General features: G+C 41.5%; 1 protein-coding gene across 7 annotated transcripts; it reads right to left on the reverse strand.

Moving 5' to 3' along the window:
- Positions 1–2,398: 2,398 nt before the first annotated feature.
- ZNF608 (zinc finger protein 608) lies at positions 2,399–118,498 on the reverse strand. 7 transcript variants are annotated; one of them, XR_011318530.1, is made up of 11 exons: positions 116,131–116,803; positions 114,611–115,687; positions 87,312–87,564; positions 14,003–14,090; positions 11,394–13,818; positions 10,640–11,048; positions 9,171–9,346; positions 8,500–8,653; positions 7,417–7,498; positions 4,162–4,252; positions 2,399–3,390 (listed from the first exon to the last, which is right to left on the reverse strand). XR_011318530.1 is itself a non-coding variant. In XM_069753712.1 (11 exons), the coding sequence occupies exons 3-11, from the start codon at positions 115,475–115,477 to the stop codon at positions 3,384–3,386; spliced, it is 4,461 nt and encodes a 1,486-aa protein (XP_069609813.1). In that variant the 5' UTR covers positions 115,478–115,687; positions 116,131–116,381; positions 118,329–118,498; the 3' UTR covers positions 2,399–3,383. The 7 variants fall into 7 exon arrangements, 6 of the variants coding, with proteins under 6 accessions (XP_069609813.1, XP_069609836.1, XP_069609822.1 ...); XM_069753712.1 differs by lacking the exon at positions 4,162–4,252 and adding an exon at positions 118,329–118,498 and having other exon boundaries at positions 116,131–116,381; XM_069753735.1 differs by having other exon boundaries at positions 4,206–4,252.
- Positions 118,499–144,179: the final 25,681 nt, after the last annotated feature.

The following is a 144,179-nucleotide window of genomic DNA, read 5'->3' on the forward strand; positions in this document are numbered from 1 at the left end:
CTGTTAGAATTTGTATTATGGCAAGAAAAAAGCAGCTAAGTAAAGGAAAATGAGTGGCCATGATTACTTTAAGAAATGAAGGTCAGTCAGTCCGAAAAATTGGGAAAACTTTGAAAGTGTCCCCAATTGCAGTTGCAAAAACCATCAAGTGCTACAAAGAAACTCACAGCATCATGAGGACAGCCCCAGGAAAGGAAGACCAAGAGTCACCTCTGCTTCTGAGGATAAGTATATCCGAGTCACCAGCCTCAGAAATCGCAAGTTAACAGCAGCTCAAATTAGAGACCAGGAAAATGCCACACAGAGTTCTAGCGGCAGATACATCTCTACAACCACTGTTAAGAGGAGACTTTGTGCAGCAGGCAAAATAGCTGCTAGGAAACCACTGCTAAGGACAGGCAACAAGCAGAAGAGACTTGTTTAGGCTAAAGAACACAAGGAAAGGACATTAGACCAGTGGAAATCTGTACATTGGTCTTATGAGTCCAAATTTGATCTTTGGTTCCAACCACCGTTTCTTTGTGCGACGCAGAAAAGGTGAACGGATGAACTCTACATGCCTGTTTCCCACCATGAAGCATGGAGAATCAGGTGTGATGGTGACACTGTTGGGGATTTATTCAAAATTGAAGGCATACTGAACAGCATGGCTACTACAGCATCTTGCAGCGGCACGCTATTCCATCCGGTTTGTGTTTAGTTGGACCATCATTTATTTTTCAACAGGACAATGACCCCAAACACACCTCAAGGCTGTGTAAGGGCTATTTGACCAAGAATGGGAGTGATGGGGTGCTACACCAGATGACATGACCTCCACAGTCACCAGACCTGAACCCAATCGAGATGGTTTGGGGTGAGCTGGACCGCAGAGTGAAGGCAAAGGGGCTTACAAGTGCTAAGTATCTCTGGGAACTCCTTCAAGATTGTTGGAAGACCATTTCCGGTGACTACCTCTTGAAGGCTCATCAAGAGAATGCCAAGAGTGTGCAAAGCAGTCATCAAAGCAAAAGGTGGCTACTTTGAAGAACCTAGAATATAAAACATATTTTCAGTTGTTTCACACTTTTTTGTTAGGTATAAAATTCCACATGTGTTAATTCATAGTTTTGATGCCTTCAGTGTGAATTTACAATTTTCATAGTCATGAAAATACAGAAAAATCTTTAAATGAAAAGGTGTGTCCAAACTTGTGGTCTGTACTGTATATGCTATATTTTGGATCCCAGGGCACGTTTTTCCCTGATGAAGCTGTCTAAGATAGCGATACGCATGGGCTCTCCCACCCACCCTTTTTCTCTAGGTACTGCCCACCATGGCAGTTCTTTGGTGCTTCCCGTTTGTCTTCAGGTATATAGGCCAATAGACTTTTTTCTTCAGCTCACTAGCTCATTCCTGTTGATATCCTTGGCCTTTCCTCCTGTAAGCATTGAAAAGCACTCAGGGCACTCTTTTCCCTGATGAAGCTGACCTAAGACAGCGATATGCGTGGGCTCTCCCACCCACCCCTCTTTCTTTAGGTATTGCCCACCATGGCAGTTCTTTGGTGCTTCCCATGTGTCTTCAGGTATATATGCCAATAGACTTTTTTCTTCAGCTCACTAGCTCATTCCTGTTGATATCCTTGGCCTTTCCTCCTGTAAGCATTGAAAAGCACTCACTTTAAATGGACATTTCTGGCTTTTTTTTGTGTGTGTTTTGTGACCTCCCTACCATGCAATTCTAAATTCATTTTACTGACATCTAACCAATTAATGTAGGGGACGACTGGGTCACATTCTGGAAATGAATAGGTGAGGTTTGATGTTCAGTCACGGTTGCTATGAATTATTAGTCATGAATTATTCTTTCAAACAATTGTAATTTAAAGATTTGTGATTCTGTCATAGCTTATTATTAATTGCCGGTTTTGTAATGTTGATTCAACACACGGTTATGAAAACTGACAGGTTGTCACCGTTTAATATTGAGGGGTGCGGGTTGAGTGCCATGATGTATATTTGTTTTTAACTGTTTTTATTGTTTGTGGATTTGTGTCCTGACGTCCAAAGAAAGCTATTTATTTTATTATCTTGATCTGAGTAATGAAACAGGCATGCACACCCATTTGTGTCCAGTGTAGGACATAGAACAAGGTAGAAATCAACCAATCTCCATCTCAGTGTTACAGCTTATGGTATCGGTTACCCATTATGACAATCATCACAGACCATCGATGAAGCTAATAAAAATACATACCCATCTAAAATCTTTAGTGAATGGTCAGCTGAATGAACAACTCAGAGATTGATCTAACCCAACCTGTAGACATACCCCATTCTTCAAGAATATTTTCCAAGAAACCAACTTTTACAAAATTTGAAAATTTAAAGTAGCACAACCACAATAGACAAGCTGGTACAAAAAAACAACTTCTTTTATTCTGATTGCCAAATTATTTAAGGCAGGTATAAAAAGAAAGCATTCAATATACATTTTACATAAAATAAACTAGATTACAGCATAAAACAAGTAACCAGGCAATGGCATTATATTCTCTCTTCTAAAACTGGATAATTGTAAACATTAAAAAAGACTGCAGGACTATTCAAGTAATAGAACAATCACAGATGTCTTGTGGTATGCAGGTTTTCAGGTTATTTGTCATTCAAGATTAAAAGAGACATTTTTATTATTCACAGATGTTCATTATTTACTTATATTGTTTTATACATTATGTACAACCCTATTATTTACTTTAACTGTGGTACTGGCAACCCCATGCCTTCCATATGTATATTTTCACAATACACAATTACAATAAAACAATTATTACAGTAACATTTTACATGGATGCATCTTAAAGGGAGCCACCAAATAGACATCTACATTGTACCAAAGTATCGTCATTACAGCCTGTTTCTTACAGCCTGCGGCCAATATGATTAGTTTTCTGCAAGTTTCAGGCACATGGATACATAACATTATTTACATTTTAGGGAAAAATAATCAAACAGCCATTGGTAGTAAACACTATTCAACTTGACAAATACATTTTACTGGTTGGTGTGCAGTTTAGCAGCAGACCCTACACAATTGCGAGCCTGGTTACCGATACAAAAAAAAAAAGTAAAGAATATATATTTATATTTATATATATTTGTGTGCATGTTAATATACAAAACAATGCTGTGAGCCACGAGCGTCTAATTACAGGAACATGTTACTCTGTTATAAAAAGAAAAATCTGAAATTTACAAAAAGAATAAATGAACAAAACACGTAATGATTTTTTTTGCCTGCCACTTAGGCATTCTTATATAAACACCATGGAACTGATGTCTGTAATAAATTGCTCTTCCATGTGATCCAGTCACATGATCTAATGTACATTTTCAATGAATTCATTCCCTGAAAGAAAAAAAGACAGAAAAAAAAATACATTTAAAATAGATGTATTAAGCGTATAATACAATACATAATCAGGAATCTTAATATTCACATTGACAGCACATTATTTTGCCTTACATTTAATTAAACATAAGGTATCTAAAGGTTTGAAAAGACTTTCTCAGCCGTCTCTTGGGTGCCCTTTACTTAGTGATAACTTCAGACATATAAAGTTTCATTGTTGAAATAGTTCCCATCTTAGATACAAATCTGTGTAATATAACCTACTGGCCATTGTAAATCTACGTGACAAAAATCTTTGACTGTACAAGATCAAACAGCAGAGAGTGGTTTCAGCATGACATTTAGCTAAAATGTTATAAAGTGGAAACATTTCTCATTTAAGAAGGTAAAATACTGTAACTGATGGCTTGAAGACTTCAATGGAATCCTTTTTCTGCACCCTAGGTAACTATCTGAATCATTTCTAGAATATTTTACCATACATTTCCTTATAATCATACATTTTTTTTATATTCGCTCAAAAAATGGGAATAAAATTAAATACAGTCTGGAGGATCATTATGAGTTATATCCCTAACAGGGACTATGAAGATTTTTTTTTAATTAACCAAACAGCAAGTTTAAAAGAAATCTATACTATTTAAAACAGTGTTTCACGACCCCAGTCCACTATCAGATCATGAATTGTGAGTATTCCATAAAGGAAACGTGGGTAACAGTTTCATGAACTATTTATACTATATGTAAAATACTAAAAACATGACCTACTGGGGTAATGGAGTAGAAAAATCCTCTTTTTCAGGACTACGTACTTTATTTAGCATTCATGCCTGCTGATAATGACTCGATCACTGACTACCTAGGAAACATAGTTCAAGCATTATTTAAACAGTCAAGTCTTCTGTAGGAATTAAATGATTCTTAAGGTACCTTCACACATAACGATATTGTTAACGATATCGTTGCTATTTGTGACGTAGCAACGATATCGTTAATGAAATCGTTATGTGTGACAGCGACCAACGATCAGGCCCCTGCTGGGAGATCGTTGGTCGCTGAATAAAGTCCAGAACTTTATTTCATCGCTGGACTCCCTGGAGACATCGCTGGATCGGCGTGTGTGACACCGATCCAGCGATGTCTTCACTGGTAACCAGGGTAAACATCGGGTAACTAAGCGCAGGGCCGCGCTTAGTAACCCGATGTTTACCCTGGTTACCATGCTAAAAGTAAAAAAAAACAAACACTAGATACTTACCTACCGCTGTCTGTCCTCCAGCGCTGCGCTCTGCACTCCTCCTGTACTGGTTGTAAGCCGGAAAGCAGAGCGGTGACGTCACCGCTCTGCTTTCCGGCTCCCAGACAGTACAGGAGGAGAGCAGAGAAGCAGAGCGCAGCGCTGGAGGACAGACGGCTGTAGGTAAGTATCTAGTGTTTGTTTTTTTTTACTTTTAGCATGGTAACCAGGGTAAACATCGGGTTACTAAGCGCGGCCCTGCGCTTAGTTACCCGATGTTTACCCTGGTTACCGGCATCGTTGGTCGCTGGAGAGCGGTCTGTGTGACAGCTCTCCAGCGACCAAACAGCGACGCTGCAGCGATCCGGATCGTTGTCGGCATCGCTGCAGCGTCGCTAAATGTGAAGGGGCCTTTAGGATATTTAGTGTTAGGTTAGGTTCTCAATATGCAAAAACACAATGGATTTTCTAATGTGAATTCACTTGTGAGAAAACAGCAGTATTTTACAGCGCCAGCCAAGGGCGTGAGATTTTACGAAATCTTACACATACTGCAAATTATATTTAGATAAAAAATTGACAGGAGCTGTGGATATGAGATCCGCAGAATATCAATTTACTCTCCAAGTGTAGGTGGATATTTCACCCTCTGCAATAATATCTGCAAAAGTAAATAGCAAATACCACTGCAGATGTCCCTGCGGCATCTTCGCTGCAGGAGGTACGGAGTAAAGATGCAACATGGGAATAAACTTTACATACCTAAGAACAATAGCCCTATGACTAAATATTTTTACAATTATTATTATACAAAGTACTACATTTAGCACAACATAAGCACCAATCTAGCTGTTTTTTTTTTCAGTGCTAGAGTGGTGCTTCTAACCAAAACTCCCTGCCACTAGTATTATACTTATTAGATGCCTTCTTCACCTTCTATCACCATCACCCCCATTGGTCTACCGCAGTTTGTGACCTGCCAGATTTCTCAACTGTTAAAGAGAGAGTGAGTGGTAGGTTACTTTTCAATACAGGTCTATGAAAGTCTTATTCTGGCTCTCATAGACTGGCCGTGAGCACTTGTGACACTTGTGACCAGCACCTCTGAATTCTGGCCAGTCGGAAGTAGCGGTCACAAGATGGTGTCGTGGGAATGGGGAGCCACTGATAGAAGGTGAAGATGCCGGCGGTAAGTATATGACTAAAGTCAGGGACCTTAGAATTGTAGCGCCACTCCGGCACAGAAAAAAAAGGCTGTGGTGGTGCTTTAGGCCATTGTGAGAACTTTGTGTAAAACTCCTATCTCCCTAAGCCTAGCAAAAGAATGTAAGCTAAATGGTAAATTATGCAGTGATTTAAAAAAAATACTTATATATCTAAGTTCTGTAACTAAAGCTGTCTTCATAATTTCAGATGTAACATTCTGGATGGTTTGCTTAAAGGAGTTTTCCCACAAACAAAACTTATTTGTAATCAATACATCTTGGAATAATAATAAGTTCCACAATTGGATGTATTTAAATAAAATGTTCCTGTGCTGAGATCTTATAAATGTGCCCCTGCTGTGTACTGTGTAATGGCCGTGTCTGACCACAGAGGGACATGGTCTGATTAAACCACAGCTCCTGGGCAAGGGAGGCAGCAAAATACTATACAGACGTTGCAGCACGGGATCACAACTCTTCCTTTCTTTGAGGTAAAACATTTCCCTGCTTCTTGTTAAACAATATTTTACTTCAAATGAAGAATCAGCTGTGATCCCCTGCTGTCCTGTCTCTATACTCTTTTGCTTCCTCCCCTGCCCAGGAGCTGTGGTATGATCAGACCTTGTTCCTGCGCGGTCAGACACGGCCATTACACAGTACACAGCAGGGGTACATTCATAAGATTATCTCATAGCAGGAACATTTTATTTAAACACATCCAAATGCGGATCGTATTATTATTCCAAGATCTATTGACTAAAATGAACTTTTGTTCAAGAAAAAACCCTTTTAAGGCTGATCTGTTCTATCTAAAATGGTGCATTATAATAGTTTTCTTTCTGTTATTTTAAAACTTATCACTTTAATAAATGTTTGATCCGCAGTTCTTTTTGTCTTTTTAAGGCAAAATATATGTGCCAATCACATTTACGACTAGACAATGATCAAATATTACAGTTACGGGTAACCTATATTACACTGTAATGAACAAATCAACAACATCATGTACAGTACCTATGCGTTACATCAAATGAGTACAAACTATATATAGGGAACTTTTAAGCATTTATTTTAACAGTAGCTCAAATTACAGCTATAAAACTTTTTTCAGTTTCTAAGGAAACTCAAATTATATAGGGGGTGCACTTTAGAAAGGCCTTAATTTATTATAAGGCAAGCTTTGGACTAGGATAAAAAGATGTCCTTGACAGGGATAACTGGTTAGATTTCACTTCACAAAGCTCACTGCTACTGAATAAAGCTTACATTGGCGTTCCTAAAAAGGAAAAAAAATTATCTTTCATAAAAAAGAAATCAAATTATAATGTGCTCATTAGCATTTCCTTGGTGTCTGCCTAGAATTGGCATTGAAAAGATAGTGAATACGCAGACACACTGAAATTGGATTTTTATTAATTTACCTGCCAAATTCCCAATACTGAAAAGTTCCACCACTCATAATCTGTAAGTGCATAAGTATGAATAAGCGAGTGTGTACATATATTATATACATGTTATATATATTATATAGATGTATATTATACACACACAATCTCGATTACTAGGAGACACTCTAATTACCTTCTTTGTGTAGGAAACATACCGGATGCAGATGCCTGAGCAGCCACCTGCTGAGTGGCAACAAGGGTAGCAGAGGTCAACCCTAGAGGAAAAGCCCCATGTGAGAACATTCACTTGAATGCAGTGCACATGCATCACAAACTCTGTTCCCTTTTTACATATAGAATAGTAACATCATCAATAGGATTAAAATAAAATATTTAGTTTTTACTTTTTTTTGGGGGGTGGGGGTGTTGGTGAGCTGTGGAAAAAAGCACATGTCCACCGTTTAGCTCGGTTTTGAGTTGTGATAGTTAACTTTGACAAAAGAAGTTATATACTTTTGATATCAGATGCGCCATGGTATTTTACAGAAAACAAATCTTTTATTGCAGACGGTTTAACCCTGCTGTTCTGTTCGGTCTGGGGAGACCTATTTTGAACTTTGGTATTTTTGGGGGTGTTCAAGATGCGGTTCTGAAACTTGTGGTTGATTGACTTAAATGAGGATGGGTCGGTCGGCCACGGGTTTCAGAGCCGCATCTTGAATATTTTAAAGAATATTGAAGTTCAAGGTCGGTCATTTTTGACCAACAGAACAGCAGGGTTAAGAAAGCATTTTGTAGTAATGTCCATTATGATTTTTTAAATTTCCATGCATCTGGTTGATATTTTATTTCTCACTATTTGCCTTACTTTAATGCATGCAGAGCACTTATAGTATTTGGTAACAAAGACCTTTACACATTGAGAAGCAAATGCCAACATTTGCAGTATCTTTATTGAACAAAGAAAAATAACTATAATATATATTCAAAGCAACCAGATGTCTCTCAAAGTGAATAGAAATTCTCACTGCTTTGTACATTATTGGGGGGAGGGGGTGACATGCACACAAATTAAACTTTGTATACAATGACATTCCTACTTGATCAAGGATAGAAAAAGAGAATATGAATTTGTTTTAGTGTGAATTATTTGGACTCTGGTTACAAACAATCAGAAATAATCGCAGGATAAGATCATGGCCAAAATGAGTTACACAACCATTAGCTTCACAGAGATGTGAATGAATACAAACTTAAAAAATGAAAGGACACTAACCTTGAAACGGGTCATATTGCCCTGGTATCAAGGGATATCCCATGCCAACATGTGTATGATGATGTGTATGGAGATGTCGTTGGCTAAAAGGAGAATGCCGGTCTCTTTCTCTCTCACTCTCTCGCTCCCGTTCAGTAGAAGCTTTTTCTGCCAACTGTGTGAGAAATAAAACAACCACTTTAGTATGATTGTATTAGGATGGATCAGTTTTATAAAATACATTATTTTTTGTTAATTTTGTTACTAAGGAATGTTAAGTTTGCTATAGATTTGGACTTCAATGGAAATGCCAAACATATAAATTGTGGCACCTGCTTAATATCAATAAATGGTATCTGCTCAAGCTTAAGTATAAGTAAGGTGGTCGCCAAGCACCAATGTTGTCTTTCACTTATTTTCTATCTAGACCATACATGTGGGGAAAAAGCTCAGGTCGCAAAATCAGCAACCAGTATATAGTTATCTACCTTATTACAGTAATCTAATCTCTACATTGTCCTGTCTAGTAGACTACACATAGAATTAAATACATTATATTTTTCTAGTCAACAGTTTGTGCCAAAATATAAGAATTTCCATTTATTTTTTATTCTAAAGATGAATTAATTTAAAACAAAGATCTCGATTAAGACTCTTGTAGCTTATATCAATATAGGAGTGTATGAACTTACAGCAGGAGACTTGGTGCGGTACTGGTTTGCATGTTGCTGTAGTAAATCTAGTGCTTTTGATTCAGAAGTTGATTTGGAGTTAATGCTGGGGCTAGTGCTGGCTTTCTCAGATTCATCTCTTCCTGACACCTTCCCATAAACATTGTAATGAGGAAATCCTGGAGAAAGGTATGCTCCTGTGCACCAAAAATGTAACAAAATGCACATTAACAGAAGGAAATTACAATATTTGATGAAATATTATCTTGTCAACATCATTTGGCAAAATCTGAATTTGGTATATATATATATATATATATATATATATATATATAATTTATTATAGCGCCATTTATTCCATGGCGCTTAACATGTGAGGAGGGGTATACATCAACATTTAAATTCGGAATATATATATATATATATATATATATACAGATCTGGCAAAAATAAAGAGGCCACCACATCAAATCTCTGTCATGGGCAGCCCAATCTCCAGACCTGAACCCCATTGAAAACCTCTGGAATGTAATCAAGAGGATGATGGATAGTCACAAGCCATCAAACAAAGAAGAACTGCTTACATTTTTGTGCCAGAAGCAGTGTGAAAGACTGGTGGAAAGCATGCCAAGACGCATGAAATCTGTGATTACAATTCATGGTTATACCACAAAATATTGATTTCTGAACTCTTCCTGAGTTAAAACATTAGTATTGTTGTTTCTAAATGCTTATGAACTTGATTTCCTTGCATTATTTGAGGTCTGAAAACACTGGGGTTTTTTGTAATTTTGACCACTTCTCCTTTTCAGAAAAAAAAAACGAAATTTATTGATTGGCAATTCAGAGGCATGTTGTCAGAAATTTATAGACTAAATGAACAATTTACATTTTACTCAAAAATATACCTATAAAGAGAAAAATAAGACAAATTGAACATTTTGCAGTGGTCTCTTAATTTTTGCGAAAGCTGTATATAACCTTTTTATTTTATTGGGACTATAAAATGCAGATTGTTAAATTTCCGGTTCCACTTCCAAATGCCTGCCATTTTGAACTATTGTCTTCAAACTTAAAACAGATAAGAATGCTTGACTAAGCAATAGTTGGAAGTAACACGCAATTCCCACAGGAATTAGTATTTCTTTTAAGTTTATTGAGGCTACTAAGCAATTCAGAACTTTCCCTGAAATTCTCCGCATATGACTGAAAATTAAATAGGTGCTGTATGACTAAAATCCTATTTTTTATTAAATTTATGGAAAATATTTATTTCTTTTCAATAAGAATCCTAGAAAGAAAAGTATGGCAATATCAAAATATTTATAGAAAAAGATCATATTAAGACAGGCATAAAAAGTGTTGCCAATATCAAAAAAAAAAAATATATATATATCCAAGAGAAGAGTTTGTTTAAAGATTAATTAATTTCGTATTGTAATATTAAGAATAATTTTCTTAAACAAAAGTATAAATTAAAAAAAAATCACCTGGATAGCTATGCATTAAAACAGGAGACACCGCCCGATATGCTGGATGGTTTGGATCATACATCTGTGTATACGGGTATGCATGCAAATATTGAATATATGATTGATGCTGCTGACTCATAGGCGATGAAACAGCAACTCTTGCATTTCTCGAATCCTTCCAATTTACAGGAGTTTTCCGATCATCATTTTTACTCTTGCTATCTTCCACTAACTGAGATTCAGGGCGCTTGACATCTTTGGCCTCCTCTTTTGTGACTTGTAATGGAACTGGTACAACAGTCTCTTTAATGGGAGTTTTTGAGTTTTCCTCTTTTATTTTTCTTTCACGTTCTATTTCCTCGGCTTTTTGCTGCTCAAGATACTTTGACTGGTAAATGTAATGGTGCCATGATCGGGAATCAGACTCCTTAAAAAAAAATTAAATATGTGTTTAAATAAGTATAGTTGCTAGCAAGCTATCATTTCGATCCTGTGGAAAAATATGTAAAATTAACATCCAAAATGTTATTGATTATATTTTTCCTACTACCAATTAGAATTTACTTGATATGGATGAACAACATTTTTAGATATTTCAAACTTTTCTTGAGAGCTATTGAGAACTATTCTCTATCAATTATCTATGCTAGTCCTCTTCATATTAAAATGTAAACTTGCATTCATCCATAGTAACTACAATCTATATTTATAAATGCAAAAAAATAATATAATGGAACATAGAATTTACTGTAACTTTACTTTGATCTCTTACCGGTTTATATCTTACAGTTGGATCTACTCCAGTTTGTTTCATAGAGTCCATGACAGATTTCATTTCCACTGCCTCTTTTATAAGCTGATGGTTCTCCATTTGCTTTGCTTTGTAGCTATCACACTGTACTTGGTGATGATTTGATAGGAGTTGGGGTTTTACAGAATCTTCTGTTTTATTGGATATTGTCAATTTTGTGTTAATCTTAACTTGCTCTGGAGTTGAAGGTGCTTTTGAAATTGTAGATGATGGCATATTCTTTAGCTTTACATCTTCTTTAACTAGCTCTTTAGGTGAATTGTCAAATTTTCTCTCGCAATCTCTTCCTGTTTGTGTCATTTTTTGCTCAGCCATTCTCTGGTCTTCATAATATTTTTCATACTGCTGTCTATAGGCTGGATTTGATGCAATTAAAGACTTTTGGTCCATATAGAGACCATATGCATACTGTCCATAATAAAGTGACTGGGCTAATGCAGGGTGTCGTTGTGTAATGACAGATTGATGCTGAGGTGGCAAGGTACTGGGATTAGCTTCAGTCTTTTTAGCATCTAAGCTTTCAGTCTTCTCTTTCTTTTCAACTTCTTCTTCTTCCTCTTTTTTACATTTTCCGCCCTGGTTAGTGATTATATTTCCATTCACTGGAGTATTGGCCTGGCCAGGGTGTACATAAGATGGTGAATAGTAAGGGTCATAGCCATGGTAGTATGGAGAGTGAGATTCTTTTACTTGAGATGATTGTGAAATGGGTGTAGAATGACCCTTAACAAGATTGTCTTTATTACATAAAATATCCGCAGGAGAGCTAGTCTTTGACCGCATACCTTCTGACCTACTGTCAGAGCCCCCATCATCAGCAGCATCTGAAATATCAGAATATGCAGGACTATTTGTCTTCGTAGTAGAACTATCTCCACCATTTTGTGTCAAGACGTGCAATGGTGCAATAGTAGATTGTCCATTTATCACAGTGCTACACTCAACCCTGGAGGCACTTCCTATAGATGGGCTTGGTGCATTGTCTGTAAATGTATACACTTTATCTGCTTCAGCTTTAATACTAGCCATTCGGCTTTCTTGAGTTTCTGGCAGTCCATTAGTAATAGAATCACTCTTATTAATATGTTCTTTTAAAAAATGTCCACATAAATCTTTGGGAGATCCTTTTGAATCTTCCACTTTGCAAATTTTAGATTCGTCCAGAGGACTTAGTGCTTCTTTACTTTCTTTTTCCTTTAATTTTCTTTTGTCCTTTTTCTTTTTGTCTTTAAGTGATGTAAGAGAGGGATTTACACTGCTTGGCTCTCCCATAATTGTTGGCTTTGGTTGAATAGGTTTTAATGGGGGACTCTTTGGTGTTGCCTGGCCAACAGCAGTAGTTAAAGATGGCAATCCTGGCATTGTGCCTGTTGTAGTGTTTGTAAATGCTGCACTAGGAATTGCTATTAATTGAGGAGGTGTAGGAGCTGGCGCTGGAGCAATTGGCCTAGTGGTTTTAAGCTTTGAAAGATTTTTATCAACCTTGCAGTTTGATTTTTTATTCTTTTCATTTTTCTTATCTATTATTCCCTCTGCTTCCAGTTTTGGCATTTCTACAGTGAGACTGCCATCTAAAGCACAATTGTCCAGTGTAACTGACATGTTGGATATGATAGGAAGGCTATTAAGTTCCACATTCAATCCTTTCTTTTTCCCAGAAGTTTTGCCAGTTTTTGAATTGCTAATTTGATTAGTGCAATTGTTTGCCAATTCTCTTTTGCCTTTTGGTGTACCAGGAGCACTTTGTAAACCAGGAGACATGGGCGCTTTTAATTGTTCCAAACTTGTGCTTGACTCATTGCATTCAAGTGCCACATTGCTTAGTGCCTCCTCACAATCTGAAACTTTATCCTCACTGTCTTGCTCAAATTCCAGCTTGTTGTCTGAATCCAAATGTGCATGTGCCTGGTGATAACGAAGTCCGTTTATGTGCTTATATTTTTTGTTGCAATTTGGGTGTGGACAGTCTATTAAAACTGGAGAAGAGCAGCCTTGGTCCAAAAAAGAGTCATTTTTTCCCTGTGGGGTAGTTGGCATGCTACGAGAGTTAGTTCGAACTCTCTTCCCTGATTTATTGTCCTCTGAACTGGAAGTCGGGTCTAGCTCCATTGCAGGCCTACTTTTCCTTTTACCAACAGGTGAAGGACTCATTTTAATATCCTCAATGACACAATTTGGTGGTGTCCTACGTCCACTTGTATTAATGCTTCCGCGCCTCCCTTTCCCATTTGCACCACCTCTGTTTTTATTTTGAAGTCCTCTAATTTCTGGAAAATTTACTTCACTGCCTGGGGCAGGTGCTGTTGCTGTAGCTGCAGACCTTGCCCGTTTCCCTCTACCACGACCTCCACGCATTTCAAGGTCACTTGTTGGTGAATCACAAAACCTAGAAATGAAATTCCACACTTAGATACATATTCAATTATTTTATGAAAAAGGTTTACAGTTTATACATTCTAAAACATACAGCATTGAATAAAACAAAATATGTAAAAAAAAGTTTATCATATTTAGGAATGGTTTATCATAATTGAAGGAGTAATAGGCTTTATTGATAGTCACTAGCTTACCTTGGAGGAGCCCAGTCATGCTTTGTGCAGTCCAATAAAGTACCAACATATGTTTTATTCCGCCATGTGACATTCACAACTAGTACACCTGCATATAAAAAGAAAATTCATTTAAATTTACGCATTTTTCCAGATTAGGAGTAGTTTCAAAGATTCAGTTTACTATGTTTTAGTAGCTGTGGTTGCCTTGCTTCCTTTTTTTGGTTTTAGCAACCTCAGTCTAAAACCCACAGGAAACTGTATATATGTATGCACAATCGAGATAGGATTGACAGCAGGAAATATTTTTGCCATGTCCTGCTGTAAAACACTACCTTTTAGTGTTACTATTATTACACATAATTGCTTTCACTTAACAGTCAAACAGAACATCTAAGTGCTAGCTTACAAAATGAAAAAAAAACACAAAGTAACTTCTGCATTTAACCATAAAAGAAAGTTTTTTCCTAAAAAAAAGTTAGGTGTTTAAAATTGAATTGGTTTATAGATTCCTCATAGAAAGAATAATTATGTTGCATGTACAAAGATATTATGAACCCCTAAAATATTATTTAGTATTAAAGAAAATCTGTCAGTAGGATCAATTCTCCTAAGCCATCTATATAGCCATGCAGGTCATAGAAAGTTGAATAAGATGATGCTTTGATATCTATAATCTGATGAATGGCTTCTTAGAAATCAATTGTTTAAATATTTAAATGTGCTGTTAAGATCCATGGGCCAGACACTGATCTTCCTGAAAATCTGCCTCCACAGCTTATTGTAAACGAAAGGAACGTTATGAGTGTGAGACATATAATAACTGACAGTCTGCTCTCCTGATCTACATGTCTCAAACTAGTAATGCCACCTTTCATTTAAAAAAAAATGCTCTGGATGCAGATTTTTCTGGAGATCTCTGTCCTGCCCATATATATTAAAAACTAATTTACATATTAAGAAAAATGTGGATTACTCTGGAATTAAACGTTGGATTGCAGATATCAAGATATCATTTTGTACAACTTTCTATGACCTACCTGTCGATATAGAAGGCTTAAAAGGGTTGATCCTACTGACAGATTCTCTTTTTATATGCTAAAAATGCTCAATATAAAGTGCTTTTTTCAGGGCAAAATGAATCAGGTCTCATCTATAACAACCAATGAAGACAAAACAATAGGTTCACCTTTTATATGTATGACACAGATTTTTTTTGACTATTGTTTTTGTGCACAGCCTATATTGATACTCTTTTGTAAAAATAAATCATGTTCACCTATGCAATCCATCGACATTACAACTGATCTCTTCTTTCTTCTGCGATATATGTTCAATGTACTCACAATAGGTTCTGCTGATCTGAAATATGACATTGATTTTCCAACTTGTGGCCTAATGTGCTGTCCAATTAAATTAGATGTCTCAAAAGTTTACTGCTTGATGTAAATGTACAGTGAAAGTATAATGAAAAAGTGATATAAACAACCTTAAAAACTTGCAAAACGTGACATAATAAACAGTAGCAGGAATTAACTAGGCTGACCCAGATACACATTTTTGCTTCTATCTTTGTCTTGCACAGCATGTTCCAATTGGGTCATTTCATTTCATCATTCAATATACAACCCTAAATTACCAAAATTGCCAAACTTTCTAGTAAACCTATAATATAAAGCTATTTGTATTAGTAAAAGAATAAAACATGCCTGAAACGATAAATTGACATTGCCAATACAATCTCATTAGCCAACGGTAACTTCATGCTTTGTTTTGAAAATGGTATTTGAGATTTTACTAATAGTCTGTTATTTCTACTATGTAATAATGCTGCTTCACGACTCTTGTCACACAAAGGCAAGTTTTGTACAAGTCACAGAAGCAAAAATATTTGTGCAGTTCCCTGTGACTTGCTATTGTGAGAATATTTTTGAGCTGCAATTTGTCCGTAAAAAAAAACTACATCACGTACATGGCACACATGTGAGCTGAATGTGACTGGAGTTCAATTTTTTTGTAGATAATGTCACCTGCATCCTGTTTTCAAAAATCCAACAGGGATATTTTTTTGAGACAGCCAATTAACAACCATATGAATTCACAGGTCTTCACTCATGCCAATTGGAAATCAATAAATGCACTGTTGTAATGCAACTTTACAATTATATACTGTGACAAAATTCCTTGTGTATCCCTAGCCTTAAGGTACCGTCACACTAAGCGACGCTGCAGCGATACCGACAACGATCCGGATCGCTGCAGCGTCGCTGTGTGGTTGCTGGAGAGCTGTCACACAGACAGCTCTCCAGCGACCAACGATCCCGAGGTCCCCGGTAACCAGGGTAAACAACGGGTTACTAAGCGCAGGGCCGCGCTTAGTAACCCGATGTTTACCCTGGTTACCATCCTAAAAGTAAAAAAACAAACGCTACATACTTACCTACAGCTGTCTGTCCTCGGCGCTCTGCTTCTCTGGTCTGGCTGTGAGCGCCGGGCAGCCGGAAAGCAGAGCGGTGACGTCACCGCTCTGCTTTCCGGCCACTGTGCTCACAGCCAGACCAGAGAAGCACAGTGCCGGGGACAGACAGAGGTAGGTAAGTATGTAGTGTTTGTTTTTTTTACTTTAACGATGGTAACCAGGGTAAACATCGGGTTACTAAGCGCGGCCCTGCGCTTAGTAACCCGATGTTTACCTTGGTTACCAGCGAAGACATCGCTGAATCGGTGTCACACACGCCGATTCAGCGATGTCTGTGGGGAGTCCAGCGACGAAACAAAGTTCTTGACTTTCTTCCCCGACCAGCGACAGCACAGCAGGGGCCTGATCGCTGCTGCCTGTCACACTGGACGATATCGCTAGCGAGGACGCTGCAACGTCACGGATCGCTAGTGATATCGTCTAGTGTGATGGTACCTTTACACATACAAAATCTAAAGAAAAACCTAGTCCAAAAATGTAGCACAAACATGCATCTATCTCACCTTATCTTATCTAAATCCATGATACTAATTTAAATATATTGAAATTGTAATATATCTAATATTTTTCTGCTGCCCCTGCTTTAATTAAGGTTTAATTGGACAATACTTTTTAGAAATGGCTAAGGTAATAAAATTAGAACATTTTCAGCTTAAAGTGTAAAGCTATTTTGCAATATCTAGAACAGCTGCTTACCAGGCAAGAATGTGTCAGGACCTAGAGTGCCTTAAAACTACTACCAACCTCTTATATTTATAGCACAGGAATACGCCTTATGTATTTTGAACTCTACAAAGTAAACCGAATGACTGTGTTACAAAGTCTCTGATCTAGCACATATGTATAGTTTAAATTGCTTGAAAGAAAACATAAAAGACACAAGAAGAGCATTCAAAGACTAATATAAAACAGAAATCTTGCACAAATACTTAAACTAACTCCTTAGTAAAAGGCTTTTATTATTTCCTTTTCCCTGAGGGCTTCAATATTTTCAACATAAGCCAACCAGAGTTTGGTCAATGCTTGCCACAAGCAATTGTCTGTGACTTGTTGGACTGAGATCTGAGGCTAAAGCCTTAGAAAAAGGAAAAAATGTTGTTAATGTTTTAGTTTTATCTAATTATTACTCTATTGTTGATAAAGCTTTCAATGGGAAAATCATTAACTTTAAATAAAGGTTAAAAATTATACAAAAGATAGAAAATGTACAAAATAAAGAAAAAGCCAAAACCAGGTCTATGTACAGTATATAAGCCACTATAAATAGTTATAGTCAAAGACAACTGCAGAATACATTCGATCAGCTGGCTCCTCAAAAATATGCTGAAAGTTGCTACTACATATATTTCCATGATGGATACGATAAAAAAAACCTTGAAATGAATGCTTGTTTTTTCCTGATGACAAATGTATGTTGGGGAACATGAGGAGATCCCCACACTTATAAGGTGGTGATGAGTTGATGGAATTTACTGAAAGAGATCTCAAGTTTATGTTCAGGAGAGGTTTTTGGTCAATGTTCAAGTCATGCTTAAAGAGAAAGTATTGAACATTGCACTGATCAGAAACATTTGATATTCCCAACCTCATGGAAAATCTTCTGCAGAACATTTAAAATAGAAATTGGACATAAGATCTATGCTGAGCCAGGAACATATCTCTGAGAAGATTTTTGCAGATTTCTCTATAGATATATTGTTACTATTATAGCGCCATTTATTCCAATAATTAGAGAAAATGTGGAGGGCACCACTTATATGATAATGAAGAAGATTTTTAAAGTGTGGGGTTCACCCATGGGCAGTAAAAGAATGCCCATATAACTAGGGAACACCCAAACAAATTAAAGACTCAATTTATTATGGAAAAAGCATGACACTACAAACACAACAATTTAAAAACATTTAAAACAGTTCTGAAAATCCCCAAAGGCCATGTCCAATAATATGAATCATGGACATCCCGTTACTACCAAAAATATGCTCGATGCTGTGTACATGGACTCAACAATAAATGTTAAATACAGGAAAAAATATCAATAAGAGCAGCCCCCATCTATTCACAGTACCATATAAAATATGTGGTGGGAAAGGGTATATATATGCATATATGTCCTGTACAAAAATAAATAAAAAAAATCAGCATACATGGACACAAATAAGCACACAATAAAGACCATGCTCGGACAAAAAGGGGATAATAGTATCCAAGATGTAAAACAAGGTCTTGAAAGAAAACTTAAATGACACATCTAATGACCCAACTGTGTGTATCTTGTCCAATGCCCCAGTCCTGTTGCTATACAAAACCTGTTATCCACCTAGCAAATGAAGAGACAGAGAAGGAGACCAGTGCTCAGATCCCATGAATGGGACACCTGGAAGTCCAGCAAAGAGCCATGTGAGCAAGAGGTAGTAGTAGTTGTTTTTCACGGCGGTTTGTCAGTGACAATAAAGTTGATTTTAGCTCCAAACTGTGCATGCGTTGGAACGAAAATGTATGCAGCTGCGCATTAAAGGTCTGAGGAATAGAATAAAGTTTGCTGAAAATCCAGCGCAGGCGCAAAACATACAATTCCCATACGAGCAGCCGGTATACCGGCAACAATCACCCAGTATACCCAGTATACCCGGGACAGGAAGCAGGAAGGTTGAGCCCAACAAAATCATTTTTATACCCTGCCATTTATTCCATGGCACTTTACATGTGAGGAAGGGTATACATAGTAAAAATAAGTACAATAATCTTAAATAATACAAGTCACGACTGGTACAGTAGGAGAGAAGACCCTGCAAGTGAGGGCTCACAATCTACAAGGGATAGGTGAGGATACAGTAGGTGAGGGTTGAACTGGTCGTGCAGCGGATTGGTCAATTGATGGTTACTGCAGGTTGTAGGCTTGTGTGAAGAAGTAGGTCTTCAGGTTTTCTCTGACCTTTCCCAACACCTGCGCACTGCAGTACTTTGCTCTGCCCTCAATAGAGCAGACAAAGTATGTCTGCGCAGGACCCGTGACAGGAAGCAAAGATGAAGACATCATCATATGAAGATGGGTGGAGATGGACCAGGACTGCGACACCCATCAAACCGGACCACATCGTGACCGCCCCTGGGTAAGTATAATCTAACTTGTTTTTCTTATCTTTCAGGTTACATCGAGGGCTTATCTACAGCATTACAGAATGCTGTAGATGAGCCCCTGATGGCGGTGGCCACAGCTTACAGGCCAAAAATGGGGTGACAGATTCCCTTTAAAGCTGTATATTTCTGTTAATGTTGAGGATTATGGCTTACAGCCAATGAAAACCAAAAAGTTATTATTTCAGTAAATTAGAATACTTTATAACACCAGCTTGAAAAATTATTTTGAAATCCGAAATGCTGGCCTATTGAAATGTATGTTCAGTAAATGCACTTAGTACTTGGTCGGGGCTCCTTTTGCATCAATTACTGCATCAATGTGGCATGGCATGGAGGCAATCAGCTTGTGGCACTGCTGAGGTGTTATGGAAGCCCAGGGTGCTTTGATAGCAGCCTTCAGCTGGTCTGCATTGTTGGGTCTGGTGTCACTCATCTTCCTCTTGACAATACACCATAAATTCTCTATGGGGTTAAGGTCAGGCGAGTTGGCTAGCCAATCAAGCACAGTGATATTTTTATTTTTTAATCAGGTATTGGTATTTTTGGCAAATATCTTATTAATACCTGATTAGGTGCCAACTCATGCTGGAAAATGACATTTTTATCTCCAAAAAGCTTGTCGGCAGAGGGAAGCATGAAGTGCTCTAAAATTTCCTGCTAGACGGCTGTGCTAACTTTGGTATTGATAAAACAAAGTGGACCTACGCCAGCAAATGACATGGCTCTCCAAACCATCACTGATTGTGGAAGCTTCACACTAGACCTCAAGCAGCTTGTATTGTGGCCTCTCCACTTTTCCTTCAGACTCTGGGACCTTGATTTCCATATGAAATGTAAAATTTACTTTCATCTGAAAACAACACCTTGGACCATTGTGCAACAGTCGAGTTCTTTTTCTCCTTGGCCCAGTTAAAATGCTTCTGGCATTGTCTATTGGTCATGAGTGGCTTGACATAAGGAATGCGACACTTGTAGCCCATGTCCTGGATATGTCTGTGTATGGTGGCTCTTGAAGCAGTGACACCAGCAACAGTGCACTCCTTGTGAATTTCCCCAAAATTTTTGAATGGCCTTTTCTTAACAGTCCTTTCAAGACTGCGGTTATCCCTGTTGATCGTGCACCTTTTTCAACCACACTTTTTCCTTCCACTCAACTTTCCATTAATATGCTTGGATACAGCACTCTGTGAACAGCCAGATTATTTAGAAATGACCTTTTGTGGCTTACCCTTTTTGAGGAGTGTGTCAATGACTGCCTTCTGCACATCTGTCAAGTCAGCAGTCTTCCCCATGATTGTGGAGCCTAGTGAAACAGACTAATGGATCTTTTTAAATGCTTAGGAAGCCTCTGCAGGTGTTTTTTGAAATTAAAATTTACTGAGATAATGACTTTTGGGTTTCATTGGCTGTAAGCCATAATCATGAACATTAACAGAAATAAACACTTGAAATAGATCAATCTGTTTGTAATGACTCTATATAATTTATGAGTTTCACTTTTCGTATTGAAGAACTGAAAGAAAATAACTTTTTAACAATATTCTAATTTTGAGAGAAGCACCTGTGTGTGTTTGTGTGTATATATATATATATATATATATATATATATATATATATATATATACAAATACACTGTATAAAAAATATTTTTCAACAGGTGATGAGGCTTAAATTGCTTTAAGGGGTATTCCCACCTGCAAGATCTTAACACGACATTTAGTAGGTGCAATAATAATAATATTAGCAAATACCTTCAGTTGTAAATGTAGTATAGTTTTTATTTGCTATATCTCTTTCCTAATATGCAGGCATTGCAGGACCTAAGGTATAAATGGTTATGGCCGCCAACAAGTAGCTAACTATCACTTTATCAGTGGGCATTACAATGGTTACCAAAGGTCCTGCAATGCCTGCACATGAGGAAAGAGACATAGTGAATAAAAAAAACTATACTACATTTCTAATTGTAGGTATTTACTAATATTATTATTATTACATCTAGTACATATTGGGATAGGATCTTGGAGAAGGGAATACCCCTTTAACTTGTGTTCTAAACTCAATGGCCCTTTATTGACCCTGCTGGACATGAGTGATAATTGCTTAACAAGAGAAATCAAGGTGTGAAAAAATATAAAAGCATATCTATGTCACAGATGTCCTGTGCAAGCAATCATCATAGCTTGTCAAATATCCTCAGAACACTCTACTGTCTGTAATAATAGAGATTTGCTTCTGCAATCTATACAGTTTGTTCCAGACAGGTTTTTAATGTGTCATAAATATAGTTTTTCTACAGATGCGAAATACTGTATGTACTGAATGTGTATTCTTTGCCAGTTTTTTTTTATAATATATTACATTATTATACTTATGCTTTTTAATGAACAATCTACTATATAATTGTCTAAGGGTCACTTCCGTTTGTCTGTCTTTCTGTCTGTCTTTCTGTCACGGATATTCATTGGTTGCGGCCTCTGTCTGTCATGGAAATCCAAGTCGCTGATTGGTTGCTGCAAAACAGCCATGACCAATCAGCGACGGGCACAGTCCGGCAGCAAAATGGCCGCTCCTTCTTCCCCGCAGTCAGTGCCGGCTCCATACTCCCCTCCAGTCAGCCCTCACAAAGGGTTAATGACAGCGTTAATGGACCGTGTTATGCCGCGGTGTAACGCACTCCATTAAAGCAGCTATTAACCCTGTGTGACCACCTTTTTGCTATTGATGCTGCAAATGCAGCATCAATAGTAAAAAGATCTAATGTTACAAATAATAATAATAAAAAAAAAGGTTATTTTCACCCTCCGACGTGCGCGCTGTCCTTGGCAGTGCAAGCGGCAGGTTCCGGTGGCAAGGATGCTATGCGAGAAGGACCTTCCATGACATCACGGTCATGTGACCGCGACGTCATGACAGGTCCTGCGCTCATACCAACCCTGGGACCGGAAGCTGCTGCGTGCACCGCACACAAGCACCAGGACTACAAGGGGGGCCCTTGGAAGGTGAGTATATGTTTATTTTTTATTTTAAGTCTTTTTTAACCTGTTACATATGTGGCTGGGCAATATGCTACGTGACTGGGCAGTATACTACGTGTCTGTACTGTATACTGCATGGTTCTGTGCTGTATACTACGTCGCTGGGCAATATACTACGTGGCTGGGCAATATACTACGTGACTGGGCAATATACTACGTGACTGGGCAATATGCTACGTGACTGGGCAATATACTATGTGACTGGGCAATATACTACGCGGCTGAGCAATATACTACGCCACTGGGCAATATAGTACGTGGCGAGGCAATATACTACATGGCTGGGCAATATACTATGGGGCTGGGCAATATACTACATGGTTGGGCAATATACTACATGGGCTGTGCAATATACTACATTGACATGCAAATTCTAGAATTCCCGATGCGTTAGAATCGGGCCACCATCTAGTAGCTAATAATTAATAATAAAATAAAAAAGAAATTGAGGTCAACGTAGTTGAAAAACACAAAGCTCTGTCACATAAAATTACTCCTTCTTTAACTACCTGCGATGTCATTTCATGAATAATCTTTTATTTCACATGCACAAAAAAAATCATTATCTTGGCTTCTTGAAACAGAACAAAACTATGAGTGGAGGAAGGGTAATGTTTTGATCAATAGTAAGCCTTGCAAGCAAATACATCAAATTAACCTTTTCTTCCCTCAAAGGCACTTTGTAAAACAATAAATCAAAACCACAAAGATCACACATACCACGACAAGCTCTAACAAATGCCGTGTAACTGTAGGTTTTAAAGCTAGGTCAAAACCTATATTATTCAAATGTAAAACAAGAAAAGTAATGTTATATAAATAGTCTGCATAAAGTTTAAAGGGAATCCATCACATTGCACATGTAGTATAGAGAAGGAAAACATTTTCAGAATAAAATATACATTTGATGAGAAATGTTCAGTATAACTTGTAATTTTTTTTTTTTAGATCCTTGGTGCTTTTATGTACAGCTCTGGCAAAAAGACCACTGCGAAATGTTCAGTTTGTCTGATTTTTCTCTTTATAGGTATATTTTTGAGTAAAATGTAGATTGTTCTTTTAGTCTTTAAACTTCTGACAAGAAGTCTCTGAATTTCCAAGCAAAAAATTTTGTTTTCTTTTCTGAAAAGGAGAAATGGTCCAAACTAAAAAAATAACCAGGGCTTTCAGGCCTCAAAAAATGCAAACAAGTTCTAATCATTTAGAAACAACAATACTAATGTTTTAACTCAAGAAGAATTCAGAAATCAATATTTTGTGGAATAACCATGAATTTTAATCACAGCTTTCATGTGTCTTGGCATGCTTTCCACCAGTCTTTCACATTGCTCCTAGAGCAAAAATTTAAGTAGTTCTTCTTTGTTTGAATGCTTGTGTCTATCCACCATCCTCTTGATTACATTCCAAAGGTTTTCAATGGGGTTCAGGTCTGGAGACTGGGCTGCCCATGACAGGGTTTTGATGTGGTGGTCTCTTATACAGTACAGACCAAAAGTTTGGACACACCATCTCATTTAAAGATTTCTCTGTATTTTCATGACTATGAAAATTGTACATTCACACTGAAGGCATCAAAACTATGAATTAACACATATGGAATTATATACTTAACAAAAAAGTGTGAAACAACTGAAAATATGTCTTATATTTTAGGTTCTTCAAAGTAGCCACTTTTTGCTTTGATGACTGCTTTGCACACTCTTGGCATTTTCTTAATGAGCTTCAAGAGGTAGTTACCGGGAATGGTCTTATAACAATCTTGAAGGATTTTCCAGAGATGCTTAGCACTTGTTGGCCCTTTTATCTTCACTCTGCAGTCCAGCTCACCCCAAACCATCTCAATTGGGTTTAGGTCTGGTGACTGTGGAGGGCAAGTAATCTGTTGTAGCACCCCATCACTCCCCTTCTTGGTCAAATAACCCTTACACAGCTTGGAGGTGTGTTTGGGGTCATTGCCCTGTTGAAAAATAAATGATGGTCAAACTAAACGCAAACCGTATTGAATAGCATGCCACTGCAAGATGCTGTGGTAGCTATGCTAGTTCAGTATGCCTTCAATTTTGAAAAAACTCCCTAACAGTGTCACCAGCAAAGCACCCCCACACCATCACACCTCCTCCTCCATGCTTCACGGTGGGAACCAGGCATGTAGAGTCCATCCGTTCACCTTTTCTGCATCGCACAAAGACACGGTGGTTGGAACCAAAGATCTCAAATTTGGACTCATCAGACCAAAGCACAGATTTCCACTGGTCTAATGTCCATTCCTTGTGTTCTTTAGCCCAAACAAGTCTCTTCGGCTTGTTGCTTGTCCTTAGCAGTAGTTTCCTAGCAGCTATTTTACCATGAAGGCCTGCTACACAAAGTTTCCTCTTAACAGTTGTTGTAGAGATGTGTCTGCTGCTAGAACTCTGTGTGGCATTGACCTGGTCTCTAATCTGAGGAGCTGTTAACCTTCGATTTCTGAGGCTGGTAACTCAGATAAACTTATCCTCAGAAGAAGAAGTGACTCTTGGTCTTCCTTTCCTGGGGCTGTCCTCATGTGAGCCAGTTTCTTTGTAGCGCTTGATGGTTTTTGCCACTGCACTTGGGGACACTTTCAAAGTTTTCCCAATTTTTTGGACTGACTGACCTTCATTTCTTAAAGTAATGATGGCCACTCATTTTTCTTTACTTAGCTGCTCTTTTCTTGCCATAATACAAATTCTAACAGTCTATTCTATAGGACTATCAGCTGTGTATCCACCAGACTTCTGCACAAAACAACTGATGGTTCCAACCCCATGTATAAGGCTATAAATCCCACTTATAAAACCTGACAGGGCACGCCTGTGAAGTGAAAACCATTCCCGGTGACTACCTTTTGAAGCCCATCAAGAGAATGCCAAGAGTGTGTAAAGCAGTCATCAAAGCAAAAAGTGGCTACTTTGAAGAACCTAGAATATAAGACATATTTTCAGTTGTTTCACACTTTGTTGTTAAGTATATAATTCCCCATGTGTTAATTCATAGTTTTGATGCCTTCAGTGTGAATGTACAATTTTCATAGTCATGAAAATACAGAAAAATCTTTAAATGAGAAGGTGTGTCCAAACCTTTGGTCTAAATCCTTTCATAGAAAAAATGTGGCAGCACTCACTGATACTGGAGTGAGGAAAGTCTTTATTGAGACATGTAACAAAGCATCTTTACGGCTCGGGGGAAGTCCAGTGACAGCAGGAATGTGCAGGGGTCGACGACGGCCGTTTCGCGCTGTATCTAGTGCTTCTACGGGTTTTTTTTTTCTTTTTGGTTCTTGCAAACCTTTGGTCTGTACTGTATATATACATATACCAAATTCAGATTTTGCCAAATGATGTAATGATGTTAGCAAGATAATATTTGATCAAATATTGTAATTTTCTTCTGTTAATGTGCATTTTGTTACATGTTTTTGTGCACAGGAGCATAGCTTTCTCCAGAATTTCCTCATTGCAATGTTTATGGGAAGGTTTTTGCCAGAGCTGTATGTGAGTAAAACTGTCCTATTGGTGACTGACAGTTATCATTCACTGCATTTAAAGTCATACAAGAAGACCCTCAATCACTGAATAGGACTGAAGACTTCTTAGAGCCAAAGAAATATTGCACTTTTTTTTCCATAATACATTTCAACGTTGGACTTGCATCTTTTCAAGTGAAAAAAATAATTGCAATTGTTTTTTTTCATTTGATAAAGATTCCTGTTTAGCATTGAAACGTGTGTTGGAAAAAAAAAACTCTTCAACTCATCTTGACCCTAAGGATTCCTCATTAAAGCATTGCAGCCTAATATCATTTTGTCTTCCAAATTGGTCAACTATCCTGGAGCAGATCATTCCCGGCCTTGAGACAGCAGCAGAACATATTGTCAAGTGCCCATAGGAATTGTACCTGCACACAACTTTACGCTCCTTGCAAACAAAAGGGTATAACCTGCTTTTTTGCCCTTGTGTTCCCTTACAGTTTTTCTACTCTTTTAACCTTTCACTATTCCTTTAAGAAAAACACTTGAAGCAAACATGGAAGCCGGTGTTTCACTTTAATATCACAAGTATCTTTTACAATGTAAAAAAAAAATAGTGATAATTATATATATGTCTTGTGACTAGAAACAGATTCCGGGAGATTTTTAAGAGCCCTACTGCTGAGCCAAATGTTTGAAGAGTCATTTTCACCACATCCTGTAATCAAACCATCTGGAACACAGCGCTGCGATTAGTCACCCTGAACATTGGGCTTTATCTGAACAAATAATGTACTGCAATGGAGCTCAGGAGATAGGGCAAAGCTGACAAAGAGAAACATAATGAAACACTTTATGCCCTAGTGAGCTGCTGCTACTACAGTCATAAACCTTTGAGACACATTGCTCTGGTGTTAATGTATTAAGCACAGATTAAAATCACTGAATGGACTAAAAATTACTGGTTTAGAAAGGCTTGCACTATTAGGAGGTTCCAAGGATGGACTTTATTCAACATTTATTAATTACATCTCCTTAAGCAGAGAAGTGGCTAAGCAGTATAATTCCCCATATTATTTGTAAATAGCCATTTACATCATTTATGAAATGTCAGGCAATGGGGTGTTTATGAATGTCTATTGCCTAGATAATTGTGGTGTATTATTTTACTCTTTACACTTAGAGCTGGAAAAGCTGCTATGAAGCCAATGAAATATACTGAACGGCAATGCTTTTTTTCTTTTTTTTTTTTTGCAAAGAAAGGGGGGAGGGTTCTTTCTTGCCATTATGCATTCTTTGTACACAAAAAAAATCAAGATCTTTGAAGACCTCCTCTGAAAGAAACACACAGAGAAGGCAATGAAAAGCATAACACAGACTTAGCTTTCCCCTGGGTCTGCCTGCTTTTAAACACAAAAGAACCTATCACCACCTCAATCACTGTCGCATCCCCCGCAGCCTTTGTTCTGAAGCCTGATGAGCTGTATTGATTTGGGAAAATCGTTCAGCTTCTTGGAAAACTAGACTCAAGCTTATTCACTACCATCTATTTCTTCCTCATGAAAAGACAGTTGGTCAATATCCAGTAGACTGGTCAGCTAAAAGCATCTCTTGCTGCTTTCCCCGTTCCCTGCTTCCATAGTAACAGTATCCCCACCATAGATGTAATGAATTACATTGTGTCAATAGGCAATATGACTTGGTGGCTAAAGAACAGGGCTCTATGCATCTCGCTCAATATTAAGGGAACTAGAGGGAGGATTCATCTTTTCTACATGGATAGGTAATATACTTAATGGAAAAACTGAAACAGAACATAATGTTCATCTGTCTTTCGTTCTGTCAAACCATATTATGCCGCATAGCTGATATTGCACCATTGCAAATGTCACATCTGAAGAGGTTCAAAGATTGTTGTGTACCGCAAGACTGCTTTAACGTAATTTAGCTATGAAATTGATAACCTTAATCAATACCCCAATTATAATCTCATGTACAAACATTTCATCAGGAGCCCAATAATTATACCGTAACTTAAATGCTATAAAAAAGCTGTAAAATATATTTTTGCTAGAACATATATAAACCCCAAATCTCTGCTGCAGTGCTGAGAAACAACACATGGCTTCATGTTCTTTTCTGCAAAATAGAAAAAGCACATACTGTTTCCTCTTGAGTCCCAGTCACTTAAGTCTGTTAAGGCAAGCAATATATTTTCGAGCCCTTAGCTTATCAGTTACACTAGCTGCTTTACTTGTGCAGTAATTGTACAGCATTTCTAGAGCTTCAATACTTCTGTATCACATGAGATTCTCTTTACAAACATGGAATCTGATTTTCCATTTAATAACTTACATGGCACGTGCAAAAGTGTTATATATAGTGAACAAACATATCACATAGCTAAAGTGCTTGAAACATTATGGGTCTCATTATAAGTCAATGGTATCGATCTGAAAACACATCTGTCATATCTGTCATGTATTTGTTTTGAAAGTAAACCAAACTCTACTGTATACAAAGCCTCATCTTCTGCATCTTATGGATATAAAAAGGGACTGACAATACTTTTAGCTTTAGAAGAAAATAGTCAATTTTTAGTAGCATTAGCTCAAATGCTAAGAGCCCCCATACACGTTAAAATAATAGTAGACTCTTACTGTCGCTCTTATTCATTCTCGTCTGGAACACTGCAACTCTCTTCTGACCGGTTTCCCTCTTACTAACTTTCTCTCCAATCCATCTTGAATGCGGCAGCCAGGGTCATATTTCTGTCCAACCGCTTCACCGATGTCTCCATCTTGTGCCAGTCATTACACTGGCTACCCATTCGCTACAGGGTCCAGTATAAACTCATCTCTCTCACCCACAAAGCTCTCCACAGTTCTGCACCACCTTATATCTCCTCTCTCATCTCTGTCTATCGCCCTATACGTGCCTTCCATTCTACAAATGACCTAAGACTAATATCCCCTGTAATCCGAACCTCGCACCTCCATCTCCAAGACTTCTCTCGTGCTGCACCAGCTCTCTGGAATGCACTTCCCCAGACGATTAGACTGATACCTAGCCCCGACCTATTCTAGCGTGCTTTGAAAACCCATCTCTTCAAACAAGCCTACCACATCAACTACTCAGTAAACTAACTTTGCCCTGTTCCCTCCTTCCAAATATTATTCTGAATCTGCACCTTACTATTCATCTGTCTCCACACCCTCCATGCACATGATAACTGCACTTGATGCTTGACTATTGCACTTAAACACATGGGCTGATGAGCGGATCATGCAGCCTTATATGAAAATCCCTATTTATTAAAATTGCCAGACCTCAAATAACAAGCACTTTTCACCTATTGTGTCCCCCATTTCCTTGTAGCTTGTAAGCTTGCGAGCAGGGACCTCACTCTTAATGTCACTGTTTAAATTGTCTTAACTTGTATTGAATTTATTGTCTGTACATGTCCCCACTTAATTGTAAAGTGCTGTGGAATATGTTGGCGCTATATAAGTAAAAATTATTATTATTAAATAATACCAGCCAAACCTGGCTGATATCAATGGTTTTGGCCAACAGTCTGTTAGGTGTCGAGTTCTGGCCTCTGCACAGGGGGAATCTCAAACCATCTCCGCTGCAGTCTCCCATTCCTCTCCAGCCACAGTTGAGCCTGCTCAATGGAGATATAAACATAAGGATGAATGACCTTGGGGAGATCAAAACATCCAACACCGCGGAGACACCATCACGGTGTTTCTCAACGCAGTGATCCAGAACACTGCCCCCATCCCTTATGGGAAATATGCAAATGCATGTAGAAAAGCCACAGAGACACCATCATGTGTTTCTCAACGCAAGCAATAAATAGCCAGGTCTTTCACTGGGAAGGAACAACCACAGGAAGGGCAGCATCCAAAAGGAAAACCACCTATGCCAAAACATGGTATCTATCCACAGACAGCTGTTTTGGGGTATTTCCCCCTCATCAGTGTGGAGTAGGAAACTGGCTATAAGGAGCAGTGCCTGGTAAAAGGACTATAAAAATAAGGATGAATGACCTCGGGGAGATCAAAACATCCAACACCGCGGAGACACCATCACATGTTTCTCAACGCAGTGATCCAGAACACTGACCCCATCCCTTATGGGAAATTTGCAAATGCATGTAGAAAAGCCGCGGAGACACCATCACGTGTTTCTGAATGCAGGCAATAAATAGCCAGGTCTTTCACTGGGAAGGAACAACCATGGGAAGGGCAGCATCAAAAAGGAAAACCACCTATGCCAAAACATGGTATTTATCCACAGACAGTTGTTTCGGGGTATTTGCCCCTCATCAGTGTGGAGTAGGAAACTGGCTATTAGGAGCAGTGCCTGGTAAAAGGACTATAAACATAAGGATGAATTACCTCGGGGAGATCAAAACAACCAACACCGCGGAGGCACCATCACGTGTTTCTCAACGCAGTGATCCAGAACACTGCACCCATCCCTTATGGGAAATATGCAAATGCATGTAGAAAAGCCGCGGAGACACCATCACATGTTTCTCAACGCAAGCAATAAATAGCCAGGTCTTTCACTGGGAAGGAACAACCATGGGAAGGGCTGCTTCCGTTGCTTGCATTGAGAAACACGTGATGGTGTCTCCGTGGGTTTTCTACATGCTCAGCGGAGATGTCGGTCCCAGCGTCTGACTCAGGTTGATACTGGGTGACTGGTTACAACTGTTCTTCCAGGCTCTGCCTTTGTAGCCAGCGCTGATCAGCAGCGAGCAGATCTTTCTGGGACTTAGTCTGCTTTTCCCATACTGGGCATGCCCACGGAATGACCTCCCATTGGAGGTCGGGGGTCACATGCACAGGTCCTGAAATGGTTCCTGTTGGACCACTAGGAAGGTCCTTGAGTGCTAAAACTATAAAAGGTTCGCATGGCCGCACGGCCATGCGCTAGTATCAAACCTATGTTATGGGCTAAGCGCCAGTGTGGTCATTGTTGTATGTGGTCAGGGTTTGGCTGAAATAAGCACCTAGAATACCGGCACCTCTGGTGAGGAGTTTTTGTGTATGTGGATTCAGGACTGGCGTATAACCATTAGAATTCTGGCTCCACCGGAGAGGAGTTGCTTGTGTGCTATTCTGACTGCAGGACCACTGTTGGCTCTATTAGGTAGCTGTGATCTCCTGTGAGGTTGGACCCCGGGTTGCAAACGCACCTACTCTCATATATATATATATATATATATATTCGGTGCGTTCCGCCAACCCTAACACAGTCCAGTTTGCATGAGGGCCCCTGACAGATGATTGTCAAGGGAGTCAAGAATTCATCCAAAATAGAATGGTGATCCTTTTGTTTTCTAAAGATATATCATTGCCATAAGTGCTCCTGTGTATGGAATAATCAGTTTAGATACCTACTTGGCTGAATCATTGTTTGACCAACAGATCTCTAATATGCATGGGGGGATTTAGTCATTATTATCTCAATTTTATTAGCTGTAAGATTACCACCATTTTTGGATTGGAACATATACTAAAAAAAAGCAATATTTTTGACTAGTCCCAAGAAACAGAATTTAAATGTAAATCTGTTTAGTGTATAAAGCAAATTAAATATTTCTGATTCTTTTAAAACAGTTTTTGCAATAAGAACAGCAACCAAGAATGCTAATATGTGGCCCCAATAAAGTAATTTTAGAACAATATCATTAATCTGCATTTTCCTTTGTACAAAGTCAGCTATACAATATCTAGAAGAGTTAAAAGCTTTCTCTATATATGATACTTTAATAAATACTTTAGGAGCTATGACAAATCTTTTTTTGTCTTTAAGTATTGACCCTGGAGAGAAATATATTCTATGCTTGTAGAGTGGACTATGTGTACACCATGATAATATGTAGTGCCTGCTTATTTTGAATCATAAGTAATGGACTTTTCAAAATGTGAATTGTTTAGAAGTCAAAGTGACTGCCAAGAAACCGCTTTTCACAATCCGATCCACTTGAAACATGAGCAAAGTAGTTTACAGATCTGATGTGTATTCATAGCTGAAAGCCACTCCTGTGCACTTCTACTTCTTCAACAAAGGGACTGATCAAATACACATCTCATTGTTATTCAGTCCTAAAAGGCTGAAATTCATGGAGAAATACTGAATTCTACTTTCACAAACTATGCAGCATGGAAGAAATAGTAATGTGCCTTCAGAAAATGACCCATTGTTTTAATCAAATTTTTTTGTAAAACATTTAATTTTTTTTTTATTTTACATGTCACAATCTATGTTAAAAAGTCATGCAGTTTTTAATCCAAGCACTGAGCCTCCAAAAACACTGATATTTCTTGTTTGTTAGAAGTGTCTGATGAAGACATATGAGAAGTCTCGCAAGCTTGCTATTTTTTACTATCTGTTCAGTTGGCCATAAAACATTATCAACCACTGAGGACTCGAATTTTAGTATTTTTCCATCTACTGGCTAACACCGTACAAAGGTATATTTTTCTTCTTCTTTAGAGGACGTTATCTTTATCATCAGGATGCTATGATCCATAAAGATGCTGTAAAGCATATCTCTGAATGCTATTAACAGCAACTGGAGCAAGATCACTGCCTCCATAATCATGTAGAGAAAATATAGTAAACATTCCACCTGTAATCCTTGACTCTATATATTGGCATTCTAATATGTATAAAAAAAATCACCAATGTATGGTAAAATAGCAATAGTCTTTTATATATTTCTGTCTAACCAACCCCCACTAACTCTGCTCTGTTGTAGAAAAGATCTGAATACATATATTATTGTAGCAATGAGACATTAAATGTTCACGTTTGAAAAGAAAGACATTTGGAGCTCTGCATAAAAGGGACACATTGAAAAGCTGCAAATATTCTGTGCTAAAGCAAAAGCTGTTATCTATTCATGCTGTGCTGGAGAGTGTGAAAGCAGTCTCATAAATTATGATGTTTTAGTTAAAGTCAAAGCATTTATTTGCTTTTTTGCCAGCTCTGGGTCCTTTTCATCTTTTGCTACCAGACCCTAGAGAACACATTCCTAAACCTCTGCTGGCAGCCAGCTGAGGCCTTGCTAAATCATAAAGGCTTCTCATAAGTAATTCTGTAAAGAGCTTCAATTGCATTTACTAAAAATGATCATTCCCCATTAGGTATTTAAGTGGAATTCAGTGCAACAGAACATGGGGGTGGCAACAAAAGCTTACCTTGCCCCTTACAAAGGATCAAAAATAATTGTGAAATTTAAACAGAGAATAGAAGCCTTAGAAATATGAATAGCTTCTGGATAACCTATAGCTTATACTTGACTACATTTTCTGTTATAACATTTTGGTATCTCATTTGTAATTTGCAAGTAAAATTGTGAATATTTGTTAGAAATAAGCTCATCTTATTTCTACAGGTCCTTCTCAAAAAATTAGCATATAGTGTTAAATTTCATTATTTACCATAATGTAATGATTACAATTAAACTTTCATATATTATAGATTCATTATCCACCAACTGAAATTTGTCAGGTCTTTTATTGTTTTAATACTGATGATTTTGGCATACAACTCCTGATAACCCAAAAAACCTGTCTCAATAAATTAGCATATCAAGAAAAGGTTCTCTAAACGACCTATTACCCTAATCTTCTGAATCAACTAATTAACTCTAAACACATGCAAAAGATACCTGAGGCTTTTATAAACTCCCTGCCTGGTTCATTACTCAAAACCCCCATCATGGGTAAGACTAGCGACCTGACAGATGTCAAGAAGGCCATCATTGACACCCTCAAGCAAGAGGGTAAGACCCAGAAAGAAATTTCTCAACAAATAGGCTGTTCCCAGAGTGCTGTATCAAGGCACCTCAATGGTAAGTCTGTTGGAAGGAAACAATGTGGCAGAAAACGCTGTACAACGAGAAGAGGAGACCGGACCCTGAGGAAGATTGTGGAGAAGGACCGATTCCAGACCTTGGGGAACCTGAGGAAGCAGTGGACTGAGTCTGGTGTGGAAACATCCAGAGCCACCGTGCACAGGCGTGTGCAGGAAATGGGCTACAGGTGCCGCATTCCCCAGGTAAAGCCACTTTTGAGCTACAGAGAAGCAGCACTGGACTGTTGCTAAGTGGTCCCAAGTACTTTTTTCTGATGAAAGCAAATTTTGCATGTCATTCGGAAATCAAGGTGCCAGAGTCTGGAGGAAGACTGGGGAGAAGGAAATGCCAAAATGCCTGAAGTCCAGTGTCAAGTACCCACAGTCAGTGATGGTGTGGGGTGCCATGTCAGCTGCTGGTGTTGGTCCACTGTGTTTCATCAAGGGCAGGGTCAATGCAGCTAGCTATCAGGAGATTTTGGAGCACTTCATGCTTCCATCGGCTGAAATGCTTTATGGAGATGAAGATTTCATTTTTCAGCACGACCTGGCACCTGCTCACAGTGCCAAAACCACTGGTAAATGGTTTACTGACCATGGTATTACTGTGCTCAATTGGCCTGCCAACTCTCCTGACCTGAACCCCATAGAGAATCTGTGGGATATTGTGAAGAGAAAGTTGAGAGACGCAAGACCCAACACTCTGGATGAGCTTAAGGCCGCTATTGAAGCATCCTGGGCCTCCATAACATCTCAGCAGTGTCACAGGCTGATTGCCTCCATGCCACGCCGCATTGAAGCAGTCATTTCTGCCAAAGGATTCCCGACCAAGTATTGAGTGCATAACTGAACATTATTATTTGTTGGTTTTTTTGTTTGTTATTAAAAAACACTTTTATTTGATTGGATGGGTGAAATATGCTAATTTATTGAGACAGGTTTTTTGGGTTATCAGGAGTTGTATGCCAAAATCATCAGTATTAAAACAATAAAAGACCTGACAAATTTCAGTTGGTGGATAATGAATCTATAATATATGAAAGTTTAATTGTAATCATTACATTATGGTAAATAATGAAATTTAACACTATATGCTAATTTTTTGAGAAGGACCTGTATATGAGAAAAATATATAAATATTTGAAACGAACAGATTGATCAGCGAAGCATGGAGTTTTAGTCAAATGTTCAGAAATGTGCAGTTTCATGTGAATTCAAACTTTTTTGGATTCGATTCGTGATTTGCAAAACAACAAAAAACACTTGCCTGATACCATTCCCCATTCTGCTGAAACATCAGGGAGCAAGTTAACATAATCGTGCTTGGCCATGTGGGCCTCATCATAATGCCCTCCAGCTATGATGGATAACCATAGTTTGTACAGAAGTGGTCAGTACCAGGACAATCTCAGATCAGCAGTACCAGGAGAAGCTCAGTTTGTACAGCAGAGTCGCTTCCAACCCTAAAGTCACTAAGTCTTCCCTGGAGAGTGTAATCTTTTATGGACAACAACATCCCCCCATATGCCAGAAATGAGCCAGAAGTGAACAGAAGGTAAGACTAACCACTGTTAATAAATGTACAAAATTTCATTCCCTTTCCGCCACACTTATTCTCATCATGCTGACATACGCTCTAATAGTTTTGGCTCCCTTACTCCTCACTCTCCTTCGCTATCCTCAAACCCCAGCACCCCCTAACCAAGGAATAATCTCTCCTTCCCTCCTGCCTTCCCACCTGACCTCCTCCGCTGACCTGCTCCTCTACCTCAGATCTCTCCTAATAAACCACAAAACAAGCCGCCCACTCTCTTTCTCCCACCTGTTCTGTCTCTCTCTGCTTCTCCTCACTGCTGGAGACATATCTCCCAACCCTGGGACCCCACAGCTCATACCTCCTATTACTACCCCCTCCTATTGCTCCCAACCCAATATAAACACCCAAAATCTTGCCCACCTCAAATCCGGGCCCATGATGCCCACCCCCCCTGCACCCTCTCTCTGGATCACTATGGAATACCCGCTCCATCTGAAATAAACTCCACGTGATTTACGACCTCTTTACCTCTCGTAATCTTTTCTTTCTGGGCATCACCAAAACATGGCTGACACCCTCTGACACAGCCTCCCCTGCTGCACTATGTTACGGTGGCCTCCACTTCACCCACACTCCTCGCCCTGGTAACAAACATGGTAGAGGAGTGGGCCTTCTCCTTTCTTCCAACTGTACCTTTAACCCAATCCCACCTCTACCCTCCCTTATCCTCCCCTCTTTTGAAGTCCACTCTGTCCGCATCTACTCCCCCTACAACCTCCAAATGGCCATCATATACCGACCTCTGGGCCCGACCACTGCCTTTATTGACCAATTCTCCACTTCTTCTCTCTTTCTGTCTGCTGACATTCCCACCATCATCATGGGTGACTTCAACATCCCCATTGACACCCACCAATCAGCAGCCTCCAAATTCCTGTCCCTTACTTTATCCTTTGGACATACTTAGTGGTCCTTCTCAGCCACCCACACAGGCGGACACACATTAGTCCTGGTTTTCACCCATTTATGCTCCTTATCTAACTTCACAACCTCCCCTCTCCCTCTATCTGACCACCATCTACTCACTTTCTCATCCCTGTCCTCCTCACCTGTCACCCATGTCCAGCATCATGCGCACGCACACAGGAACCTCGCACACCTAGACACCAACACACTCTCTGACTCTATCCTACCACTGTCCCCTATATCCTCACTCCACGACACAGACACTGCCACTGCTTTCTACAATGCCACTTTTGCATCAGCTATTGACACAGTTGCCCCTGTCAGGCACAGCAGAGTGCGACGAACCAATAGACAAACCTGGCACAATAACATCACTAAAAAGCTTCGGCAAGTTTCCAGAATTGCAGAACGGCGTTGGAAGAAAACGCATTCACAAGATGATTTCACTGCACTCAAACAAGCAACACTGGCATTCAAATCAGCTCTCACCTCTGCTAAACAGGCCTACTTCACAACCCTCGTATCTTCCTTAGCCCACAACCCCAAACAGTTGTTCAACACTTTTAACTCCCTCCTCTGCCCACCACTGCCCCCTCTTAGTTCCCTAATCATTGCCAAGGACTTTGCCACGCACTTCAAAAATAGGATAGACGAAACAAGGCAAGTCTTTGTTGTCCAACCACCATAACCCCTTTGTATGAGAGACCAATGCCCAAACCCCATAACGTCACTCTCCAAAATCTCTGAAGGGGAGCTTGCTCATCTTCTCTCCAAATCACACCTCACCACTTGTGCATGTGACCCCATCCCATCCCACCTCCTCCCCAACCTCACCACCACACTAATCCCATCCCTAACCCATCTCTTCAACCTTTCACTAACTTCTGGTACCTTCCCCTCTGCCTTCAAAGATGCCACAATCACACCTATGCTCAAAAAGCCATCCCTTGACCCAAGCGGTATGTCCAGCTATCGCCCCATATCTTTGCTCCCATTTGCTTCCAAACTCCTTGAGCAGCATGTCCATGCTGAACTTTCCTCTCACTTTGCATCTAACTCTCTCTTCGACAACCTACAATCTGGCTTCCGTCCCCACCATTCCACTGAGACTGCCCTGACCAAAATTACTAACGACTTATTTACAGCCAAAACTAACAGACAATTCACTATACTCCTCCTCCTAGACCTGTTCTCTGTCTTCGACACAGTTGACCACTGCCTCCTACTACAGATCCTCTCTTTCTTTGAGGTCAAAGACCTTGCCCTATCTTGGATATCCTCATACCTTGCCAACCGCACATTTAGCATTTCCTACTGCCATACTACCTCTTCATCTCGCCCCCTCTCTGTTGGAGTCCCCCAAGGCTCTGTCCTTGGACCCTTACTCTTCTCAATCTATACACTCGGCCTGGGACAACTCAAAAGGTCCTATGGCTTCCAGTACATCTATATGCCGATGACACTCAGATCTACCTCTCTGGCCCAAATGTCACCTCTCTGCTCTCCAGAATCCCAGAGTGTCTATCAGCCATATCCTCCTTCTTCTCCTCTCGCTTCCTCAAGCTCAATGTGGACAAATCTGAACTCATTATCTTTCATCCATCATGCATATCTTCCCTACCTGATCTATCTATCAAAATAAATGCAATCACACTTTCCCCTGTCCCCAAAATTTGCTGCCTCGGAGTAACCCTTGACTCCTCCCTGTCCTTCAAACCGCACATCCAAGCTCTCGCCACCTCCTGTCGCCTCCAGCTCAAAAATATTTCCAGAATCCGTCCTTCCTTTCCTCAACCCACACTCTATCAAAATGCTCTTGCATGCCCTTATCATCTCCCGCCTCGACTACTGCAACATACTCCTCTGTGGCCTACCTTCTAACACTCTCGCACCCCTCCAGTCCATCCTTAACTCTGCTGCCCAACTAATTAATCTCTCACTCCTGCTTCACCTCTTTACAAATCCCTTCACTGGCTCCCAATTTCCCAGCGTATCCAGTTTAAATTACTAACACTGACCTACAAAGCCATCCATAACCTTTCTCCTCCGTATATTTCCACTTTTTTTCACTCCTCACTCAATCGCCTCCAAGACTTCACCCGAATGTCACCCATCCTCTGGAATTCAGTGCCCCAACACATCCGGTAATCCACTTCTTTGGATCCTTCAAAAGAAACCTGAAAACCCACCTCTTCAAGGAAGCTTACAGCCTGTAAAGACCACACGGCCACCTCAACACCATTGGAGCTACTGCAACCCTCAACCTACTGTCTCCTTCCACATAATCCGGTAGAATGTTAGCCCGCAAGGGCAGGGTCCTCTTCCCTCTGTATCAGTCTGTCATTGTTAGTTTTGTTTTCTGTAAGTGATATTTGTATTTTGATGTAACCCCTTCTCATGTACAGCACCATGGAATTAATGGTGCTATATAAATAAATAATAATAATAATCCCCTCTCTCTTCTGTAGCATGTAAGATCTTATGGTTAGCAAAGTCCTCACTTTTTACTGCCTGTAGAGAGTAAGCTCTTATAGTCTGCAGGGTCCTCTCTTTGTCTCTATAGAGTGTAAACTCTATTGGTCTGTGGGGCCCTCTCTCTTTTTTTGCACAATGTAAACTGTTATGGTCAGTGGGGTTCTCTCTTTCTTTCATGTAGATGGTAAGCTCTTATGGTCAGCAGGGTCACTCCCTTTCTCTCTCTTGTGGAGCATAAGCTCTAATGGTCAGTAGAGTCATGTTTTTCTCTCTCTTGTACAGTAAAATCTTTTATGGTCAGCAGGTTCATTCTCTTTATCTCACTTGTAGAGCATAAGCTCTTATGGTCAGTAGAGTGCTCTCTTCTGTAAATTTGAAGCTTTTATGGTAAGTGGGGTCCTCTCCTTGTCTACTGTAGAATATAAACTCTTTTGGTCTGTGGGGTCCTATCTTTTTTCTGTACAGTGTAAGCTGTTATGGTCATTGGGGTTCTCTCTTTCCTGTAGAGGGTAAGCTCTTATGGTTAGCAAAGTCATTCTCTCTCTCTCTTCTAGAGTGTAATCTCTTATGGTCAGCCGGGTCCTGTCTTTCTCTTTCCTGTAGAGTGCAATCTCTTATTGTCAACAGGGTCATTCTCTTTATTTCATCTTTAAAGTTTAAGTTCTTGCGCTTAGTAGGGTCCTCTCTCTCTCCTGCAGAGTGTAAACTCATATGGTCAGAGGGATCCTTTCACTTGTAAAGTGTAAGCTCTTATGGTCAGCCGGTGGCTCTCTATCTCCTGTCCCCCATGTGCATTTTGTGAATGTGCTTTGCAATATTGAGATTCATTTGAATTTATTTGCTGCCAATTAAGTTTTTTGGGGAAAATTTGTTGAATATGATAAATTTGAATCTCAAAAGACCTGCTCATCCCTAATAAATATTCTATTCCTATCAGTTTTAATATAATGAATAGTCCGTGAAATGTGATGAATAAACTTAATCCCTCTAAAATGTTGGTAAAATCGTAAATAAACCATTTACCACCATATTTTGAATATGTCCACCCCACCTTATTTCCCTCTGTTTAAGCATGCTTCCTTTTACATAAATTCAGTAGTATCTAAGCTACCAGGCATCTTCTCTTAACAGAATAAGTAAATGGGTATTCCAGATTGTAATCCCTCTAGGACAGAATGTAAACCTTTTGTACATGATTGTCCTACAAGTCGAGGGAGGAGGTCATCATTACTTGTCAATCCTCACAGGAATACACCATTTTTCCTAGTTTTAGTAGCTCCACTAATACTGGCATGAAAAATTTAATATGAAAATGAAAATTTTGACATTCTTGTAAATGCATAGTTAGAAATCAAATAAAATATAACATTGATTACAATCCAATCTAGTTAAGCCTCTTAAAGTTCAATACAAATCCGGAGAATTTATGTAGAGAACAGTTTATAGATATTCGGAAATTTATAGTTTATCGTGGAAAATGTTTGGCTTACATCTCAACATTTTCCTTTATACCTCAATCAGGGTGAAAAAAATGCTAAATACTGTTCATTTTTGGGGGGGCAGAGTCAAGCTGGTTGAGCCAATTTATTCCTTTTTTCAAAGGGATTTAATGTTTCTTTGTAACAAACCCTGTGATTTATGACTTGATCATTACTGCCTCACCCAGTTCCTAAAGGCAGCACTGCTAGCAAAATATATGTCCATTATTTATCTCTTTACTGTTTTGATTTGTCTGTAATTCATAGGCCCTTGAGCAAGGCATTCATTGCTTTTCTTGTTCTTTGCTTTTAGCCTACTATTAACACATTAAGCAATGTTACTTCAATTTCATACTTAAGGTAATTCTGTATGTAGCACATTACTGAGAAATCTAAACCACTTAGGAATTGCGTGAGAATGTCCTTTACCGTCCTGTGTACTCAAATTCCTCTCAGCAAGCAGCTGGTCTCTTCTGTAGAAACAAATTTGTGACAGGTTTAAGGCTAACAAAGCAACCCAAGTTAAAAAAAAAAAAAGAGAGAAGAATAAAACTGTGGGGAAAAATGTCATTGTGAAATCAAAACCTGGACTCGGCTTTTGTACAGATGTTACATCTTATTACATGCCATCAGTTTAGAATGCATAGACTAAAGCATTTTATCTTTGCGGTTCATCTCTAAATCTTTATTCTTTCCACTCTGCTTTTGCTGAATCACAATAGGGTCCTGTAAATGCCACCTTGTCAACAAGCCCATTTTTACATTCCAGACCTCCTTATCTTAAAAAAGAAACAGCAAATATTTTACTGCTATGCTTAGGTACTAGCTCTATGCACTGAACAATACTAATGGAGCGTGACTAATTACATAGTAACATAGTAACATAGTTAGTAAGGCCGAAAAAAGACATTTGTCCATCCAGTTCAGCCTATATTCCATCATAATAAATCCCCAGATCTACGTCCTTCTACAGAACCTAATAATTGTATGATACAATATTGTTCTGCTCCAGGAAGACATCCAGGCCTCTCTTGAACCCCTCGACTGAGTTCGCCATCACCACCTCCTCAGGCAAGCAATTCCAGATTCTCACTGCCCTAACAGTAAAGAATCCTCTTCTATGTTGGTGGAAAAACCTTCTCTCCTCCAGACGCAAAGAATGCCCCCTTGTGCCCGTCACCTTCCTTGGTATAAACAGATCCTCAGCGAGATATTTGTATTGTCCCCTTATATACTTATACATGGTTATTAGATCGCCCCTCAGTCGTCTTTTTTCTAGACTAAATAATCCTAATTTCGCTAATCTATCTGGGTATTGTAGTTCTCCCATCCCCTTTATTAATTTTGTTGCCCTCCTTTGTACTCTCTCTAGTTCCATTATATCCTTCCTGAGCACCGGTGCCCAAAACTGGACACAGTACTCCATGTGCGGTCTAACTAGGGATTTGTACAGAGGCAGTATAATGCTCTCATCATGTGTATCCAGACCTCTTTTAATGCACCCCATGATCCTGTTTGCCTTGGCAGCTGCTGCCTGGCACTGGCTGCTCCAGGTAAGTTTATCATTAACTAGGATCCCCAAGTCCTTCTCCCTGTCAGATTTACCCAGTGGTTTCCCATTCAGTGTGTAATGGTGATATTGATTCCTTCTTCCCATGTGTATAACCTTACATTTATCATTGTTAAACCTCATCTGCCACCTTTCAGCCCAAGTTTCCAACTTATCCAGATCCATCTGTAGCAGAATACTATCTTCTCTTGTATTAACTACTTTACATAGTTTTGTATCATCTGCAAATATCGATATTTTACTGTGTAAACCTTCTACCAGATCATTAATGAATATGTTGAAGAGAACAGGTCCCAATACCGACCCCTGCGGTACCCCACTGGTCACAGCGACCCAGTTAGAGACTATACCATTTATAACCACCCTCTGCTTTCTATCACTAAGCCAGTTATTAACCCATTTACACACATTTTCCCCCAGACCAAGCATTCTCATTTTGTGTACCAACCTCTTGTGCGGCACTGTATCAAACGCTTTGGAAAAATCGAGATATACCACGTCCAATGACTCACCGTGGTCCAGCCTATAGCTTACCTCTTCATAAAAACTGATTAGATTGGTTTGACAGGAGCGATTTCTCATAAACCCATGCTGATATGGAGTTAAACAGTTATTCTCATTGAGATAATCCAGAATAACATCCCTCAGAAACCCTTCAAATATTTTACCAACAATAGAGGTTAGACTTACTGGCCTATAATTTCCAGGTTCACTTTTAGAGCCCTTTTTGAATATTGGCACCACATTTGCTATGCGCCAGTCCTGCGGAACAGACCCTGTCGCTATAGAGTCCCTAAAAATAAGAAATAATGGTTTATCTATTACATTACTTAGTTCTCTTAGTACTCGTGGGTGTATGCCATCCGGACCCGGAGATTTATCTATTTTAATCTTATTTAGCCGGTTTCGCACCTCTTCTTGGGTTAGATTGGTGACCCTTAATATAGGGTTTTCATTGTTTCTTGGGATTTCACCTAGCATTTCATTTTCCACCGTGAATACCGTGGAGAAGAAGGTGTTTAATATGTTAGCTTTTTCCTCGTCATCTACAACCATTCTTTCCTTACTATTTTTTAAGGGGCCTACATTTTCAGTTTTTATTCTTTTACTATTGATATAGTTGAAGAACAGTTTGGGATTAGTTTTACTCTCCTTAGCAATGTGCTTCTCCGTTTCCTTTTTGGCAGCTTTAATTAGTTTTTTAGATAAAGTATTTTTCTCCCTATTGGGGTCTCCTAAATTGGGGTCTCCTAAAGCAAGGAAAAAGAAAATAAACTTTTTCCTATGAAGTAATGCGCTTGCATATTTATAGCAGATTAGAAAATTAAGCTTATTATCGTCCAATACGTCTAGGCAATTGTCTTTATAGTATGCTCTTAGTAAATCTAACTTTAATTGCTATAATTTATTCAAAGAGCATAACTTAGCGAAGCAAGGTATAAGGTCATCCTAGGCAATACATAGGCTGATGAATGTTGTTTTTATATATTGTTAATTAACAATAAATTTATTGAGACATTTCAGAGGGGATGTCTTATCAGAAAATGACCTACAAGAGGGGATTGTGTTAAAGTACTACTCCAGCGGTTTTATTTATTGCCGTGCTGGAGTGGTACTTCTAATCTAAGGTTTCTGACCCTAGTCTTATACGTAGCCATCACTGTCTTCACCTTCTATCAGCGGTGTTCTGGTCAATCTCCTGCAGTTTGTGACCTGCCAGATTGCTCAATTCAGAGGTGGACTCTGACACGGGAGGGCCCCTGTGCAAGAAGTGTGCTTGGAGTCCTATCCTTTCCATACCAAACCTACGAAAGCCGTAATATAGATACATATTTACAGATGGAGCAGTTGTTAACTTGACAAATTCTCAGGCGTGCAGTTCGATATACTGCGGATCTACAGTGGGTACTTAAAGTATTTAGACCCCTTTAAATTTTTCACTCTTTGCTTCATTGCAGGTATTTGGTAAATTCAAAAAAGTTCATTTTTTCACAATAATGTACACTCTGCAGCCAAGATGGGAGGAGTTAAGTGGCCATAGGAATGCAGTTTCCGCTTATCAGTCATATAGAGAGAAGTTTTGAGAATGAAAAGACCTATGGTCCTGTTGCTTGCAGACCTTCATTGAAGTGGGAGTTTGAGTGCCAACAAGAGGGAGACTATACAGTGGGTACAGAAAGTATTCAGACCCCTTTACATTTTTCACTCTTTGTTTCATTGCAACCATTGAGTAAGTTCAAAAAAGTTCATTTTTCACATTAATGTACACTCTGCACCCCATCTTGACTGAAAAAAACAGAAATGTAGAAATTTTTGCAAATTTAATAAAAAAGGAAAAATGAAATATCACATCAACATAAGCATTCAGACCCTTTGCTCAGACATTCAGATTTAAGTCACATGCTGTCCATTTCCTTGTGATCCTCCTTGAGAGGGTTCTACTACTTCATTGGAGTCCAGCTGTGTTTAATTGAACTGAAAGGACTTGATTTGAAAAGGCACACACCTCTCTATATAAGACCTCACAACTCACAGTGCATATCAGACCAAATGAGAATCATGATGTCAAAGGAACTGGTCAAGGATCTCAGAGACATTATTGTGGCAAGGCACAGATCTGGCCAAGGTTACAACAGAATTTCTGCAGTACTCAAGGTTCCTAAGAGCACAGTGGCCTCCATAATTCTTAAATGATAGAAGTTTGGGACCACCAGAAGTCTTACTAGACCTGCCTGTCCAGCCAAACTGAGCAATCGTAGGAGAAGAGCCTGGGTGAGAGAGGTAAAGAAGATCCCCAAGATCACTGTTGCTGAGCTCCATAGATGCAGTAGGGAGATGGAAGAAAGTTCCACAAAGTCAACTATCAATACACCCCTCCACCAGATGGGCCTTTATGGCAGAGTTGCCAGATGGAAGCCTCTCCTCAGTGCAAGGCATATCAAAGCCCTCATAGAGTTTGCGAAAAAAACACATGAAGGACTCATAGACTATGAGAAATAAGATTTTCTGGTCTGATGAAACGAAGATAGACCTTTTTGGTGATAATCCTAAGTGGTATGTGTGACATGCTCACCACCTGCCCAACAGTGAAACATGGTAGTGGCAGCATGATGCTATGGGGGTGTTTTTCAGCTGCAGGGACAGGATGACTGGACTTGTTATTGAAGGAAACATGAATGCAGCCAAATACAGAGATACCCTGGATGAAAACCTCTTCCAGAGTGCTCTGGACCTCAGACTTGGCCAAAGGTTCACCTTTCGACAAGACAATGACCCTAAGCACACAGCTAAAATAACAAAGGAGTGGCTTCAGAACAACCGTGTGACCATTCTTGACTGGCCCAGCCAGATCCCTGACCTAAACCCAATTGATCATCTCAGGAGAGACTTGAAAATGGTTATCCACCAACGTTCACCATCCAACTTGATGGAACTGTAGAGGATCTGCAAGGAAGAATGGCAGATGATCCCCAAATCCAGGTGTGAAAAACTTGTTGCATCATTCCCAAGAAGACTCATGGCTATACTAGCTCAAAAGGGTGCTTCTACTCAATACAGAGCAAAGGGTCTGAATACTTATGACCATGTGATATTTCAGTTTTTCTTTTTTAATAAATTTGCAAAAGTTACTACATTTCTGTTTATTTCTTTCAAGAGGGGATGCATTAATGAGAAAAAAATGAATTTTTTTGAACTTACCAAATGGCTGCAATGAAACAAAGAGTGAAAAATTTAAAGTGGTCTGAAAACCTTCCATACCCACTGTATATGTGAAGTAACCCTATTCAATGGGGATACTCTGCATGTTGCATGTGTTTTATTTCCTGCACATAATCCACCTAAATAGGTGACCTGTCTTTAGGGCAGGGCATTTAAATGAACTGCTGCAGATATGCCTCTATTTAAAGGATCAGCAGTACCTTGCATTGGCTACTATAGAGTTTGCTAAGCTATAGTATTCTGCTCCCCAACTGAGAACATCTGGCTGTAACTGACCCTGGCTTTCTGCAGGTTGTGACCTGCTAGATCACTCCAGTGTTTGCTGGGTGAGCCATAAGTCACTTCTCAATGTAGGACTATGAGGGTATGTGCACACGTTCAGGTTTTTTTGCGTTTTTTCGCTTTAAAAAAGCTATAAAAACTCATTAAAAATGCATACATTATGCATCCTATCATTTAGAATGCATTCTGCAATTTTTGTGCACATGATGCTTTTTTTCCGCGAAAAAAACACATTGCGGTAAAAAAAGCAGCATGTTCATTAATTTTGCCTTTTTTTTCAGGTTTTTCCCGCTATTCTACGCATTTGGAAAAAACGCAAAAAAAAAAACGCATAAAAAACACGCAAAGGATGAGGATTTTATAGACTTACACTGAGAGCTTGTGACCATTGCCTATACCATCGGGTCAGCCAGGAGCCGCAGTCGGGAGAAGGACAATCGAGCTTAGAGCAACACCAGGAAGAAATGAAGATGGTGGCTGAGGCAGTGAACTTACATTAGTGATACCATTCTGAGGGGGAAATAAATAAAAGTGGTGCTTTAATGAACTAGTTACCATAAAATAGATTAGACTAATCTGCCGACCCATCCGGCTGGCTTCTCCCTGCACGAATCCAGTTGATTCACAGGTGCCTCCATATATAAACAAATGGGATAGATCTGACAACTAGTGCAATGTGGGGAGAAGCCAGACTTTAAACTATGGTTTCTCTGAAACATTGCAGTGCTTCAGAATGAAAAATACCCTAATGCATTCATACAGCCAGTCCCTCATTACTGCTGCTTGCAGCTTGGTCAGCGTGAACCGTGTGAAAGGTTTACTTTAACAAGGGAGCTATTTGGATGAAAAAATATAAAATAAATATACTGTACACAATGTTTAGCATTGAAAAAAAGTATTATTGTGAACAGGGCCTAATATTGATCAAACTCTGTTCAGGTACAAAAAATATAGTAGAAAATCTTCCTGTAAAACTACAATCATACATACACAGGAATGCAGATACATAGCCACTTACACTCATTTACACAAAGAAAACCACACATATACACATACACCGTATACACACTAATAAATGTACTAGCGCATCTCACACAGTCTCTGGATACAGCAGGGGTCTCACAACACGTCCTGCACTGAAGCCATAACCAAGAATATAGATAGAGAAGGAGGACACAGCACAGAACGGAGAGGACTGGAACGGGAACTCTCTCTTCTTGTCCTGCAGACGATCGGTCTGTCATCCCTCTCTCTGATTTCGGGCCTATCAGAAATTGTGGTCACATTTTGGAACAGCGAGACTGGAGCGGTTCCAATAAAAGGTGAAGACAACCACAGGCATGTATACAGTCAGGGACCTTAGATTATTAGCACCACTTCAGGGCTGGATAAAAAATGCTGGAGTGGTGCTTTAAATGTATCGTTTAAATGTTTGGCATTTTTTTGTAATTTCACAATCTGCATTTTAAAAAATGTATAGAAATCTTGCAACTTTTCAAACAGGCAACTGGGACTGTTTTATACTTCCACTTACTGTTTTCTGCAGAAGACTTTTCATAAGTCTCATTATCACCAACAGACAGGATTACCATACGAATAACACCCAAATAACATTCCGGCACAGAATCATTGCAAACTATTAAAATAACCTTTATTATATACAAAGTGGGCAAGACACATTGATTAAAATGTACTTTTCACAAGTACGTTTCCTTTTTCACCGCAGGAAGTGGTGAGGAGGGGGAACAGATGGGTATAAATACAATGGAGTGATTACTATAATGAGGTTCAGATGTGAACAAAACACTGCATCTTACTTACATGGTGCATCCTGCTGCATGACTGCACTCCACAGCGGCTGACACAGCCGAAGGTAGATTGGGCAGCAGCCAATGGCGCCACTTAAAATAAGACTTTTCAAAAGTCTCTGTCATGTAGTGGCAAATTACTGAACAAAATATTTGCATCTGTAAAAGGGTCTTAAGTAACTAATAAGAGAATCCAGTGTGCACCATGACTTTGGAAGACTGACAGTGTCCAAACAGATCATGTGTTGGTTTCAATAGTGGTTATGCCGTTCTTTAAATGAGTAATTCCATCACCAAGATCCTATAGCTATGGTTACGACCACTAACACCTATCTGTCACTATGTGAATTTGTCTTAAAAATGGATACCTAATAGTGATGAGGGAAAATACTCGTTGCTCGAAATTTCCCGAGCATGCTCGGGTGTCCTCTGAGTATTTTTTAGTGCTCGGAGATTTAGTTTTCATCGCCGTAGCTGAATGATTTACATCTGTTAGCCAGCATAAGGACATGTGGGGGTTGCCTGGTTGCTAGGGAATCCCCACATGTAATCAAGCTGGCTAAGAGATGTAAATCATTCAGCTGAGGTGAGGAAAACTAAATCTCCGAGCACCAAAAAATACTCGGAGGATACCTGAGCGTGCTCGATAAATCTCAAGTAACAAGTATGTTCGCTCATCACTAATACCCAAGCTGCTGCAATGCCCTTCACATGGGGTAAGCAACATAGATAATCAGAAGAACTATACTACATTTCTAATTGTAGGTATTTCCTAATATTATTATCACACCTATGACATTGTGGTATAGGATCTTGGAAATGGGAATACCTCTTTAAGTCATCCCAGTAATAATAGAAACATTATGCAAAATGTGCAATTTTTCACTTTAGTTGTAAAAATACATTTTCCATTAGCGTATAGTTCAGCAATACTATTATAATCATGATAATTGTATCTACAATTATCACAAAACTGTATATTCACATATATGATGCTTATAAACATTGACACTATTTCTACTATTAACACAGTGTGTTGCTTTTCCCAGGTTTCTTCTACTGGCAGAGATGGCGGCACAAAATATTTACTTGATGAAAAAAAAGGGTATAAGCCATTGCTGCAGATGAAACATCTCTGATAACTAACTAACTGGTTTATCATTAAATTGTGCTCAACGTACTTCACAATGATTAACTTGCCATTTCCTTAATCAGCACAATCGTATGAAGGGGTTTCAGCTGGTTATGCATTTCCTTATATGACGCCTACAGTTTTTACCACCATCCTAGTTCACTCGGAAAGCTTAGCTCTTGGCTCTGTATTAATATTTATAGAATAGTCAGAAAAGTGGAAAACTGACTAGATCAACATTTTTTGCAAGTCTGACTTGAGCAATATCTATGAAAGCCCAAAATCATAGCATTTCTGGTTTACAAGTAGACATAAGCACTGTGTCTTAGATAACTGAAAGAAAATGGTAGAAATAAAATGCAAAACAGGTGGAAATAAAATGATTGGCTACAAAACATATAAGACCATATTTTCTGCAGAAGAAAAGGTTTCTGGCACCAAATTGTAAAAGTAATTTTTGTGGTTTTATGAGTAAGTATGCAAGTAATGCTAACTCATCTAACAGATGCACTCCAAGCACTTATTTCAGCCTAAATTACTACCCATAATGCACTGTTATCTACAATATCGGCTTTTCCAGCAGATAATCTGTAACCCTGAGTGGCACATGAAATCCTCTCAGAAAAAAAACAAGAGCATTATTGCTTTGCTCCGGGGACTGATGTGTAGACGCCAATCAATCAAGACCCTTGACAGTTTTTACAGCCTTGGCCCATTAGGTCTAACTTAAATTGCAGGATTCTATTCAGAAGTTATTCTCCTTTTCTTGAAAAAAGTTAAGATGAAGCCAAGGATTTTCATCTGGAAAACAATTCCAATTGTAATTTTCGTTTACTGCTTTGGCTGACTACATGGATCAAAAACTTACCATAATCCTGTCTAAGTTATTAAAATGTATTATCATTGAACAAAGTGCATCCATTCTGCTATTTTATAGGTTCTTGAAGAACAGAAATAACAAAAAAAAAACTAAGCCTAACAAAGTGTAAAGGGTTCATTTTAAATGAAAATGTAAGCAAGATTAGAACGTGACACAGGTTAGTAAAATCTGGCTTTACAAAGGCAGCCGCTGTATCATTCTAATGCTGAACCTCATCACACATACTACACACAGATATGTTAAAAGTAGCATGTTGGTCTGCAATTTTGAAAGAGAGTGCAGCATTTACCAAGTAGAAAGATATATTCAATGTATAGAAAAGAGATACAGTGAAGGAAATAATTATTTGATCCCTTGCTGATTTTGTAAGTTTGCCCACTGACAAAGACATGAACAGTCTATAATTTTAAGGGTAGGTTAATAACATTGAAATGTAGAATATCAAAAATAAAATCCAGAAAATCACATTGTAAAAATTATATATATTTATTTGCATTTTACTGTGAGAAATAAGTATTTGATCCCCTGCCAACCATTAAGACTTCTGGCTCCTACAGGCCAGTTAGACGCTCCTAATCAACTTGTTACCTGCACTAAAGACAGCAGTCTCATATAGTCACCTTTATAAAAGACTCCTGTCCACAGACTCAATTAATCAGTCAGACTCTAACCTCTACAATATGGGCAAGACCAAAGAGCTTTCTAAGGATGTCATGGACAAGATAATAGACCTGCACAAAGCTGGAATAGGATACAAAAACATAGGTAAGATGCTGAGTGAGGAGACAACTGTTGGTGCAATAGTAAGAAAATAGAAGAAATACAAAATGACTGTCAATCGATATCGATCTGAGGCACCATGCAAAACCTCTCCTCGTGGGGTATCCTTGATCATGAGGAAGGTGAGAGATCAGTCTAAAATTACACATGAGGAAGTTGTTAATGATCTCAAGGCAGCTGGGAACACAGTCACCAAGAAAACCATTGGTAACACATTACATCATAAAGGTTTCAAATCCTACAGTGCCCGCAAGGTCCCGCTGCTCAAGAAGGCACATATGCAGGCCCGTCTTAAGTTTGCCAATGAACCCCTGGATGATTCTGTGAGTGATTGAGAGAAGGTGCTGTGGTTAGATGAAACAAAAATTGAGCTCTTTGGCATTAACTCAACTCGCTGTGTTTGGAGGAAGAGAAATGCTGCCTATTACCCAAAGAACACCATCCCCACTGTCAAGCATGGAGGTGGAAACATTGTTTTGGGGTCATTTCTCTTCTAAGGGCACAGGACTTATTCACCGCATCAATGAGAGAATGGATGGAGCCATGTACCGTAAAATCCTGAGTGAAAGCTGCTTTGGCTGCCTCATGGTTGTGTTTTCCAGCAAAACAATTACCCAAAACATACAGCCAAGGTAACAAAGGAGTGGCTCAAAAAGACGAACATTAAGGGCATGGAGTGGCCTAGCCAGTCTCCAGACCTTAATCTCATAGAAAACTTATGGAGGGAGTTGAAGCTCTGAGTTGCCAAGCGGCAGCCTCAAAATCTTAATGATTTAGAGATGATCTGCAAAGAGGAGTGGATCAAAATTCCTCCTGACATGTGCGCAAACCTCATCATCAACTGCAAAAAAAGTCTGACTGCTGTGCTTGTCAACAAGAGTTTTTCCACCAAGTATTAAGTTTTGTTTGCAAGAGGGATCAAATACTTATTTCTAACTGCAAAATGCAAATAAATGTATATAATTTATATAATATGATTTTCTGGATTTTATTTTTGATATTCTATCTCTCAATTAACTTACCCTTAAAATTATAGACTGTTCATGTCTTTGTCAGTGGGCAAACTTACAAAATCAGCAAGGGATCAAATAATTATTTCCTTCACGGTACATTCAAAAGAAATATATTTATGATTCACGAAGTGAGTGCATTAAACCATTTTAATGCACGGGTAATTACAGGCATTTTTATGGAACACATCTCTCCTACTTTACCCTAAAGATACAACATTTAACAAGTAATTTCGAGTGTAGAAATTGGCATTATCTCAAAGGGTTTTCATATTGGAAAGTGCCAAGAAAGATAAAGTCTTCTTTAATATTCCTGGAAATCAAATCTATTTCTTTCAGGCACTATTCATCATGTAATTCCTTAGCAGTGCAAATACTTCATATTCATAATATTCCATGAAAACATTAACTTAAGATGATGCACCTTCAAGCAGTTGCCAATACGATTGATGTTATCCTACAGCATTGAAGCTTCTAAATATTCATCCCACGTAAATGTTGTTTCATTGCTCTGCTTTCATTCCCAAATAAATAAAATAATATGTGAATATAAGAACAATATCCTTCCTTATTCAATCAACTGAGGATTAGTGCAGCTGCATGCATGCCAGCATCCTTCTAGTATAAATGGGTTCTTTGTAAAACAAATGGTAAGAGAGCTTAAGACATAAGAAAGCTGTTGCTTTCTAAGCTAAATACATATTAACTAGATGCACTGACAACATGTTGTTAAGACATTGATGCTTCTTCATTAAGGCAAGCTCTGAGAGCTGTAACGTTAACTCTCCAGATATCATAAAGAAGTAGTGTAAGCTTATTGTTAGGGCTAGCGGAACGCACCAAATAATAAGACAGATAGAGTATGGTGCGTTCGCAGCCCGGGGTCCACCGTGCAGAGATGGAACCTGCTGCCAAGTAATGACGGACTATATGGCGGTACTCTTAAGTATACACACGTGGGTTAAACTTCACCCAGCGTGAAGGAAGCGATCCTGTTGCGTCACAGGACCGCGGTACCGCAAATAGAGCGCGAGCAAGTAGTCAGCGAACTCAACCCCAACTAGGATTGAAGTCCGATTAGACCCTTGCTGGCACAACACCGCAACTGGGTGTGTAAGGAAACTATATAACAATATTAAGGCACAAGAGTGCATGCGGTGCCACACTGACGAACGCCACTAACCACCCAGGCTTGGGTAAGGAAAGCACAGAGGAAGTACACGGCGCCGTACTGGCGGTCACAGCAAATGGACGCTGTAATGTGTGATTCGTGCTGTAGGATAAGTCGGGCGCTAGATAGCAACCATACACCTTCCGCGAACAGACATTCAATAGGGTAGGGGTATCCAAGGACGACTTGCACTCACAACATACACACATTAACAATTGTACACTAGCGCATGGCCGTGCGGTCATGCGCAGTTTATATAGTTGCAGCACAGGAAATGGCCACAGAAACTTTGCCCTTCCAAGACCTGCCAAGAGGACCAATGGAATGTGCTGCAGAGCCAGAGCACATGACCCTCGATCTCCAACGGGAGATCTTGCCCTGGGCATGCTCAGTGTGTGCAGACAAGGACTTAGTCCCAGAGAAGTCCGCTCGCTGCTGACCAGCACTGGCTTTAATGGCAGAAGCTGAAGAAGCAGCAGTAACTCTCTGTACAGAGTGAGACTGAGCAAGACGCTGGGACCGACGTCCCTGCCGAGCAGACTCCACTGCGGCTGGATAAGAATGGGAGACCGCAGCGGAGATGGCTCGAGATTCCCCCTGTGCAGAAGCGGGAACTCGAGACCTAACACTTATTGTTTTACATTTACTTTTTTTAATTAAAATTATAGAGAGAGAGGAAAAGCACCAAATAGAGGCTGATGGTCCCTTTAGAAGGACTGAACAAAGCTGCTAAACAGTCACCAATCGTCAGTCGTTTACTTGGCTCTTTAGGCAGGCTGATGCCCATATTATGTGCAAAAAATAATCACTGATACAATCATTCTGCATGCAATGAATATCGTGTTGGCAGCAGCACATCATCTGCTTACACAGACTGAAGCGCGTTCAATCATGAGGATTTTAGGCCAACTAAATCGTTGCACCTGACAATCATTTTGCTCTTTTGTCGGGTGATTCCTAGCTTGTTAAGATTGGTCAATAGTTAAGATTCTAGAACAAGTATTTCTATAAATGTTCATTTGCTGATTATTGGCTAGTTTTGCTGAATTCGATTATTTTCACATCATAAGGGTTGGGCAGTCTGAATTTAAATGCTCAATCATTTTGTCTTCTTTATGGATAGGCCATTGGCAGATGGATCTGAAAGCTGCTTACTATGCCATCCCCATAGAGTACTTGCTCGGAGGTGTATATACCATACACTTCCTACTAATTTCCCGATGACTGGTCTATTAGTTATGACAGCCTGCGGCCTCCTCCGCTAATCATTGACAAGTAGTGTAAATATCCATACAATAGGGGTCAGCTCACCTCATGGATACCTAACGAAGTCTGTACACATTAAAAAGCTGTTGGCAAATGATCCTCTGTCTGAAAGCTATCTCTCCTGACTTCCCTGTACATCAGAACAATCTTCTCTGCTGTGCACTCCTATGGTCTCCATGAGAGACTTGCTGCTTTGGCTTAACTCCTCGGGGAGCAAAAGGATTGGCCATTGAAATCGAACAGACTGGATCACTCTCTCCACTGATATCACATGTCAGGGAAGAGTCAGAGGCCCCCATACTTTTGAGATGGTTGCCTGATCCTGCCTAAATTGGTTGGTTCAAGTGACATTTATTTATTTTTATGCACATGCACTTTTAGGCTTTAACTTTTGTATTATAATAATCTGTATATCTAATAAGTATATTAGGTTGATATCAGGTGACTAATATGGCCACAAATGAATAAATACATTATGGCAGTAAAATCTGGACGTCCTACAATTCTGCTGAACCAAACACTATGGCATTCTGTGGTCATCAAAATATCTTGATTTTACTAAGTGGCATCTCACTTGACTTCTAAAAATGATAAATCACGTGGAGTTAGCCATTTTGATTATCAAATTTTATTAAGCAAATTAATCACCATGTTCTGTAGGCTCTAAAACATTGTAAAAAATTTGTCTCTGCCTGAAAATGTCTTGACTGGATGAATTAGGCCATGTTCATGCACAGTGTGTTTGATGCATTTTTTTCTTCAGCCAAAACCTGCTCTCATGGCATTAAAGTGCTGCATTCAAAACACCTGTTTTGCAATGTTTTCACTGCATTTTTCACAATGTTTTCATGGCATTTTTTATGTAATTTATTGCAGCGTTTTTTACGGTGTGGAATGTAAGTGTGCATTGTATACAATACTTCTTTATTATAGTTAGTTATATTTACTAAGAATGCTTCAAAAGCACTGCAAAAAAGCAACACAAATGCCACAAAAAGCTTCAAAAATACTACAAAAATGCTGAAAGAATTGACATGGTACAGATTTAAAAAACGTTGCAAATTTCTCATAACATTCAGTCTGAAATTTCATTCTAATGTTAGAAGATATCATGGGAAATTAAGCAATGCATATATACTTATAAGGAAATTGTTTAATACAGGTAGTTGTCATGCATTCAAGGAATAACAGAAAATAGAGATGGGAAAATTTGTTCAAGTGAATTTGAATACTGCTCTAATTTTTAAAAGACTAATTATCCTGAATATAGATTTTTTTGTAATATGTTACACACATTCCAAAAAATGGTGTCCAACTGCTATTAGGCTGGCAAAAGGCTAAAAGAACCCGCTAATACTCACTTCACCGCTCTCCTTTCTGGCCTCTCTTGTGCTCTCTACCTACTGTGTGGTTCTCTGACATTCTTTCTCCCTCTGTTGTGCACCGTATCTTCGGTGTTACTTGAATCTATACTAGTACTTGACCTTGGAGGTCAATGCGCCTCAAACGGCTGCAGTGTAAGTAGCAACATGACGTGCGCCACGTTGGCACCAAAATCCCAGTTTGGAGTGAATATATAGCAAAAGATGATGGAAAGAAGCGGCACTGATGACGGGACAGTGGGCAGTGAATAGTAGAGGTGGCCAGCTAGGTGAGATGTGAGCTGAGTATTAATTGTTATTTTATTTCTTTTTACATCCTATATTTATTATGATTTGAGGTCTGAAGAGACCCCAGAGCATAACGATCATTTAATTTCTAGAATAACTGAATTTACTGGAAAAATTAGCATGATTTGATGAATTCAAATGTTGTCACATCCACTCATCTCTAACATAAAATAAGCCAATATACTTAGATATAATCTATGCTTAGATATATACCAATACTATCTTTTTTGAGTTGCTTAGAAAAAAGGAGCTTTACTTCTACTCTATTACACTCCAAAAGAGCTTGAAAGAGAATAGGTTCTCAGCATTTGTTCTATCTCTTCCCCGCAGTGTCATCTTATGTATACTTTCAGTATGTTCTACAAGCCTGGCATAATACAGGCGCATATCTGAAATATATATCTCACTGCAAACTATAATTTTGTCAGTTTGTAGATTTTAATCTCAATGCTTCACATGAGGAAGTGAAGTGGCAGTTTACCAGGGATGCCAGACTGCACTAAAATACAACCGCAAAGCTGTAACGGAAAAATATCAACATCATTTCTTACATGTAATAAACATACTGACATCAGACCTTGCAAACTGAAAAGCAATGAGTCACACTGAAAAGTAAATGGTTGGCATTTTTATGCCTTTTAGAAACACACTTTAACTTCCGAAATAAAAAAAATCGTAGAAGGCAGCTAAATTGTGTAAAATTTTCAAATGATCCCGAATGATAAAAATGGAAGGATATATAAAATTAAAAACTGCTACTACTATCATTTACACATATGCTTGTATATGTTGATTGAGGTTCTCAACATTGGATCTATGGGAGATAAAGCAGTGGTCATGGGCGCGGGGGCAGTGATTTCTTTGGACTTCCTCTCTTAATCCTATTGAGAAAACAGACAGACCTCTCCACAGCCTGAAAAGGTGGCTTGCAGAGGCCACTGAAAACAACATTCATAGTAACATAGTAACATAGTTAGTAAGGCCGAAAAAAGACATTTGTCCATCCAGTTCAGCCTATATTCCATCATAATAAATCCCCAGATCTACGTCCTTCTACAGAACCTAATTGTATGATACAATATTGTTCTGCTCCAGGAAGACATCCAGGCCTCTCTTGAACCCCTCGACTGAGTTCGCCATCACCACCTCCTCAGGCAAGCAATTCCAGATTCTCACTGCCCTAACAGTAAAGAATCCTCTTCTATGTTGGTGGAAAAACCTTCTCTCCTCCAGACGCAAAGAATGCCCCCTTGTGCCCGTCACCTTCCTTGGTATAAACAGATCCTCAGCGAGATATTTGTATTGTCCCCTTATATACTTATACATGGTTATTAGATCGCCCCTCAGTCGTCTTTTTTCTAGACTAAATAATTCTAATTTCGCTAATCTATCTGGGTATTGTAGTTCTCCCATCCCCTTTATTAATTTTGTTGCCCTCCTTTGTACTCTCTCTAGTTCCATTATATCCTTCCTGAGCACCGGTGCCCAAAACTGGACACAGTACTCCATGTGCGGTCTAACTAGGGATTTGTACAGAGGCAGTATAATGCTCTCATCATGTGTATCCAGACCTCTTTTAATGCACCCCATGATCCTGTTTGCCTTGGCAGCTGCTGCCTTGCACTGGCTGCTCCAGGTAAGTTTATTATTAACTAGGATCCCCAAGTCCTTCTCCCTGTCAGATTTACCCAGTGGTTTCCCATTCAGTGTGTAATGGTGATATTGATTCCCTCTTCCCATGTGTATAACCTTACATTTATCATTGTTAAACCTCATCTGCCACCTTTCAGCCCAAGTTTCCAACTTATCCAGATCCATCTGTAGCAGAATACTACCTTCTCTTGTATTAACTGCTTTACATAGTTTTGTATCATCTGCAAATATCGATATTTTACTGTGTAAACCTTCTACCAGATCATTATTGAATATGTTGAAGAGAACAGGTCCCAATACCGACCCCTGCGGTACCCCACTGGCCACAGCGACCCAGTTAGAGACTATACCATTTATAACCACCCTCTGCTTTCTATCACTAAGCCAGTTACTAACCCATTTACACACATTTTCCCCCAGACCAAGCATTCTCATTTTGTGTACCAACCTCTTGTGCGGCACTGTATCAAACGCTTTGGAAAAATCGAGATATACCACGTCCAATGACTCACCGGCTCGCTCAGTAATTTACTGAAGATTTACTCGATTGTTTGCTCTTTCCATAAAGTGTTCTTGTGATTTTTGGAAGAAAGCACATTCTGCAGAACATTTCTAGCCATCAAATCTACTGGAATCACAATGTCATTCTACATATCCTATTATAAAACAATGGGACTCATCTGGACTTAATGGGATCAGTTACTTGGTTTTCAATGTCAATGTTTTAGATTAAAAAAAAGATTCAATATTTATATTTTACTGAGATTTATAGATAATAGATTCATAATTATATATTAAAAAATGCTGACAATAACAGTTTGATTTCATAAATGTTACTTATGCAGAAAAGCTTAAAGAGTTGTTCTCTTTCATTGATAGTTTGGCAGCTAATCAGTAAACCCAGCGAGTCTAAAGGTACCTTCACACTAAACGATGCTGCAGCGATCCAGACAACGATCCGGATCGCTGCAGCGTCGCTGTTTGGTCGCTGGAGAGCTGTCACACAGACAGCTCTCCAGCGACCAACGAAGCCGGTAACCAGGGTAAACATCGGGTTACTAAGCGCAGGGCCGCGCTTAGTAACCCGATGTTTACCCTGGATACCATCCTAAAAGTAAAAAAAACAAACGCTTCATACTTACCTTCCGTTGTCTGTCCTCGGCGCTCTGCTTCTCTGTACTGGCTGTGAGCACAGCGGCCGGAAAGCAGAGCGGTGACGTCACCGCTCTGCTTTCCGGCCGCTGTGCTCACAGTGAGTGCAGGAAATCACAGCGCCGGGGACAGACAGCGGTAGGTAAGTATGAAGCGTTTGTTTTTTTTTACTTTTAGGATGGTATCCGGGGTAAACATCGGGTTACTAAGCGCGGCCCTGCGCTTAGTAACCTGATGTTTACCCTGGTTACCAGCGAAGACATCGCTGAATCGGTGTCACACATGCCGATTCAGCGATGTCAGCGGGAGAGCCAGCGACCAAAGAAAGTTCTGGCCTTCTAGCTCCGACCAACGATATCACAGCAGGATTCTGATTGCTGCTGCATGTCAAACTGAACGATATCGCTAGCGAGGATGCTGCAACGTCATGGATTGCTAGCGATATTGTTTAGTGTGAAGGTACCTTAAGGGCATTCTGTCTACATGGGAACACTTCTTTCTCAGAGTCACTGAACCCACTGATTGACTGCCTTACTGTCCATGCTATGTCAGAGCGGTAGTAAAATACAGACACCAGAAGCAGTGGCTAGACTTGTGGAGGGACCCAGCAAATATGAGGAGAGTTTCGTTTGATTAATTAGAATAACCTGAAGCCGGGGATTAAAGGGAAGCTGTCATGTAAAATAATGCTGTTAAAATGCAGATATGGGGTTAATCTGCATGTTGCAGCAATAGCATACTGTGCTGCATCAGCACTGAGAGCCCAGCTGCCAGGAGGAAATTAACTTTATTTCCCCTGGAAGTGTTTGGCTTCCAGTCATAGAGGTGGACCAGCATGGCTTAGTCATCAATGTGTGTATAGAGAGCAGTGGCTGTAACCATGAACCAGTATTGACTGACCGCAGGCTCATCATTAGGGCTGTCAGTCAATATCAAGGGCACAGTTACAGCCACCGCTTTCTATACACTGAGGGGGACAGAATCTGTGCTGGCGCCACCCCAATGACTTTAAGACAAATGCTGCCAAGGGGAAATAAAGTTAATTTCCTCCCAGCAGCCAGGCACGGTATGGTGTCAGAATGCTATTAACCTGCAGATTAACCCCATATCTGCAGGTTAATAGCATTATTTTACATGACAGGTTCTATTTACCTTTGTAATGCAAGAGCATCAGATCACATCCCTCCCCCACACATTCTTCTCTATCCTTTCAAGTCAGGCACAGAACACCTGTCCTTTTTATCATAGCATGCTCTTGTGAACTTCAACATCTATTAACATTTCATGCCAAAACCAATCACATTCAATTAAATTTAATGAGAAATTAAATTAAATATATTTCATATTATTTTGAATACATAGCCATTTTGTACAATATGGTAACTGAAAACATAAAGAATAAATAAGGTAGGCATACAAGATAGGCTTTGATGTCCAAAAATGTCCACTGGTCAAAGGGCATGTTTCCACTATGAACGAGTTTTACCTCATTAAAGTCTATACTGGTCATAAATGTTTAGATATCTCACCATAGTAAAACTTACTGTTTTCAGACCCCTTCTGAGAAAAAGGAAAGATCATATCACTACAAAGAGATTTCCCAACACATTGGAAAATCTCTTTGTGCTTTCAAACCTCAGAAACACTAGTATATCTTATAGCTCAATGATTACATGAAAGCAAATAGTTGATACTTGATTGCCTCTTTTCAATACTATTCTATGATAAAATTGTCTACTGCATGTTACCAAAAAAAGCAAACATTTTATTTTTTCCATTGCAAGTTTGTGGCTTTTCATTAAAAAAAAAAAGGAGCAGCCAACACACTGATGATTTCACACAAAATCTATTTAGCAAAAAATCGTGACATGTGACTTTAATGACTAATTCAACAAAGTTTTTACACCAAAAAAGTGGTGTAAAGGCTTTAAAAATTTTGGTGCAATGTTTTCACTCCAGTTTATTATAGCTTTACAAAAAAACAAAAATTACTTCAATAGAATGAGAGCAACAGCAAGTGTGAAAAATACTTTGGCATACTAATAGATGACAGACCGCACATGAGTCAACAGTGTGATGCAGCAGCAAAAAAGGCAAACACAGTTCTAGGATGTATTAAGAGAAGCATAGACTCTAGATCACGTGAAGTAATTATCCCCCTCAATTCCTCCTAAGGCCGGGGTCACACTAGGCGTATGAAACTACGGTCCGTTTTTTACAGCCATAATACGCAGAAGTGTTCCCAAAATAGTGATCCGTATGTCATCTGTAGGCAGGGTGTGTCAGCGTATTTTGCGCATGTCATCCTACTATGTACCCCGTATGGCATCCGTACAGCGAGATTTTCTCGCCGGCTTGCAAAATGGACATACAATGGATCCATGGTCTCAAATATTCTTTAAAGCATATATACAGTCTCTCTCTCTCTCTATATATATATATATATATATATACATATATATATACAGAGAGAGAGAAAATATTCAGAAAAATCCCACGCTCGAGTTCATCTCAGGTTATGACAGCAGGGGGCGCAGCACCGCAAGTCTAGGTAGCTACGTTCCCCTGCTTTCCATTCATTCCCTGGGTTTTTACAGGCAGGGGAGGCTGCATTAGCAGGCTTCTGCTTGTAAAATTATTTAACCCCTTCAGATGGATTTACAGCATGAACAAGATTGAACGACGGAAGGTGTGGGATATTGTTGGCTTTTTATTTTAACTTTGTTTCAGGTGACAAGGGTCTTCAATTGGATTGAGAGTATAATAAACTATTACAGCACCCTGTGTATTTATTTCATTACAATACTTTTTCCATAATTTGTGAGTGTTTTATTACCATTTACTACTATTGGATTAATAATGGATAGGTGTCTTATTGACGCATCTCCTTTATTAACCTGGCTTAATGTTACCTTACAATAGCAAGGTGACATTAACCCTTTATTACCCCATATCCCACCGCTACACGAGAGTGGGAAGAGAGTGGCCAAGTGCCAGAATAGGCGCATCTTACAGATGTGCCTTTTCTGGGGTGGCTGGGGCAGATGTTTTTAGCCGGGGGGGGGGCAATAACCATGGTCCCTCTGTAGGCTATTAATATCTGCCCTCAGTCACTGGCTTTACCACTCTGGCAGAGAAAATTGCGTGGGGGCCCACAACAGTTTTTTCTACGATTTAACCCTTTATTTTACCATCTAGATCCCCAAAATTTAACACACATACACTTATAACATTACTAATAATAAGGAATATGTAAAAAAAAAAGGGATATGAAATGGTTTACAGTATGTAAACCATGTCTCATATCCTGTCGGGTTTGAGAAGGAGATAGCAAAAGCCGGCAATTGAATTACCGGCTTTTAAGCTATTTAGCGCTGTATTAAATATAAATATATATGTGTCTCACTGACACATATATATATATATATATATATATATACCCCTATACTATGTGTAGACATTTATTCTATCTATTCTAATAAAACCTGTCAGTGTGATTTTACTTTACATCGCACTGAATTTCCGGCTTTTCTATAGAACACCGCTGCGTATTTCTCGCAAGTCACACTGTTGCTCCGTGTGTAATCCGTATTTTTCTTGCCCTCATTGACTTTCATTGGCAGATTTTTTGCGCAATACACTGACAAATGCAGCATACTGCCATTTTCTACGGCCGTACAAGACCGTATAATACAGATGCGTAAAATACGGCAGATAGGAGCTGGGCCATAGAGAATCATTGTACCGTGTGCAATGCGTATTTTCTGCGCCTCTCATACATCCATAAAACTCGCTAGTGTGACCCTGGCCTAAGTCAAGCCTCATCTGGAATACTGTGTGCAGTTCTGGGTACCACATTGTATAAAAGACATTAAAAAACTGCTGCAAGTTCAGAGAAGAGCTACCAGGATGGTGAGCGGACTGCAGAGTATGTCCTACGAGGAACTGTTAAAGGATCTGGGAATGTTTAGCTTGCAAAAGAGAAGCCTTAGAAGAGACTTAAGGTACCGTCACACTAGACGATATCGCTAGCGATCTGTGACGTTGCAGCGTCCTCGCTAGCGATATCGTCCAGTGTGACAGGCAGCAGCGATCAGGCCCCTGCTGTGATATCGCTGGTCGGGGAAGAAAGTCCAGAACTATATTTGGTCGCTGGACTCCCCGCAGACATCGCTGAATCGGCGTGTGTGACACCGATTCAGCGATGTCTTCACTGGTAACCAGGGTAAACATCGGGTAACTAAGTGCAGGGCCGCGCTTAGTAACCCGATGTTTACCCTGGTTACCATCCTAAAAGTAAAAAAAAACAAACACTACATACTTACCTGCCGCTGTCTGTCCTCCAGCGCTGTGCTCTGCACTCCTCCTGCTCTGGCTGTGAGCGTCGGTCAGCCGGAAAGCAGAGCGGTGACGTCACCGCTCTGCTTTCCGGCCGCTGTGCTCACAGCGAGAGCAGGAGGAGTGCAGAGCACAGCGCTGGAAGACAGACAGCGGCAGGTAAGTATGTAGTGTTTGTTTTTTTTTACTTTTAGGATGGTAACCAGGGTAAACATCGGGTAACTAAGCGCGGCCCTGCGCTTAGTTACCCGATGTTTACCCTGGTTACCAGCATCGTTGGTCGCTGGAGAGCTGTCTGTGTGACAGCTCTCCAGTGACCAAACAGCGACGCTGCAGCGATCCGGATCGTTGTCGGTATCGCTGCAGCGTCGCTAAGTGTGACGGTACCTTAAATAGCTGTCTACAAATATCTCAAGGAATGTCCCAGTATACAGGGATCATACTTATTCTCATTTGAACATGGAAACATGAGAAGCAATGGAATGAAACTGAAAGGGAGAAGTTGCAGATTAGATATTAGAAGAAACTTTTTGACAGTGACGGTGATCAATGAGTGGAACAGGCTGCCACAAGAGATAGTGAGTTCACCATCAAGTGAAGTTTTCAGAGGCTGGACAGACTTATCTGAGATGGTTTAATGAATCCTGCATTGAGCAGAGGGTTGTACACGATAACCCTGGAGGTCCCTTCCAACTCTAACATTCTTTGATTCTATGAAAATAGGCAGAGCTGGGCCGGATGGTGCATGGTGAGGGTGTGACTCCACACTTCATCTAATTCATGACAATAAGTGGCATTCTGCAAGCCAGAAATCTCATGCCAGCTGCTAACTGGAGAAAGAATTCCTTAAGAGGAGGCACATGCAACTCATCAGACTCTCCAGATTAATGAAGAAGTGTGCACCCTCTTAATGAATCAGAGGTGTCTTACTCTATCATGACCCCTCATCAAGACCGAAGGGAAAATCGAAGTTCTTGATGAATCAGGGTCTAAGGGTTCATTTACACTATTTGATGTATGGTTTTAAATAATCTGTTTAGACAAGCTGATTTCATTTTAAATGTGCATTCAACCATTAAAAATATATTGTTCAGTGCAGTTAGGCTGTCATTGTACTTGACAGTGCAGGTCCTGTTTATAGCACAGGTTCTGTTTGGGAACCAAGAACTCTTGGGCAAACCAAAGATCATATCAACCTATGAAAAAAAAGCATTTCACTAGCTTGCCAGGCGACCGACCGGCTGCCTGTTTAGACTGAGAAGCAAGTATTTATAGATAAGTCCGTTCAAGATAATCGTGCACTGTACATGCCCCTTTAAAGACTAAACTTTCTAGCAAAGACAGTTCCAAAGTTCCTGGTTGTCATATTTTGGCATGCAGAGCAGGAGCACACAATCCTTGCCAGCCTCCTTGCTGTAAAAGCATGAGATTTCATGCTTTGAACTAATCCAGCGCTGCCACACCCTTTACTAAGCCATCACTGATTGGTAACTGCTTTAATGATGTTACCGATTGTAAACCGCTGAGTAAAGGATGTGGTAGTACTGTTATAGTTCAAAGAGTTGAATCTACTATATAATCATCTAATTCTGTCTGTTTGTCTGTAACGGAAATCCCGCATCACTGATTGGTCGCGCCAGCCACCCGCGACAATCAGCGACAGGCGCAGTCCGGAGGCGAATTGGCTCGGGATTTGAACCATGCTTCACTGATTGGTCATGGCCGGCTGGGCGTGACCAATCAGCGACAGGCACAGTCCCACCAGGAATTGGTGCTGGATTTGAACCATGCTTCAGTGATTGGTTGCACCTGGTCGGCTGCGACCAATCCGATATTGGCGTGGGATTTAAACCCCGCTTTGCTACCCGGAAGATCCTGTGTATTCATTGCATTATTCTTAAATCTTCATAAATACAATACATACATATTTTAGAATACCCCATGCGTTAGAATCGGGCCACCAGCTAGTATGCAATAACAAGCTAGATCTTGTGCATTCATAGTTGCATGACAGGATCCTAAATCCTAGAAGTTCAGACCCAACTTTAGCTATAAAATGGAGTCATTTAGCCTGCCAACAAGGACATTTGTCCACTTGTCAGCATTTTTGCTAATAAGTGTTATTTATCAAAATATTGTATATGTTTTTCTATTTTCTTAAATAAAATGGCCAGCCACAAACTGGTGATAGGTTACCTTTAAAGGGACTGACCTTGTCAACACTTAATGACTGTGCACTCTGTGCCCCATGGTATGACCAAATATTCAACTATACCTTCTGACTTGTTGGTTTCCCATCTATCTCCACCCTTCTCTTGTTCTGTCAAGGCAGAGCTGTCAAAGCATACTGAAGGTAGGGTGGAGATAGACTGGAAACAAGCAGATGGGAAGGTACAGTTAAATGTTTGGCTCCACATTGATGCACCAAGCACCTGTACTTGGAGTGAACAGTCATTCTCACCTGACAGAGTCCCTTTAACTCAGTAAAAATAAGAAATATTATGATGGCAAGCTTCAGCTTTTAACCCCATCCCGCCGTGGCCCTTTTTCATTTTTGCGTTCTCATTTTTCACTCCCCTCCTTCCCAGATCAATAACTTTTTTATCTTTCAGTCAATATGGTCATGTGAGGACTTATTTGTGGCGGAACGAGTTGAACTTTTGAACGACACCATTGGTTTTACCATGTCTTGTACTAGAAAACGGGAAAAAAATTCCAAGTGTGGTGAAATTGCAAAAAAAAGTGCAATCTCACACTTGTTTTTTGTTTGGCTTTTTTGCTAGGTTCACTAAATGCTAAAACTGACCTGCTATTATTATTCTCCAGGTCATTTCGAGTTCATAGAAACCAAAAATGTCTAGGTTATTTTTTATCTAAGTAGTGAAAAAAATTCAAAACTTTGCTAAAAAAATGCGCCATTTTCCGATACCCATAGCGTCTCCATTTTTCGTGATCTGGGGGTTGGGTGAAGGCTTACTTTTTGCGTGCCGAGCTGACGTTTTTAATGATATCACTTTTGTGCAGATACGTTCTTTTGATCATCCGTTACTGCATTTTAATGCAATGAAGCGGCGACCAAAAAAACATAATTCTGGTGTTTCTAATTTATTTCTCGCTACGCTGTTTAGGTTAGTCCTTTTTTTTCTTGATAGATTGGGCAATTCTGAAAGCGGCGATACCAAATATGTGTAGGTTTGATTTTTTTATTGTTTTATTTAGGATGGGGCAAAATGGGGGTGATTTAAACTTTTATATTTTTCATATTTTTTTCATATTTTTAAAAACCTTTTTTTAACTTGTGCCATGCTTCAATAGCCTCCATGGGAGGCAAGAAGCTGGCACCACTGGATCGGCTCAGCTTCATAGCATTGATCATGAGATTGCTGCTATGTAGCTGAAATGAAGGCTTGCTATGAGCGCCGACCACAGGGTGGCGCTCACAGCAGGCCGGCATCAGTAATGATAGAGGTCTCAAGGACCTCTATGGTTACTGTCCTGACACATCGCCTACCCCCAATCATGTGACGGGGTCGGCGATGCGCTCAATTCCGGCTGCACGGCCGGAAGCAGTAGTTAAATGCCGCTGTCAGCGTTTGACAGTGGCATTTAACAGGTTAATAGCGGCGGGTGAATCGCAATTTCACCCGCCTCTATTGCGCGCACATGTCAGCTGTACAAAACAGCTGACATGTTGCGTCTTTGATGTGGGCTCACCGCCGGAGCCCACATCAAAGGGGGAGACACGACATTCGCAGTACTAATATGGCGCATGTCATGAAGGGGTTAAACCATTTTTTATACCTCTACTCCATAAATTATTTCTATGCTATCTAATTATAATAAAAAGTGATAAAGTGCCATCATATTCTATAGCATTTCAAGGACATTATCATTACTATCACCATTAGGGGGTCACAAAAGGTCCCCATCAGTATGTTTTTGAAGAAGATACAAAATCGTTGGTGGGATTTAGACCCAGGAGTTCAGCGCTGCAAAGCAACATATCTAACCACTGATCCACATCATTGATATACTAGCACATTTTGTTCATTCTATGGCCCTAGTTACAGTAGCTATTTTTTAATTGTATAGGATCAGTAACAAAAGTATTTACGATAAATATATCCAAAAATGAACAAATGCTTTTCGCTATCCCAGCCAGTCAACTTATACATTTCCAGCGTGAGGGCAATACAGTCATAAGATGACTTGCTTGTTCGTATAGCTGTATTATAGAAAAGCAAATGACAGTGTTACAGTATAAGAACTGGGGAAATACGTTACTGTGTCAAAGACTAATGTTTAATAGATTTAAGTAATAGTTCAGATACATAACCGAGGCTTTTCAGAACAATGCCATTAATCCATCAAACCCTTATCAACTCTTAAGTAATTTGGGTTCTATTTACAATTTTGCTTCAGCTACTTTTCTACTTAAACCTTCCTCCTCCTTTATCTGCCTGGAAAATGTGGTTACCATAGTTTCTGTGTCATGCTGAGACTTGATCTGTAGAGCTGTTATTAAGCTGCTGATAACAGTGTTTCTGTTGCAATTTATGAGAAATGTCAGTTGAAGGCACAGAGAATTGTACACACTATATTTTCCCAGCTGGAGGGTTCTGTGAATGGAAAAGGAAAACATGAATACACAAGCTCTGTAGGTTACAAAAGGCAGCATCCTACCTTTGTTTGGTGGCTGATTGTACAACTAGTGGTGAATAGTTGAGAAAATGAAATTTTGTGGCAAATTAGCACAATATAAAGTGACCCCCTATGGTTCAGCCGAGTGAAACATTTTGGGTTTTTTTCCTAGCAAGCAAAATAAGGAGTTGTCTCGTTGAGAAAAAGTCTAATAAAATAACAAATTGAAAAATTGGAACACAGCTACACAAACTGCACGCCTTCAGGTTCACTTAAATTTTGATACTACATCAATAGCAAAACTTACTAACAGGAAACAACTACGTCAAGACAAACTAAATACAAGATGAACAATTAGATTGGCGCTGCGGAATATGTTGGCGCTATATAAATAAAATTATTATTATTATTATTATTATTGGCTTTTCTAATTGTGAAAAAACAGCCATGAGGGTAATGCAACACATTAGGGTCAATTTATTTTTGTGTTTACACCAGAATTCTGGCATAAAAACCTAAAGTAACAATATCTGGATTGAGAATTTTGGAATTTCCATGTTAGTCCAGCCAGCTACGCGTATATGAGCATAGCATGGGTGGTGGATAGGCAGGATGGGGTTTAAACCCACCATAAAATACATGAAAAGTTACTCTGGTTTAGTGGCTTAACCTTTTCATGAAATGTACTCCCGTCATACATATCTGGAAGCAGTGCATGTTAGTTAAAAGAGTTAATTCATTAAGTGACATTCAACTCTTAAGGTACCGTCACACTTAGCGACGCTGCAGCGATACCGACAACGATCCGGATCGCTGCAGCGTCGCTGTTTGGTTGCTGGAGAGCTGTCACACAGACAGCTCTCCAGCGACCAACGATCCCGAGGTCCCCGGTAACCAGGGTAAACATCGGGTAACTAAGCGCAGGGCCGCGCTTAGTAACCCGCTGTTTACCCTGGTTACCAGCGTAAAAAAACAAACAGTACATACTTACATTCAGCTGTCTGTCCCTTGCCGTCTGGTTCCTGCACTGACTGCTGGCCGGAAAGTGAAAGTGAAAGCACAGCACAGCGGTGAGTCACACAGCGGTGACTCACCGCTGTGGCTGTGCTCTGCTTTCACTTTACGGCCAGCAGTCAGTGCAGGAACCAGTCGGCAAGGGACAGACAGCTGAATGTAAGTATGTACTGTTTGTTTTTTTACGCTGGTAACCAGGGTAAACAGCGGGTTACTAAGCGCGGCCCTGCGCTTAGTTACCCGATGTTTACCCTGGTTACCAGTGAAGACATCGCTGAATCGGTGTCACACACGCCGATTCAGCGATGTCTACGGGGAGTCCAGCGACGAAATAAAGTTCTGGACTTTCTTCCCCGACCAGCGATCTCCCAGCAGGGGCCTGATCGCTGCTGCCTGTCACACTGGACGATATCGCTAGCGAGGACGCTGCAACGTCACGGATCGCTAGCGATATCGTCTAGTGTGACAGTACCTTTAATAAATTAGGCACGTCACACTCCAATGAGCCCATTCATGAAGACAGACGTTGACTTTTGTGTCAAAATCTGTGAATAATGATCAAAAGATTTAAGTAATAGGGAGGTGCTGTGCCTGAGAGTCACTCAGTGCAAGGCTATGGTCATACGACCATGTTTCCCAATGGAGAGAATCAGAGTCACTCAGTGCGAGGCTATGGTCATACAACCATGCTTCCCAATGGAGAGAATCAGAGTCACTCAGTGCGAGGCTATGGTCATACGACCATGTTTCCCAATGGAGAGAATTGGGCCATTTATGCTAATCACATTCTGAACAGACCCTGATCAGAGTTTAATTAGAGTGTGATCTGATTTTTTGGGGATGTGGAAAATTTAAATAAAGGATCTCCATGTTTTCCTTTCAATCTGTTTGTGAAAATCGGACATCTATATATAGATGTTATCTGAGTGTTCTTTAATACTTTCCATGGACTCATAGACATGAATGGTCGAGTGCAATCTCAGGGAAAAATCAGACATGCCCTGCCTCATTTAACAACATTGGTTCAAGGGCAATCTGATGTTCTGACAGATTAAACCCGGACCAAAACTACGGTCGTCCGCCTTAGCCCTGATAGTGAATGTTTTGATCTGATATGCTTGTATACTGCAGGAACTGCACCTTAACAGCATTTTTGTATTCTTCTCATACTGCAAACAAAAAGGGCAGTTTTGTTCCCTGCTGTTCTAATTTGCTTCTGAAGAGAAATCCTGATAAAAAAAAACTTGTGTCAGAGAACATGTGCTTCCTGAAATGTGAGAAATGCAAGCCATAAATTTCTTTTTAAAGACAGTAGAAAAATCTTTGCATTCCACAAATTTAAAAGCAACTGCTGTCATAATGAGGTATAAGTGATGCAAAAAATCTTTTATTTTACAAGCCTCCTAGTTGTAATAGTCTAATATTATACCCATACAGTACATTGGACCTGAAAACAGCGTCCGGCTGCAGGTGCATGCTTTTGGGATGTGAACCTCCCAAACACCACCCCTTTTGAAAAAGTAATGGCTTCATCCGCTTGTACTGCTAGTGTATAAATACAAACAAGGCAGGAATCTGTCCCCAAAAGAGATGATTTTGATACTCTCTTTACATTAGCCGGTAAATAAACTGTTAGTTACCACTGGTTACCGTCTGTTTTTCCCTACTTAGACAGGTTAAAGACATTTAGACATTACTGTGATTGAGTTAAACAGCTCAAAAAGGGTTTAAAATAGTCTTGGCAGACCGCAGGGAATTATTCATCAATTTTCCGGTCATTTAGAGGCCTTACCATATTGAAATTTTTTTTTAGGAAATTTGAAAATTCTGGAGACCTTGTAATGCAAAAGATTCACTAATCTCAAATAGTGATCCATTGTAGTCTTGTACATAATTGTCATTTTCTTGGTTATACATGAAGATCATAAATCAAGCTTTGTAAATATCAAAGATCAAATAGCATTTGCTAAGATAAAGCAGACTGATTTTCTGTGTGGGAGTCTATGTAATTCTAGTAAATGTCAATCTGCACAAGCCATTGAGCATGCTTGATGTCATAAAATGCTACAATTCAGGGTCAGCATGGCACATTGCAGAAACATCTATTTTACAAGCACACATTTTTACAGGAAACCAAGGATTAGCTTTCCTGCAAACCTTACAGGAAAACTCTTGCAAACAGGGAAAAAGGAGAATGGTTACTTATCCGCACAAATCAAAACACACTGAACGGTGGCAGGCAGCCAGCAAAACTATTTCTGATCTGTTATCCCATCTGGTTGGCTTGTAAGTCATTGGAATATACATGCTAATATCTACTTTAGAAACAAATGCTCAGTGGGACTCATAAAAGTCTTGGTGTGCTGTTTATTATGACTGCATTGCTTGTGATCCATAGAGAACAGTCTTCCGGCACTTCCAGGGTTCCTAAGAGTAAGCCAAAGCACCTCAGCAACAGAGCCAGAAAAGATGCCTTGACTATTCACTATTCACGTGGCCATAAGCCAAAAAGCTCTCATACATCAAGCAACAAGTATTATATTTTCAACATTCTGTTAGCAAAGTAAACCTTACTCTCGAGTCCTGTGGCCTTGGTATATTGTAATTGAGTGCAGACTGTTCTTTCACATACGTGAAAATAAGTAAAAGCAAGTCAAACATAATTCTGGCAATCTTTCTATAGAACAACGTAATGTCAACAGCTGCTTAAAAGCCTATTATGTTGGCTTGATGTCTGGATCCAAGGATAGCGTTGTTTAATAGTCTAATCAAAGTTGAAAATAGAGTACTTGAATAATAACAAAAAGATACAGAGAAAAGTATGAGGTATGTAATAGTAAGTCTATATCATATTCAATATAAAGTATCATGCAGTCTGAGTTTATGTACTTGATCCTTCAGTTATCACACAGAAATGAAGATAAATCTCAAAATGGTCTATTGCCTATAACTATGTCCCTTCTTGTGATGAAACTGCAGCAACCTCTCTCTATGCTAAGATCGGCAGAAGTAAGATGGCGGCCGGCATGCACGCAGCTTTATAGCCCCTGTGATGCCGCAGAAAGCAAGCCAATCACTGTCATGCCCTTCTCTAAGATAATGGGGACCGAGACCTATGTCATCACGCTGCCCACACTCTGCATCCTCCTTTACTGGCTGAAAAATGGCGCTGAAAGCGTCATATGAAACGCGACTTTTGCGCGCAGATCGGCGGCCTCATGGCCGATCCCTCACTAGGATCGGGTCAGGTTTCATGAAACCCGACTTTGCCGAAAGTCGGCGATTTTTGAAATTGTCCGATCCGTTTCACTCAACCCTAATGTTATTAATTTACAATATCTATGTAAATAGCAAATATGTGTAAGAAGGAAGAATTAATATGGTTTTAGAAGTGAAATATTCCATTGACACTTCACCAGTTTCCATACGAGCACAATAACTCATACCATTAATGCTATAAATAATTGTTACAAACAAATATAAAGTGTGAGAAAAATGATAAGGTCTTATGTTATGTATACACCCTACATTTTATGTGAAAACAATGTGTAATTATGTGCTTAAATCAAAATTAAAGAGGAAGTCAAAAGAATAGCGACTCTTTTCACATGTCTAATGTAGTTGCTTGGTTAATGGAAGGCAACTTGTGGAAACAAATTACACACATCTAAAAGCAGTGAAGTGTAGTGCAATGCTCTGTGCTGCAGCTAAAATTGTCTTGTCTACAATATGGAAACAAATGAGGTAAAGGGATCCAGGCACTGAGAAACCTATGATGAAAACTAGATGACACATTTATAGCATGCACAAGTGTGTGAAGTAATGACTTTCTGCTCCAACAGTTTTGCAACAGGGAGCAGTAAAAGCAGTCATCTTACATTTGTGGTTTCACCAACGGTTAGAAAATAGTTTGTGGAATAAATTTACAAAAACTTAGAAAGAAAAACAGAAAAAGCTAAAAGAATATTCCCTGTTCTGCACAAATGCAAGTCGTGTGCAAGAACAATTAATATTATAATGTTATGTAAAAGTGAATGTCAGATTTCTGGTTTACAGGGAGTGACGTGTGTTTCTATGGATGTGTGAAAAGGAAGATATGAAATTGCAAGCAGAGGCAACAGTTCTACAGACTTAAAGTAGATTAATAAATGTATCACATTGAATGATTATTTACAATGCCCAACATTGCAACTCTCTACCCCAACATATCAGATTCTCCCCTATTGTAGAAACCTTCAAAAGGAACCTGAAGACCTACCTCTTCCGACAAGCCTACAACCTGCAGTTACCACCAAACCGCTACACGACCAGCTCTGCCCTCATCTACTGTATCCTCATCCAATATTATTATGTATACCCCTCCTCACATGTAAAGCCCCATGGAATAAATGGCGCTATAATAATAATTGGGTGCATTCCATCTGAACTCATTACTGAAATGGACTCTAATCAGTTATACATATTGTCTATCAAAATCTATGTCCTGACATCCATCTAACGTCAGAAAATCCATTTTAAAAGACAGTAACAACACCATTATATTTATTTTTTATCTATCAAACCTCTACACACATTATATGTATAACTACTTTTTTTAAATACATACAAATTACCTATAATTTTAACACTACAGCAAATCCAGTGAATATTATGCTCTTTGGCTGATTGTGAATTAGTTATACTTATCATTTCTAGTTTATATTTGGAATTGATTATCCATCCACCTTTGCATTTTTTATTGAACATACTGTATGTCATGTTGTATACGTAACTATCATTCTGTATATTGAACACTGTTTTGTTGAACATGCTGGACTGTTGCAGATATTGGCTTCCTTATGTAGAACTTCAATGAAAAACATACCTGGCTACAACTCCACAGCCAGGTTCCGATTCATGATGCCCGCATGAAAGTCTCCCTTTAAAGAGGCATTAACTCTGTGTGAATCTATTAATATCACGTACATTTAGAGGAGGTGCAAATTGCCGACTTATTGGTTCGAGTGTGATCCAACAAAATATCGAATAGCACTCTGATCAATGTTATTGCATAGGACCATGTGCATGTTCAATATTTTTCCGCTTATACTCTACCATGCAAGTCTATGAGTGCGTGGAAACCATCAGACTGATCGTGAATGACATCTGACTGCAGTCGAATTCTGTGCGCTGATGCAATGGAGAAGCTGTAGAAATGTTGTTCTCTATCTTCTCTTCACAGTGTGCTCTGATTCACTCTTCTGAAAGAAACGGATCCCATTATGTTGACACTCAAAAACTGGTCAGAATTTAATCAAAGTGTCATTTGCATAATCGGCCCGATTCTCTTAGGCTACTTTCACACTAGCGTCATTTGGAATACGTCGCAATGCGTCGTTTAGGGGAAAAAACGCATCCTGCAAAGTTGTCTGCAGGATGCGTTTTTTCCCCATAGACTAACATTAGCGACGCATTGTCATGTCATTACAAAAACATGTAACGTTTTTTGCTGCGTCGTGTCTGCCATTTCCGACCGCGCATGCGCGGCCGGAACTCCGCCCCCACCTCCCCACAACTCACAATGGGGCAGCAGATGCGTTGAAAAACTGCATCCACTGCCACCGTTGCGCGGCGCTTGCACAGTATGCGTCGGTACGTCAGGCCAACGCAGCGCGACGGCCCCGTACCGACGCTAGTGATGAGACAATCTACGACTGTCTGCACGAGCTTTTAGTGCTTCTAGAAGCCCATTAGGCATTACAAAGCCACCCATAATCTATGAAGTATTTCAGTTATAAATGGATTAATGAGATACTGTTCAGTAACATGAAGAATACACAAAAACTACCATTTATAGTCTAACAAATGTTATTAAAGTGTTAATAATCCCAATGATGAAAGAGGTATTTAAGTATCTAGCATCTCCCTTTGTGTGTTTTACCATTCTGCTGTTCCAGCTCTATTAGTTATATGTAAATCACTGAGAACCAGTGCTACAGGTTCTGTTATTGTGCCCCTTTGACCTCAGATAATATAACATTGTCTCAGCTGGCTGCAAAATTGACATGAAAACAAAGTTGACACTTTACTTTTCTTTGCTCTCTTTCCTCCAACTCCAATAACAGAAACAGGGTGTGCTGAGAGAAGAGGACTGTCAATCTGTGGATGTGAGAAGTGTGTGGCATGCTGACAGCTTGTTCAGCACACAAAGGCTGTAAAGTGAAAAATGGCTGCCTGCTGAACAGTTTTCAAACGCACAAATTATCAGACATGCTATAATTCAATCTGAGCCAGAGAACTGCTCTAATGATTGCTTGGGTAACTGCAGGCATTCTGTGTTGTATTATTTTGCTTGTAACGGAAAGCACAATTGAATCTTTCATACGAATTTAGCAAAAAAAAAAAAAAACATTAAATGAACTGAGAATGTTATTTCCCCTTGTTCAATGTCTTAAATTATGAAAGATTTGAGTTTTTATTCTCAGAAATTAAGTAAAATAATATTAAATCCTGAATTTATAAAAGGATATGCCTCAGTCAATATCCTTGAATTTAGAATATTTACATATCTGGGAGAGCAGTGTAAAGAAAGCTCATAAATTTCAGTTGAGTATTTTAAAATGTTTTACCTCTTCTGTGGTAGACCTGCAGGAGAATTAATTGCATCCTGGTCTGTCTGAAAATTACATCTGATTCCCTGGGATTCCAATAGAGGGGCACCCTGTGATAAGCTTAATGCTATAGGACCCTTCCACCAAGAATACATGGTATGTCACTCTCCATGAGGAGAAACGATACCCCTTAGACCCCAGTCCATAGCCTCTCACCTAGCCAAATTAGTTCTCATGCTTCGCACTGATGAGGGCAAACAGCCTGAAACACCGTGTCTGCGAATTGAGATACTGATTTGGCTTTTATCCTAAAGGTACCTTCACACATAACGATATTGTTAACGATATCGTTGCTATTTGTGACGTAGCAACGATATCGTTAATGAAATCGTTCTGTGTGACAGCGACCAACGATCAGGCCCCTGCTGGGAGATCGTTGGTCGCTGAGGAAAGTCCAGAACTTTATTTCGTCGCTGGACTCCCTGGAGACATCGCTGGATCGGCGTGTGTGACACCGATCCAGCGATGTCTTCACTGGTAACCAGGGTAAACATCGGGTAACTAAGCGCAGGGCCGCGCTTAGTAACCCGATGTTTACCCTGGTTACCATGCTAAAAGTAAAAAAAAACAAACACTAGATACTTACCTACCGCTGTCTGTCCTCCGGCGCTGTGCTCTGCTCTCCTCCTGTACTGTCTGTGAGCCGGAAAGCAGAGCGGTGACGTCACCGCTCTGCTTTCCGGCTCACAGCCAGTACAGGAGGAGAGCAGAGAAGCAGAGCGCAGCGCTGGAGGACAGACGGCTGTAGGTAAGTAGTGTTTGTTTTTTTTACTTTTAGGATGGTAACCAGGGTAAACATCAGGTTACTAAGCGCGGCCCTGCGCTTAGTTACCCGATGTTTACCCTGGTTACCGGCATCGTTGGTCGCTGGAGAGCGGTCTGTGTGACAGCTCTCCAGCGACCAAACAGCGACGCTGCAGCGATCCGGATCGTTGTCGGTATCGCTGCAGCGTCGCTTAATGTGAAGGGGCCTTAAGTCATATTGCACGACTTGTTAAAGGGTTGATTGTGATTTGTAGGATCGCTACTTCCAACAGGTGGCGTTACAGAGTTTAAGTCCTCTTTTTCTCAGAAGAGGCAATTTGCATATGTCCAAAGCAGACATTCCCAAATTCTAGCTTCATTACCACAGTCATCCCACATTTATAAATATAGCAAATATAAGTCCAGATCACCGCAGTAGACATCCTTTGGTGTTCGAAGCCCAGGAACTGCTGCATCAGAGCATAGGGCAATCACATAAACAGTTAAATATCCAGCTCAATGGATCATGACCATGATTAAGGGTGTGCAGTCACCTGAAATGTGTCGATGCCGCATATCACGTATCTTGCATTGCTGAATCTTTTTATCCTCTACTGAGCACTTTTGATGAATAAAGAAAAATGTTTGTTCACAAGTCCGTTGAGCTGGATTTTATACTGTTTATGTGACCACACATATATGGCCGTTGTAAAATATTCTCCCTCACTTCCATCATATTTTTCCGTTAGTGCCAAAAAACGTCTGTATTTCAAACTTTTTTTGAAAATGTACATGATGGGTAAGAGACAATACATAAGTATTTTCCATATGGAACCTTCTGCACAAGGCCTCTATGATTCTACTAGACAAGAAATGTTGTACATCAATTCAAGCTTTTTGCAAGGCTGGCTTAAAGATGATTCTGTTGTTCACAAGTGCCATCTATTCACATAAGAACTTTAAATTGCTCCATATATTTTCACTAAATATGACATAAAAGCTCTTAAAGATATAAACTATAAACAACATCTCAAAGCAATTTCCGGAACGAGAAGAGAGGGAATAAAGTTTAAGCTGGCTTGCTCCTATTGATTTTATAATATGCTGTATGATATTTCAAAATAATATACTCATGTTCTAAGTACTCAAACCTCTCTTAATGGTTTTCATATGTAATTTCATAAGCATTAAATCTAAACCACCAGTTGTAACAAAGCTCTGACTGCAGCAATGAAAAATGTACTTCCCGGCAACATATGAGCATGTGAAGGATGGATCGTTGCAGCAGAAAGGGAAAGTAGAAACACCATAAATAGCATGGATTAAAGGAAAAGCTGCACAGAAAAAAATACAATTCACAAATTGCTTCAACATACACTTGGTTGAAATATGAAATACACAAATAATCAAAGAAATGTTGAGGCGACGTTTGGAATTTATTCCCTTCCCATTTTCATTTAAAAACACTTTTAGAAATGCACATTTAATTCTTGCCAACCGTCCAGAAATTCGAGAACAGTCTGTAAAAATAGGGCACTTTTTTTGCCCTGTCCATAAAAAGAATTTAAGGTGTCTATGATTTTTTTTTTAAGTTAAAGAAACGTATACAGATTATTTTGACTGTAAGGTTTTGCTCACACCACCGTAATAATGGGACATCTTCGAAATTTCACATCTTCTAAATTTCTAAAGAGAAATCTAAAAGCATGCTGAACAAATGCACACATAATAGATACCCATTTATAACATTTGGATTTTGTGTAGACTTTCCCGTTGAAAATAATATACTGATGTAGCTGTAAACATATGCTTCTTTATCTCCCTAAAGGGATATGAGAAAATACAGCAGTGTGTGACAAGTTGAGTAACAGGTTCCATTTAATAGGAAGTACCTCCAGACTATTAGATTCCTAGGCTCACGTTTCTGACAGAAGCAAGCTCTGGATTTAGAAGAGGTCAACAAAACCTCAAAATGAAAACAGAAAGAATCGGGTCAATAAGAATAGGGGTATGCACATACCAAATAAGCATCTAATTAAACCAAGATAATAGCCAGATTCTAACCCTATTTTACCCATTAGATGGACACAATAACTGTTCAGTACAGAAAAACATGAAGATCCGATGAAAAATGTACGCAAGAACACAGTATAAAAGATACAAATTTTATTGAAGAAAAAACACAAAAAAACACAATACCATAAAAAACAACAAAATACTAAACCTGGTAGGTGTCAAAGAGTGGGAGACCAAAAAACGGCGCAGGAACCCACCATACTAAATGAAGAGGCACTACACAGAAATCTAAGTAGACCAATATGGTGCACATGGTAGGTCTATAAATATGATAAACAGGAAAACAAAAAACACTAATCATAAAGGACCTCCAAGAGCAGTTACCTATGTCAAGTAAGTAGATACCTCCGGTGGGTGCCGACGCCTGCCCCTAATAATGGGACATCTTCGAAATTTCACATCTTCTAAATTTCTAAAGAGAAATCTAAAAGCATGCTGAACAAATGCACACATAATAGATACCCATTTATAACATTTGGATTTTGTGTAGACTTTCCTGTTGAAAATAATATACTGATGTAGCTGTAAACATATGCTTCTTTATCTCCCTAAAGGAATATGAGAAAATACAGCAGTGTGTGACAAGTTGAGTAACAGGTTCCATTTAATAGGAAGTACCTCCAGACTATTAGATTCCTAGGCTCACGTTTCTGACAGAAGCAAGCTCTGGATTTAGAAGAGGTCAACAAAACCTCAAAATGTAGTGTTTTATTTTAGCACACTGTTTTCGAAGCCAAAACAGTTTTGTATTCCCAGTAACTGTAAGCAGGCAATTGAAGCGCGTCTCTGAGCAATCATATGGCTTAGTATCCCCTTGGCCCAAATACAGACACGTTTTAATTAGCAGTAAACAACTCATTTACATAACTTCAAACAGTGCAATTGGTTTTGCACAGATGAAGTGGAATAGGCACAACAGCAGTTAACATCTATGGTGATCAGAGCTCATATAACCAATTCAGTGCTCAAAGGCTCGTAGGAAGAAGAAATAAAACAGAAGGGTTTGTTAATAATAGGTCTACTGCTGAGTTGCATTGCGTTTGATTTTAGATTGGATAGCAAACCAATGAGCTAAACGCTATCAACTCGAACCAGGATAAGAATGTATTAGAGAATAATGAGCTTGACGTGAAAAGCCAGGTGGTAGCAAGCCAATCCCAGAAAATCTGACGACACAAATTTCTACCATGCCATGTGTGCCCCAAATGTTACAGCGTAAACGTTATGGAAATTCTTCTATGCATCTGTGAACAATTTTACACAATATTTTCTTGTGGCAACAAACTTTTTAAACAGGGTAGATCAAACAGGATGGAAACCCAAAACATGCTCAGACAGTTCTTGCGTATGAGATGAAAAAAACGTGTATTTCTTCCATGTCTTCTTTTTTTTCTTACCCTCTAGTGTAGAAGGGGTGTTTCATTTCAAAAGTCCTTATGTGAAATAGCATGCCATCTGAATTACAGAGATGACTGCTACAACTAGTTACATTTTTGAGACTGAAACAACTTATTTGTCATTTAACAACCAGTTTTATCTTGATCCTATAATCATTCTTTGCACTACAAAGCTCCAAGCATTTAAAATAGATTGTTGTGGGATGGAAAGTAATTGAGGCTCTCCGTCGTACGGTAAGCGCGGCACAGATGGAGCTTGGAAATTGACATTGTTGCTATTTTTGCCAACTAGATCGACTTTTCTATGGGAGTTACAGATGTGCAAGGAAAAGTACCAACACAGCTTCTACTAATATACCACATATTAGAGATCTCCAACTAGGTAGATGCCTCATTCAACGATCAAAATGACATGAAAGTATCCTGCGTAGAATCTGAACAACTAGAAGGAGAATGATTGCTACAGTGATTACTGATGGTAACTGCTCATTTGGATAACTTTGTGACCACTGCAACCAATCACTGGCATCAGCTGTCCTGTGCAATGCATGCAAGCATCACCACTAAGGCCAGTAAACAGAGACTGGAAAGGATAATTAGAATGGTTTATTTATTATTTATTACACTTTGCTTATATAGCGTCATCATACCCCTTAGCGCTCTACAGACATTATCATCAAGGTCCTCATTGGGACAATCCCGATTTCCTATCAGTATGTCTTTGGAGTGTAGGAGGAAAGTCACGCAAACACGGGGAGAACATACAGACTCCTTTCAGGTGTTGTCCTAGGTGGGATTTGAACCAAGGACCCCAGAGCTGCAAAGCAGCAGTACTAACTACTGAGCCTCCGTGCTGCCCAGATGACTCTAGATTATTGGCATTAAAGCTGTTAGGGACTGTACAAGAGAGAAATGAGCTTTTTAATAATATTTCTAAATGTAAACAAAAAAAATCTTGCCAATCATTTTAATCCACCTATCACAAAATAGTGAACAATTTTCTATCTTCTATTAGTAGATACCTTATATTCTAAGATAGGTGCAGGTCTCAGAAGTAGAAATCCTGTTGATGCTCGACAAATGTATGAGATTGTGATATCTCTTTAAGTCATGCCTCCGGTTACCTGAGTTGCATAGAAGGTGCATACTGTAGTATTGTACTTGTGTAAAGAGAGAGATTATATGTCCAAACTTTATATATCCTGGCATCTACATGCTGTTACAACAGCTTCTGTTCTTCCCTATTAAAAGTGCCCAACATCAATGAGTCCTCATCCTACTGCTAAGTAAAATGCTATAATTACAGCAACATGGGAAATTCTTCTGCTCCTTCAGACGTTTCACTATTATTAAACTGCAGACTACAAAGCACAATGAGTATTTGCTTCTGGCACATCTGTAAATAGATATGGTCCAGCAAACAACAAGTACTTTTTAATTCAACAAAGGTCAGAAGTTTAGTTTATTCAAGTAGAACAACTCCTCAAAAAGCAAACCGGCTTTTCCTTCAGTATGGTAAACATCTTCTCACAGTTCTGCTTAGCCAGCATAAGAAAACAGATGAGGCAGAAAGGTCAGATCCCTTTATTACGAGCTAATATGTGGTGACAATGCATCAAAGTGATGAGCAGTACATGGCTGTAATTGTCACTATTTAACTAATTTGAAACATGAAGAAGAATGGATAAATCTAAGCCTACAGTGTTCCATAAGTTCATAAATTATATCCTAACATATGCATGTCTTATCTCAGCTTTATCTGTTATAGTGAATACACTGTATAATTCTCCACAGGATCTTAGTTGTTCCCAGCATTGTGCTTTTCTGGACAGAGAGTTCAGATGTTTCTCCTGGGATATATTGTTGCCATTTTCCCAACTTAGGGGTCACTGCTCCAAGTGCTCCTATCACCACTGAAATCACTGTTGCCTTCACCTTCTGCATCTTTTCCAGTTCTCCTTTGAGGCCCTGGTATTTCTCCAGCTTCTCATATTCCTTCCTTCTGATGTTGCTGTCACTTGGCGCTGCCACATCTATTATCATCGCTGTCTTCTGATCCTTGTCTACTATCACAATGTCTGGTTGGTTAGCCAACACCTGCTTATCTGTCTGGATCTTGAAGTCCCAGGGAATTTTGCCTTTTCATTCTCCACCACTTTCTTTGGGGTCTTTCACCTGGACTTAGGGGGACTTAACCCATATGCTGTGCAGTTGTTCCTGTATACAATTCCCGCTACTTGGTTGTGGCATTCGGTATATGCTGTTCCTGCTTGCATCTTGTATCCTGCCACTATGTGTTGGATGGTTTCTGAGGTTTCTTTGCATAGTCTGCACCTTGGGTCTTGTCTTGTGTGGTTGATTCCTTCTTCTATGGATCTGGTACTTAAGGCCCCTTCACATTAAGTGACGCTGCAGCGATACCGACAACGATCCGGATCGCTGCAGCGTTGCTGTTTGGTCGCTGGAGAGCTGTCACACAGATAGCTCTCCAGCGACCAACGATGCCGGTAACCAGGGTAAACATCGGGTAACTAAGCGCAGGGCCGCGCTTAGTAACCCGATGTTTAACCTGGTTACCATCCTAAAAGTAAAAAAAAACAAACACTACATACTTACCTACCGCTGTCTGTCCTCCAGCGCTGTGCTCTGCACTCCTCCTGTACTGACTGTGAGCACAGCGGCCGGAAAGCAGAGCGGTGACGTCACCGCTCTGCTTTCCGGCTGACCGACACTCACAGCCAGTGCAGGAGGAGAGCAGAGCACAGCGCTGGAGGACAGACAGCGGTAGGTAAGTATGTAGTGTTTGTTTTTTTTACTTTTAGGATGGTAACCAGGGTAAACATCGGGTTACTAAGCGCGGCCCTGCGCTTAGTTACCCGATGTTTACCCTGGTTACCAGTGAAGACATCGCTGGATCGGTGTCACACACGCCGATCCAGCGATGTCAGCAGGAGTCCAGCGACGAAATAAAGTTCTGGACTTTATTCAGCGACCAACAATCTCCCAGCAGGGGCCTGATCAATGGTCGCTGTCACACATAACGATTTCATTAACGATATCGTTGCTACGTCACAAAAAGCAACGATATCGTTAACAATATCGTTATGTGTGAAGGTACCTTTAGTGCTTGCTCTTGTGCCGCTATGATTAGTGCCTCTGTGCTGTCTCAGAGACCAGCTTTCTCCAGCCATTGGTAAGATTTCTTCATGTTGGCCAGCTGTATTTTCTGCCAATGGTACATCCCATGCAGCGGCTTGTCTTGCCATGGCGCTCCATATTCCTGTTCTTCCTTCCAGATCTGTGGTTGTTGCTGCCTTAGGCTTTCTATCCACATCTCATCTTTTAGTGCTATTTTTCTGATGTATTCCTGGATACTCCTTGTTTCATCCGTGATGGTGGCTTGGATGCTTATCAAGACTCGACCACCCTCTTTTCTGTTGAAATATAATCTTTGTGTGTTAGACTTATGGTGGAGACCTCCATACATTGTGAGGTACTTTTGTGTCTTCACATCTGTAGTTTCCATCTCTTCTTTTGGCCTGCAAACTATGCCAGCAGGATATCTGATAACTGGCAGGGCATATGTATTGATGGCACAGATTTTATTCTTCCCATTGAGCTGAATTTTCAGGACCTGTCTTACCCTTTGATGGTATTTGGATGTTGCTGCTAAATATATATATATATATATATATATATATATATATACATGTTGCTGAATATATACAGGTGTGTGAAAAAGTGACTTCCTGTCACACTCTGTTTGTCACACTTAAATGTTTCAGATCACCAAACAAATGTAAATATTATCCAAAGATTACACAAGTAAACACAAAATGCAGTTTTTAAATGAAAGGTCTTTATTAAGGGAAGAAGAATTCCAAACCTACAGGACCCTGCGTGGAAAAATGATTGCCTCCTAAAACTAATAACTGATTTGGCCACCCTTAGCAGAAAAATTGCAATCGGGCATTTGCAATATCTAGCAATGAGTCTTTTACAATGCTCTGAGGGAATTTTGGCCCATTCATCTTTACAGAATTGTTGGCACAATGGAGGATTTCTGAGCATTAACCACCTTTTAAAGATCATGCCACAGCATCTCAATTGTGTTAAGATCAGGACTTAAGGTACCGTCACACTCAGCAACGCTGCAGCGATATAGACAATGATTCGACCTAAACTAGATCGCTGGAGCGTCGCTGTTTAGGTCGCTGTAGAGACGTCAAACACAGCATCTCCAGAACGATGCAGGAGCGATCCAGTGACATAACGGCGACTCAATTATCGTTCTCGCTGGTTGTTAGCTCCATGCGTCATTGCTTTTTATGTCAAACATGACGATACACTTCGACCTGACGATGAAATAAAGTTCTGGACTTCTAGCTCCGACCAGCGATGGCAGAGCGGGATCCAGATCGCTGCTGCGTGTCAAACACAATGAGATCGCTATCCAGGACACTGCAACGTCACGGATTGTTGTCGTTCTTGTTGCAAAGTTGCTGAGTGTGACGGTACCTTTAGACTTCGCCTCTCCTAAGTCTTAATTTTGTCTTTCTTAAGCCATTCAGAGGTGGACTTGCTGGTGTGTTTTGGATCATTGTTCTTCTGCATAAACCACGTGCGCTTCAGCTTGAGGTCACGAACAGATGGCCGGACATTCTCCACCAGTATTTTTTGGTAGAAAGCAAAATTTATTGTTCCATTTACCACAACAAGTCTTCCAAGTCCCAAAGCAGCAAAACAGCCCTTGACCATCACACTACTATCACCATATTTTACTATTGGTATGATGTTCCTTTTCTGAAATGATGTATTACTTTTATGCCAGATGTAAAGGGACATACACCTTACAAACAGTTCAACTTTTATCTTGTCAGTACACAGAGTATTCTCCCCAAACTCTAAGGAATCAAGATGTTTTCTGGCAAAACTGAGATGAGCCTTTATGTTCTTATTGCTTAGAAGGGGTCTTCGTTTTGGAACTCTGTCATGCAGGCCATTTTTGCTCAGTCTCTTTCTTATGGTGGAGTCATGAACACTGACCTTAACGGAGGCAAGTAAGACCTGCAGTTCTATAGATGTTGTTGTGGTTTTATGTGACCTCTTGAATGAGTCATTGCTGCCATCTTGGGTTAATTTTGGTCGCCCGGCTGCTCCTGGGAAGGTTCACCACTGTTCCATGTTTTTGCCATTTGTATATAATGGCTCTCACTGTGGTTCCTTGGAGTCCCAAAGCTTTAGAAATGGCTTTATTACCTTTTCTAAGGTGATAGATTTTAATTACCTTGTTTCCCATTTGTTCCAGAATTTCTTTGGATTGCTGCATGATTTCTAGCTTTGCAGGATCTTTTGGTCTATTGTGTTTATTGTGTTTTCTTTGCCTAGTATTTAAATTTGTTTGATGATCTGAAACATTTAAGTGTGCAGCACGGTGGCGCAGAGGTTAGCACTGCAGCCTTGCAGCGCTGGGGTCCTGGGTTCTAATCCCACCCAGGACAACATCTGCAAAGAGTTTGTATGTTCTCTCCGTGTTTGCGTGGGTTTCCTCTGGGTTCTCCAGTTTCCTCCCACATTCCAAAGACATACTGATAGGGAATCTAGATTGTGAGCCCCATCGGGGACAGTGATGATAATGTGTGCAAAACTGTAAAGTGCTGCGGAATATGTTAGCGCTATATAAAAATAAAGATTATTATTATTTATTATTATTAAGTGTGACAAACATGCAAAAAATAGGAAATACAGTAAGGTCTGTATGTATGTGCATGTATATATATATATATATACAGTATATATCTTAATTTCACCTCTCTGCTGCTGAGATATCAGCAATCAAAGTGGCAATCAGTGAATTAACTTTTGTTAAGTCCAAGTGGGTGTCATCAGATAGCACCTAATTCAGGGAGAAATGCACACTATGCGACCAGAGACAACTATTAAAAAATATCAACCTGGAATTAACTAAAATTAAGTCATTATGAATCAATAGTTTACATTTTTAAAATCTCTATAACAGAGAGGGGAAATTAGAAAGAGACACAAATGTTTTATTCCGCTCTCCAGCCACTATTACATTGTGTGTTCAGCTCAACATGAAACATTTGGAGAAAGATCCTCTTTAACAAATTCTCTTGAATTTGCTCTTTTATTATATTAGTTCTACGTCTCTACTTTATTGGTAAATGTTGGTGGAAAATGATTGGGCTGTTGGAGTTCAACCTTATCTTTTTGTTTTCAGAGCGATATGTTGCTACCAAAGTTATCTGGAAGTGTATTACCCAACCTGTTCATATTCATGCAAGATGGATGTGTGAAACACTACTCTGGGATTTGCTTTTTGACCAATCTCATAGTATGGTTAAATCTGATCTATAGTAATCACACTAATAACCTATAGGAAACTGGAGGTGCAATAAGACAATGCATATTTCAACACCATATACCAATTGTTTAAATATAATCTTAGCCACTTTGGAAAAGTCAACATTGATGTGAAAGTTATCTAACAATTTAGGCATTAAAATAAAATCTGAAACAGATCAAGGGCAATATTTATTAGCTATTAGTTCCCAGCTAACTGATTGCTCCAGTCTTGTAACATTGCTTCTCTCCATTAAAAGCTTGTTCCTTCTGCATGTGGGTGACAGGTGCATTTTAATAACATCCATCTGTCACCTGTGAAATAATTAGCCTATAGTGGAATATTTATTTTACACTCATACATCAAATCTTAACAAAGCTGTATCCAGAAATCAAGTATATGTAAATGCATAAAATTACAGGTTCAATAAAAAATGTACTTCAAGCAGTCATAATAGAATACAATACATATTAATATCTAAATTACATTTTGGAAGCAAACTGTAATTTGTAAGCTCTTTTTATCCATATCACAAGGTGCTAAACATGCACATAGGCATCATGGTAATGCTGACCGAATACACGATCAGGCATTTCTTGAATTAAACACTGGGAAGATATTAAATCAGAGACCAAAATCAATATTCCCAAGATTGCTAAATTCCATAAAAATTCAAATCACGTCTGGAAAGGTGCAGTCAGCAAACTATCTGTGCATAAATCATTTTAACAGGGCCCTCAGCAGGAGAGGCCAAAACAAGGTAGAAAGAGACTCTTTAAAGGTGAACATCAGCATTATTTTGAAATATGTCTTTTACAGTAAATCACATCTACATACACTGGTTCCATAAAATCCATTTGCCATATTACAGCTTTTGGATTAACTAATTATTACCGTTTTCTATGCAACATATTTTTTTTTACTTATTCAATATTATCTGCTATCATTTTCTAGACAGGGACCTATTCTTCACGATATTCTACAGTTTTACATTGTTTTCCCATCATAGATATTTCAACCTATTTCATTGTGATCCATAGTGTCAACAGTAGAAGGATGTTTACTTTTCCATTATAAAGTATTATTATTTATTTGTTGGACACTATTTATTCCATGGTGCTTTACATGAGTAATTAACTCTAAGATCTTGTTTAATTGCTTTAAACATCAAAAGATTCATTGATGAAAAAAACTGCCTTTTCAATCATAAAGACCCAGTATTATAAAAGTTTGGGCAAAACAATAAAGTAAATCATGTCGAAATAAAAGATTTCTTACTAACAATAACACTAATTGTCTCAACAACCATGTCTGGTCCTCCTAACATTTAATAAAAAGAGCCACCAGATTTCTCTTCAAGAAGGAATACTAGGTTGAAGGAATTTTCCACTTTAGACAAATTTACATTTCTATTGAAAGTTTAACTATGTGTAACTTTGATGGCAACGGACTCTGCTTCCAAAAGTCTTTTTGCAACACAGCTGACATCTTCAAACACGACATTAAGAAGATCATAGAGAAGATCAGACCTACCTTCTTCAGTTTCATGCCATACAATCCCTTCCAAATTGACACTGGTGCCAGGTTCACAAGGTCCAAGGCATTCTGGTTCTGTTACTACTCCAACTTCACTTGTGTTTATGCCAACTGAGCGAGTCCTTACTAAAAGCTGTTCCACAGGTGCAGCAATAGTTGATGATGGTGAAAAATACGATGGCAGAATTGGAGATGAGATGTTGTTAGAAACTGGTGGTGGAGGGGCAGGCACTGTAAACAGGGGATCAACCTGGTAAAAAAGAATATTGAGTTTTATTGACTGCACATAGTAAAGTGTAATTGTTTGACATAATTTTACAGGTATTTCAGCCCTTGTTTTACTCAATTCCTATAGATGAGTTGAATTGCATGGTGCTTTACCCAAAATATCTCTTTTGGCAAAGTCATTGACTCTATTGCTGTTTTGTAAATGCTTCCGATTTGCCACTTTTGGTTGTAAATATGGATCCTATTCAATTTGACCTTCGCTTAACTTTGATAGCAAAGAAAAAGAAAAGGTGCAGAGAACTAGTGTTCCCTGTGGAGAATAATTTAATGAGCAGTTTCTGAGAACTAGGGCAGGAAAACCTGCTGTTGAAAGTGTTAAGACTGACAGGGCAGGCTGTAATCCCTCTTACCAGAAAATGTTCCACACGACAGCACTGAGAGAGAAAATGGAGTAACTGCATTTTACTAATGGACAAAATGGATGTGCTTATCCGTATGGTGGGTAATTATGAAAATCTTCTCATAATCCTTAATGGACTGATATTGCTCCATTTAAGGTGAACATAGAAGCTAAGATAAATTATTCAATATAACTAGCCATCAGACCAAGAATCTGTTTATGTGTGGGGAAATTATTTGTGATGGACAAAAATCAGAACCGTTGGTATGATGTTCCAAATGTATCATGTTCCATTGATATGAACTAAGATACGATGTTCATGCATGAAAAATGAAAACTAATGAAGGAAAATATAACTTCATTATGTCCCTTGCAAGGGTCATAATGTTTTGACTTCTGTTCTTCCTTTGTTTTTCAAATTATCTAGAGCTACAACAATGTCGGGAGAATAGGCAAAGGGAAGGCAATTATCTACAGTGGAAAACGTACACAGGTCTAACAGCTGCTAGTGGCAATGTGGCAAATCAAGCAAAGTAAGAAAAAGACTTTACAGCCTTGCAGTGTTATTTTTACTTGATGTCTGCCAGGTGTTCATGCTTGCTGTAAAGTAGCAGCCTAGCAGGAGATATTAATCAGAGGATTGTCCACATACAGGCTTCATATACATGTACGTGTTTACTGAATAAGATACTGGAGGATGGACTAGCAAATATTTCTCTTTTAAAGGGAAAAAGCTTATCTCTAAAATGCAAATAAAGAATGTAATTTAGCTCCAAGAACGTATCCTGAAAGAGCTGAGAACAAAAAATGTTCAGTAATTATTAATTGGCTTTGCATGGTACTTCTACATAGAATAATCTACTTAATGAAAGATTTTCAATCTAATGTATGTATTGTTTTCAATTTAATTTGTAAACCATATTTCCTAATATTAGATGTCTTGGGAATTAGTCCTCCCTTCTAACCATGAAGAAACATAGGCTCATAATTGATGGCATACATTCTTAGTATATAGGAACCATTAAAATGATCTAAAGGCCCCGTCACACATAGCGACGCTTAAGCGATCCCGACAACGATACGACCTGTCAGGGATCGTTGCTGCGTCGCTATGTGGTCGCTGGTGAGATGTCACACAGTGCGATCTCCCCAACGACGCAGCAGCGATGCGGCAAACTGTAGCGACCTGTAGCGACCTGTAGAAAGATGCTATTTCATGATGATTCAATGGGACGTCCTGTCAACGAGGTCGTTGGTAAGGTGTCAAACACAGTGATGTGTGTTACCCAGCGGGACCTCAACGATCAAAAAATGGTCCAGGCCATTCCGACACGACCAGCGATCTCACAGCAGGGGCCTGATCGCTGCTACGTGTCACACATAGCGAGATCGCTACTGAGATCGCTGTTGCGTCACAAAACTTGTGACTCAGCAGCGATCTCACTAGCGATCTCGCTATGTGAGACGGGGGCTTAAGTTTGGTCCAGAAGACAAAGCACTTGTTCCTCTGTATGATAGCACTAAAAAGACACCATGCAAAACCAGTTTAACACGTCCAATGCAAAGGCCTGCCATTCGTTTTCTCACCCAAAGCCAATCAAACAATCACATAGGCATAAGCACATATAGATGCTAGGATTGTATGTGAACCATGAAACACAGATGTGTGAAATCAACCTTAAATGATCCACAAATGTCTATGCTTATGGCTTGTTCTACTTTATTAGTTCTCATTTTTATATCATTTTGTTTAGATTCTCTGTCAAATGCATATACTGTATTTTATGAGTTTTGGAGCACATAATGAGTCAATTTACACATGTTACTGAATATTATTACTCCTAAATCCCCCATGCACGTGCATGATAAGTTTGGCCAAGAGGGGAGTAAGCCACTGCTGACACCATTAGTGGCCGCTTATCCACTCTAAGAACAAAATGATTCAAAGATGAAAATTAACATGCTCAATTCATTTTTTTCCACCAGCATCCTCTTTATGTGCCCACATTCTAATTAGAGTCTGAGGTTCATAATTCCAGCAAATTTAAGTTCTAAGTAGTTTTTAGGGTCCACCTGGCTTTGGTGCGCTTACTATGATCTGAATAAAAAAAACAAATATTCTACTGTACGCATTGGGAAAATTAGACAGTAGGCTATAGGCTAACTTGTACCTGTATGTATACAAAACCGGTGAAACAGCACATCTAAAATAGTCAAAAAAGTAGAGAATCTTTATTCAACAGTCAACACCAGTTACTTTTCTATGGGGCCCTTTTCAATCTGATATACCTATACTGTATATACTTAAAGGTGATCATCTTTACAAGATAAATCCATATATTTAAGTTGTTCCATATTATAATATTTAATATTATTATTTATTAATAGGCAGTTTTATAATTATTTCTGAAATACAATAATTTTAATGTATTATTGACCTAAATACATACAAAGTACTCTAATTATAACAAAATTCAATAACTGTATAAGAATTTGCTTTCTACAAGCTGTTAATTAGTTGACTATCATACAATATAGCAAATGTTCAGAAGTACTAGTATTATAGTGGTATGTAGACAAAACATTCATTCCAGTTAATAGTTTTAAAGAAATACGTCAGCTGCTCCATTTTCTACTGAACCATATTACGGTAAATTAAAAGTATCCTGAAGGAGGCTGCTGATCAGCAAAGATGGGATTTATATACTGCATTGCAGAGGACAGATAGAATACATTGCTTTTATACAGTGAAATAGAAAAACAATTAAACTTTTATTGTAGACCCAATATACATGACACATGAAAGAGCAAGCAATTAAATGGCAGAAACATTACAAGCCATTGAAGGAATTATAGTTTCAAATGGCATGTGGAACAAACTGTTCCTAAGCCAGATATTTGTCAAGGGATATGCTAATTATTTTATCACACAAGCTGCAAGAAGGAAAGGTATAACAAATCATATTGGTCTCCGGAAGATGATAAAATGTGGCTGATTCACATTGACAGATTCATGAAATGCCTCTGGCTTTATGCTTTTTTTTCTTAAGATATACAATTTTTAAGGAGAAAAATAAGAACATGTAGTGAAAAGTTAAGAAACAATAACCCTGAATATATGATCCTACAGTTTATCAAGTATGACTTATGAGCAGCACAGATTTAGCTGCAGGATAACATTGCTGTCTAATTATTAGTCGTCAGACAACAGCTATGCGAACATATCAATTATGGACCACAGCCAAAAGCCCTTGAGATGTTGGAAATTAGCTTCCAATACTCTTGTTTTACAACTTGCATCATAAAGAATATTGTTAAGAGGAGAGTTGACGACTAGTCATGGGATTGCAATCGCTAAAACAAGGAACCGACCCCCATGCCTAATACAGCACCAATAGATAACTAACAATATTTGATATTGATGGCTTGGGGTAAAAATTGATGATGTTCAGTTTGAAAGTCCAAAAGAGAAATCAGATAACATAAGTAATATTATCAATAAACCCATGGAAAAATATGTTAGGTGTCGAGTTCCCGCCGCTGCACAGGGGGAATCTCGAACCATCTCCGCTGCAGTCTCCCATTCTCTTCCAGCCACAGTGGAGCGTGCTCAGCAGAGATATCGGTCCCAGCGTCTGGCTCAAGCTGAGACTGTGCGGCTGGTTACTGCTGTCCTTCCAGGCTCAGCCATTGTAACCAGTACTGATCAGCGGCGAGCAGGCGTCCCTGGGACTAAGCCCTGCTTTTCGTCTTCTGAGCATGCGCAAGGGATGACCTCTCATTGGAGGTTGGGGGTCACATGCTCAGGTCCTGTAGCAGCTTATATTGGACCACTAGCAAGGTCTTGGAGAGCTTCCGCTATAAAAGGTTCGCTGGTCAAATTTTAACTCTTAGTCTGGGTTCACATTGTGTTCATGGTGTCCATTAGATGGACTATGTTACACCGCAGCATAACGTGGTGTAATGTAGTCCGGTAACGCTGTGATTGAATGCAATGTCGGACGCATCGCTAGCGCATGCCCACAATGGGTGTGCGTTAGCCATGTGCCATCACTGAGTGACGGACCCCGAGACGTGGGCTGAAGCGTTTCCGGGTCCGTCACTGCTAGCGCAGATAGAGCTAGCAGATGCTCTATCTGCGCTAGCGTACTGTCATAACGACACTTGCGTTAACAGCAGCCTGTTAACGTACTGCATGTGTTAAACGGGCTGCTATTAACGCAATGTGAACCCAGCCTTATAACTTCCTAGCAACAAAAAAAATTGTTTCCAAAAATCTGCTGATGTAAAGTAGACATGTGGGTAATGTTACTTATTAACTATTTTGTGTCATAGAACTCTCTCGTTTAACAGAATAAAAATTCAAAATTTGAAAATTGCGAAATTTTCAACATTTTAGCTAAATTTCCATTTTTTCCACAAATAAACGCAAAAATTATCAACCTAAATTTACCACTAACATGAAGCCCAATATGTCACGAAGAAACATTCTCAGAACCGTTAAGATCCATTGAAGCGTTCCTGAGTTATTACCTCATAAAGGGACACTGGTCAGAATTGCAAAAAACGCCAGGTCATTAAGGTCAAAATAGTCTGGGTCATGAAGGGGTAAAGGAGATTTAAAAAGTTTTCTAAAAAGTTTTTTAAAAAATATTTAGAATTGAGTCCTCAGTGGTTGATACCTTTTAATGGCTAACTGAAAAGATGGTAACAAATTGCAAGCTTTCGAGACTACACAGGTCTCTTCATCAGTCAAAGTCTGTGCTGTGTTGTGCATAAATATGTGATTCTTCAGAATTTGTTTTAGTCTTAGGGTACCGTCACACTTAGCGACGCTGCAGCGATACCGACAACGATCCGGATCGCTGCAGCGTCGCTGTTTGGTCGCTGGAGAGCTGTCACACAGACAGCTCTCCAGCGACCAACGATCCCGAGGTCCCCGGTAACCAGGGTAAACATCAGGTTACTAAGCGCAGGGCCGCGCTTAGTAACCCGATGTTTACCCTGGTTACCAGCGTAAAAAAACAAACAGTACATACTTACATTCAGCTGTCTGTCCCTTGCCGTCTGGTTCCTGCACTGACTGCTGGCCGGAAAGTGAAAGTGAAAGCACAGCACAGCGGTGAGTCACACAGCGGTGACTCACCGCTGTGGCTGTGCTCTGCTTTCACTTTATGGCCAGCAGTCAGTGCAGGAACCAGATGGCAAGGGACAGACAGCTGAATGTAAGTATGTACTGTTTGTTTTTTTACGCTGGTAACCAGGGTAAACATCGGGTTACTAAGCGCGGCCCTGCGCTTAGTTACCCGATGTTTACCCTGGTTACCAGTGAAGACATCGCTGAATCGGTGTCACACACGCCGATTCAGCGATGTCTGCGGGGAGTCCAGCGACGAAATAAAGTTCTGGACTTTCTTCCCCGACCAGCGATCTCCCAGCAGGGGCCTGATCGCTGCTGCCTGTCACACTGGACGATATCGCTAGTGAGGACGCTGCAACGTCACGGATCGCTAGCGATATCGTCTAGTGTGACAGTACCTTTAGCCTGATGAAGAGACCTGTGTAGTCTCGAAAGCTTGCAATTTGTTACCATCTTTTCAGTTAGCCATTAAAAGGTATTAACCACTGAGGGCTCTCAATTCTAAATATTTTTCTATCTACTGGCTAACACGGTACCAAAATATTTATCTAAAAAGTTTTTCTATTTTCATTTCATCTAAAGCTGCCATCTTTACTCAAAGCCTTTAGGAAGAGACATGACTGTAATAATCTGAGAGACCATTATGTTTTTTGAATTTCACAAGCACCCCTTTTTCCACTTTTTGTTCTAATTCAGTTGACACAGTTAAAGCCAGGAAAGCCACCCTGCCAATAACTTAAGTGCAATTGCTTGGAGTAACCAGGCTTATCTGGTTCCAGTCAGACAGCATAAACAAACCAATACATTTCCCTGCCCTCAACCCTTTTGTTATTTTAAGAGACACAGAAGGCTTAAAGTAGTCTCCTCTCAATTCATTACCATACCTCCCTTGTGCAAGGAAGAAGCACTAACACAACTGTGACAAAATGTATAGCCAGGCATTCATTTCCTGAAACTCAGCATTTATTCTTAACTTCTTTGTCCATAGCAGTTGGCTACCAACTAGGTCTTAGGGTACCGTCACACAGTGGCATTTTGATCGTTACGACGGCACGATCCGTGACGCTCCAGCGTCGTAACAATATCGCTCCAGCGTCGTAGACTGCTGTCACACTTTGCAATGTACGATGCTGGAGCGATAATTTCATGACGTATGTGCGATGTAGAAGCCGTTGGTTACTATGCGCACATCGTATACGATATATGTTACACCATGCGATCATGCCGCCACAGCGGGACACTAGACGACGAAAGAAAGTTTCAAACGATCTGCTACGACGTACGATTCTCAGCGGGGTCCCTGATCGCAGGAGCGTGTCAGACACTGCGATCTCGTAACTATATCGCTCGAACGTCACAAATCGTGCCGTCGTAGCGATCAAAATTGCACTGTGTGACGGTACCCTAAATCTGTAAACAAATGATTTGCTCCACAATTAAACTATTCATTTCTTTTTTTTTCCCCCTCTTCTTGGAGGTGGCTGGCGGCTCTCCAATCTGAAGGCTGATAGGTTTTTCTATTATTTAGTACTCATGATGGTTAAAAGGCAATAAGCTCATTTGGAGTTTATAAAACTGTAAGCCGTCAACAAAAGCATTTAATGCTTCTGAGAAGCACAGTGGCTTTTGCCTGCAGAATTAATAATGAAAAAAAAAAGAAATGTACTTTTCACTGTTGAAGTGCTGAGAGCTGCTCTGTCAATTATTTCAAATAGCAAAACAGGCAATCTACTTGAACTATAAAATATCATTCTGTTATTGTTTTGAACGTAATGACACCTTAGAAGAAGGGAAATGTCAGGGAGGAAGCAGAATTTATTTGAATGACATTCATTTTACTATGCAAAATAGAGGCACAACAAGCAAATGTGCAATATATCATTGCACTCACCAGAAAGACTTTCACATGTCAGAAGACTTTCACATAAAAAAGAAGTAATTATCGGTCATTTGTTAGATTCAGTCCTCTGTATAAAGGTCAAAATAAGTCTATCTATGTCACATACACAAGCCAACTATCACAGAACTCAATTTGTTTCCATTCGACCAGAAACAACATCAATGTTGTCCATGGACTTTGAATGTGTTAAGCAGTGGTGCCAGATGTAACCCACAGACAAAATGGATAATGTTTTAATTTTTTAAACTAAAACAAATTGCATGGCTAAGCATGCATGTGTTTTCAATGGGGAGAGGGGAGGATGCTGTTGTCAGAGACCTCTGGGAGTAGGTTATCTTCTACAGAAATTAAAGTATTGGGTGTTCATATTCAACATGCCAAATCATTCTTTTCTCTGGTAACATCTGTGGTGGAAGAGTAATTGTGTGTTTATACCTTATAACCCGTGGCATAAAAATATTGCCAAAAGGGTGATTGGTAATTAGCTTATTTCTACAGACAGACCGTACTTCAGAGGCACACTGAGTGGACTGTAATAGATTGTTCAGTGTGCATAGGTCACCATTTTTAATGGCAAAGGTCCAGTTGCACAAGATGATGCGCTGCCGAGAATGATAATCTTTTATGGAAATCATTTCACCTGATAATTAAGCTTTTGTTGGTTAAAATTACATGATTATATTGAAACATGTATTTGATTTAATGCTCATTCTGCGTTTAAGTGTGTCTTCAAGAGGTCAAATCAGATAGTAAGATGGACATACCAAAAACAATAGTTTCAGTTGAGATTAATCAAGGATCTACCCAACTAACTGCAATGATAAAAATATATAAATTAATATGTATCAGACAATGTAAACCTATATCACATTGAGCCTACCTTACTTTTACTTTTACTTACAGGCCTCCATCTTACCTCAGACATGTTAGATTAAATTCAGATATACTTGCCGATATTAACGGGGTCAACCAACCACCAAAGGTATATAGGTGATCTCACTGCTGTTCTACTTGGAAGACACAAGGATTGGGTATTTGTAAGTCAATGGCCTGATTCTTTTGTTTGAAGGAAAGATAAGCAGCTACCAGATAATTCTGGTAGATACTCTATCATAGAGAACACTGAAACACTTGGCTAAGCATTCCTGAGAATGGTGTAGAAGAGGAAGGGGGATGGGTGGATAGCTGTCAGCCACATCTTTACTTGTCCAACAGCTATCTAATGTGTATGGTTAGCATTAGGCAAGAGCACAACACTTGTACATGGATACTGATAACACCTGTTTATCACCAGCATTTATTTGTTTAGGAAGACAACATTGTCTTTGCTCAGACAATTTAGGGATGAATACAAAATACAAAACATTGGGTGAGCTACATTTTTTCTAGTCATGGTCAGTATAAACAGTCTCTAGATTGCAAAAGTAAACATTCAATGATTACATCAAGACCTAACTTAACGAGATAGACAAACAAGCATCAATGGGGTCAACTACTCTCCAATTTCTGAGAACAATTTGTGAGATGAATAAAGTGCTCTCATTAATGGTGGATTATTAAATATACATTGTTGCATATCTTGCTTGTTGATATTATATTGATGGGCAACAGTAATATATATATATATATATATATATATATATATATATATATATATATATATATACATATATATATATGTATACTCATCTTGATGTTCTTCCTAACATTCTTCTGGTACTAACTTGTGGGGGATGGTATAGAATGTACAGGCAACATCCCCTATGAATGTTAGGAAGAACATCAAGAAGCCGCAAACATTGCAGGCTTCCTTGCAGACTGATGCCAAGGGAATAACAAATTGCAATAGCTTTGTTCTAGCCTTTTCTGCAAGAAACAATGATTTTCTGCTGCTAGCATACCAATGTCTGATTGCTTAGAGCTTTATATTGTTATAGTAAAAGTAGAAGCACAGTCTTAAAATTTAGCAGACTTCACCAAAGCTGCTGGATTAGTTACTGATTTCATAATTTTAGCATGAGTTTTCATTAGGTGTTCATTCTTTACGTCAATTAGTTAAGACTCTGACTATTAATGTTCATTATAAAGCTAACACCTTTCCTTGAGGGTGCGTGTCCGTGGTCCGTAATCACGGCGCTTTGGACGGAGTGGAAAACCTGCTCTGCCCATAGCGCCACCCCCTTCTGTACGGGCGGTGATTCCAGATGTGTTCATTGCACACATCTGGAATCTCCGCACCCCATACATAGGGCCCTGTGATTTACCTTGCAGGGACGAAGCGTCGCCGCAAGGTAAACAGACATGCTGCATTCTAAAAAGACGCTCCGCATGTCCGTAAATGTAAGGCCGCCGGATGCGTGTTCGCACGCATAGTTGAGACAGAATTTCATAAAATCCCCTCCACTATGCTGTAACATCTGGAAGCTGCGGGTTGAACGCTGCGGCTGTACGCAGCATTCAATCCGCAGCTAATCCGAATGTAATCCTGAATGTGGACACATACCCTTATAATAAAAAACATTCCACTCCATAGGAAATTCCTTTTTTAAGGAGTGAAAATTGGAAAAATGAAAAATTTGATTAGATAATGATCTAACATAAGGACACAAGTATGGCTAACCATTCTATAGTGGTTTCAGAGTTTACATTTTAAGCTGCATCTAAAATATCTAACAAGAAGTCATTTGTGTGCTTCATTTTCAATATTTATTTTAATGCCTAAAATAAAAAAGAACCCAAACAAAAGCTGATACCAATAACTGCCATTCATTGGACAACTTCAGAAAGATCAGCTCTGTGAAGTATACACTTGAGAGATTATGTTCCTTGTGAAGATCTACCCATTTCAGGGCAATACCAGAAAATAATCCCTGCTTCTATAAGAATACTTTAGATTCGGTAATGCTGTGCAATGATATGTGCTTGAATTATGCATGAATGATACAGTTTAATTATGTTAGGGATCAGAAGGCCGGATCAGTGAAAAATCATTTAATTCTTGTCAGTGTGTGAGTTGAAGCAAGCTTAAACGAGAAAGCCATAGAAATAACATAAAAACTATTGTTTTCAATGGAAAAAAAATCTCCTTAAAAAGTAAATCCCCCCAAAATCCACAGCATTATTATTTTTTTGCTAGATGTGTGCACACTGCAGTCTGAATGTGGAAATTTCAGTCACATTTTGCAACTAATTGGAAGCAGATTAGGATTCTGCCTAGGGGGAATGTTGTCAAACTAGGAGCTGGAGCAAATGAAGAAAGAGGTGAAAGTATTGTGAAGAGCTGACAGATTTACAGTGCTCAAGGCAATAAACGGGTACTAGATGAAAATGAATATGCTTTACTGTAATGCCTGCAGTTCTGTCAGTCACATCTGAACAGCAACGGCATAAAGCTAGGAAACAATGACTTTTAACTTATTTTAAAAAAGGTTCTGACCTGCATGTTAAGTAATAATAAGTGGTAATTTAATACTGTGTAAGCTTTAGACAAACCAGATATACAAATTATTATGTTGTGTAATGTGTGAGTTTAATGGGGAAAAAAATCTCTAGTGTGAGGAACAATGGAAATGTGTGGGCATGGTGGAAATTTACAGGAGTCATTGCATAAAAATGTATCTAGAACAAATGAAAATGTAGGAGGCAATTGAAGTGTACTGAATTTGAACCATAAAACAAAAGCTGTCAACATCATGTTTTCAATGTATGTGCTACAGATATAGTTTATGTACTGAAAATAATATAATACAAACAACAACAAAAACATTTCTTACAGAATATGTGATCCCAAACTAACCCTGTAAGCCCACGAGGGCAGGGTCCTCGCCCCTCTGTATCAGTCTGTAATTGTTAGTTTGCTTACCGTAAGTGATATCTGTAGTTTGTATGTAACCCCTTCTCATGTACAGCACCATGGAATCAATGGTTCTATATAAATAAATAATAATAATAATAATAATATTCAAGCTCCACTTTTCTGTTGCTTTCTTGTGAGTGACCTCTCTTCCTATTCGGTTTAATGTGATTGTTTCAGCTGTGTTCAGAGTAGGAAAGACACTAAATAATACCAACTCAATGTATGCACTAAATGCTATTACCTAATTATCATTCTGGTTCTTGCCTGCTCTCAACATGATTGTTTCCAAGCAGGAAGTATCACGGCTCATTGGGTGGTCTATGACTACAACAAATTAGTCTAACTAACCCACACTTTGTATGTTTGACTATGGCCAATGAGGTTAAGTTATAAAGTGGAGACGGAAGAATAAACTGTCAGTTTAGAACACAAGTCGAAAAGATCACAGGACATTTCAATTAATGAGTACAAACATGCAAAAGTTTTGAAATCCTCAAGATTGCCTCCACTAAACAAGAAACAGATTTTTCTGTCAAAAGCAGATGTTATGAAATTCACAGAAAGACATGTAAAAATAAGGTTTTTTTTTTTTGAGGGGGTGGGATCGAAATCTTGATGATCGTTTGCAGTGATAAACTACAAAATCATTGAAAAAAAATGTTCTAACGTTGCAAAATTACAAACAGCAGGTGGTGGAAATATAAAGCTGGACATTGATGACCCTGAAATCAAGGTTAACCATTGAGCAAATGGGCTTTTCTTTTTTCAGCACAAAAATGTCATTTATATTATAGTTTCAACGTCCATGTTGGCATTCTGTACTCATTAAGAAGCTGGCAAATATGTAATTTAATTTTAAGTACCACTAACTGTGCAAATGAGGGTTTGTCAAAAGAGTAACAATGGTAGAACTATTCTTTAGAAAGGAAAAATGTTCATTTAATTTCCAGTTGAGATATTTGTTGGAATGATTATGACTCCTAGGCTAAACACAAATGATGACAAGTGCTGCAACACTGCAGTTCTAAGGTCAAAATAAAGGCCAGATTTGATAGCATTATCCATGTAGTGCGGTGAACCATACACAAATAAACAGCTCTGTATGAAGAATGAAAACCGTAAGGATAACCTTTCCAATTCAAACATCATTATTGCTTTTTAACATGAGCGATCCAAATTACCAAGCCAGAAAGAGGTAAAAGGAAATCCAAAAATAATTTGGTCTGCGTGTATATTTTGTAAACTGAGTCTGCAGGTTTTTAAATGCCACGGTTTTTAAATGCCACTTACTACATATTTAACCCTTTTAGAACGTGTGCTATAAAAGTCATCTCTGGGGGTAAAAGTTCATGGTTGTTAAAAACTGATAATTCCTCCTACAACTGTGTTTTCATGGCTGGAACATTAACAACCTGTGGAAATGTCATAATGTTTATAGAAACCTGGCTTTTAGAGACCAGAGACTGATATTTTCCTGCACACCTATCCCTTTTTGACAGTATAAATATTACATCTGTATTCTAAGTTTAGGCTTGAAGAGAAAGTGGTTTCAAAAGGTTGTGAAATGATTTTCTTTGATGAGAAGCTATTTGATGGTTGAAAGGACATTTTTCAGAAAGAAACCTGGAGAGCATTAGGAAAGGTTAGTGTGATGAAATCATACACTGAGTGATACTCATTAAAACATTTTTCTGTGTGTTTAATAAAAGATTTGGGTGAAGTAATATATATCTGAATTAAGGGGACCATACACCTAAATGTACCATATTCTTTAACAAAAGCATTTTAACACACTGTTGTCATGACACTGGCTGACCATCTAATGTACATTGGGTCTCTCTACTCTCTCTTGACAGTTTATGTTGAAGGAAACAAGGGTAAGATTTGTTGAGTTTCAATGCAGGATCATTTTGCTCAACAATGAGATAAGCTATAGTGTCTGGCAACTGTCTTGACCCTCAGCCCATTGGAGATTCATAAGACATACTTGTTTGCTGACAGCTTTTCCTCAAGACACCCCGCCCCCAAAACTCTGCCCCTACCCCCCCGCCCCTGGAAGAGGGGAATATGAAGCCACTGGACAGCTTTGGCAGAAAGTTGTTTCCAAAGAGGACAAAAATAACACAGCATATTAAAGTTCAACACAATCAGCCCTTTACACATCAACATCTACTGTTGGGGTAGAGTCAGGACACTATCATAATTAGAGCCTACTAAAATTAGTTGGTTTTGATGACAGTCATCAAACATGTATTGCCTCTGACAGATAGGAAGCTGACATACTATTACATCCTTCATCAGGGAGTGGTTAACTGTGAATTGCTATCGGATACAGGGCTGCTAAAATTGGAAATCTCTTTTTGAGTAAAGTTTTTTTTACATGTAAACATGGTTGATGCTATGCGCTTTAGTACTGCATCTATAACAGTATTGTCTAGTATGTTTTTTTCCTAAATTAGAAATGAACGTTCGGCACATGGAATTATAGTCCTGGTAACTCAATTATCCTGTGTCTTAATAGACTCACTAAGGGCAAACATGACCAAATTCTAATCCCTCAATCACTGGTCCTTGACATTTTGGGGTCAAACAACAGCATAGATCTTCATCTGTCTTGCATGGAACAATTAACGTAAACCAGCCCTAAAGGATCCAAAGATGAGTAAGTTGTTTCTTCTCTCTAGACTAAGCAAAGGATAAATAAAGCCAGATGGAGCTGTCAATCAACACCTTTCACCTGCATTTTGCAATCTGCCAACCTTTCCCCATTTATGAGATTATCATTAATTGATGTGGCGGTGGTTTTAGCCTTGGTTGGTGAATAGAATTTAAGGTACCTTCACACATAACGATATTGTTAACGATATCGTTGCTATTTGTGACGTAGCAACGATATCGTTAATGAAATCGTTATGTGTGACAGCGACCAACGATCAGGCCCCTGCTGGTAGATCGTTGGTCGCTGAATAAAGTCCAGAACTTTATTTCGTCGCTGGACTCCCTGGAGACATCGCTGGATCGGCGTGTGTGACACCGATCCAGCGATGTCTTCACTGGTAACCAGGGTAAATATCGGGTAACTAAGCGCAGGGCCGCGCTTAGTAACCCGATGTTTACCCTGGTTACCATCCTAAAAGTAAAAAAACAAACACTAGATACTTACCTACCGCTGTCTGTCCTCCAGCGCTGCGCTCTGCACTCCTCCTGTACTGGCTGTGAGCCGGAAAGCAGAGCGGTGACGTCACCGCTCTGCTTTCCGGCTCCCAGCCAGTACAGGAGGAGAGCAGAGAAGCAGAGCGCAGCGCTGGAGGACAGACGGCTGTAGGTAAGTATCTAGTGTTTGTTTTTTTTTACTTTTAGCATGGTAACCAGGGTAAACATCGGGTTACTAAGCGCGGCCCTGCGCTTAGTTACCCGATGTTTACCCTGGTTACCGGCATCGTTGGTCGCTGGAGAGCGGTCTGTGTGACAGCTCTCCAGCGACCAAACAGCGACGCTGCAGCGATTCGGATCGTTGTCGGTATCGCTGCAGCGTCGCTAAATGTGAAGGGGCCTTTAGTGTAAACTAAAAGAAGGCAACTTTCACACAACTATGTGCTATATTGCGTTAACAAGAAACGGTTTTATTACAAATGGATATCACACAGATGGCTTATATATTTATTATTATACATTTTTATATCGCCAGTTATTCCATGGTGCTTTACATGTGAAAATGGGGAAAATATAGACAAATATTTATGTTTTTCTCATTCTTACAGACGTAGAAGTCTGACCTGTGAAAACGGACCAGAAAAGAATATTTAGTGCGTTTTTCAGGGGCTCACAGACATGCTGTAAAAAAATTAACTTTGTGCAATTCAAAGACAAGATAAATGTTTGTGTGAATAAGTTCCAATTGAAGGTAGCCAGGTGGGAAAATAAACTAAACAACTCTATGGCACGATGAAAAGACTACAAATTTTATGCTTGACTTTATCGTCTAAGTCTGGAAAAAGCTAAACCATTTGTGTGAATGTTCTCAATAAGATCATACTGTTCTGTCATTTCAAACATCTGTCACCTCTTACTGCTTACATTGGCAAGAAGAAAAAGGTCTTGGAAGAAAAGCAACTAAATAAAAGAATCTATTGACACCATTCATTCAACATCTCAAATCTAGTTTCAGGGAGAAATAAGACTCTGCCCATTCCACTATGCTGTTGTCTTCACAGTGTAACATGAGTGTACACACCTGAATAGAAGCACAACATATATTCAGATGCAAAACATACCATTCCAATTACAGTGAGAACTAAGGAGTAATCAGCCTTTTATCCTCTAAGTCATTCACAATAGAAGAATGTACAAAACTGCTGGAGGTAAAAGTTCCTTCACACCAAGACAAATATTCTTCTCAAGAGTAGGATATAAAGGTTTTCTATATGTCCATACCCATCTACACAAACATTCACATTTTTTTCATATATTAAAACAACTTCTTAAAAATAAATCTTACTGAAAATCTTTATAAAACTTTAAAGAAAATCATAATTTAAAGGGAACCTGTCACCCCCAAAATCGAAGGTGAGCTAAGTCCACCAGCATCAGGGGCATATCTACAGCATTCTGTAATGCTGTAGATAAGCCCCCACTGTATCCTAAAAGATGAGAAAAGAGGTTAGATTATACTCACCCAGGGGCAGTCCCGCTGCGGTGGGCATCACGGTCCGGTCCAGGGCCTCCCATCTTCTTACGATGACGTTTTCTTCTTGTCTTCACGCTGCGGCTCTGGCGCAGGCATACTTTGTCTGCCCTGTTGAGGGCAGAGCAAAGTACTGCAGTGCACAGGTGCCGGGAAAGGTCAGAGAGGCCCAGAGCCTGAGCACTGCAGTACTTTGCTCTGCCCTCAACAGGGCAGACAAAGTACGCCTGCGCCGGAGCCGCAGCGTGAAGACAAGAAGAGGACGTCATCTGATGAAGATAGGAGGCGACGGACTGGACCATGACACCCATCGGACCAGACGGGGACCGGGACCGCCCCTGGGTGAGAATAATCTAATCTCTTTTCTCATCTTTTAGGATACATCGGGGGCTTATCTACAGCATTCCAGAATGTTGTAGATAAGCTCCTGATGCTGCTGGGCTTAGCTCACCTTCGATTTTGGGGGTGACAGGTTCCCTTAAAGTCTTAAAACTCCACAAATTTACATGTGAAGGTACATTTGCACTGCACAATTATCGTGAACAATTGTTCCTAGGAATGCTATTGTCAGGATAATGAGACAATGTAAACAGGCTGTCCATAATCTCACTAATGAGTAAAATACCTTCTCATAGTATGAAATTATATTTTAATTTTCTTTAAAAGATCTTTGTTCTCAGCAGTATATAGAACTGTGTAAACAGGACCTCTATGCCAAGAATAATAGCAGCCTGTGAGCACTGAACGGTATATTATTCATTTATTTTACTCACTTTTATAGCGCCATTAATTCCACAGCGCTTTACATACATTATTGGCACTTTCCCCATTGGGTCTCAATATCTAAATTATCAGTATTTCTTTGGAATGTGGGAAGAAAGTAGAGAACCCAGACGAAACCCACACAAACACAGGGAGAACATACAAACTCCTTGCAGATGTTTTCCTTGGTGAGATTTTAACCCAGGACTCCAGCGCTGCAAGGCTGCAGTGCTAACCACTGAGCCACCATGCTACCCGTTCTGATCATTCGGTGTGCATCGAATTGTAGTCTGCCTATCTATACTGTCTACTAAATGTTTGTTGGTTGGTAGTGTTGAGCGATACCGTCCGATACTTGAAAGTATCGGTATCGGATAGTATCGGCCGATACCCGAAAAATATCGGATATCGCCGATACCGATATCCGATACCAATACAAGTCAATGGGACATCAAGTATCGGAAGGTATCCTCATGGATCCCAGGGTCTGAAGGAGAGGAAACTCTCCTTCAGGCCCTGGGATCCATATTAAAGTGTAAAATAAAGAATTAAAATAAAAAATATTGTTATATTCACCTCTCCGGCGGCCCCTGGACATCAGCGGGAGGATCCGGCGTCCGGCACGGCTTCTTTCTTCAAAATGCGCGCCTTCAGGACCTGTGGAATGACGTCCCGGCTTCTGATTGGTCGCGTGCCGCCCATGTGACCGCCACGCGACCAATCAGAAGCCGCGACGTCATTCCTCAGGTCCTAGAAGGCGCTCATTCTAGGACTTTAGCTGAGGAATGACGTCGCGGCTTCTGATTGGTCGCGTGGCGGTCACATGGGCGGCACGCGACCAATCAGAAGCCGGGACGTCATTCCACAGGTCCTGAAGGCGCGCATTTTGAAGAAAGAAGCCGTGCCGGACGCCGGATCCTCCCGCTGATGTCCAGGGGCCGCCGGAGAGGTGAATATAACAATATTTTTTATTTTAATTCTTTATTTTACACTTCCGATACCGATACCCGATATCACAAAAATATCGGATCTCGGTATCGGAATTCCGATACCGCAAGTATCGGCCGATACCCGATACTTGCGGTATCGGAATGCTCAACACTATTGGTTGGCAAACAATTAGATCATCAGCGGTATTTAAGTGTTTCAAGTCAGCTGGTGTAAATCTACCCTTAGGGTACCGTCACACAGTGGCATTTTGATCGCTACGACGGCACGATCCGTGACGCTCCAGCATCGTAACAATATCGCTCCAGCGTCGTAGACTGCTGTCACACTTTGCAATGTACGACGCTGGAGCGATAATTTCATGACATATGTGCGATGTAGAAGCCGTTGGTTACTATGCGCACATCGTACACAATATCGTGCACACCTTTGTTACACCATGCGATCATGCCGCCACAGCAGGACACTAGACGACGAAAGAAAGTTTCAAACGATCTGCTACAACGTACGATTCTCAGCGGGGTCCCTGATCGCAGGAGGGTGTCAGACACAGCGAGATCGCTGGAACGTCACGGATATATCGCTGGAACGTCACAAATCGTGCCGTCGTAGCGATCAAAATGCCACTGTGTGACGGTACCCTTAGTCTTTGTATATAGGTAATAGCTATTATTTAATGTTTATCAAAATGTTGAGATTGATTATAGGCTAAAAGTGCAATGGAGCGCAAAATGTGGCATTATCCAAACTAAAGCCGTTTTGTGCTGCAGAAACTATTCACCTGACAGAGCTATGAGTAAGGCTGAGGTCATACTTGCGAGTGTGATGTGAAACTCACGCGAGTCTCTCGCATCAATACCCAGCACTCCCATTGGCACTTGGGACTGGTGTGTGTGGCTGCATAGAAATACATGCAGCCGCACGCTTCGGTCAGAGTGCCGGATTTTGATGCGAGAGACTCACGGGAGTTTCTTGCATCATACTTGCAAGTGTGACGCCAGCCTAAGCACAACTCTTAGATCCAACGTTTAGATCAAAATAGTGTGGAGAGGCAGCTGTGCTATGCTGTTGGCATCTCAATGAATAAGAACGCCCACAGTAGATTTAAGTAAGTAAAATAGGTATTGCGATATATTCACAACGTGCTTAAAAGTACAGCTGACTTCTTCATCAGCTTACTCTCCACATCTGATCCCATCAAAGAAGAAGAAGTCTCCAGGCTCCTCTCTTCTTGTCGTCCGACTACATGCACTACCGCCCCCATTTCCTCTCATCTCCTCCAGTCTCTCTCTCCAGTCGTCACTACTCACCTAACTACAATCTTTAATCTCTCACTCTCCTCAGGCATTTTCCTGTCCTCCTTCAAACACTCTATCATTACTCCGTTATTAAAGAAACCCACCCTCGACCCATCCTGCACAAAGAACTACAGACTGGTTTCCAACCTCCCCTTCATCTCTAAACTCTTGGAGCGCCTAGTCTACTCCCGCCTTATCCGTTACCTTTCCACTCACTCCCTCCTAGACCCTTCACAGTCCGGCTTCCGCCCCTACACTCGACAGAAACTGCACTCATCAAAGTGACCAACGACCTTCTGACAGCAAAATGTAACGGTGATCACTCTCTGATCATTCTGCTCGATCTTTCTTCAGCTTTCAACACTGTTGACCACCCTCTCCTACTCTCTATGCTCCAGTCACTAGGCATTAAAGACACTGCTCTCTCCTGGTTTTCCTCCTATCTTTCTGACTGCTCCTTCAGTGTTCTGTTCTCTGGCTCCACTTCATCTCCTCTTCCTCTCACTGTTGGGGTACCCCAGGGCTCAGTCCTTGGCCCCTTCTCTTCTCTCTCTACATGGCCCCAGTTGGACAGACCATCAGCAGATTTGGCTTTCAGTACCATCTTCATGCCGATGACACACAACTATACACGTCATCCCCTGACCTTACCCCCGCTGTACTACAGAACATCAGTGACTGTCTGTCTGCAGTCTCCAACATCATGTCCGCTCTCTATCTGAAACTCAACCTCACCAAAACTGAACTTCTTCTGTTCCCATCGTCTAGTAACCTCCCTAAACCTGACGTTTCTCTCTCCGTGGGTGGCACCATAATAACACCCCGGCAGCAGGTGTGCCATCTGGGTGTTACGTTTTACTCCGATCTCTCCTTCACATTCCATATACAATCGCTTGCCCGCTCGTACCGCTTACACCTAAAGAACATCTCTAGAATCCGCCCTTTTCTCACCATGAAAACAACAAAAACCCTCACTGTCGCCCTGATCCACTCTCGCCTGGACTACTGCAATGCTCTATTAATTTGCCTCTCCCTTACTCTCTTACTTTCTTACTTACTTTCCCCTCTTCAGTCTATCCTTAATGCAGCAACCAGGGTTGTTTATCTAGCTAATCGTTACTCGGACACATTCGCTCTTCGCCAGTCGTTACGCTGCCTGTCATTCGTTATAGAGTCCAATTCAAAGTAATTGTTCTCACCCACAAAGCTCTTCACAGTGCAGCACCCCCTTACATCTCCTCTCATTTCTGTCTATCGGCATAACCAACCTCTGTGCTCTGGAAATGACTTTCAACTAACCTCTGCACTTATCCGTACCTCCCACTCCCGACTCCAAGACTTCTCCCGTGCTACGCCAATCCTCTGGAATGCTCTACCTCAAGATAATAGGACCATTCACAATTTGCATAGTTTTAGGCGCTCCCTCAAAACACATTTGCTCAGAGTGGCCTATCACGTTCCCTAATCAAACCCATTCACTACTTCCATCTATCCCCCACTCCCTGAAGATGGCTGGACCATCATTGTAAATACATAATTGTAAATACACACCTGTGCTTTGTATCTCCCCTACCTCATTGTAGATTGTAAGCTCTCACGAGCAGGGTCATCTTATGTTGCTTTAATTATTGTATTGTTAACATTGCTACTTATAACTGTTGCGTTTGAAACTGTTAAACTGTAAAGCGCTGCGAAATATGTTGGCGCTATATAAATAAAGAAGATTATTATTATTATTATTATCATTCATCAGGACCACTACAAAGACCATTTTATGGTTTTCCTGATGAAGAAGTCAGTTGCTCTTTGAAATGCATTCAGAATAAGCCACAATACCTATTCTTCTAACTTAAATCTACACCAGACATCCGTATTCATTGAGACGCCAGCAGCACAGCAAAGCTGCATCTCCACATCATTTTGATCAAAATGTTCAGAATGGCATTAAATGATGTCATCAGTCTTATTTCAATCAACAGCAGCATCCTCATTTGCTATCCATATGTATCTAGATTGGCCTTGGATTCTACAGATCTGGATCTGTAGATGTTATATTCTCCATAGGTTCTATAGGTGGTTTTGCATCACATCACCAACACTAGTCAAAAGAGATCAAGGAAACAAATGCTATCACTGTACTCTAAGAAACCTTACCAAATGCAAAACAGTCTGCAATTGCAGCCACCACATATTTACAATGTGAACAGCTATTGGCTGTCTTGATTCACCTGAAAAGTCTAAAAAGTTCTATAGTTTAAAGTCGATACACATTAGACTTATGATAGCTGAATTCTCTGATACTAACATGTTCGGCCAACAGTCTAATGTGTATGGTCCCTCGCACGCTTCCCAACAGATAGTTCCTGAAGAGTTAAAGACCTGGCATGTCCAATATGGAACTGCTTATTCTTTTGTTGATGAGATAAGCCTTAAGCACCTACATCTACCTGAGATGCCTGTCAGGCTCTCTCATAGAAATCACAGAAGCACTCTTCTGCAACTGAGGGAGTTGGGCGAGATAACTGCTGACTGAATAATCAGCCAAATCATCATTTGGTTGGCAGCTATGAAATTGTATGTAAGGGCTTAAATCACTACTAATCACCCTTAAAGATGATTGAAATATGGAACATCTTTGCTTTTCCAATTGATACATTGCATCATTTATCTCCACCATACATGACAATGAATGTTAAAACTTAGACCTGTATTTTAGTCTCTATTGTCTTAAATGGTGGAAATTGGGTTCTAAAATAAAAGTATTGTTGGCTGCTGAGTCAAAAATAGTAACACTCATCTTTAATGATCAAGTATAAAAAAATACAGGAAAACAGCAAATATGGTTATATTTGTAGCACTTTAAATAATTGACTGAGTCAAAGAAGGCTGTTCCCAAATTAGGTGACAGTTCTTACTTGTAGCATAGTGCAAGCAATATTCAACATCCACAAATTCACAAATGAAATGAAAGTAATGATCAAGAATACAGAGAACACAAATAAAATGTAATAGACAGGCTGGACTGCAAATGCAATTGCCTTAACAAGGCTGCTTCTCTGTAAGGATGTGTTGACATCTCCATGTACAGTTTTAGCAAATGCATATCTACACCTTGTATCACCCTTATACACACTGCTTTACATTTTTAAAGACACTGCTGTCCTATTATAATCATGTCAAAGGATCTGTGTTTTCCCCTTTGTTAAAGCTATGACAAACCCTCCCTGCAGCTCCACCATTAACATGTCTGTTGCCTGTCAGACCACTCAAAGATAATGTCATTTATCTGAGGGTGGCACAAGACCAGTCATTAGCCTCAATAAAGGACCTCAAACAAAGGCCAGATGATGTTTTCCTTTTCAATGCTTGTATTCTGGCAGGTCACAGTTGTAATGGATGAATCACTAAAATTGAAGTCTAAACCTCAACAGGAAAAAAGTGTTGCGACATAACATTTTTATTAGGTGATTTGCCACTTACCAGACCACAAAGCTAAAAACATTTATTTTCCCATTGAATAATGGACTTGATATATACCACATATATACTGCCATTTGCTATACAATCACAAACAGATGATACTATTCCAAAATCAATGAAATGGGATGTTGTCCAATTCCATGAAATTCACTCACTGATGTGGTATACGCACTTTGTAATAGTAAAACTGTATGCAACATCACAAAAAATCCTAGCATATAATAAAACCCTTGTGTGGTTTAATGCAGGGAGGTGGAAATTAGGAGCAGATGTTTTTTTTCTATTGGTTGCTGTAGAAGAATACCATGAGCTGTAATTAAAGGTGGATATCTATTACTGTATAAATGCATTCAGTTTATGCTGTATACTCATGTACAACGAAACGGGTAAACTTTGGGGCTTAATGTACCTCAACGTTTGGGCTATTTTGTATGCCCCATTTATCCTTCAAAGTTTTTAGAGTTTTCTTGCCCAAGTTACCTTTATGGTGTATTGTTATTGAGAAATGTTTGTGTTTTTCAGAATTGGCCGAGAGTCTAATGTGTATGGGGCCTGACTGTTCCCCAACAGATGAAGTTGGGGAGAGAGGATTGGTATGGTGGAATTTCAACAGCCAATCATTTTTTTGTTTGGCACAGGATTCTGTCAGTGACTCCTTCATTCGGAACACATGAAGCGGTGTCAAGCATTTCTGTGTATCAAGGGACTTGGGAGACATATATATGTGGACCATAATGTTACAATTTGAGCACAATTTGAGGCTCTCCGATACCTATTTTCTTGACAATGTAATCTTTTTAAAAACACACAACTTCTATGTGTAGAAGCAGAATCCACAGTAAATAGGGAGTCAAGTTATTTCAAAAGCCATGAGTTAGGAAAAGCTGACCAAATCCACAAGACCATGATCAGTCAGAAAGCAGATCAGTCATTTGCCAGACTGTTAATATATACAATCTTATCATCAACATGCAAAAGTTGTAAATAGTGGACCAAACTTGGCCGATCATGATATGTGATTCTTTTTTAAGCCAATAATGGGAATACAAATCTAACCTGACAGATTGTATTTTTGGCACAAATTAGTCTGATAAATGTTATCAAAACTGTTCACATGTAATTTCTAAATCAACTTTCTAAAAATTGTCAATTTTGCCCAACTTTAATCAGTTGTGTATGGGCAACTTAAGGAACCTCTAGGATAAAGTCATCAAATTGTGCTATAAAATTGGTAGTCTAGGATAAATGACAAACCTCCAAATCTCCAGTTTTTCATTGTATATCCTCACTTAGCTCTATGGTGCTTTGTGACAAACAATTCAACCTTTTCTGCTAATCAGATAATGTCCATAAGGTGATGTAAGTATAATAAATCAAAGTTTAAAACAAATTATTTATTTGATCTCAACAGCTCAGGCCATTTGCTGAATTGCCAACACTCAGATGCTGCACTATTAAATAGTATGATTAAGTAAAAACCCACTAAGATCTTGAACCAGGCTTATTGTCAGGCACCCATATTTAGCAGTCCATTTAATTGCTAAATCGCTTATGTAGATTTAAGAAGTGGCTGCTGTGAAGCCTCAATAGACTTTGTATTTCAATTAGAGTCAGTGACCTTTTTGACCCAGTGTTTTAGTCTGGAGAAACTGCAGGTTATATTCCAGGCATTGAAGAGGCACCATAATCACGACCTTCAATATATTAATCAAGTTGAACATTATGCAACTATAAACTCATTTGGAAACTGATATAGCTTTATATTATACTTTTTTATTTTAACAAAAACTATGTTTAAAAGACATTATTTTATATGGTCAAAAATAGACAAAATGAGAATGTAATTGTTGAACTAAACACAATCCATAGCAGTTTATTTTCTGGAATAAGAACAAAGTAAATTTGATATGACTGATTAAGATATTCCCCTCTGAACTTTGCAACCTTCTTTTTGACAAACAATTGCTTTGGTCAATCGGACATATAGAATAACAGGAAACCCATTAAGCCCCATTGTTAATTCCTGGGACCTAAATCCATGATTACCCGATACAAGTATCATTTTTACAAAAGATGTTCTAATCCTACGGTTTTAGTTACTTTTGAACCATAAGTGGTGCATTTTTTTTTTTAAATTGGCTCAAAGCCTTAGACCATGCATCATTTGTTTTGCTTACTTTACGGAGTCACGTACAGGCACAAGAACATTTTACGCTCATTATTTTCTGGCTCAAAGAAAGATTAAAGTAGGGTAATTGTTTCCCATAATGGGAAACAGCATATTAAAGGTTAAAATAAGATGTCTAATACTTTACGTATCAGAACCAAGCAACTAGGAAACGGAATAAAAAAAAAATTTCACTTGATGCAAGTCATGGACAACCAGCCAATCAATTACCCCAGCTCCAAGGAGAGTCTTCATTTGTCACTTATGTGTAGCTTGTCTTTTTTATTGCTCACACATTTGGACATAATTCATTGTGCTTGAGAAGCCTCCTTTCTTTCAATGTTTCAGCCATTTTCTAGGCAGGACATTCATTTTAATGTTTCCGGACGTTACCTGTATTTAAGCTCGGTCCAATCTAAACTTGAATGTGAAAATCTGATTTGCTCATTGGTAGAAAAAAAACATCATAAAATAATTGCAGGTGAAAAAAAAAACCACTTATGATTTTAATAGCAGTAAATTAGATAATTCTTAATAATTCTATAGAATCTAGGCAACCGCTATGAGATATCACAAGAATCTGAGTGGTTTAAAAGGAAATATTTGCTTGAGGCAGGCCAGGAGGGGAAGGTGACAAAAAATACGACATTGTGATGTAAAACACGACTTTACTCTTTCAATGCCAAAGAAAGCTTCAGAGATTGCCTGGTAATTGAATTCACTGCAGAGTTAATAACCGAAGCCATAAAAAACACAACAATGGATAAAATATAATTCTCACACACATTTTATCTCTGAAGGAGCACTGTGAAAGGAATTATTAAGAGAAGCAGGGAAACCACAGCATGCTAATCTTTGTTGCCATGACAGCAGCCTTTGAGATCCCGAAATGTACAGATTGCCAGCTAAACAAAATTGTTGATTGTGAACATTTGGCTGGAAGATTAAAAGGCTAAAGGGGATATAAAAGGGCGGTTACCTCCCACATTCCAGGAAGCCACTAAATCCAATCGAAAAGACCTGACTCCTTAACCAGTGCTATTATAATCACTGGATTAGGGCAATTTATCTGGACTGTTAAGGCTGATTAAGAAACTGCACATTACTGATTATTGACAGGCAAAATGCCTACAGTAAAAAGAGCTAAAGCATAAACAAAGGCCGACAAATGTATGTCAGACCTAGATTGCTGCTGGGAAAATGTGATTATCTTTCCGCTTCTTCACACTTATTGTGCAATGCGTGCTGTGCGCTTGTAAAAACATGCACAAGACTCAATTACATTTCAAATGTTTATGAAACAGGTTACGGGAAACAAAAGTACCCTAACTTTTTATTGATCAAATTGTTTGTTTTATGATTGATTGATTTATCAATTGATTTGCGACGTTCATTTACCCCCAATTATAATGTTTGCTATTATAGGCACTTTTTAAGCGCGGGTTAAAACAAGTGGGTCTAACAAGGAGTACATAATGCATAATCTTCACAGTACTTAATTCATGAAGGGGAAAAAAAAAGCACACCACACACACAAGGGTTCACAGCCTGTAGAATGCGTTTGACCCTTAATTATCAATCAACAAAAGCACTAGTTCCCCAGAGAAACCTTACGCCCTCTGGATAACTGCTAGTAAATAACCTGCCTCAATGAGCAGCAAGAATAGCCATTCTCTATAACCAGTCCTAACATTTGATTTGCTCATGTGCTTTCAAGCTACTTAGCATTCACACAGTTCAAGACAGACTGGTTGAAATCAAAGGAGTGCCTGAAACACTGCTGTCTTGCATTTCTTGAAATAGCTCTCTTGTTACATCCTTAGGAGAAAAAAAAAAAGATCTTTATTTTTTTTTTCTCACTGCAATCCTATCTAGCACAGCTCTGCCAATGCAAGAGAATACACGAGACACCTCCCCCACCCCATGGGCAAACAGAGCAGATTATTGTAACCATGTCATCTCTCACTGGTTGTTTAGACTCTAGCCTGTTGTGCAAATAGAGCTGGCTGCTACAGGCAATAAGAATTATGGGGGAGGGGTGGAATAGTAGCTACATTAACACCAGATAAGCAGGGAAAACAAAACAAAGGAGAAAAAGAAAAACTTGTCCGGCTAAATAAAAGCCAATGAATATGAATAAGTTAGAGATCATTTGTACACACAAACACTAAAGAGGAACCTCTTTTATAAACATTATGATTTTCTAATTGTTTAAATAAATGGGGAGAAAACTAGCATTTACAAAGAAAACAGCTTGTCAAAAATGTATTCTGTCTAGAACACTTGTCTTAAAGAGTGGGAGGGTAAATCAGGATTTTTCTCACCGTGAGTCTATCAAGTGATAAGCATTACAAAGAAGAGACAGTATAACACATTACAGTCTAGACAGAGACTGGAGAATAGTAGAGGAAATATAATGATTTCGGGTGTTACCTTTTCTGTTTTTAACTTTTTATTTCGCCTGTGGCTTTCTTCATTTTCTTCTTCTTTTTTGCCTAGTACAGAGTTTCCCATTATCCCTGAATCAACTGTATTCTTAGTCAACTCCCCTGCAAGGCTATTGCCACAATGAAAAGGGCTGCCATTCCCAGGGGCCTTTCCACCTCCAAAACCATACAAATGCACAACTGCTTGGTTATTCACTCCAGTATTGGAATGCCCAAGGTCATACAATTTATTACTGCTGTCCTTTCTAGACTTTCCAGAATCCTTATCCCTTTTTGAGCCCCTGGTGCTTTGGCTTTTACCTCCAGTTCTTTCGTCTTTGACATTTTTCCCACAAGTAGTATTTGCAGTTATGCCAACTCCATTAGTGCTGTGGCCCAATGCTGCATTCATGCCAGCTGAAGATGCTACCTCCCCAAGGCGTCCTGCTTCCTGATGTCTTTTGCCAGTGCCACTGCTAATCTCAGGCATCCCATACAAAGATGCAGAAGGCAATGACTTATTAACATCCTTCGAAGTTTTACTCCTTTTCACCTTTGATTTGCTAGTCTCTTTGTGACTGTTCCCTTGGGAGCTGGAGGGTTGCTGAACGGAAGCAAATTTGAGGCTGTCAGCTAATGTAGAGGAGGTAGAGTTAACTGGTCCACTTGATGCCAAACAATGTCCACTGTCCTTGGACGCACAACCACTATTTGTTGAATTGCTCATCTCTAATTTCTGTCTGTCCTTTTCCAAATCTGCATCCAAATCAATAATCAAATCTCCAACACCAATTTCCCAGTCATCACCACTGTCATAGGCATCAACTGCAGCTGGATCCACACCTTTCCCTACAGTAGAAATGCTCAATGACATCCTGAAGATGAGACAGGTGGTATTACATTCCCATGAACTTCTTTTTGAAGAAAGGTGGACATTCGTCTATCTCTGGTTAATATTGTCAAATTTTCTTTAAAAAATAAAATAAAAAATAAATAAATCCAAGTTATTCCAATAAAAAGTTAAGTCTTTTGTCCAATGTATTCCATTAACTGTCCAAGTGTGACTTCGGTTGATTTACAGCTCCTGTAGGGTGGTAAAAACAGTAAGGGTTATGCAAACACACAGGTGAACTGAAATATTTGCCGTATTTTATGAGATAAATCATATACTCTTGTTATAACCCCAGCTACAATGTAATCATGGAATTGCAAATATATATTTTATATCACATATTAATTATAACCTTGCAACAAATGTATCATATTTCTTTTTTTTTAACTACATAGCAAGGGAGAAAAATCAAACTGCAATCAGGCAGCAGAGAAGAGTAAGGTGTGTTAAATATGATATTACTGGCTATACAGGAAACTGATTAAGACATACACTTTAAGTGTTCTGCACCAAGGTGGCCTCGGTGACCGCCACTGAGGTTGTGTTTGACAACGATGAGAAAAAGGTATTTGCGCGAAGATAAACATCATGCTTAACACTGAAGTGTTTGTAAAAAGAAGAGGCAAAACACTTACCTTTTGTCATTTTATTTAGTCATTAAGGCCACCAAGAAAGAATTCTGCAACCCGTAGAAATCGAACTAGGTTGATCCCTCATTTTACTTATGCACCATGAGTTCTCAAGAAGAAAACAAGTCATATATCCTGAGGAGAGGATGACCATGTAATTCCTTGTTAGCATAAACATCAGAATCTTCCCACTTTATTCCTCTCTCTCTCTTTCTCTGCAGTCTTCCTTCCTTTCCATTTTACATCTGGGATTCACACTGGAGAGAAAAAGCACAAGGAGGAATTGTTTCACAATTTCATCCATGAAAGGGAAAAAAAAAAATCCACAAAAAAATGGATTGAGGGAAAAAAAAAAGTTGTAAGGTTTATTTCATTGACACCACTTGAATCACGTCTTTCCTTTAAACATAGATTTCACAGCCATCCTGATCAGTTAAGTAATGATCCCTATGAACAAACCTACAGGCGTCCAGTTGTAACAAGACAGAATGTGCTAACATCCAGATAAATTAGTGAAAGGGAGAGGGAGAGAGAGAGAGAGGGAGAGAGGGGGGGGCGAAGAAAGAGAGTGAGGGAGAGAAAAAAAAAGAGGGACTGAAACTCTGGTCTGGATTCAGCTCTGTGCTTTCTCAGGAAGTGGCATTTCCCACACCCTCCCCCAATCACTAGTTTTTCTGACAAATCTGCTTTCTTGAAAAACACATGAAGAGAAGAGGAGGGGTGGGGGCTGCTGCTTGGAACAGTGATGGATCTGTGATCTGATAAACCTATTATCAAAACATTTTTAAGTGTGATGCTCAATCTTCAGAGGGACTTGAACCTTATCCTCTGCTCACTGTAATTTCTTTGTGCCATTTAACTGTTTATGATCAATATGTAAAAGGCCAATGGCCGCGCTCCCAAATCTATAACGTTACAGCCGGCTGCATATATGTATGTACATCAGGATTTGATATCAGCCAACAACGTTTCCCTTATTTTCCGCGAATAGGTTTTATTTTTGCTCCGTGTCGTCGGAGTGATCTCTGTGCATGCTTAGTATTTTTAATTAGCTGACATTCCCAGTTAAAATGCCGTAATGAATTGTTGATAGATTGAAAGTCTAGAGTGGTTTGTTAGAAGAAGAGAGAGAGAGAGAGAGAGAGCGAGGGAGAGGGAGGGAGGGGGAAGGGCAGTTAGCAACAAGCAGCCATCTGAAAGCAGCTATTTTGTTGCGGCTCAAGCTTTTACATCACGTGAGGATCAAGAGCTCAATTGCTTGTCGTGACGTGAAAACACAAAATGGGTGACAGGCAATATCAGGAAAATGCTCATCTCTGGTTTTAACACAAGCAAACCTCTTTAGGTTCTGGTGCGCTCCCTTCCTCCCCTTGCCACAACTATTACTCATGAATGCGAAACAGTTCTCTCTGCAGCTGTACATCTGCGTCTCAGGGGGAGAAAAGCAGACAGCGTGCTATGCATGCGTGGATAGGGTTTTTTTCCCCCCCTTTTAATAGGAGAAGGGCGTTACTTGAGCCTATGAGAAATATTTACGTATCAATGGATCAATGATCTGTTATTTATAAACAACGTATACATTGCGCATCTTTGTGCAGTGTCATCCTGAGGGGCTCAATGTCATTAGTGTTAGGCAAATAAGAGATGGAAGTGATCAATGTGTTCAAATTCATTGAAGTGCTAATTTCCTATAATCATTTTTTGATGGATTACATGACGGAAACGCTAAATGCAACATTTTAGAAAACATATCACGCACCTTTTACAGGACGGTCTTGTACCTGGAGATAATTGTGAAAAGCGTTGATCATGGGGGGGGGGTTAGCGGCTTTTTCCTACAGTAGGCAGAAATGGCAAAAAATAATAATAATGAAAATAGATTGAACGGTATAGTTTGGGGTTAATTGCCGTATAACGTAACTGAGCTTCTTGGAATTCAATATATGGGAGGTGGAAGGGAAAGTTTTAATGTTGAGCGGCGAGATACGGTAATATCCACTCAAGGTTTTCTGTCTGGTGGATTGAACAATACTCGGCATAGGTCTATATTAGTGGAGTGGACAGGGTAATGTGTAAGAAATATCCTGAGTGTAGATGTATCAGAAGCTGAACGCTCGCTCCCTCATTCCTCTGATCGAAGACAAACAGCTTCCAGTTATTTTACTGGACAAGTTAACAGTTCAGGTTCACACACGTGTACTTACGATCCGAACACGATCAAGATGACCTCTGCTTCTAATTGCATCAATGTTTTATGCTGCTGCCGCCGACAGATTACTCTACACCTACATTGTGCTCATGATCCTTCCTGTTTGTACATTACAGATAGCTATTTCTTCTTAATGATCACTAGGCGAGCAGCAGAACTGGTTAAAATCACAACTGGGAAAGAGAGAAGAAGAGAATTGAGCAGTGTCTCTACCTGAAAGGACTTTTCTTTGTTCCTAATGCCCTTTTTTCGAAAGACCAATCAGAGTCGAGCGTTTGTGGAACTCGCCCTACTGATTGGTTGCGTTTTTTCTTTAGCCACAGTGGGGGAGGCAAAGCGCTGTGTATACACTTCTAACAAACACTCATGTAAGAGGAGAAGCCAGTTACACGGCAGGCTGCAGAAAAAATTACCCTAGCAATAAACACATGTTCCTAACTGAATTATGAGCAGTGTGAAATGCAAACCTGCTCAGCACAAAGGGACTGTCTGTCACAATACAGCACTGCGCACAGGCTGACTGGGGAAAGCGAATATGCCAAAAAACACACATGTAATTGCAAGGTACTCTCGCCCAGTCAAACAAAACAAGTAGCTCATGTCTATTTAAAATATGAAACCACTCTATAAATATAGATGTAAATATCTTCGACATTTCTAAAATGTTTCTTAAGTTCCCTGTAAAAAGAAAACTTAAATATGTATCCCTGTGACTCTATGTATAAAATACGGGGGGTACTTCAGCTGTACAGCAAGAACAGAGCACAGGCACTGCTCTAAATTTTCAGCATACTTAGGGTTAAAAAATATAATTTTGTGCATTTTAATATGGACTGTGATCACTCACATTCCCATTAGGGCAATATTAGATGATTGTTATGGGAAAGATAGTTAGGTCGAGGAAATCATTTTTTTTTAGTTTTAGATATATTTTGCTTGTTTGTCGAGCACAGAATCTTAGATGACTGTCTAAAAATGATCTTTTGCTGGCATTATATCCACCATTGTAAATAAGCATTTGGTAGTCATTTGTAGGGAAGACAGAAAAAAAGAAGACAAAGTAACACAAAAGCAATTGAAATTAGGAAAAAAAAAATAGTTATTGTATTAACAAAGAAAAGTTTTTTATTCATTAAATGTGTGTAAATGTGCATGTAATGTAGTGTGTGTAAATATACTCACCTACCAGTGTTCTCTCCAGTGTTCAGCGCCGATCTCCTTCGCTACTCGGTGACGTCACCGCAGTTGCGACTATCTGGTTTACTTTATGTTCTATGCGTGAGCCGGAAGTCTCTTTTACAATATAAGCATTTGAAGCCTCGTTCTGACGCTCTATAGACTTACAGTGCCGGCAAAAAAATCTTTACAAGACTGCCAAATAGCAAAACCGGCTGAGCTGCACATAGCAACCAATCAGAGTGCAGCTTTCGCTTTACCAGAGAAGTGAAAACTGAGCGTTGATTGGTTGATATTTGCAACAAAGCCAGCTTTAATATTAGATAGTTTTTTATTATCTCCCCCATTGTGTACACTTTTTAAAAAGTAAAATTATGATGTGGATTTTATATGTAAAGTTTTTTTTTGCTGCGCAAATGTAAAGATTTTTTTTGCCGACACTGTACATTCTAAGAGTCACTTTTGGGTCACGCAGACTACAGCATTACCTGGACTGCAGGACGCAGAGCAGTGACGTCACACAGAAGAGGAGAAGAATGGCGCTGGACACCGAAGACTAGAGCGGTAGTTGAGCATATTAATACACTCGCACTACATTATTTACACATATTGTATATACACATTTAATAAATAGTGTTGAGCGATACCTTCCGATATCGGAAAGTATCGGTATCGGATAGGATCGGCCGATATTCAAAAAATATCGGATATCGCCGATACCGATACCCGATCCCAATGCAAGTCAATGGGACCAAAATATCGGATTTAAAATAAACCCTTTCTTTCCTTGTAGGTTCATTCTACATGAAGGAAAACAACTAAGAATAATGCAGGATGTATTTGGGGAGGTGGCGGAGACATTAAAGTCATAGAGGTTTAGCCCAATCAAATAGAATAGCATGTTTTTTTTTTTTTTTAAAGACGTTCGGAGTGACAAAGATATTGACTATGTAAATATTTTTTTTATTTTGTCAGATATTGATGTTTCACTATTCCACGCCCTTCCCCTTCTTTTTTTTTTACTTTTCCCACACTTTCATCTTCATCATCATCAGCATCTTTGACATCAACTTCTTCTTCACCTTATTCATCTTCTTCTTCATCCTTTACCTTTTTTTTTTTTTTATTACATTCTTCATATTCATTTTATTCAACTATTATTATTCTTCCTATTCTACATATTCATTTTATTCAACTGTATTATTCTTCCTATTCTACTTCTTCATCATATTCTCATTTGTGACAGGCATTCCCGTAGTTGTTATCTATAAAAGTTGGAAGATTACACCTTCCGTTCTGCCAGTCACAAAAGTTACATTTGTCCGCGTTCAGTTTGGCCTGCAGCATCAGGCTTTATCCAGGGGCACCACGAGGAGGAACGGACTCACCCCCATACACTGCTTAGTCTTCTTCTGCATATAATTGAGATAATATCTTTTGCTCTGATATTAAGTGTTATGCTTAATGTTCTTCTGCTCTTTGTTCTGCAGCCTCTTGTTCTTCTGCTTCTTGGTCTTCCATGTCGTCGTCTCCGCCGTCGTCATCTCCGCCGTCGTTGTCTCCGCCGTCGTCGTCTCCGCCGTCGTCGTCTCCGCCGCCGTCATCGGGGTGGTCTTCCGGGTTGTCGTCGTCGTCATCGGGGTGGTCTTCCGGGTCGTCGACTTTAGGGTCTTCAACTTGGAAATGTAGCAGAAGGTACAAGAAGGCTGAGAAAATGCCAAGAACCAGATGATGGAACTGGAACTCGGATGGCTACCCGAAGGTTCAAGAGCCTATGGAACTACCGAGGACCAGCTGACTTTACTGGAACCCGGTTACTAAGCAGGAGGTACCCGTGCTAAAAAGCACTACCAAGGACCGCCTGACGTTGGCGGAACTTGGATACCCAGAAGGAGGCACCTAAGCCAAAGGCTCTGCCCGGAACCAGCTGACGGTACTGGAACCAGGATGGGGAGCAGAAGGTACAAGAGCAAAAGACACTGCCGAGAAACAGCTGACGGTGCTGGAACCCGGATGGGTAGCCGAAGGTCCAAGAGCCAATGGAACTACCGAGGACCAGCTGACGTTACTGGAACCCGGTTACTAAGCAGGAGGTACCCGTGCCTGAAAGCACTACCAAGGACCACCTGACGTTGGTGGAACTTGGATACCCAGAAGGAGGCACCTAAGCCAAAGGCTCTGCCCGGAACCAGCTGACGGTACTGGAACCAGGATGGGGAGCAGAAGGTACAAGAGCAAAAGACACTGCCGAGAACCAGCTGACGGTGCTGGAACCAGGTGGTGGACCCGAAGGCCCACAGGAGAGGAGAGAACAGCTAGGCCGCGAGGCAGCCGCAGTTACCGAACCCCAACAGTCCTACAGGGGGAGCTGGGCCTACTGGCACTATAGAACCAGCCTTGACTACCAGTTCACGCAGCCCACATAGGAAGTTCCTAAACTGGAGGCACCCTGGAGTTGGCTAACCCGACCGCACCACGACGGGGCAAGCATAGGCGTCTCAGTGAGCTTGACACAACCCGGAAACAGCTGACGGTGCTGAAACCAGGTTTGGCACGAGGGAGTACCTGTGACAAAAACACTGCCGAGAACCAGCTGGCGGTGCTGGAACCCAGATGCGTTGCCCCAGTATGCAAGAGCCAATGGCACGACCTAGGACCAGCTGACGGTGCTGGAACCCGGTTACTAAGCTGTAGGTGCCCGCGCTTAAAAGCACTACCAAGGACCGCCTGACGTTGGCGGAACTCGGATACCCAGGAGGAGGCACCTAAGCCAAAGGCTCGGCCCGGAACCAGCTGACGGTGCTGGAACCAGGTGGTGGACCCGAAGGCCCACAGGAGAGGAGAGAACAGCTAGGCCGCGAGGCAGCCGCAGTTACCGAACCCCAACAGTCCTACAGGGGGAGCTGGGCCTACTGGCACTACAGAACCAGCCTTGACTACCAGTTCACGCAGCCCACATAGGAAGCTCCTAAACTGGAGGCACCCTGGAGTTGGCTAACCCGACCGCACCACGACGGGGCAAGCATAGGCGTCTCAGTGAGCTTGACACAACCCGGAAACAGCTGACGGTGCTGAAACCAGGTTTGGCACGAGGGAGTACCTGTGACAAAAACACTGCCGAGAACCAGCTGGCGGTGCTGGAACCCAGATGCATTACCCCAGTGTGCAAGAGCCAATGGCACGACCAAGGACCAGCTGACGGTGCTGGAACCTGGTTACTAAGCTGTAGGTGCCCGCGCTTAAAAGCACTACCAAGGACCGCCTGACGTTGGCGGAACTCGGATACCCAGGAGGAGGCACCTAAGCCAAAGGCTCGGCCCGGAACCAGCTGACGGTGCTGGAACCAGGTGGTGGACCCCAAGGCCCACAGGAGACGAGAGAACAGCTAGGCTGCGAGGCAGCCGCAGTTACCGAACCCAAACAGTCCTACAGGGGGAGCTGGGCCTACTGGCACTACAGAACCAGCCTTGACTACCAGTTCATGCAGCCCACATAGTAAGCTCCTAAACTGGAGGCACCCTGGAGTTGGTTAACCCGACCGCACCACGACGGGGCAAGCATAGGCATCTCAGTGAGCTTGACACAACCCGGAAACAGCTGACGGTGCTGAAACCAGGTTTGGCACAAGGGAGTACCTGTGACAAAAACACTGCCGAGAACCAGCTGGCGGTGCTGGAACCCAGATGCGTTGCCCCAGTGTGCAAGAGCCAATGGCACGACCGAGGACCAGCTGACGGTGCTGGAACCCGGTTACTAAGCTGTAGGTGCCCGCGCTTAAAAGCACTACCAAGGACCGCCTGACGTTGGCGGAACTCGGATACCCAGGAGGAGGCACCTAAGCCAAAGGCTCGGCCCGGAACCAGCTGACGGTGCTGGAACCAGGTGGTGGACCCCAAGGCCCACAGGAGAGGAGAGAACAGCTAGGCCGCGAGGCAGCCGCAGTTACCGAACCCCAACAGTCCTACAGGGGGAGCTGGGCCTACTGGCACTACAGAACCAGCCTTGACTACCAGTTCACGCAGCCCACATAGGAAGCTCCTAAACTGGAGGCACCCTGGAGTTGGCTAACCCGACCGCACCACGACGGGGCAAGCATAGGCGTCTCAGTGAGCTTGACACAACCCGGAAACAGCTGACGGTGCTGAAACCAGGTTTGGCACGAGGGAGTACCTGTGTCAAAAAAAATCTGCCGAGAACCAGCTGGCGGTGCTGGAACCCAGATGCGTTGCCCCAGTGTGCAAGAGCCAATGGCACGACCGAGGACCAGCTGACGGTGCTGGAACCCGGTTACTAAGCTGTAGGTGCCCGCGCTTAAAAGCACTACCAAGGACCGCCTGACGTTGGCGGAACTCGGATACCCAGGAGGAGGCACCTAAGCCAAAGGCTCGGCCCGGAACCAGCTGACGGTGCTGGAACCAGGTGGTGGACCCCAAGGCCCACAGGAGAGGAGAGAACAGCTAGGCCGCGAGGCAGCTGCAGTTACCGAACCCCAACAGTCCTACAGGGGGAGCTGGGCCTACTGGCACTACAGAACCAGCCTTGACTACCAGTTCACGCAGCCCACATAGTAAGCTCCTAAACTGGAGGCACCCTGGAGTTGGCTAACCCGACTGCAACACGACGGGGCAAGCATAGGCGTCTCAGCGAGTTTGACACAACCCAGAAACAGCTGACGGTGCTGAAACCAGGTTTGGCACGAGGGAGTACCTGTGACAAAAACACTGCCGAGAACCAGCTTGCGGTGCTGGAACCCGGATGCGTTGCCTATCAAAGATTGTCTTCTTACAGCCCCAACTAGCGGTGTTGGATCAAAGGGTAAGCAGGGGGAGCAGAGTGTAGGCCGAAGCCTGCACTGGAGTCAGCTTTGTGTCTGCGTTGCGTTTGCAGGACACTTTGCCGGCTACACAGTGGGGGAACAGCAGGCGGTGCTGAACCCCACTAACACATTGGCTTCATGTTTTTCTCTGTGCAGCTAGCACTTCCGGGCAAAAACTAGCGTTGTTACAGCCCAGGGTCAGCAGGAGGAGGAGAGGAGCAGAGTGTAGGCCGAAGCCTAGTTGAACCAATTTCAAAGGTAACCTTTAACCCCCCTCAGGTGTTACAAAGTACAAGAGCCACACCTTGTGCAGCATTAATGCTGCACAAGTGTCATGATCCCAATGGCAGGGGATCACAAAAGGACAAGCACAAAAACCAAACAAGCTCTAGGGTGATGGAACCTGAGCTGACCGCGATCCTGAACCTAAACACACAACTAGCAGTAGCCGGGGAACGTGCCTACGATGATTCCTAGACGTCTCGCGCCAGCCGAAGGATTAACTTCCCCTATTAGAAGAAACACAGACCTCACTTGCCTCCAGAGAAAGACCCCAAAGGAATAGCAGCCCCCCACATGTAATAACGGTGAAATGAGAGGAAAGCACATACGTAGTTATGAAAATAGAATCAGCAAAAATGAGGCCCGCTAAAGCTAGATAGCAGAGGATACAAAAGTGAACTGCGCGGTCAGCGAAAAACCCTTCAAAAAACCATCCTGAAATTACTTGAACTCATGTGCCAACTCATGGAACATGAGGAGTAATTTCAGCCCACTAGAGCAACCAGCAGCAAGGAATCACATATCTGCAAGCTGGACTAAGACAAAAATAAAGCAAAACGTGGAACAGGAAAATCAAAACTTAGTTTGTCCTGAAGATAACAGACGCAGGGAGCAGAGGTAAAAAGACACGCTGATTACATTGATAGCCGGCGAGGAAATGACAAAAAAGCCAGGTTAAATAGGAAACTCCCATAACCTGATGGAACAGGTGGACACCAGAGACAGCAGAGAACACAAGTCACCCAGTACCATCAGTAACCACCAGAGGGAGCCCAAAAACCGAACTCACCACAGTACCCCCCCCTTGAGGAGGGGTCACCGAACCCTCACGAGAACCACCAGGGCAACCAGGATGAGCCCTATGAAAAGCACGGACCAAATCGGCAGCATGAACATCAGAGGCAATCACCCAAGAATTATCCTCCTGACCATAACCCTTCCACTTGACCAAATACTGGAGTTTCCGTCTGGAAACACGAGAATCCAAGATCTTCTCCACAACATACTCCAATTCACCCTCCACCAGCACCGGAGCAGGAGGCTCAAGCGAAGGAACAACAGGTACCTCATACTTCCGCAACAACGACCGATGGAACACATTATGAATAGCAAACGATGCCGGGAGATCCAAACGAAATGACACAGGGTTAAGAATTTCCAAGATCCTATAGGGACCGATGAACCGAGGCTTGAACTTAGGAGAAGAGACCTTCATAGGAACAAAACGAGAAGACAACCACACCAAGTCCCCAACAAGAAGTCGAGGACCCACGCGGCGATGGCGATTAGCAAACTGCTGAGCCCTCTCCTGGGACAACTTCAAATTGTCCACCACATGACTCCAAATCTGATGCAACCTATCCACCACCATGTCCACTCCAGGACAATCAGAAGGCTCCACCTGACCAGAGGAAAAACGAGGATGAAACCCCGAATTACAAAAGAAAGGAGAAACCAAGGTAGCAGAACTAGCCCGATTATTAAGGGCAAACTCGGCAAGCGGCAAAAAGGAAACCCAGTCATCTTGATCAGCAGAAACAAAACACCTTAAATAAGTTTCTAAAGTCTGATTAGTTCGTTCCGTCTGGCCATTCGTCTGGGGATGGAATGCAGACGAAAAGTATAAATCAATGCCCATCTTAGCACAGAACGTCCGCCAAAATCTAGACACAAACTGGGATCCCCTGTCAGAAACGATGTTCTCCGGAATGCTATGCAAACGGACCACGTTTTGAAAAAACAGAGGGACCAACTCAGAGGAGGAAGGTAACTTAGGCAAGGGTACCAGATGAACCATCTTAGAAAAGCGGTCACACACAACCCATATGACGGACATTTTTTGAGAGACAGGGAGATCCGAAATAAAGTCCATGGAAATGTGCGTCAAAGGCCTCTTCGGGATAGGCAAAGGTGACAACAATCCACTGGCCCGAGAACAGCAAGGCTTAGCCCGAGCGCAAACTCCACAAGACTGCACGAAAGAACGCACATCCCTCGACAAGGAAGGCCACCAAAAAGACCTGGCCACCAAGTCTCTAGTACCAAATATTCCAGGATGACCTGCCAACACAGAAGAATGGACCTCAGAGATGACTCTACTGGTCCAATTATCCGGAACAAACAGTCTTTCCGGCGGACAACGATCAGGTTTCTCCGCCTGAAACTCCTGCAAAGCACGTCGCAAGTCTGGGGAGACAGCCGACAAAATCACCCCATCCCTAAGGATACCAGTGGGCTCAGAATTTCCAGGGGAGTCAGGCACAAAACTCCTAGAAAGAGCATCCGCCTTCACATTCTTTGAACCTGGCAGGTATGAAACCACAAAATTGAAACGGGAGAAAAACAGTGACCATCGAGCCTGTCTAGGATTCAGACGCTTGGCAGACTCAAGGTACATCAGATTTTTGTGATCAGTCAAGACCACCACACGATGTCTAGCACCCTCAAGCCAATGACGCCACTCCTCAAATGCCCACTTCATGGCCAAAAGCTCCCAATTACCAACATCATAATTCCGTTCAGCGGGTGAAAATTTTCTAGAAAAGAACGCACATCGATCTCGGAAGCATCAACCTCAACCTGAAAAGGAAGCGACGTATCTGGCTGACGCAACACAGGAGCAGAAGAAAACCGGCGCTTAAGTTCCTGAAAGGCCTCCACAGCCGCAGGAGACCAATCAGTAACATCAGCACCCTTCTTAGTCAAATCCGTCAAAGGCTTAACAACACTAGAAAAATTAGTTATGAAGCGACGATAAAAATTAGCAAAGCCCAAGAACTTCTGTAGACTCTTAAGAGATGTAGGCTGCCTCCAGTCACAAATAGCCTGAACCTTGACGGGATCCATCTCAATAGTAGAAGGGGAAAAAATATACCCCAAAAAAGAAATCTTCTGGACTCCAAAGAGACATTTAGAACCCTTTACAAACAAAGAATTGGCCCGCAGGACCTGAAACACCTTCCTGACCTGCTGAACATGAGACTCCCAGTCATCAGAAAAAAACAAAACATCATCCAAATACACGATAATAAATTTATCCAGATATTCACGGAAAATATCGTGCATAAAAGACTGGAAGACAGAAGGAGCATTAGAAAGTCCAAAAGGCATCACCAAATACTCGAAATGGCCCTCAGGCGTATTACATGCGGTTTTCCACTCATCACCCTGCCTTATCCGCACAAGATTATACGCACCCCGAAGATCAATCTTAGTGAACCATTTAGCCCCCTTAATGCGAGCAAACAAATCAGTCAACAATGGCAAAGGATACTGATATTTGACTGTAATCTTATTCAAAAGACGATAATCTATGCAAGGCCTCAAGGAACCATCTTTTTTGGCCACGAAAAAAAAACCTGCTCCCAAAGGGGACGAAGATGGACGGATATGTCCCTTTTCCAAGGACTCCTTAACATAATTCCGCATAGCAGTATGCTCTGGCACTGACAGATTGAACAAACGACCTTTAGGGAATTTACTGCCAGGAATCAAATCTATAGCACAATCGCAATCCCTGTGAGGAAGAAGCGAACTGAGCTTAGGCTCCTCAAAAACCTCCCGATAATCAGACAAAAATACCGGAACCTCAGAAGGAGTAGATGAAGCGATAGAAATCGGAGATGCATCATCATGAACCCCCTGACATCCCCAGCTTAACACAGACATTGTTTTCCAGTCCAGGACTGGGTTATGAGTTTGTAACCATGGCAGACCAAGCACTAAGACATCATGTAAATTATACAGTACCAGGAAGCGAATCACCTCCTGATGAACGGGAGTCATACGCATGGTCACTTGTGTCCAGTACTGAGGTTTATTCATAGCCAAAGGTGTAGAATCAATTCCTTTCAAAGGAATAGGAACTTCTAGAGGTTCCAGACTAAACCCACAGCGATTGGCAAATGACCAATCCATAAGACTCAGGGCAGCGCCTGAATCCACATAGGCATCGACGGAAATGGATGATAATGAACAAATCAGAGTCACAGACAGAATGAACTTAGACTGTAAAGTACCAATGGCAACAGACTTATCAAGCTTTTTTGTGCGTTTAGAGCATGCTGATATAACATGAGCTGAATCACCACAATAAAAACACAATCCATTTTTCCGCCTATAATTTTGCCGTTCACTTCTGGACTGAATTCTATCACATTGCATTATCTCAGGTGCCTGTTCAGAAGACACCGCCAAATGGTGCACAGGTTTGCGCTCCCGTAAACGCCGATCAATCTGAATAGCCATAGTCATGGACTCATTCAGACCTGTAGGCGCCGGGAACCCCACCATAACATCTTTAATGGCCTCAGAAAGGCCATCTCTGAATTTTGCAGCCAGAGCGCACTCATTCCACTGAGTAAGCAGCGACCATTTCCGAAATTTCTGACAATATATTTCTGCTTCATCTTGCCCCTGAGAGAGAGCCAATAAAGCTTTTTCAGCCTGAATCTCTAGGTTAGGTTCCTCATAGAGCAAACCCAATGCCAGAAAAAACGCATCCACATTGAGCAACGCAGGATCCCCTGGTGCCAATGCAAATGCCCAATTCTGAGGGTCACCCCGCAGGAAAGATATAACAATCTTGACCTGCTGAGCAGGGTCTCCAGAGGAGCGAGATTTCAAGGAAAGAAACAACTTGCAATTGTTCCTAAAATTCAAAAAACTAGATCTATCTCCAGAAAAAAACTCTGGGATAGGAATTCTAGGTTCAGACATAGGCGTATGTACAACAAAATCTTGTATATTTTGAACCTTAGCAGCAAGATTATTCAGGCTGGAAGCCAAACTCTGGACGTCCATGATAAACAGCTGAGGTCAGAGCCATTCAAGGATTAAGAGGAGGAAAGAAGCAGCCAAGCTGCAATTAAGGCTAGGCAGCAAACACTGAGGAGGTAAAAAAAAAAAAAAAAAAACTTCCTCAGACTACTTTTCCTCCTACTTCAGCCAAAACGATGACCAATTTTTTCTGGCCGGCTATACTGTCATGATCCCAATGGCAGGGGATCACAAAAGTACAAGCACAAAAACCTAACAAGCTCTAGGGTGATGGAACCTGAGCTGACCGCGATCCTGAACCTAAACACACAACTAGCAGTAGCCGGGGAACGTGCCTAGATGATTCCTAGACGTCTCGCGACAGCCGAAGGATTAACTTCCCCTATTAGAAGAAACACAGACCTCACTTGCCTCCAGAGAAACACCCCACAGAAATAGCAGCCCCCCACATGTAATAACGGTGAAATGAGAGGAAAGCACATACGTAGTTATGAAAATAGAATCAGCAAAAATGAGGCCCGCTAAAGCTAGATAGCAGAGGATACAAAAGTGAACTGCGCGGTCAGCGAAAAACCCTTCAAAAAACCATCCTGAAATTACTTGAACTCATGTGCCAACTCATGGAACATGAGGAGTAATTTCAGCCCACTAGAGCAACCAACAGCAAGGAATCACATATCTGCAAGCTGGACTAAGACAAAAATAAAGCAAAACGTGGAACAGGAAAATCAAAACTTAGCTTGTCCTGAAGATAACAGACGCATGGAGCAGAGGTAAAAAGACACGCTGATTACATTGATAGCCAGCGAGGAAATGACAAAAAAGCCAGGTTAAATAGGAAACTCCCATAACCTGATGGAACAGGTGGACACCAGAGACAGCAGAGAACACAAGTCACCCAGTACCATCAGTAACCACCAGAGGGAGCCCAAAAACCGAACTCACAACACACAAGTAAAAGGTTGCTCTATTAATTTTTCTACTTGCACACGCTGAATGCAACACGTACACAATTTAGCCCATTCTACAGTCAAACTGTAGTTGAGGCGTGACTTGTATTTTTAAGGAGACGCAGCATAGGTGTCCCAAATAACGCCTTTGTGCTTGGCGCAGCTTCCTGAGCGTTGTTTTTTGCTGTACAGGAGTCTGCGCTCTTGTGTTATCCCTTGGCAATGCCCGGTTAGCGCTGCCCGTCTTATGACTTCATTTCATGTTGGCCGCTGCGGTTAACGATGGCCATAAATCCCAGACCCACAGTGCCTTTTCATAAAGTCACACTGCGGTGCTGGGATTCGTGGCCTTGAGCAGTAAATATTTTCGACGCTCACACACGTCCTTACACCTGCTTCAGACTGGGCGGCCTCTGCTGATCCCTTTTCGCATGCCGCGGCCATGAGGCCGCACAGTCTGAAGAAGGCGGAAGGAGATGAGTGACGACAGGCGAACATATGCACTGCTCGTGCCCATAAACCACACCCTCGCTGACAAAATAAATAAGACAACGAGGGGCGTTGTTTCACGCAGGGCGGATGCACAGGCGCAGCCAGCTAACCATGATGTCAAAAGACGGGAAGCGCTACCAAGGGGGGTGCTGCGTATCATTAGAAAGGAAAGTCACACCTCAGGGACAGTGGAATGGTCTCAATGAGACACATTTTATACGTGTTGAGTTCCACGTGGGCAAGGAGAAAAAGTCAGCCACCTTGTACAAATGCAGAAGTACTGCTGAACAAGGTGGCTGTTATACATAGAAACACCTGGGGGTGGGTGGCAGGCTTCCTTCAATTTCAGTTCATGTGCCTGCATGGCGTTTGCAGGGCACGTTGCTGGCTACACAGCTGGGGAACAGCTGACGGTGCTGAACCCCATTAACACATTGGCTGGTGTTTTTCTCTGTGCAGCTAGCACGTCCGGGCAAAAACTGGCGGTGTTAGAGCCCAGGGTCAGCAGGAGGAGGAGAGGAGCAAAGTGTAGGCCGAAGCCTAGTTGAACCAATTTCAAAGGTAACCTTTAACCCCCCTCAGGTGTTGCAAGGTACAAGAGCCACACCTCGTGCAGCATTAATGCTGCACAAGTAAAAGGTTACACTATTAATTTTGCTCCTTGCACACGCTGAATAAAACACGTACACTATTTAGCCCATTCTACTGTCAAACAGTAGTGGAGGCATGACTTGTCTTTTTAAAGAAAAGCAGCACAGGTGTCGAAAATAACACCTTGGTGCATGGGCGCAGCTTCCTGAGCGTTGTTATTTGCTGTACAGGAGTCTGCGCTCTTGTTATCCCTTGGCCATGCGCTGTGAGCGCTTCCTGTCTTCTGACCTCATTTCATGTTGGCCGATGCGGTTAGCGGTGGACATGAATCCCAGACCCACAGTGTGTTTGGAAAAAATCACACTGCGTGGCTGGGATTCATGCCCTTGTGCAGTTAATATGTTTGCCGCTCACACATGTCCTTACACCTGCTTCAGACTGGGCGGCCTCATCTGATCCCTTATCGCATGCCGAGGCCATGAGGCCGCACAGTCTGAAGAAGGCGGAAGGAGATGAGTTAAGACAGGCGAACATATGCACTGCACATGCCCATCAATAACACCCTCGCAGCCAAAATATATGAGACAACGAGGGGCGTTGTGTTGGGCAGGGCGGACGCACAGGCACAGGCAGCCAACCAATGATGTCAGAAGACGGGCAGCGCTACCAAGGGTGGTGCTGCGTATCATTAGAAAGGAAAGTCACACCTCAGGGACAGTTGAATGGTCTCAATGAGACACATTTTGTACGTGTTGAGTTCCACGTGGGCAAGGAGAAAAAGTCAGCCACCTTGTACAAATGCAGTAGTACTGCTGTACAAGGTGGCTATTATACATAGAAACACCTGGGGGTGGGGGGCAAGCTCCCTTCAATTTCAGTTCATGTGCCTGCGTGGCGTTTGCAGGTCACGTTGCAAGCTACACAGCAGGGGAACAGCTGGCGGTGCTGAACCCCACTAACACATTGGCTGGTGTTTTTCTCTGTGCAGCTAGCAATTCCGGGCAAAAACTAGTGGTGTTAGAGCCCAGGGTCAGCAGGAGGAGGAGATGAGCAGAGTGTAGGCCGAAGCCTCCACTGGTGGCAGCTTTTGGTCGGTTGTGCCAGCGTGGCTTGTGCTGGACACGATGCCGGCTACACAGCAGGGGAACAGTTGGCGGTGCTGAACCCCACTAACACATTGGCTTGTGTTTTTCTCTGTGCAGCTAGCACTTCAGGGCAAAAACTAGCGGTGTTAGAGCCCAGGGTCAGCAGGAGGAGGAGAGGAGCAAAGTGTAGGCCGAAGCCTAGTTGAACCAATTTCAAAGGTAACCTTTAACCCCCCCTCAGGTGTTGCAAGGTACAAGAGCAACACCTTGAACAGCATTAATGCTGCACAAGTCAAAGCTTGCTCTCTTCATTTTGCTCCTTGCACACGCTGAATAAAACACGTACACTATTTAGCCCATTATACTGTCAAACAGTAGTGGAGGCGTGACTTTTCTTTTGAAGAAGACTCAACACAGGTGTCAAAATTTACACCTAGGTTAACGATGGCCATAAATCCCAGACCCACAGTGCCTTTCCATAAAGTCACACTGCGGTGCTGGGATTCGTGGCCTTGTGCAGTAAATATGTTCGCCGCTCACACATGTCCTTACACCTGCTTCTGATTGGGCGGCCTCTGCTGATCCCTTTTCGCATGCCGCGGCCATGAGGCCGCACAGTCTGAAGAAGGCGGAAGGAGATGAGTGACGACAGGCAAACATATGCACTGCTCGTGCCCATCAATCACACCCTCGCAGTCAAAATATATGAGACAACGAGGGGCGTTGTGTCGGGCAGGGCGGACGCACAGGCATAGCCAGCCAACCAATGATGTCTGAAGACGGGCAGCGCTAACAATGGGGGTGCTGCGTGTCATTAAAAAGGAAAGTCACACCTCAGGGACATTGTAATGGTCTCTAATGAGACACATTTTGTACGTGTTGAGTTCCACGTGGGCAAGGAGAAAAAGTCAGCCACCTTGTTCAAATGCAGCAGTACTGCTGTACAAGGTGGCTGTTATACATAGAAACACCTGGGGGTGGGGGGCAGGCTCACTTCAATTCCAGTTCATGTGCCTGCGTGGCGTTTGCAGGACACGTTGCCGGTTACACAGCTGGGGAACAGCTGGCAGTGCTGAACCCCACTAACACTTTTTCTGGTGTTTTTCTCTGTGCAGCTAGCAATTCCGGGCAAAAACTAGCGTTGTTAGAGCCCAGGGTCAGCAGGAGGAGGAGAGGAGCAGAGTGTAGGCCGAAGCCAGCACTGGTGGCAGCTTTTGGTCAGTTGTGCCAGCGTGGCTTGTGCTGGACACGATGCAGGCTACACAGCAGGGGAACAGCTGGCGGTGCTGAACCCCACTAACACATTGGCTGTTTTTTTTCCCTGTGCAGCTCGCATTTCCGGGCAAAAACTAGCGGTGTTTGAGCCCAGGGGCAGCAGGAGGAGGAGAGGAGCAGAGTGTAGGCCGAAGCCTGCACTGGTGGCAGCTTTTGGTCAGTTGTGCCAGCGTGGCTTGTGCTGGACACGATGCCGGCTACACAGCAGGGGAACAGCTGGCGGTGCTGAACCCCACTATCACATTGGCGGGTGTTTTTCTCTGTGCACCTAGCACTTCCAGGCTACAACTGGCGGTGTTATAGCCCAGGGTCAGCAGGAGGAGGAGAGGAGCAGAGTGTAGGCCGAAGCCTTGTTGAACCAATTTCAAAGGTAACCTTTAACCCCCCCCCCTCAGGTGTTGCAAGGTACAAGAGCCACACCTTGTGCAACATTAATGCTGCACAAGTAAAAGGTTGCTCTCTTAATTTTGCTCCTTGCACACGCTGAATAAAACACGTACACTATTTAGCCCATTCTACTGTCATACAGTAGTGGAGGCGTGACTTGTCTTTTTAAAGAAAAGCAGCACAGGTGTCGAAAATAACACCTTGGTGCATGGGCGCAGCTTCCTGAGTGTTGTTATTTGCTGTACAGGAGTCTGCGCTCTTGTTATCCCTTGGCCATGCGCTGTGAGTGCTTCCTGTCTTCTGACCTCATTTCATGTCGGCCGTTGCGGTTACCGATGGACATGAATCCCAGACCCACAGTGTGTTTTCTAAAAATCACACTGCGTGGCTGGGATTCGTGGCCTTGTGCAGTAAATAGTTTGCCGCTCACACATGTCCTTACACCTGCTTCAGACTGGGCGGCCTCATCTGATCCCTTATCGCATGCCGCGGTCATGAGGCCACCCATTCTGAAGATGGCGGAAGGAGATGAGTGAACACAGGCAAACATATGCACTGCACATGCCCATCAATCACACCCTCGCTGTCCAAAAAAATAAGACACCGAGGGGCGTTGTTTCGAGCAGGGCAGACGCACAGGCGCAGCCAGCTAACCAATGATGTCAAAAGACGGGCAGCGCTAACAAGGGTGGTGCTGCGTATCATTAGAAAGGAAAGTCACACCTCAGGGACAGTGGAATGGTCTCAATGAGACACATTTAGTACGTGTTTAATTAAACGTGGGCAAGGAGAAAAAGTCAGCCACCTTGTACAAATGCAGCAGTACTGCTGTACAAGGTGGCTGTTATACATAGAAACACCTGGGGGTGGGGGGCAGGCTTCCTTCAATTTCAGTTCATGTGCCTGCGTGGCGTTTGCAGGACACATTGCCAGCTACACAGCAGGGGAACAGCTGGCGTTGCTGAACCCCACTGACACATTGACTGGTGTTTTTCTCTGTGCAGCTCGCATGTCCGGGCAAAAACTGGCAGTGTTAGAGCCCAGGGTCAGCAGGAGGAGGAGAGGAGAAAAGTGTAGGCCGAAGCCTGCACTGGTGGCAGCTTTTGGTCGGTTGTGCCAGCGTGGCTTGTGCTGGACACGATGCCGGCTACACAGCAGGGGAACAGCTGGCGGTGCTGAACCCCACTAACACATTGGCTGTTGTTTTTCTCTGTGAAGCTCGCATTTCCGGGCAAAAACTAGCGGTGTTAGAGCCCAGGGTCAGCAGGAGGAGGAGAGGAGCAAAGTGTAGGCCGAAGCCTGCACTGGTGGCAGCTTTTGGTCGGTTGTGCCAGCGTGGCTTGTGCTGGACACGATGCCGGCTACACAGCAGGGGAACAGCTGGCGGTGCTGAACCCAACTAACACATTGGCTGTTGTTTTTCTCTGTGAAGCTCGCATTTCCGGGCAAAAACTAGCGGTGTTAGAGCCCAGGGTCAGCAGGAGGAGGAGAGGAGCAGAGTGTAGGCCGAAGCCTAGTTGAACCAATTTCAAAGGTAACCTTTAACCCCCCCTCAGGTGTTGCAAGGTACAAGAGCCACACCTTGTGCAGCATTAATGCTGCACAAGTAAAAGGTTGCTCTATTTAGTTTGCTCCTTGCACACGCTGAATAAAACACGTACACTATTTAGCCCATTATACTGTCAAACAGTAGTGGAGGCATGACTTGTCTTTTTAAAGAAAAGCAGCACAGGTGTCAAAATTTACACCTGGGTGCTGGGCGCAGATTCCTCAGCGTTGTTATTAGCTGTACAGGAGTCTGGGCTATTGTGATCCCTTGGCCATGCGCTGTGAGCGCTGCCTGTCTTCTCACCTCATTTCATGTAGGCCGTTGCGGTTAGCAACGGATATGAATCCCAGGCCCGCAGTGTGTTTTCAAAAAATCACACTGCGTGGCTGGGATTCGTGGCCTTGTGCAGTAAATATGTTTGCCGCTCACACATGTCCTTACACCTGCTTCAGACTGGGCGGCCTCAGCTGATCCCTTATCGCCTACCACGGCCAGGAGGCCGCACAGTCTGAAGAAGGCGGAAGGAGATGAGTTAAGACAGGCGAACATATGCACTGCACATGCCCATCAATAACACCCTCGCAGCCAAAATATATGAAACGAGGGGGGTTGTGTCGGGCAGGGCAGATGCACAGGCACAGGCAGCCAACCAATGATGTCAGAAGACGGGCAGCGCTACCAAGGGGGGTGGTGCGTGTCATTAAAAAGGAAAGTCACACCTCAGGGACATTGTAATGGTCTGTAATGAGACACATATTTTACGTGTTTAATTCTTCGTGGGCAAGGATAAAAAAATCAGCCACCTTGTACAAATGCAGTAGTACTGCTGTACTAGGTGGCTGTTATACATAGAAACACCTGGGGGGGTGGGGCCAGGTTCCCTTTAATTTCAGTTCATGTGCCTGCGTGGCGTTTGCAGGTCACGTTGCCGGCTACACAGCAGGGGAACAGCTGGCGTTGCTGAACCCCACTAACACATTGGCTGGTGTTTTTCTCTGTGCAGCTAGCACTTCCGGGCAAAAACTAGCGGTGTTTAAGCCCAGGGTCAGCAGGAGGAGGAGAGGAGCAGAGTGTAGGCCGAAGCCTGCACTGGTGGCAGCTTTTGTTCTGTTGTGCCAGCGTGGCTTGTGCTGGACACGTTGCCGACTACACAGCAGGGGAACAGCTGGCGGTGCTGAACCCCACTGACACCTCACCTAGTGTTTTTTCTGTGTAGACAACACTTCCAGGTGGCAACTGACAGTGTTGAAACCCAGGGAATCAAAGAGGAGCAGAGTGTAGGCCGAAGACTGCAGTGGAGCAAGTTGAAAGGGAACCTTTAACCCCCCCCCCCAGGCATTTGTTGCTGAAAGAGCCATCTTGTACAGCAGTAATACTGCACATGGAAAATGGTGGCTCCGAAAATTATGCTCCTTGCAAACGCTGAAGTGCACACTCATATAATGTGTCCCCTCACACTGTCAAACCGTCCCGGAAGTGGGACTTTCCTTTGTAATGTGACACAGCAAAGCCGTCATTCCAACCCCCTTGGTGCCGTGCGCCACCTCCTCAACGTTGTTTGGTTCTGTCACGGAGCCCGCGCTGTAATGTTATCCCTTGGCCATGCACAGTTAGCGGTGCCCGTCTTCTGACATCATGTAGGTGTCAGGCTGGCAGTGCCTGTGCGTCCAAGCTGCCCGAGATCCAACCTTGCAGTGTCATCTAATGTAGTCCCACTGCGGGCCAGGGATCCATGGGCATGCGCAGTGCCTATCATCGCCTCTCACTCACCTCCTTCCTGCTTCTTCAGACAGTGCGGCGTCACGGCCGTGGCATGCTGTTAGGGCTCAGCTGACACCGCCTAGTCTGAAGAAGTGTGAAGAAGGGGAGTGAGAGGCTAGTATATGCACTGCGCATGGCCATGGATACCAGGCCCACTGTGGGATCACATTAGACGACACTGCGAGGTGGGATTTCGGGCAGCGTGGACGCACAGGCGCAGCCAGGACGACAACAAATGATGTCAGAGGACGGGCAGCGCAAACTGTGCATGGCCAAGGGATAACATAACAGCGCAGGGTCCATGACGGAATCAAACAACGCTAAGGAGCCAGCGCACAGTGGCAAGGGGGTAGCAATGACGGCTGTGCTGCGTCACATTACAAAGGAAAGTCCCACCTCCGGGACGGTTGGACGGTGTGAGGGGACACATTACATGAGTGTGTAGTTCAGCGTTTGCAAGGAGCATAATTTCAAGAGCGACCTTTCCCTTGTGCAGTATTAGTGCTGCACATGGTGGCTCTTTCAGTAACAAACGCCTAGGGGGGGGGGACAGGTCCCCTTACATTTTAGTTGTGCCAGCGTGGCGGTCGCATGACACGTTGCCGGATACACAGCTGGGGATCAGCTGACGTTACTGAACCCCAATAACAGAGGAGCGACTGTTGACTGTGCAGACAGCACTTCCAGGCACCAACTGGCGGTGTTAGAGCCCAGGGACAGCAGGAGGAGCAGATTGGAGGTATTGCCGCACACACAGCTGGGGATCAGCTGACGTTACTGAACCCCAATAACAGAGGAGCGACTGTTAACTGTGCACACAGCACTTCCAGGCACCAACTGGCGGTGTTAGAGCCAAGGGACAGCAGGAGGAGCAGATTGGAGGTATTGCCGCACACACAGCTGGGGATCAGCTGACGTTACTGAACCCCAATAACAGAGGAGCGACTGTTAACTGTGCACACAGCACTTCCAGGCACCAACTGGCGGTGTTAGAGCCCAGGGACAGCAGGAGGAGCAGATTGGAGGTATTGCCGCACACACAGCTGGGGATCAGCTGACGTTACTGAACCCCAATAACAGAGGAGCGACTGTTAACTGTGCACATAGCACTTCCAGGCACCAACTGGCGGTGTTAGAGCCCAGGGACAGCAGGAGGAGCAGATTGGAGGTATTGCCGCACACACAGCTGGGGATCAGCTGACGTTACTGAACCCCAATAACAGAGGAGCGACTGTTAACTGTGCACACAGCACTTCCAGGCACCAACTGGCGGTGTTAGAGCCAAGGGACAGCAGGAGGAGCAGATTGGAGGTATTGCCGCACACACAGCTGGGGATCAGCTGACGTTACTGAACCCCAATAACAGAGGAGCGACTGTTGACAGTGCAGACAGCACTTCCAGGCACCAACTGGCGGTGTTAGAGCCCAGGGACAGCAGGAGGAGCAGATTGGAGGTATTGCCGCACACACAGCTGGGGATCAGCTGACGTTACTGAACCCCAATAACAGAGGAGCGACTGTTAACTGTGCACACAGCACTTCCAGGCACCAACTGGCGGTGTTAGAGCCCAGGGACAGCAGGAGGAGCAGATTGGAGGTATTGCCGCACACACAGCTGGGGATCAGCTGACGTTACTGAACCCCAATAACAGAGGAGCGACTGTTAACTGTGCACACAGCACTTCCAGGCACCAACTGGCGGTGTTAGAGCCCAGGGACAGCAGGAGGAGCAGATTGGAGGTATTGCCGCACACACAGCTGGGGATCAGCTGATGTTACTGAACTCCAATAACAGAGGAGCGACTGCTCACTGTGCACACAGCACTTCCAGGCACCAACTGGCGGTGTTAGAGCCCAGGGACAGCAGGAGGAGCAGATTGGAGGTATTGCCGCACACACAGCTGGGGATCAGCTGACGTTATTGAACCCCAATAACAGAGGAGCGACTGTTAACTGTGCACACAGCACTTCCAGGCACCAACTGGCGGTGTTAGAGCCCAGGGTCAGCAGGAGGAGCAGAGGAACAGAGTGTAGGCGGAAGCCTGATTGGAGCAAGTTGAAAGGGAACCTTTAACCCCCCCAAGACATTTGTAGCTGAAAGAGCCATCTTGTGCAGCACTAAGGATGCAAAAGGAAAAGGTTGCTCTTTTAATTATGCTCCTTGCAAACACTGAAGTAAACACTAAAAATGTGTCCCCTTATACCGTTCAACCGTCCCGGAGGTGCGAATTTCCTTCGTAATGGGACACAGCACAGCTGTCATTCCTATCCCCTTGGTGCCGTGCGCTGCCTCCTCAGCGTTGTTTTAAGCTGTCACGGAGCCTGCGCTGTTCTGTTAGCCCTTGGCCATGCCCAATTAGCGCTGCCTGTCTTCTGACATAATTTGGTGTCAGGCTGTCAGTGCCTGTGCGTACACGCTGCTCCAGATCCGACCTCGCAGTCTCGTCTAACGTAATCCCACTGCGGGCCTTGGATCCATGGGCATGCACAGTGAATATACTCGACTCTCACTCCCCTCCTTCCCTCTTCTTCAGACTGTGCGGTGTCACGGCCGTGGCATGCTATTAGGGATCAGCTGACGGCGCACAGTCTAAAGAAGGCGGAGGGAAATGAGCGAGAGCCCGAGGGGAAGATATGCACTGCGCATGCCCATGGATCCCAGGCCCGCAGTGTGACTCAATCAGAAGACACTGCGAGGCGGGATCTCGGGCAGCGCGGCCGCACAGGCGCAGCCAGCCTGACACCAAATTATGTCAGAAGACAGGCAGCGCAAATAGGGCATGCCCAAGGGATAACAGAACAGCGCAGGCTCCGTGACAGCTTAAAACAACGCTGAGGAGGCAGCGCATGGCACCAAGGGGGTAGGAATGACGGCTGTGCTGCGTCACATTACGATGGAAAGTCCCAGCTCCGGGACGGTATAACGGTATCAGTGAACACATTTTATAAGTGTTAAGTTCTGCGTGTGCAAGGAGCTAAACCAAAAGAGCTACCTTTTCCTTGTGCAGCATTACTGCTGCACAAGATGGCTCTTTCAGTAACAAACGACGGGGGGGGGGGACAGGTTACCTTACATTTAGGTTGTTGTGCCAGCGTGGCGGTCGCAGGACACATTGCCGGCTACACAGCTGGGGATCAGCTGACGTTACTGAAACCCAATAACACTGGGTCGTATGTTTTTACTGTGCAGCCTGCACTTCTGAGCCGCAACTGGCGGTGTTGGAGCCCAGGAATAGCAGTTCAGGTGGTAGAAAGATGAACACAGCAGGAGACCTGGATGACACCCAATTACTTAATCAGGCAGAGGAGTGGCAAATTCCTGCGAGATCCAGGCCTGGTTCATTTTCAGGAAAGTAAGCCGGTGAACGTTATCGGAGGACAGTCGCATGCGACAGTCTGTTAGTACACCACCTGCGGCACTAAAGACACGTTCCGATAAGACACTAGCCGCAGGGCAAGCCAGCACCTCCAATGCATACTGGCTTAGCTCTGGCCATGTATCCAGCTTAGAGACCCAAAACTTGAACGGGGAAGAGCCGTCTGGGAGTACAGTAAGAGGGCAAGCCATGTAGTCTGTCACCATCTGACGGAACCGTTGCCTCCTGCTGACTGGAGCCGCCGGTGATGGTGTAGACATTTGGGGCGGGCACATAAAAGTGTGCCAGAGTTGTGCCATACTGGGCTTGCCTTGGGCAGAGGCACTGCTTCTGCTCCCTCTTTGGGCAGAGCCTCCCCCACTGCCTCGACGCACTGAGCTGCTTTGTAAAGCACTAGCAGCACTCCTCTCAGTTGGACAGGAGAAGATGATGGAATTCACCAGTGTGTCGTGGTACTCCCGCAATTTACGCTCCCGGGTCAATGCTGGGATGAGGTTTTGGACGTTGTCCCGGTAGCGAGGATCGAGGAGGGTGAACACCCAATAATCAGGCATGTTGAGAATGTGGTCGATGCGGCGGTCGTTTCTCAGGCACTGCAGCATGAAATCCACCATGTGCTGCAGAGTGCCAACTGGCCCAGAAACGCTGTCCCCTGCTTGAGACATGATCTCTGCCCGCTCGTCATCACCCCACCCTCGCTGTACACACTGACCACTGGACAATTGTGTCGCTCCCTCCTCTGGACGGAGCTCTTCCTCCTCCATTGACTCCTCCTCATCCTCCTCACAAATTGGCCCCTGCGTACCCCTTTGTGAGGAACCACGTGGCGCTGACTCTCCAGAAGCTGATGGAAAAGGTGACTCCTCATCCTCCACCTCTTCCACAACATCATCCCTTAACCCTTGCAAAGTTTGCTGAAGCAGGCAGATAAGGGGGACAGTCATGCTGACTAGTGCATCATCTGCACTTGCCATCCGCGTGGAATAATCAAAATGACGCAAAACCTGGCAGACGTCCTTCATAGTGGCCCACTCTGTGGTTGTGAAGTCTGATCGGCGCTGACTGCGACTTCTTTGCGCCTGATGCAGCTGGTACTCCATAACTGCTTGCTGCTGCTCACACAACCGCTCCAACATATGTAACGTGGAATTCCACCGGGTAGGTAGGTCACATATGATGCGGTGTTCCGGAAGGCGGAATCGGCGCTGCAGAGCAGCAATGCGGGATCTGGCCAAGCTGGAACGCCGCAAGTGAGCACACTCTAGGCGGACCTTGTGCAGCAGGGCATCAAGATCCGGATAGTCACTCAGAAAACTCTGCACAACCAAATTGAGCACATGTGCCAGACATGGAATGTGAGTGAGGTTGCCAAGGGCCAAAGCTGCCACCAGATTTCGGCCATTGTCACACACTACCATGCCTGGCTGGAGATTCGCTGGCAGTAACCACACATCGCTCTCCTGCTTGATGGCATTCCAGAGCTCCTGCGCTGTGTGGCATCGATTCCCCAATGAAACTAGTTTCAAGACGGCCTGCTGACGTTTGGCCACGGCTGTGCTCATGTCGGTCATAGGTAAACGTTCACGGGTCCATGTGGAGGTGGACTGTGACGGCTCCTGCAGAGTTGATTCTGAGGAACTTGTGTAAGAGGAGGAGTCAATGCGTACAGACTGGATTCCTGCAATCCTTGGAGTGGGCAGGACACGTCCTGCGCCACTCGCACGATCTGTACCTGGCTCAACAACATTAACCCAATGGGCAGTGAGGGAAACGTATCGCCCCTGTCCATGCTGACTGGTCCACGCATCGGTGGTGAGGTGGACCTTGCTACTGACGGCGTTCAGTAGCGCATGTTTTATGTTTCCCTCAACATGCCTGTGCAGGGCAGGGACAGCTTGCCTGCTGAAGTAAAAGCGGCTGGGCACCTTGTACTGTGGGACTGCCAATGCCATCAAGTCACGGAAGCTGCCAGTCTCCACCAGCCTGAACGAGAGCATTTCCAGGGACAACAGTTTGGCAATGCCTGCATTCAGAGCCTGTGCTCGGGGGTGGTTGGCCGAGAATGCCCGCCTTTTCTCCCATGCCTGTACTACCGATGGCTGTAGAGTAGACTGGGAGTGTGAGGATGACTGGGAAGGTGGTGCTGTTGGTGGAATTACACAAGGTCTCTGGACAACAGTGCCAGAGGTTCTTCCATGGCGATCCTGGGAGGAAGCCAAACCAGCTGTGCGTGAGCTGGAGGAAGAGGCAACACGAGCTGAAGAGGTGGTAGCTGCCGCTGTTGGTTGGCCTAAATCTTCAGTCTGTTTCTGTAACTCCACCGCGTGCCTGGTCCGCACATGTTTCCACATATTTGTGGTATTGAGGTTGCTGACATTTTTCCCTCTTTTTACTTTCTGATGACACAGCTTGCATTTGACAAAACAAATGTCATCTGCAACTGTGTCAAAAAAGGACCAGGCACTGCAAGTCTTGGGAGCGCCCTTTTTGGCTTTGGAAAGAGACAGGCTCCTAACGGGTGCCAAAGTGGAGGCTACAGGCTCCGCAGTCTTCCCCCTCCCTCTCCCTCTTTGGCCCGTAAGGGGAATCTCTTCCTCAGAGCTGCTCCCACCACCTTCCTGTTCCTCAGGCCACGATGGGTCAACGACCTCATCATCTCCACTACCCTCTGCCACCAACTGCTCCTCCTGGGTAGTCTCGGCAGCACAGTACGCACCAGAAAGCGGCACCTGAGTTTCATCATCAGATGCGTACTGCGCTGTGGTCACCGGAGGCACTGGCCCACCCGCCTCTTCAGAGTCAGAGAGACAAAGCTGTTGGGCATCACTGCACACTGCCTCTTCTTCCATTTCTCCAATGCTGCTTGGCTGGCCCCCTGTTTCCAAGCCAAGAGATTCAGAGAACAGAAGTGGAGACGGCTCCTGTCCTGGGCTCTCTGACTGCCTGGCCAATTTGGTAGGTGATGAAGAGACAGATGGCTGCTCTCCAGTGGTCTGTGCCTGAGAGGATGTGGCACTAACTGAAGTCGATGCCGAGGCGTTAGCTGCCATCCACCCGACAACGGCTTCAATTTGGTCTTCATGCAGCAGCGGTGCACGGCGCTCTCCGACAAAGCTGCGCATGAAGGACTGTTCCCTGCTGAAACTGAGTGACGACGAGTCACCGGCACCCGCAGCAGGCACAGAATCACCACGTCCTCTCCCTGCTCCTCTCCCTGCTCCGCGCCCACGCCCACGTGCCTTACTCCCTGCCCTCTTCATCTTGGTTGACAGATAAAGATAAGCAGAAAAGTACTAAGGCCTTAGTGTGCTTATTCCTGAAATGCT

This window comes from Ranitomeya imitator, chromosome 1 (assembly GCF_032444005.1).
Source record: "Ranitomeya imitator isolate aRanImi1 chromosome 1, aRanImi1.pri, whole genome shotgun sequence".
In the NCBI taxonomy this organism is placed as follows: Eukaryota; Metazoa; Chordata; class Amphibia; order Anura; family Dendrobatidae; genus Ranitomeya; species Ranitomeya imitator.

What these genes read in the sequence shown, in the direction of transcription:
- ZNF608 (XM_069753712.1), bottom strand. Translation starts at nt 115,477, where the DNA reads ATGTCATTGAGCATTTCTACTGTAGGGAAAGGTGTGGATCCAGCTGCA. An exon ending in TTTAATGCATAGCTATCCAG is followed by an intron (nt 9,347 to 10,639) that starts GTGATTTTTTTT and finishes TTTGGTGCACAG; the next exon opens with GAGCATACCTTTCTCCAGGA. An exon ending in GCAATATGACCCGTTTCAAG is followed by an intron (nt 7,499 to 8,499) that starts GTTAGTGTCCTT and finishes CTTTTCCTCTAG; the next exon opens with GGTTGACCTCTGCTACCCTT.